This window comes from Juglans microcarpa x Juglans regia, chromosome 1D (genome assembly GCF_004785595.1).
Source record: "Juglans microcarpa x Juglans regia isolate MS1-56 chromosome 1D, Jm3101_v1.0, whole genome shotgun sequence".
NCBI lineage: Eukaryota > Viridiplantae > Streptophyta > Magnoliopsida > Fagales > Juglandaceae > Juglans > Juglans microcarpa x Juglans regia.
In genome coordinates this window covers 37,574,015-37,701,448 of record NC_054594.1, presented here as the reverse complement: position 1 = coordinate 37,701,448, position 127,434 = coordinate 37,574,015, and the positions used below count along the sequence as shown (strand labels likewise).

The 127,434-nt window shown below is 36.9% G+C and overlaps 8 protein-coding genes, 2 long non-coding RNA genes, 1 other non-coding gene and 3 pseudogenes across 16 annotated transcripts; 10 read left to right on the top strand and 4 right to left on the bottom strand.

Moving 5' to 3' along the window:
- Positions 1-24,588: 24,588 nt before the first annotated feature.
- On the top strand, positions 24,589-52,234 carry LOC121252003 (1-aminocyclopropane-1-carboxylate oxidase homolog 1-like). Of its 2 annotated transcripts, none has more exons than XM_041151460.1 (3): positions 24,589-25,254; positions 26,299-26,620; positions 27,225-27,755. In XM_041151460.1, the coding sequence occupies exons 1-3, from the start codon at positions 24,593-24,595 to the stop codon at positions 27,474-27,476; spliced, it is 1,236 nt and encodes a 411-aa protein (XP_041007394.1). In that variant the 5' UTR covers positions 24,589-24,592; the 3' UTR covers positions 27,477-27,755. The 2 variants fall into 2 exon arrangements, with proteins under 2 accessions (XP_041007394.1, XP_041007387.1); XM_041151453.1 differs by lacking the exon at positions 27,225-27,755 and adding an exon at positions 51,749-52,234 and having other exon boundaries at positions 24,611-25,254.
- LOC121252035 (1-aminocyclopropane-1-carboxylate oxidase homolog) lies at positions 38,879-42,704 on the top strand. The gene is made up of 3 exons (XM_041151492.1): positions 38,879-39,265; positions 41,526-41,746; positions 42,511-42,704. Exons 1-3 carry the CDS (start codon positions 38,945-38,947, stop codon positions 42,527-42,529), a joined length of 561 nt encoding a protein of 186 aa, XP_041007426.1. The 5' UTR covers positions 38,879-38,944; the 3' UTR covers positions 42,530-42,704.
- Positions 52,235-52,463: 229 nt separating the features above from the next.
- TRNAN-GUU lies at positions 52,464-52,537 on the bottom strand. Its single transcript has one exon. It is a non-coding gene; the product is annotated as a tRNA-Asn (tRNA).
- A 430-nt stretch (positions 52,538-52,967) lies between these two features.
- Positions 52,968-58,633, top strand: LOC121247245 (annotated as a pseudogene).
- A 4,101-nt stretch (positions 58,634-62,734) lies between these two features.
- LOC121251991 lies at positions 62,735-73,479 on the top strand (annotated as a pseudogene).
- On the top strand, positions 66,610-68,902 carry LOC121251998. Its single transcript, XR_005938163.1, has 3 exons — positions 66,610-67,438; positions 67,937-67,996; positions 68,417-68,902. It is a non-coding gene; the product is annotated as an uncharacterized LOC121251998 (long non-coding RNA).
- A 631-nt stretch (positions 73,480-74,110) lies between the features above and the next one.
- LOC121251947 (1-aminocyclopropane-1-carboxylate oxidase homolog 1-like) lies at positions 74,111-76,437 on the top strand. Its single transcript, XM_041151368.1, has 3 exons — positions 74,111-74,754; positions 75,241-75,562; positions 76,089-76,437. Exons 1-3 carry the CDS (start codon positions 74,210-74,212, stop codon positions 76,356-76,358), a joined length of 1,137 nt encoding a protein of 378 aa, XP_041007302.1. The 5' UTR covers positions 74,111-74,209; the 3' UTR covers positions 76,359-76,437.
- Positions 76,438-76,663: 226 nt separating this feature from the next.
- LOC121247238 lies at positions 76,664-77,146 on the bottom strand. The gene has a single exon (XM_041145616.1). It carries the CDS (start codon positions 77,144-77,146, stop codon positions 76,664-76,666), a length of 483 nt encoding a protein of 160 aa, XP_041001550.1.
- Positions 77,147-78,186: 1,040 nt separating this feature from the next.
- Positions 78,187-80,646, top strand: LOC121247230 (annotated as a pseudogene).
- A 928-nt stretch (positions 80,647-81,574) lies between these two features.
- LOC121251986 (CASP-like protein 5B3) lies at positions 81,575-84,727 on the top strand. Its single transcript, XM_041151423.1, has 4 exons — positions 81,575-81,907; positions 82,023-82,162; positions 84,077-84,209; positions 84,310-84,727. The coding sequence occupies exons 2-4, from the start codon at positions 82,032-82,034 to the stop codon at positions 84,502-84,504; spliced, it is 459 nt and encodes a 152-aa protein (XP_041007357.1). The 5' UTR covers positions 81,575-81,907; positions 82,023-82,031; the 3' UTR covers positions 84,505-84,727.
- Positions 84,728-86,498: 1,771 nt separating this feature from the next.
- On the top strand, positions 86,499-88,609 carry LOC121251956 (WAT1-related protein At5g07050-like). Of its 2 annotated transcripts, XM_041151387.1 has the most exons (8): positions 86,545-86,629; positions 86,722-86,772; positions 86,996-87,058; positions 87,146-87,262; positions 87,359-87,593; positions 87,873-88,031; positions 88,112-88,263; positions 88,426-88,609. In XM_041151387.1, exons 2-8 carry the CDS (start codon positions 86,744-86,746, stop codon positions 88,607-88,609), a joined length of 939 nt encoding a protein of 312 aa, XP_041007321.1. In that variant the 5' UTR covers positions 86,545-86,629; positions 86,722-86,743. The 2 variants fall into 2 exon arrangements, with proteins under 2 accessions (XP_041007313.1, XP_041007321.1); XM_041151379.1 differs by having other exon boundaries at positions 86,499-86,772.
- On the bottom strand, positions 87,833-93,367 carry LOC121251968 (transcription factor bHLH104-like). 4 transcript variants are annotated; one of them, XR_005938153.1, is made up of 7 exons: positions 93,174-93,367; positions 92,927-92,998; positions 92,061-92,138; positions 91,586-91,748; positions 90,566-90,828; positions 89,000-89,204; positions 87,833-88,621 (listed from the first exon to the last, which is right to left on the bottom strand). XR_005938153.1 is itself a non-coding variant. In XM_041151400.1 (6 exons), exons 1-5 carry the CDS (start codon positions 93,272-93,274, stop codon positions 90,580-90,582), a joined length of 663 nt encoding a protein of 220 aa, XP_041007334.1. In that variant the 5' UTR covers positions 93,275-93,367; the 3' UTR covers positions 88,713-89,204; positions 90,566-90,579. The 4 variants fall into 4 exon arrangements, 2 of the variants coding, with proteins under 2 accessions (XP_041007334.1, XP_041007341.1); XR_005938151.1 differs by lacking the exon at positions 87,833-88,621 and adding an exon at positions 88,713-88,846; XM_041151400.1 differs by lacking the exon at positions 87,833-88,621 and having other exon boundaries at positions 88,713-89,204.
- Positions 93,368-108,934: 15,567 nt separating this feature from the next.
- On the top strand, positions 108,935-110,133 carry LOC121251941. Its single transcript, XR_005938145.1, has 2 exons — positions 108,935-108,992; positions 109,428-110,133. It is a non-coding gene; the product is annotated as an uncharacterized LOC121251941 (long non-coding RNA).
- Positions 110,134-118,667: 8,534 nt separating this feature from the next.
- LOC121251932 (RING-H2 finger protein ATL16-like) lies at positions 118,668-120,398 on the bottom strand. The gene has a single exon (XM_041151349.1). The coding sequence runs from the start codon at positions 119,940-119,942 to the stop codon at positions 118,881-118,883; it is 1,062 nt and encodes a 353-aa protein (XP_041007283.1). The 5' UTR covers positions 119,943-120,398; the 3' UTR covers positions 118,668-118,880.
- Positions 120,399-127,434: the final 7,036 nt, after the last annotated feature.

The window sequence follows — 127,434 nt, the reverse complement described above, 5'->3', positions numbered from 1 at the left end:
TTTGGTTGGGATGTAAAGGAGGAAAGTAGGGTTGCATGGGTCGATGGGTTACAGACGATCGAACATGAAGAAGAAAGCTAGACGAAATTAGAAAGTTCTGTTTTATCTTTCTTCTTTATTCTTTCGTGCCTTTTGACCTTTTTATTTTTTTATTTTTTTTAACTGGCGTGGTGTCAGCGACTCCCCACTGCTTACATCAAGCGATTGTAATAGAAGAACTGGAGGATTAGGGAAATCAGTGCAGCATGCTCAAAAGAACACATAAGAATTTTCTCTTAGTGGGTCACCGTGGTACTTTGCCAAGCTTCCACAGGAGTTCGATCCCACCAATCTTTATTGCAGCAAATGGAGCCACGACACGGGGGTTGTCGAGACGAACTTACGTGCGTACTTTCCTTGAGCCCTCTAGATCTCTTCCTTCTTCTATATGGTTAATTAATTTCTCAAAATGTTTATTCCAATATCGGCAATGATGGATGATCTCAAACACCATTATTGACTTTAAACAATCCAAAAGCCTCGTAAATGCCAGCACTGATTGACCTGTTGTATAGTCGTCGTGAATTGATTTCTTTTAGATTTTTTGTCGCTCTCGTTATTCTGAGAAAAAAAGCGTTTTCTTGTTTCTTATTACATACTAGTACTGCTCGTCTTAATTTATGCAGTAGCTGGTCCATTTGAGCAGAACTTCCGCGGATACCAAACAAAATAAGAAAAATGGTTGTCCAGTAGAGATGAAGTTACAACCACACTCAAGCCGGTAAAAAATGATAAACTCATGATATATATTGTAAGAATAACAAAAGGAATGGAAGAAGAAGCAGCAGAGAAATAGAGAGAAGAGCTGAGGAGAGAATCTTATGAGAGCATTGCCTCACTTCATTAATTCGTGGTAGCATATACCCTTTATGTACAGAAAAAGAAAACAACTCTAACTAACTATAGAATAAAGGAATCTGTACAGCTGTCTAACTAACTCTAAATATATATAAAAGTACATTACAATTCATCTAAAGAAGGGACTTTCTAGTAATTTGACAGCAACATTTACACGTGTAGTAGGTGCATTTGGTGCTGACTGAGGATGCAGATCAGGTCCATTGTCATTGCCTTGAGCAGCTGAGCCTTGATGATCTTGTGACTTTGTGGTAGTGATGCCATCTTGTGCATGCTACTCTAATACCCCCCGCAAGATGGAGAATAGATATTCATTATTCCCATCTTGGATAAATGAGAATAAAGGGTATAGGATGGGAGGGATTTTGTGAATATGTCAGCTAACTGTGAGTGAGTGGAGGCATGAGCAGTTTTAATGCTGCCTTCTAGGATTTTATCTCTTATTAAGTGACAATCCACTTCAATGTATTTTGTCCTTTCATGAAAACTGGATTGGTTGCTATGTAGAGGGCAGCTTGATTATCACAAAGCATCTCAGCTGCTTGAGGATGAGGAATAAAGAGATAAGAAAACAATTGCCTTAGCCATGTGAATTCAGTAGAAAGAGATGCCATTGTACGATATTCTGCTTCAGCAGATGATCGTGACACAACATTTTGTTTGTTTGAACTCTAAGAAATAAGGGAATTCCCCAAGAAGATGCAGTAACCAGTTACTGATTTTCATGTATCAAGGCAGGAAACCCAATCTGAGTCATAGTAACCTTATAAATGTACTGATGAAGTAGATGACAGAAGGACACCTTGACCAGGAGCATTTTTAAGGTATCTCGGGACTTTATGAGCTGTAGTGAGGTGGGTGGTGGTGGGTTTGTCCATGAATTGGCTGAGGACTTGAATGGGGTAGCTTATATCTGGTCTCGTGAGGGTGAGGTATAGAAGTCGACCTATAAGTTGCCTATAGGAGGTGGGATCAGCTAAGGGAGTGCCAGTGGTCTTGCTTAGCTTGTGATTTTGGTCCATTGGAATTTTCAATGGCTTAGAAGCTAAGTGGCTAGAATCAACGAGTATATCTAGAGTATATTTTCTTTGGCAAAGATGAATGCCAGTTGGAGATCTAGCAACCTCAATGCCAAGAAAATATCTTAAGGATCCAAGGTCTTTAATTTTGAATTGGTGGTTCAAAAAGCTTTTGAGAACATAATTGAAATCAAGGGAATTGCTTGCAACTATTATGTCATCTACATAAACAAGCAAGGCTGTGAAAGAAATTGGCACCATTGATGCAAGTGAAAAGACTATAGTCAACCTTTGACTGTTTAAAACCAAACTGAATTAAGGATGTGGAGAATTTATCATACCATTGTCGTGAGGCTTGGTTAAGTCCATAGAGACTTTTAAGCAATTTGCATACTTGGCCGGGCTTGCCCTTTTGATATCCAGGTGGCATTTTCATGTAAATTTCCTCCTTAAGTTCACCATGGAGGAATGCATTGATGACATCGAATTGTTGAAGATGCCAACCTTTGAGTGTAGCTACTGCAAGAATGGTTTTGACAGTGACTATCTTGACCACTGGTGAAAAGGCCTCATGGTAGTCCACCCCTTCTTGTTGGTTGAATCATTTGGCAACCAGTCTTGCCTTCTTTCTCTCGACAGTACCATTGGAATGAAACTTGATTTTGTAGACATATTTGCAATCAATAGGGACTTTGCTAGGGGTAGATCAGTGAGGATCCATGTATGATTAAGTTCCAATGCCTCAAGTTCGGTTTCCATTGCTTTGCACTAGTCAGGGTCTTTGGCAGCTTGTTTATATGAATGTGGATCATGGGTGGATGAGATGGTAGCAAAAACTAAAGAGAAAAATGGGTGATAAATGATCATATGAGATAGAAGATAATAAGGGAAATGGTATACCTGATGAAGAGGATGTCATGTCCACAGATTGAGCCGGTGAGATGGAAGTGGCTTGTCGGCAATGGAAATGGTATACCTAGGAGGAGGATGAGGTACAGAGGGCGAAGGTGATTGTAAGGGAGAGAAAGGTTTAGGAACTATTGGTTCAGGAGACAAAGATGATGGAGAGGAAGGTGCTGGAGATAATGACATGGTGGTAGTGGTTAAAGGTGATGGATTTGAGAATGGAGTGGTATGTAAAATGGGAGGGGAAGAAGGAGGAACTAGCTGATTTTGGTTAGCTGAGGAATGAGGTGAATTATGAAAAGGGAAAATATTTTCATAAAAGGTAACATCTCTAGAAAGAAAAATTGCTTTTGTAGTAAGATCAAGTAATTTGTAGTCTTTTATCCCAAAAGGGTAACCAAGAAAAACACACTGCCTACCTCGAGGATCAAATTTTGTTCTGTTTTGAGAGACAGTAGAGGCAAAACATAAGCATCTTAATATTTTCATGTGAGAATATGTAGGTGGTGAATTAAATAGAAATTCAAAGGGAGTTTTATAGGAGAGAAGAGGGCTTGGAACCCAATTGATGATATAAGCTGCAGTGAGAATGCAGTCAGTCCAATATTGGTTGGAAAGGTTAGATTGAATCTTAAGGGCTCGAACTATGTTTAAAAGGTACTGATGCTTTCTCTAGAAATCCCATTTTGTTGAGGGAGTTTCCACACATGTTTTGTGATGGATGATACCTTTCTTATTGAAAAAGTCCCTCATTTGAAATTCAAGGCCATTGTCACTTCTAAGTACTTGGATTTTGGTGTGAAATTGTGTTTTTACTAAATTAGAGAAAGCTTTAATGCATGATATGGTATTAGATTTGACTTTGAGGAGATATATCCAAGTACATCTAGAAAAGTCATCCACAATGGTTGAAAAGTATTTGGAACCATCATAAGCTTCAACTGAGTTAGATCCCCATATATCGCAGTGAATAAGTTAAAAAACATGGCTGCTTTTATGAGTGCTAGTTGGAAATGGAAGCCTATGATGCCTTGCAAGGGGACATACATGACAAGGGTTTGTATCATAAATAGTGAAATTGTGGTTTCTGATTGAAGAGTCATTGATTACATTTAACTTTGAAATGGGTGTATGACCCATTCTACAATGCCAAACATCATAAATGTGATCAATACTTGTGGAAATAGTAGAAACAGAAATTGTTTTGTGTAAGTAATTGGAAAAATGATCAAGTAGAGTTGTGGGAGACACTGGTTCAGCAAGCAACTAGTAGAGGCCATCCTTTATCTCACCCATGCCAATTGGATCCATGACAGAAGGTCCTGAATAAAACAAAGTTGTGAAAGGAAAATGAAGCAACAAGAAAGTGAATTGGTTAGTTGTTTTGCTGAGATAAGATTAAAATTGAAAAATGGAACACATAACACATTGTGTAAAATAAATTAATGTGTTAGTGAGTTGGACACTACCAACATAGGTGACAGGTGCTGTGTGACCATTAGGAAGTCTAACTATACAGGAAACTTGAGAAATAATGGTTGAAATGAAGGAGGTGCTACAGACCATATGATCTGTAGCACCAGTGTCAATGATCCAAGGTGATTGTGTAGAAAAGTGAAGTGTTGGAGTGAAAGAAATAAGACACAAAATAGTACCATTCATGGTGGGAGGATGATTACAATCTGCCCGGATATGGTTGACTGAGTGATTAGCAATGGGAACTTCCTTTGACTGCAATAGAGATAGAAGCTGCAGATATTGGTCCTTAGTAAAGGTCAAGTTGTCTTCTGAGGAGTCCTCTTGCTCGAGTGAAGTCATATTGGCAGAAGAGAAACCAAGTGGCTTACCCTTTCCATGCAACTTGTGCCTTGGTGGGTAGCCATGTAATTTATAGCATTTGTCTGCTATATGTCCTGTCATATGACAGTGTGAGCAAGTTGGGGGTTGGGCATTTCCTGCTTTGAAGCAGGTGTCTAGAACATGGCCTTGAATTTTACAGTGAGTGGAAAATGGCCCATCATGCCTTGGTGGTTGAGGTGATCTGGGAAAAGGGTTTGTGTGAGGTATATGGTTATTTGACAGCAAGGGCCATTGAGTCAGGAGAGGGGAGTCCAGACAGCATGAGATGTTGCATTTCTTGCTGTTGGATCATGGAGAAAATTTTATTAATGGGAGGTAAGAAGTCCAAGAGCATTATTTGGTCACGGGTAGCATTGTAGGAGTTATTGAGACCTATGAGGAATTGTATAATACAATCCCTTTGATATCTGTTAAGTAAAACAAAAAGTTTGCCACATGTACAGTCAAGCATAGGGTCATACATGGTAAGTTCATCCTATAAGGTTTTAAGCTTACCAAAGTAGACATGAACAAAGTCATTCTCTTGTTGCAAACCTGCCAAAGCCTTTTTGAGCTGAAAGATTCGATGACCATTTTATTGGGTGAAGCAATCTTTTAGCTCATCCCATATCTGTTGTGCATTATCCACTAAGGCAATGCTGGATTTAAGGGTTGCGTTGATTGAGTTGTGTAGCCAGGAAACTACTAAATCATTGCAATGTTCCCAAGCATCATGGAGAGGGTCAGTGGTAGCTCTGGGTTTGAGCAAGGTGCCATTGATAAGCCCAAGCTTGTTCTTGGCACTAAGAGCCCTACACATGGCTTTGGACCAAGTGGTATAGTTTTCTGCAGTGAAAAGGTCAAGGACCAAGGGAAGGGAAGGGTTATCCCCATGATCAAGGGGATATGGGTTGAGAATGTTTGTGAAATCCAAATACACAAATTTGGTTTGATTACTAGCCGTTTGAAAAGAAAACACACTTTATGGCTCTTGATACCATGTAAGAATAACAAAAGGAATGGAAGAAGCAGCAGCAAAGAAATAGAGAGAAGAGTAGAGGAGAGAATCTTATGAGAGTATTGTCTCACTTCATTAATTCGTGGTAGCATGTACAAGGTGCAGCTACCTTTATGTACAAAAAAGAAAATAGCTCTAACTAACTAAAGAATAAAGGAATATGTACAGCTATGTAACTAACATTGAAAATACATAAAAGTACATTACAATTCATCTAAAGAAGGGGCTTTCTAGCAATTTGACAGCAACATTTACACAAGCAATAGGTGCATTTGGTGTTGACTAAGGATGTAGATCAGGTCCATTGACATTGCCTTGAGCAACTGAGCCTTGATGATCTTGTGACTTTGTGGTAGTGATGACATCTTATGCATACAGCTTTAATATATATACTGATATAGATACTAGATTAGATTTATTTGAAGGTTTTTTATGACACAAAAGGTGGTGTCGAAGGACTAGTGGATGCTGGCGTGTACTTACTGAGATCCCAGCTGTGAGGGGATAAAATGCACATAGCCCATAATTGGGCCCAGCCCACCAGACCACCATCAGAAATAAGGAAGAAACAATAAGAGACCAAGGAGAGCAAGTCAGACACGCCAATGGACAAGTCATATCATGGCAGGAAACGTCAGTGCAAGCCAGAGAGGAAAGTAGGCCGAGGGAGGAAGCTGACAAACGCAACAAAGAGATATATATAAAAAGCATACATCTAGATGAAATAGGACTTCTTCTCACACCAACTCAAACTCTCCCTCAATCAGATCATCTTCTTCTTCAGCAACCTCTTGAGTAAGACAACGTCTCCAACAGGAAGAACTCCAACTTTCTCTGTACAGTGAGATAAGAGAGACCACATGAGATTGTAAACACATATATTATAGTGGAGACTCCCATCCCCAAACCACCATGGACTTAGGCCTGTTGCCTAACTACGTAAATCTTGGTGTCCATCTCTCTTTACTTTCCCTGCACTTATTTTACATTCACAGCCATGGATGTACGAACAGCCACCGTACGGCAGCACCGGAACACTTCCGGGGGCTCCAAATAACACCTATCGTAGCACTGTCAGCTTAGAGTTGCCCAGGCTAGTGAAACACGACATCAACAGTGGCACCGTCTGTGGGATCTCTGTTGTCCCATAAATAGCGTGTCTTCGTATGCCGGCGACGACGCGCTCTCAATACAGATGAGCAGGCTCATGATGTGAAGAAGAACAATTTGAAGCAATGGAAGCAAGAGCTGACGAACAGGCTGCGACAATACAGAAGAAGAACGCAACGAAGGTGGGAGAAATTCGATCTTTCGGTGTACTGAATAAATTTTGAATGATGAATAAAGCTTCCTCCAGATAAGTATTCTTAACTTTTTGAATTCTTACATTCACAAAAAAAGGTTGTTGCAGAAAATAGGCGAGTAAATCTTTCCTCACCCAAGTGGAGTACCGAGTTCCTCACCATTGTACTCAGTTCATTCTAATGAACTATGAAAAGATTAAGCGCCTAGTAAGGACCAACCACGTAAAAGTCATGCTGCCCGGACACTAGCAGGCGAATATTGGGCACTTAAGTGAATAGTGGCACACAAACACTGCTCCCACCTGCACAGTACTCGGATAAGCATTGTGCACTTAAATGCATAGTGCATGAGCATGCACGTTCGCATGTAAGTCTACCGTGCACTGTGCGAGTGCACGAGGCATGGTATCGCGTGCGCCCATAGCTCACAATGCCACGTCGCGAGTCCAGTCGACCCACCAGTGGCCACTGCTCAGGCTGCCGGTGGTTTCTGGCTCCAGAGCCACGGCCCCCACCAGGGGGGTCGTGAACAGTGCGCTGTGTGATGCAGAGGAAGATGGCGCCAAATCCCACTGTGTGATGTGCCGGTATCGCCTGTCTCCTCTGGGTCGATCGATGACCACCCACTCCTTCCGGCATGGTTCCACACGAACCACATCCTGTAGTGCTAAAAACTCAGGCATGACTTAGTCGTGTTGCAAATGGAAGAGGTGTCGACGGAGGTCAACGTGGTCCACCGTCAATGTCTAACCTCACTGGTGCTGTCTCCAACAACCATGGCTGGCCCGCGGTGGCCATTCGTCGTGCACCCAGGCGCACGGTGCTGTGCACGCAACAAGAAACTTATGGCCTCCGGCCACGAGCACGGTTGTCTCGTCGGTGGTCACTACATGAACAGCCGGAACTCTTTACGTCAGCCGCTACGTGAACTGTCAACGGGGGCCATTGTCTACCCACCCCATGTTCACCTCGCTGTGTACATGGGAGTTCTACGGTGGCACTGTGTCCACACGAAGAGAACCTGTTCCCGAACCAAGCTTGATCTCTAGCTTCAACACCACCTACTCGGAAGTCACTAGCTCGGAAGTCACTAGACAACCTGCCCTACCTCACCTGCATGGGAAACTACTACTCAGAAATCACCGCACGAGAGCATAAACTTCATATGCATGGGAAACAATTGCTCTCAGTTGCTCGGGAGTGACCCAAGCCCAGTCACCTCCTCTTCTCGGGAGTGACTTGATCGGGAATTTCTAGCTAGAAAACACTGCTCGATACCCCATGATCCACTCGGAAACCACTCACGGACCATGCTCCGACCACTCGGACAGCATGCACGGACCACTCGCCATGGTTGGCATACGGGACTCAGCTAGCAAGCATGGATGGGCTCGGACTAGACCAATCGCACGAGAGTTGGACACAGTTGATACAGTCGCACAGCTTGCATGAGACTCGGACGCCATTGGTTGGGCTCGGACAGTGCCTTGTTTTGTTGCTTTGCTCCGCTGCTCTACTTTTCTCCGTTGCTCTACTCTGCTCTGCTACTTTTTGCTCTACTGCTCTGTTCTACTACTGTTCTATTGCTCTGCTCTGCTCCTATACTCCGCTATTCTGCTCCACCACACTGCTCTGCTCCGCTCCGCCAGCGGGCTCTCCCTAGAAGGCTATCCCTAGCGGGGAAGCACAGACTCCCCCTAACTAGCAACAAATCTCGATTTTTTGCTCAAACTTTATGTAAATTATGTTTCTACTAACGAGGTTATTTCTTGTGGCTCAGAACGACAAATATTGGCAATATGGGCCATCTAGGCACCGCTCGGGCGTCCCAATATGGCTCCATCAAAACAAATTGCCAGGAGGGAAAAGTCAAGGACGACCCGACCTTCCAGATATTCGATAGGCGGGAAAGGTCAAGGACCACCCTACCTTTCGGATACAAGGTCAGTCTCTTGATTGGTCATGAAGTATTTGTTATGGACCAGACCCTTAAGCTCTGCCCAAATACTGGTCACTCAGAATGTAAGTCCCTTGACTTGTCTACCTTCGTGCAAGGTTGTTGCTTGCGATGCATTGGCTAAGGACCAGAGCCTCTGGGCTTTGCCCTGAGCAACAACTAGTCGGAGCACAAGTCAGTCTCTAGATTGGACTTGCCGACCTTCAAGGAGTACAAACTTAGTCTCTTGATTCACCATGGGGTATTGGCTAAGGACATCAACACCTCCAATATTAATCTATCAGTCACTGGATAAAATTGGATAAGACCTGATTAGTTTATGAAGAGTCTTAGATTTAGTACTATTCGTGTCATAGAACTTAGTTTCCTTATCCTCCCAGGTCAGAGCTGTTGCCCACTGCATGCAGTTATATATGTGATATATATTCTCATTTGCTAAAGTTAATTGCAGTTTCGTTCATCTAGATAGAGCAGTTATATATGTGATATATATTCTCATTTGCTAAAGTTAATTGCAGTTGCATTCGTCTAGATAGAATCAGGCCGCTCTACATGTTAACGTCAATCTCCCTCCCAATTGCAATCAATTTTTGGACATATATTGATAATCGTAGTCAACAAGTCTGGCGTCTTAAAATGAGAAACGATCAAGTGGTATAAGACTCTTTTGTCAGGATTCAAGGACTGGGCAATAATGTAGGTTACAAGTTATGTTTAAATTAATTGATTGTGGAATGGATTATAAAAAAAATTGTACAGCCTTATGATATATCGTTAAAGAAAAATGATATCACCAACACAACTAGCTGAAGTTTCGGTATGATCCATTTAATTTGACTGTGACCGCGTATATACAACTGAATTATTTTATAAGATCTGGTCTATGTTTTGAACAGAATCGAAAATATGATTGGACGAGACTTTGGACACGATTTCATAGGATTATTTTAAAATGAGTAATTATACTGTATTCCTTATTTTTTCATTTTGATCACTTATACATTTAATTTTTTTATTTAATAATTAAAAAAATAAATATTAGTGTATTGATATTTTTTTATTTTTTAAAAATATTTAAAATAAAAAAAAATACAATTTGCTACACTAGATAACACATAGAGTGGGCACATGCAGCCTGCAGATAGCAGAGTAGCACCACTATTTTAAAATTGGGTCGCTCTATAGCCACAGCTCCCAACTGATCTCGCTGGAAGCTATTGTTAGTTATATTATTATTATTTTTCTTCTTCTTACATGTATTTTTTTTAACACTTTTAAATAGTTTTTAAAAAATAAAAAAAAATCATAATATTATTAAAAAATACTTTTCAAATCATTAAGTAAAAAAAAAAAAAAAATACAATAATAACTCCGAACCATAAGAATAAGTGGTAAGAGTAATATTTTTTTTTTTAAATTTCAAACGTCAATAATACTAGAATATATATATTTAAATAAATAATAGGAAAAGGTATATTTTAAAAACATTTAAGTGTCGCCCGTTCTTTTTGGCCACATGCATACCTGCAACCCCGACTTGAATTATTCGGTCCAGCTCGTTATCACTACATCTGGCGTTAATTTAAATACGGGTCCGTTCTCCCCGAACTTCTAGATCTGTTACCAAACAAGAGGAGGAAAATGGTGAGAGCCGAAGTTGCTGCTGCACCAAAGCCAGATCACTACGATACAGCAAGTGAATAGAAGGCTTTTGACGACACAAAAGCCGGTGTCAAAGGAGTGGTAGATGCTGGGGTTACTGAGATCCCTCGTATATTCCATTTACCACCGGACAGCTTCGACAAGAACTTAGTTTCTGACCATGACAATCAGTTCAGCACAATTCCTGTCATAGATATCGAAGGCATCGAAAAAGATGTAACAAAACGCAAGGAGGTTGTGGAAGCGGTTCGTGATGCATCAGAGACATGGGATTTCTTTCGGGTGGTGAATCATGGGATCCCCATGGGTGTTCTGGAGGAGATGAAGGAAGGGGTGCGGAGGTTCTACGAGCAATATACTGAGATTAAGAAAGAGTTCTATAACCGTGACCCCATGAAACCGAACATAATCTAAATGTAAATTTGAGGGACTCTACTAGTATTTTTTTTTTTTTTTTATAAATTTTTTTAAGTATATTTAATATTTTTTTTTATTTTTATTCTTCTATTTAAATATGTATATATTTATACATCAATATGTATGTTTAAATAAAAAGATAAAATTGACAAATTATATATTAGTGTATGATGTAAGGGATGATAGTAGAACTGTTATTGGGAATATAGATTTCAAACGTGCACTTTGATACAGTCCAATCCAACGTAAAAAGATTATCGATGACCCCATCAAGCAAACTTGTCCAAAAGGTTATCGATCACCCCATTAACAAGTTTATCTATAGTTACGTACTTATAAGGATATGCTTAAGAAACTTTTATCAGATTTGGTCTATGTTTTGAACAGATCAATGTATAAATATATATAATTGGACGAGATTTTGGACACGAGTTCAAAGGATTGTTTTAAAATTTTGGAAGGTCAATAATACTAAAAAAAATATGAGGGAAAGGGAAAGGTATATATGTTTTAACAAAGAGAATTGTTATTTGAAAGTCTTTATGTCATACATCATCTAAATAACATAATTTGATTTGTAAGATTTAAATTTTAAAATTTATCTTTCAAATCAAATTATGTCACGTGAATGTTGTGTAGTGAAACCTCTAAGAATTGGCTCAAGTGGTAAAGATATCTGTAACTCCCAAGGGTCTGCATGTAACCACAGTTTTCTTCCGCTACAAGTGAGGACTATCATTAAATTTGGAGTACCTTCCTCTTAAAAAAAAAAAAGAAAAAAGTGGTAAAAGCTTTGGGCTTGGGGCTATGTTCCTTTAGGTCTAAGGTTCAAACCCTCTTGGATACAAACAATCTCTAGGGGTCATCGGACTAGAGAATCTCCTTGTTGAGGGCCTGTGCACCCCTCGAGATTAGTTGGGATGCTGTTCATGAACACTTGATGACGGTTGTTGTTAAAAAAAAAAGAAGTTAAATTTTTAAAATAAATAATGATCCACATGGCTAATTACTCCTTTTGGCCCTATGCATAATTCCGACAACGGCCTTGACTCGAATTATTCAGTCTAGCTCATTATCACTAATATGACTGGTGTTAATTTGGTTGTTGGACCAAACTCAACTCATTTCAAACCAATTTTTGATAGAATCTACTACTTTTTCAACTTTTCATAAAAAGTTGAAACTTATCTCTTTGTACTTTATACATTTCTACTTAAAAAGTTAAACCTATCTCAATCTAAAAAAGTTAAACCCATCTCAATGGGACCCACAAAATACTACTATTCACAGCACAAGTCAGCTCATTTCAACATCCAACACAACCTAAATGTAAATAAGTTGAAATATTAATTTGAATGTATGAAGTAATTAAGTTGAGATGAGTTTAGTTTTTTATAGAAAGTTGAAAAAGTAATGGAACCCATCAATAACTAAATTGAGATGGATTGAGATGATTTTAACATCCAAATGTAGCTTTAAAATTATGCAGCTTGTGTTCTTTAAAAGAAATAGCTAACCTTGAAACTTACCAAAAAAGGGCAATGTTAGGGTGCATACCAAATGTGCATCCCAAATATAAATGCAAGTGCAAATGGTTTTATTTTTCTTTTTAAATATTTTTTTAAAAGATAAAAAAATATAAATTCAGTAATAGTCACTTTCTTAACCATTAAAAAAAATTAAAAAATTAAAATATATGAATGGGCACATTTGAAAATCATAGTAGTATTTTCCATAAAACAATTATGTATACTTCATTTTCAGTCGTCTAATGATCAGCACCATATAATTTATAAAAATCCAAGAGCTCTAAATACTTTAAGAAAAAAAGGAAAATTGATTGATCTAGCATTCTTTTACCGTTTGTTTTATAACTTTATATTAAATTAAGGAGGATTTTATAAAATTATAATTAAGTGACATATTTGTATTAATTAAATATAAAATAAATTGTAAAAAAGTTACAGATATATTATTAAAAAATGAATGGTATCTCCAAGCTACCTCAAGTTTCGGCTTCAGTTGAATCTGATATTACCAACCACGCAGCTGAACTGAAAGATTTCAAGTAATCCAAGACTGGTGCAAAGGGACACGTAGACCCTGGTGTTACAGAAGTAAGTACTTCCTCGGATCTTCATCCTGCCACACGAGAACTTTGGCAAAATCCCAATGAGACCGAACTCAATATTCCGGTTACGAGAAATACTATTCATCATATCTGCATCATATATTAATAAATAATTTCTTATTTAAGTAATGCTTGATAATTTTATTTATATTTTTATTTATAAGATTGATTTTATTAATATTTTTTAATTTAAATTTTAAATTTTAAATTTCATAAATTTCAATATATCAATAAATTACACGTGGAGAAGTAAGTTTTTTATAAGGATAATGCTAGCGGGCTGCCCACTAGTGTATTTATTTTTTTTATAACTTTTTAACATCCTTAATCTTTTAAAAAAAGAAAAATAAATAAATAACTTCACTAATAATCATTTCTTTAACCATTAAGGTTTCGTTTGTTTTCACAATTCCTCTTAATTCATCTCATCTAATCATTACAACTTTCTCAAATTCTCACACGAATAAAATAAATAATTCAATTTTTTCAAATCTCAAACAAAAATAATATTAAAAAAATATATTTTAATAATATTTTATTTAACTTTTAGCTTTAATCTTAACTTAATTTAACTTATCTCATCTCATCTGGGAAAACAAACGAGCCCTTAAGTACATTTAGGCAAACCGAACGTAATCAAGTAGTAAGTTTGAGGAGCTCCTGTAACGCCTATCCTTGTAGTGAGACTTTTTATAAAATGATTTTAGAAAAGACGACGGGAATTACTGTTCGATTTAAAACCTTTTTTTTTTTGCGTCCATACCCAGGATGCAAGACTCTACGTTATAAAATAAAATGTGATTTGAGAATAAAAGAGGTTTACAGCGGAAATCATCAATTTTAACAATAAAAGGCCTCTCATACATTTAAACGCTCATGCCTAGACTTCCGTGCTCTTCACTATGGGCCGTGTCCGTCCTGACGCGTACGTCTCATTCAGTTCCTGTTGGGGGGGGGGGGGAAGGGGCATATATAGAAACTAAAATGAGTCAATGACTTATAAGCATTACTTCATATAGTTAAAATATAACATATGTTTTCATTCATGTATTCATCATTCATACATACTATACGTACATGGATATATGCATACGTGCGTTCGTTTGAAAACATCACTGGATGAGATTTTTCTTTAAGAATGAGATTTCTTTTTGTAAAACGTTTCTCCCATTAGTGCATTCATTTCTTAAAGAGTTCGTGCATTCATGCATTCATACTTTCTTATCATTTTTATTGGCCGGTACACAATATTACGTCCCGTGTGTTGGGATTTATTGGTCTTTCTTTGGACCCGGACTCCACCCGTGGCCACGGATTGAGAATCCCTTTTCAGTCAGAGGGCATCACTGGGTGCACTATCAGTACTACTTACTCGGCATTGCAATCTGCCCATTCATTGGTACCCTTTCCATTCATTCATATGGCCGTTACGTATTTTCATACATTAAACGTTTAATCCTTTCATTCAGTTTAGTCATTTCATTCAGTTCAGTCCTTTTCATTTAACAGTTCGTTCATGGAAAAACGTCTTTTAAAAGCATGAGCTTAAATATCATCTTTTCATTGCATCCGTAAAACATTAGTTCATGGCATCATAAAACATCAGTTCATAGATTTTCTTAAAAATACATATAATAGATACAGCGTATAGTCATCCATTCACATGCGTACGATTAATACTTTGGGTGCGTGAAAATGGACTGCCAAGGAGGGGCCGTACATACTTATACCTTTGAACACTTAGCATGCTTTCGTAAAACATCTTTCATGTCGTTTTGTAAAGTATCGTAAAGAAAAGTATTTCGTTTCATTTCTTGTATTTTAGAAAACTCTAGAAGAGTATGAACGCAATATTTACCTGGACTTCATGCTACTTTCATATCATGCAGTCCATTCATGTGCGTGTCAGATGGCAACCTATATGCATACACATAACCTTAATATCATTCGTTGTCTAATACATAAGCAACTAAACTATAAATAGAGCTACACTTCACTTGGAAGGCTCTCCTTCTATCCCATGCTCTTACGTGCCCTTTACTATGCTAACACCTTCGGAGACCACTTACGGTCATTACCTTTTCCCAACTCGACGTTCTTGCCTCGAGTACTCATCACTAAAGTGAACCCGTGATTCACCTTAAGATTAAGACACTAAAACATTCGTCTTACTTTTCCTGTTAACCACATTCCGACGCATGATTCCGACCGACGGAATCATGCATCCCAATCCTAACAATACACCCGTTACTACCTTCATGCACCTTAGCCCACACTAAATCCTCATTCCCATCCATACAAGTCACACGGCTCTGAGCCAACTCTGAGGCTCAAGCACCGTGTAACTTTGTCTAGGACAGATTACCCATTACATATGGTGAATCCGTCTGGCATAGGTGTCTAACTAGATTACACATATACCTTACCCCTTTATCACCTGAGACCAACATATAACATGTTGATCACCTGCTTGTAGGGACAAGAGCCATACTTCGATACCAACATTCTCTTAACCCGGCTAGCATGACTCTTCATGCTACCCGCCCCTTTTGACAGTTCATCCCAACACTTAACACGACAAGACTCCATTCACAACCATGTTTTACGTCATGTCATACAGCTCGAGACTACTCCCAAGCTACATTGTGACCTTGTCACATCACCTGACATCCCATTATTCCATTCTTACGCCAACTCCTAACTCATCACTAATACGGTTCCTCACGTACTCCTATCACATCGTGACATCTCGTCACGATCCCGCTGTGCCATTCCTACGCTAACTCCTCACCTATCATAAGCACGACTGCTGGTAACCATGTCACTTCGTGACATTCTCCAGTCATGCTTCTGCTGCACACTCTTACACTTGTTCTACTACTTCACCCATACTCTCAGCCATAAGTCAATTATAGTGACACCTGTCATCTTAGACTATAGGCTACACCATAACTATTTCGGGACACTGTTCCATAGTTCCCGACACTACTCATCACGCTCTAAGCCCATCGACCATACAATCATCCTTATCTCTGCGACACGCCATACAGTGTCGCTGCACCTCTTAGAGTACACTCTACATGTACTCCTTGTCACACGCTACGCCACATCACCATTATGGCGTACCCGCCATATGGTGCAATGCTCCATCCTCCCTTCACACACATTACGCCATACAAAGTACTCTCCGCGTGTACTCTTTCCATTCCACATTACACCAGGAGGATGTATTTTACATATACTCTCCTTATCCCACACTACGTCATGAGAGTACACACTCTCTTCTCAATCCACACGATGCCACGCCACCATTATAACACAGTCCACAACACTACACGGCACAGTCCATAACACTGCACAACACAATTCCCAACTACGCTCCACACTTCACTACACAGAATGCCCAACACTTCACTACACAACACATCACAATACAGCGAACTCCACAATACTTACAACATAGTCCACAACCTAATCAACTAATCAACATCTAACATAAATAACGAGGGATAGATGGTTATACCATCGACGGGATAACCTGTGCGTTGTTCGCTGTCCATCATGATTGACGACGTTGGAAGGAACGTATGGGGCGGCTATATCGCGTGCGGTGACTGTTTAGGCGGTTGGATAGCTAGGCGTGGTCTTGGAATGGCTCATGGTGGCCTTGTGATGGTGGTAAAGAGCGTAGCACGACGGATCTTGCCTGGTCATCACACGTAGTGACTGTCCATCGTGCGTAGTGGCTGCCCACCAGATAAAGTGGTGGTTTGGGCTTTGGGTTAGATCAAGGGAGGTCAAGGGAGGTTGCTGTTGGAGCCATGGAGGCTCAATGGTGGTGGCACAGCGGTCCACGGTGGTGGAGGGGAAATTGGCCATGTGTGAGAGGGAGAGATGCTGTGAGAGAGTGAGGGAGAGTGAGAGGGCATAGGTGGCAGATCGGGGCCATGGGTGGTTGGGATGGGTTGGTGGTGGCCTGAGGATGCCGGAAAGGGTGGTCACACGCCATGGGTGGCGGCTTACGGTGGTGGAGGTGGCCTAAGAGGGAGTGGGCGTCCATGAGAGAGTGAGGGAAGGTGAGCATGCATGGTGGCTCGGCTGGACATGGGGATAGCTAGGAGAGGTGGTCGGTGGCCAAAGGAGGTCCCGGTGGTGGTGCTGTGCTTGGAGGTGGAGCTCCATCGTGGGTGTGGAGAACCCGTGCAAGAGAGAGGTGGACTTCGTGGGGACAAACGGCAGGGAGATGGAGGCCGAGCTCATTGGAGGAGGATGGCCGGTGGGAGGGGAGGCTACCGTGGAGGTGGTGGCGCCGGAGGATGGCGCACGGCGGCGCAGCAACATCAAGCTGGGCTGTGCACTGCCGAGAGAGAGGAAGAGAGAGCTTGAGAGAGGGAGACCGGTGTGGGGGGACTCGCCTGAGTGTGGTGATGCTAGTGGAAGGGGTGATGAGGCTCATCGGCGCATGGCGACGCTGGGTTGAGCAGTGGAGGAATCGGGCATTGGGGGAGCTGCGTACGACATACGCTGAATGAGAGGAAGGAGAGAGAGGGTGGAGGGAAAAGTGAGGGAGAAAGAAAGTGGGTCTGGGTATTTAATCCAATCCATTCATCTTGAGATCTTCAAAACGATATAACGGTGGATGATTAAAACACTGATTTGAAAATGTGTAAAAATTAACTTAATTAAAAGCACTAAGAGGAATTAAGGTAGAATATTATTTAAACTAACTTTAGTTTATAAAATAATATTCCTTCATCATTAATAAATGATGAAGTCTTGTTTAATATCTTTAAATAATAAAATCATTTAATTTAATTAGAGTTTTAAACATAATTTAAATCTCATAATATTTTAAATAACTGAAATCATTTTAATAAATAATATTAAAATGATTTCCGACAATTATAATATATTTGGACCTCTTCAAAAATATTATAATTGTCGTATTTAAAATTAAGCTTAGTTCAAAAACATTGGAAATACCTCATATAAATATTTTTAGTGCATTTAAAACACTGAGCGTACTTTAGAAATCATGTAATATCTTTGAAAACACGTCATCGGGGTTCGACAGGCATAACAAGGCTTGCAGTCGCTAGAGAGAAGGGGCGGATTGTTGCATAATTTTCACCCTCGAAATTTGCTTACGTCAGAAAGAAAGAACGTACATCTCCTCTATGAGTCTACTGGTTCCCAGGCAATTTCAAAGGATGAGTTTTGAGTGCCTTTGTGTGAGTGGTCCAATGGAAGAGCTTGAACAAAGATGGAAACATCTTTGTTTGTCTGCGGAGGAGGAGGTGGTACTGGATTTCCCTTCAGAGGATGATGAAGATGTCAAGCTTAAAGGTCAACGAAGTCTAATTGGGCAAGTTTGCCTGGACCATGTAGTAGGGAAAGAGGATGTGGCAAATGCTTTGGGGGAAATATGGAAGATTAGCAAGAGGGCAGAGTTTTAGGAAGTTGCGAAGAACACATTTGTGATGACCTTTGCCACCCATGCAGATAAAGAGAGAATTCTAGAAGGAAGGTCATGGCTTTTTGACAATGTTTTGTTTGCATTAATGTCGTATGATGGTGTTATGCAACCTTCACAGATAACGTTTGAGTTTGAGGTCTTTCGGGTTCAGATTCATAACTTACTACTTGGTCAGATGAGGAAGGACTGGATTGTTAATTGGAGTGTCTGTTGGTAGAGTTCTTGATGTGGATACGACGGAGGATGGAGTAGGCTGGGGCAAATACTTAAGGGTCATGATTGAATTACCCTTACATAAGTCTATTGGACGGGGGAGTTTCATTAATTCTTTTGGAAGGAAATTATAGGTGCACGTTTTGTATGAGAATTTGCTGAAATTATGCTTTAGGTGTGGATGGTTGATCCATGAAACCTCTGGTTGTCGACAGAAGAGTTTGACTATGGGGAGGGAAGGAGAGTTAGCCTTGCAGTTTGGTGCATGGCTTTGTGTTGAGTTTGGTTTTAAAAGGAAGTCCTCTTATGCATCAAGTGCTGATAGTGCAGGTGGAAGGGAGACAAGCCAACATGCTACACATGGTGACGAATAGTCTGTAGGGAGTACTAATCATAGTGGTCAGTCATCGGTGTCGGCGAAAGAATTGCCGCAAGTTGCAGATGTAGTTGGCAGTTACGGTACTAGCGAGATTGATGGCTTTTCAAAACTGGCTGATAAGATTGAATCTGTAATGGACTTTGAAAGTGGGGATAAGGATAAGCTAGTGGAGTGTGATTTGGGGAGCTCTGGTGCAAAAGTGTTGAAAAATCAAGATAAAATATGCAATTTGGTCGTTACAAGTGAGAGGGAGGATATAGGGGAGCTTTTGGGCTTTGATGGGCCTTTTTCAAAAACTTAAACACATTACAAGCCTGTGCTGGTGGAAGGGCCCATTGAACAGTTTCAGTTTCTACCTCAGGACTTAACGGTTATGCACTCTCCCATGGTTTCACTACAAAAGAAAGGAAACAGGGAAGCTACATATACAAAATGCACAGAAGGGTTCACTGAAATGGAAGAGGACGACTAGGTCTCAAAGTAAGCAATCTCCTTGTCTGGATACTTTGTCTGGTCAAAAACGATAAGTGGATGAGGATGATGATCTATTATCTGAGTTGGTGGTTAAGAAGAAAGGGAAGTCTGAGGTGGCTATCTCTATGGAATTGGCGGAGGCTGGATCTGAGCCCTACCAATCAGTATGAAACTCTTAAGTTGGAATTGTTGGGGGCTTGAGAACCCCCAAACAGTTCAAAATCTTAGCCTTTTAATCAAGACAAAATTTTCTGAGGTGGTTTTCCTTATAGAAACCAGGTTATGTAATAAAAGAGCTCAAATGGTTGTAAGAAAACTTAATTTTGAAGAGTGTATTGTGGTGGAGGCTCTTGGCAAAAGTGGTGGTCTCATGTTATTATGGAAGCAGGTTGTTGAGGTAGATTTGTTGAATTATTCCCAAAGACATATTGGTGTTTTTATAACTGATGATTTGGGTGAGACTCGTTGGCTTTTAACCTATTTTTATGGCCATCCTGAGTTTGTTCACAGGAAGAATGGGTTTGACTTGTTAACTTCTTTTAGACCTGCAGATTTAGGGTGGTGTATTATTGGAGATTTCAATGAAATTTTGACATATGATAAAAATGTGGGAGACAGATCAAGGCCTGAGGGTCAGATGCATTTATTTAGACAAGTTTTTCATAAAGGTTCTTTATTTGATTTGGGGTGGAGAGGGGCAAAGTATACTTGGTCTAATCGACATGAAGATGATTCATTTACTAAGGAGAGGCTCGATTGAGTCTTGGCTAATAAATAATGGAAGGACTGCTTTGTTAATTATCAGGTGGACACACTAACTGCTATCTGCTCAGACCATAGGCCACTTTTGCTTAATTGTGTTTCTGTAAGAAGGCCACAACTTGTTGTTCCTAGAAGCTTCAACTATGGATCAACTTGGAGTCATGAAGTTGTAGCAGCATTGTGGAATCAGAATGGCAGAAACATATGGTGGGTATGAATCAAACGGACACAGTGCAAGCAAAACTGGAACTTTGTAGCAAGGGCCTCAAGAAGTGGAGCAAGAACATGGACCAAGACAGATTAAAGGCTATAAAGGACAAATCAAAAGCTATTAAACTGTTACAAAGGGATGAGAAGGCAAGTAATATGCAGGCTTAGAAATAGTTGCACAAAGAGCTTGAGTTCTTACTGAAACAACAAGATTTAAAATGGAAACAATGAGCAAAGCGACATTGGCTTGAGAAATGGGACATAAACACAAAATTTTACTATGCATGTGTTAATCAAAGACAATAGTGATGGTTTTTGGCAACATTTTACACAAGTTTTTCTTTCAACCAGGCCATCAAGGGAGAATATTGCTCATTGTTTGAGTGGGGTGGAATCACGAATTTCAGAGGATATGAGGCTAAGCTTAGAAATGGAGTTTCTGAGTGAAGAAGTTGAGATTGCATTAAGCAAATGTCCCCTTAAGGCTCCTGGACCCAATGGTTTTAATGCTGGGTTTTACCAAGATCATTGGGAGATTGTGGGAGCTGATGTCTCCAAAGCTGTGATGGAATTTCTTAACAGTGGTATTATGCCTAAAAGACTTAATTACACTCAGATTGCTTTGGTTCCCAAAGTAAATTCTCCTACCTCTAAGAAAGTTTAGACCTATTAGCCTTTGTAATGTCCTGTACAAGCTAATATCCAAAGTTTTAGCTAATAGAATGAAGGGGGTGCTGTCTAAAGTCATTTCTTGGAATCAAAGTGCTTTTATTCCCGGTAGGCTTATCACTGATAATATTATGGTTGCCTATGAGATTTTACATACTATGTAGTCAAGACAAAAAAGCAAGGTGGGCAGTATGGCTATTAAATTAGACATGTCCATAGCATATGATAACGTGAAATGAGATTACTTAGAGACAATGTTGCTCAAGTTGGGGTTTGGTGCTAGATGGACTGGCTTACTAATGACTTGTGTCAAAACTGTGAGTTACTTAGTTAAGGTTAATGGGATTCCAGGGGAAATTATTTTTCCTTCAAGAGGATTACGCCAAGGGATCCATTGTCTCCATATTTGTTCCTTATTTGTGCTGAAAAGTTAACTTCTCTTTTTCAACAAGTTGAAAGCTAGTGAATTATTTGAGGGATAGCATCTTCAAGAGGAGGCATAAGGATTAATCATCTTCTTTTTGCTGATGATTGTGTCATATTTTGTAGCGCTAAGCAAGAAGAATGGTTTAATGTGGAAGATATATTGATGGAGTATGAGCGTGCTTCTGGTCAATCTCTTAATAAACAGAAAACCTTTATATTGTTTAGCAAAAACACACAACCAGGTGAAAAGGAGTTAATCATTCAGTCTTCGAATGGTGTGGCATGTGGGAATTATAATAGGTATTTGGGCTTACCAACTATCATTGGAAGGTCCAAATACAATACCTTTCGAGGTTGGAAAGAGAAGATTCAGAGAAGGATATGTAGCTGGAAATTTGTTTTGCTTTCTACAGTTGGAAAATAGATTCTTATTAAAAGTGTGCTACAAGCTATTCCAGCGTATACTATGAGTGTCTTCAGACTGTCATTTGTTCTTTTAAAGGAGATTGAAGCTATGTTAGCTCAGTTTTGGGGAACCATAATAAATATGAGAAGGGAGTTCACTGGCTAAGCTGGGAGAAGATGGGGTAAGTGAAAGATATGGGGGGGTCTTGGGTTCAGGAACTTAATCAGCTTCAACAAAGCTTTGTTAGCAAATCAATTATGGAGATTTTTGCAAGAACCTTCTTCTCTAGTAGCTCAGATTTTTAAGCAAAAATACCATAGCAACTGTCCCTCACTTGAGTCAAAACTTGGATCCTCTCCTTCCCACATTTGGAGAAGTATCTGGCCTTCGTTGGACTTAATAAGGGTAGGTTCTTTGTGGAGAGTAGGAAATGGTAAGAATATTTAAATTTGACATGATAGGTGGATACCTAGACCCTCTACTTATATGGTGCAAACACCTCCAAACTTATTAGCCTTTGATAGTAGAGTTGCAAACTTGCTTGACATGGAGAAGCATGACTGGAAAATAGATTTGATAGAGGCAGTTTTTTTTTATCCAGCAAATCCTAAGTTAATTTTTAGTTTACCAATTAGCATTATGGGTGAAAATGACAAGCTAATATGGGTAAAGTCCTCAAAAGGGATCTTCACTGTCAAAAGTGCATACTTTGTGGATACTGAGCTTAAAAGGCAGACTCAAGGGTAGACTTCTCATGATGCTATTGGAGATGTTCAGGGGAAGAAACTTTGGCAACTGCAAGTTCCTAGTAAGGTGAAGCAATTTTTATGGAAGACTCTCAATGACATCTTACCTACAAAAACCATTTTGGCAAGGAAAAAGACTATTAAAGATGGCCTTTGTCTAATTTGCATTCAAGAAGAGGAAACAGTCTTGCATGTTCTTTGGACTTGTCCTGTTGTAGTGGATGTGTGGGGCGAATCTGTTAGTCTTGTCAAGAAGTGGCATATAGCTTATGAAAATTTATTTATTCTATGGAGGGATCTGTTTCAAAGGTTGGAAACTCAACAATTGGACCAAATAGTCGCTATGATGTATAAACTGTGGATCAGAAGGAGCAGATAGGTGTTTGATCAAAAGTTCCAAACTCCAGTTGCACTATATCAGTCTGCATTGGATGATATTGATGTTTATAAAGGAGTTGTTCAGTTTCAAAAGCAGCAACACACAGGGGATGGAGTGCAGTTGCAAATAGTTGATAGAGCCTTATGGGCACCAGCTGTGGAACCTTTCTTTAAGCTTAACTTTGATGCTGCATTTGTTTATGATGACAGTTCTATGGGGACATGTATTGTCCTAAGAGACTGTAGGGGTAATGCAGAGGTTGTACTAGCTGCCCCTAGACGATATGTTTATTTTGTGTTCCATGCAGAATGCTATGCATTGCTTCGAGCCTTCATCTGTGTCAAGAGTTGGGGTTTCATCATATAATTTTTGAAGGGGATGCTAAACAGGTGATTGATAGCATACATGGTACAAACTTAGACTGCTCATGGAATGGTCAACTGGTTTAGGACGTTCAATTCATCTTGTCAAGACACACGAGTTGGAAGTTAGTGTTCACTAAGAGAGATGGCAACAAGGTAGCTCATGTTGCTGCATAATTGGCAAAAGCTCTAACTTCTGAAGCTGTTTGGATTTAGGGAGGACCATGGGAGGTTATGTTTGTTATTTTGAGTGACAAAGCTTGTATTGATTCTTGATGATTAATGAAATCTCTTGTTCTTTACAAAACTAAATAAATAAAAAGGTAAAATTGACAAATCATATATTAGCGTGTGATGTAAGGGATGATAAGTAGAATTTTTATTGGGATCATATATTTCAAATCATCATCGATGACACCATCAAGCAAACTTGTCCAAAAGGTTATCGATGGCCCCATTAAACAAGTTTATCTATAGTTACGTACTTATAAGGATCAGCCTAAGAAAATTTTATAAGATTTGGTCTATGTTTTGAACAGTTCAATATATAAATATAATTGGACGAGACATTGGGCACAAGTTCAAAGGATTGTTTTAAAATTTTGGAAGGTCAATAATACTAAAAAAAAATATGAGGGAAAGGTATATATGTTTTAAAAAAGAGAATTGCTATTTCAAAATTTTTACATATCACACCATCAAGGAGTTGGTTCAATTGGTAAAGATTTTGGGCTTAGGGGTATGCTCCTCTAGATCTAAGGTTCAAATCTCCTTAAATGTAAACAATTTCTAGAAACTTTAAAAAACACCATGCTGAAGACTTGTGCATGCAGAATTAGTGAAGAGACTTTGTCTATGAACGCCCAATGTTAATAAAAATAAAGGTTAAATTTTTAAAATAAATAATCATCCACATTGCTGATTACTACTTTTTGGCCCAATGCATAATTCCGACAACTGCCCGACTCGAATTATTCGGTCCAGCTCGTTAATTACATATAGAATGAGGTCCGTTCTCCCAGAACTCGTGCTAGATCAGTTACTAAACAAGAGGGAAATGGAGATAGCCGAAGTTGCAGCCGCACCCAAGCCAGATCACTACGATAGAGCAAGTGAATTGAAGGCTTTTGACGACACAAAAGCCGGTGTCAAAGGACTTGTAGATGCTGGGGTTACCGAGATCCCTCGTATATTCCATTTACCACCGGAGTACAACTTCGACAATAACTCAGTTTCTGATCATGACAATCTGTTTAGCTTAATTCCTGTCATAGACCTAGAAGGCATCGAAAAAGATGTAACAAAACGCAAGGAGGTTGTGGAAGCGGTTCGTGATGCATCAGAGACATGGGGTTTCTTTCAGGTGGTGAATCATGGGATCCCTGTGGGTGTTCTGGAGGAGATGAAGGAAGCGGTGCGGAGGTTCCACGAGCAAGATACTGAGATTAAGAAAGAGTTCTATACCCGTGACCCCATGAAACCGGTTTTGTACAATACCAACTTCGATCTCTATAGTGCACCGTCTACCAATTGGAGGGATACGTTTGCGTGTTCCATGGCTCCCAATCCCCCCAACTCAGAACAACTGCCAGCTCCGTGCAGGTATATATATATATATATATATATATATATATATATATATATATATATATATATATATATACACACACATACACACCTGGTATGCAATTTATAATTTTTTGGATTAGTTTTGAAATCGTCTGATAATTGCTCAACTGAATTATATCACACACATCCAGTTTGAATTAGGAAATTAAAGAATCTACCAAGAATTTTTTAATGAGATAATGGGTTTCGTGCTTTAAGTTGATCTGATTAATACAGGGTTGTATTTATTTATTTTACTCTTCAGTGGTTAGCTATGGCATGGAATTAATCATGCGTACGAGTACTCCTTGGCTTATATTTAAATATATACTTTTCTATTTTATGATTTATCACCTCATTTCTAAGGATTGTCATCTTAATCTTATCCACCATTCAAACAGTGCTTCGGATCATGCGTGGCCCAAAAAAAAGATCATTCAGATCATGGCAACTCCATATTTTTTCTTTTGATATTGTTATAGCATTTTTTCGATGCTGGGGATGATTTGTGGACGGTGGTGCTTATGGTAGTGATACACATCTATGTCTCGACCAAATAAATGAAATAAAGAAAACAAATGAAATATAGATTTTAAATAGTTCAGTAATGTAGCACGAGTTCACAAAGCCTCGGCCGGAGAAATTTCACTATGAAATTAAGGAGTGATTACAAGCTCTCAAATCTGGCTTTTAGGTCTCTATCGCACAATATTTTTGCCACAAAGGAAGAAGTTGAAGAAGTAAGAGGGAAATAGGAAAAAAGGAAAAAAAAAAAAAGAAAGAAGAAGAAAAAATTAAAGATTCAACCCCTCCTTTCTCTCTGGGGTGGCCTACGTCCTCTTTCGCCTTGCTGCCCCATGCATCTAACCTTTTGTCCTCTATCCCCTACAGATATCATAAAACTTGGAACTTCTATGAAATGCTTATTTTTGTTGACTTGATCTCGGCCCCTAATAAATATTTATTTATAATTTGGAGACTTTAACGTTTACATAGAGACAACAGAATGACTTATGCCATCTTAATATATACTTGTAGAGACATACTGGAAGAGTACTCGAAGCTAGTGATGGAGTTGGGGATTTCACTGTTCGAACTATTATCGGAGGCTCTTGGGCTAAACCCAAAGCACCTAAATGGCATTGATTGCGCTGAGGGGCTCCAAGTTATTTGCCATTACTATCCGGCTTGCCCACAGCCAGAGTTGACATTGGGTACAACTCAGCACGCTGACAATACCTTCCTTACTGTGCTTCTGCAAGACCATATTGGTGGCCTCCAAGTTCTTCATCAGGACAAGTGGATCGACATACCCCCCGTGCCTGGGGCTCTTGTTGTAAACGTTGGAGATCTTCTACAGGCAAGCCTCTTCACATGAATCTTGTACATGTCTTCTTGGGTATTAATTGTTACTGGATTTGGACATCTTTAAATATTGCACCTTCATTTCCTTTATTTTACTATTCACATGCACTTCATATTTGTCATTGCATAGTAATTACACGTATATAATCTCTTGGTCTCACGGACATGGCACTACCAAAGAGTTGCAGATTCCACCAGGCCAGATCATTGGCTTGTGCTGTGCTCTTTACTCGTCTTCTATTGCTGGGGACCTTGTCATTACTATGGAAGTGAACGGTCTAAAGCACAAAATTTAATAACGACTTGTTGGTTGGGCAATTGAAATTGACGTTAATGTCAAGGGACCAAGGTTGGTTCTGCTTTAGTGTCAGAATTTTCTCATTTAAGAACAAATTTGAACATTCTACTTTTGATACGAATTAAGTACTAATGATACTACAGTACTTGCTACTTTTGTTTACTTCAATTGGTGTGGTTCAACTGAATCTCTTGGTATTTCTCAATTTGGATTTGGATGCTCCAAATTCAAGACTGGCCGGACTTCTTTTTCTGTAGCTGCTAATTTCAATTTGTTAACTTTTTTCCCTTGGTTTTTCCAGCTTATAACAAATGACACGTTTAAGAGCGCTGAACACAGAGTCTTAGCAGGCCGGGCAGGTCCAAGAGTGTCTGTGGCAAGCTTTTTTTGCACAGCTTATCTGCCTACCGGAAAAGTTTACGAACCCATCAAGGAGTTATTATCAGAAGACAATCCTCCAAAGTATAGGGAAACCACGATAAGAGATTACTGTGTCTACATCCAAGGAAAGGGCCTTGATGGGACTTCTACACTTATGCATTTCAGGCTTTGAACTCTTATCAAGAGATAAGAAGTACCGTTAGTATGAATATGAGTTTTGGGTTGGATTTCCCTATTTCCCAAATTACTTGTGTGGTTAAATATTGCTATATTATCGAAAGAATAAATGTTAGGGGCCCAAGTCTACCATATAGGAGAGTGTTACAAGCTGGGCAGCAACTTTAATTTTATGTACTCTACAAGCTCATTTATTATATGTTGTACCCTATAAACTCATATGGCAGTCCATGCGGCAATACAGCATAAATTAAAAAAAATTCATACGGACAAATCGTGTCTCTTTAGTGATCTCATGTGAACTAATTCGGAGGCATGTTATCATCTTTTGGGTTTATTACAGAATACAGGGGTGAATTTTTACAATTTTATAATTGAGACCTAGATTTTAATTTTCACAAAGTGGTTTTTGAATTTAAAACACTCACAATTAGATATCTCAATCAATTTTTCGTTAATTAACAATTTCACGTGACATTAGTTTGGGGTAAGATGTGATGAAAATTTTGTGAATAATAGTAAGATGGTTTGTAAATAGTAGTGAAATAATTTGAATTGAGTATTTTTTAAATTTTGTAAAATGAGAGAGAAAAAATTGAATAAAATATATCAACAAGATAAAGCAGGAGCAAACTAGCATTTTTCCATTCGAACATTGTTCATGCACGGTATGAGAACATTAGACGAAAATTGTAGAGTCCATATGCTAGAGTGGGAGGGAAGTGGAGGGAATTATTCTAGATACAGTCTTCCGTTAGGTCCTTCGTGCGCACGAAATGAAACGGTCGAAGCATTTCATTCATCTCATAAACAAAACTCTCCCTCTCACGTGTTGAGTGTCAACTACAAAAAGTGCCAACCCACCCACGAGTTCGCACACTCTGTCTCTCTATCTCTATTCTCTATGCAAATGATTTCCAAAGTCTCCATTGCCAGGGTTGTCTTTCCTTGCTCCAGGGTCTCTCTTTCTTTCTTTTACCTCTTTTGTTTGTTTTGTATATTATTTTTTCACTTTTGATTTAAATATGTGCAGAGTTATAACATGCCTGTTGCAAATTTTCTTTTTCCTTTCTTTTGGGTTTTGATTTACTGTGATTTTGTGGTCTTTTGACTGTGATTTTATGGTCTTTTTTCTGATCATTTTGGTGGAAAGTTATGATATGCCTTGAAGTTTTCGCTTTTTGTTGGCAAACATTTTTACCCACTTGAGAGAATTACGATGTGGAGTGGAATTCATGAGCAATACAAGGCATCGTGGTACTTGAGATTTTTCCTTTTTTGTTGGGGTAATATTTGTAACCTTTTGAGAAAATAATGATCAGAATTCTTGAGAACAGTTCGATTATTAAGTGTACGGCGGCCAATGGAGGAGAATATGATGTCGACTGTGCCGGACGGAGCTCGGAAAGTGACCAACGGCATTGGAGTTTTACTCTGGGCTGTCTTTTGGTCTAGAAGAGAGATAAAAATGAGAGAGGAAGGAAGATGAAGTGAAGTGAGGGATATTTTTGACATTTGAGAGTAAATGAAGTGAGGGAAATTTTTTACCCTCTTCGTGTGCACTCAGGCCCCAAATGGGGACTCTACGTAGCACGGCTCATATCTCTTTGTTGTGTGTATCAGCTTCCTTCCTCGGTCTATTTTCCTCTCTGGCATGCTCTGAAGCTTCTTGCCATGATATGACTTGTCCTTTGGCGTGTGTGACTTGCTCTCATTAGTCTCTTATTGTTTCTTTCTTATTTGTGATGGTGGTCTGGTGGGCTAGATCCAATTATAAGCTATGTGCATTTTATCAGGAGGGATCTCAATAAGTACACGCTAGCATCTACAAGTCCTTCGACACCACCTTTTGTGTTATCAAAAGCCTTCAAATGAATATAATCTAGTATCTACATCGGTGTGTATATATATATATATATCATGAGTTTATCATTTTTCTGACATGCCGGCTTGAGTGTGGTTGTAACTTCATCTCTGCTGGACAACCATTTTTCTTCTTTTGTTTGGTATCTGCAGAAGTTCTGCGCAAACGGACCAATTGTTGCATAAATTAAGATGAGCAGTACTAGTATGTAACAAGAAACAAGAAAACTTTGTTTTCTCAGAATAACGAGAGCGACAAAATATCTAAAAGAAATCAACTTCACGACTACACAACAGGTCAATCAGTGCTGGCATTTACGAGGCTTTTGGATTGTTTAAAGTCAATAATGGTGTTTGAGATCATCCATCATTGTCGATATTGGAATAAACATTTTGAACACGAAATTAATTAACTAGATAGAAAAAGGAAGAGATCTAGAGGGCTTAAGGGACTGTACGTAATACCGCTCAAGAGAGATATATATATATATATATATATATATAAAGTATCCAGCTAGATGAAAGAGGACTTCTTCTCACACCGACTTAGACTCTTCCTTAATCAGATCATCTTCTTCTTCAGTAACCTTTCAAGTAAGCCAGCGTCTCCAATAGGAAGAGCTCTAACTTTTTCTTTACAGTGAGATAAGAGAGAGCACGTGAGACTATAAACACATATATTATAGTGGAGACTCCCATCCCCAAACCACCGTGTATGTAGGCCTATTCCTGAACCACGTAAATCTTAACGTCCATCTCTTTTTACTTTCTCTGAACATATTTGTTATTCACTGCCATAGACGTACGAACTGCCACTGTACGATAACACTAGAACATTGTCGGGGGCTCCAAATAACACCTATCATAGCACTGTCAGTGTAGAGGTTTCCAGGCCTGTGAAACATGACATTAACAGTGACGCCATCTGTGGGATCTCTGTTGTCCCATATATAACGTGTCATTCGTATACCGGCAACGACGCTATCTGAGAGCTCGTGATGTGAACAAGAACAATTTGAAGCAATGGAAGCAAGAGCTGACGAACAGGCTGCAACAATACATAAAAAGAACGCAGCGAAGGTGGGAGAAAGAAGATTTTTAGGTGTACTGAATAAATTTCAAATGATGAGTAAAGCTTACTCCAGATAAGTATTATTAGCTTTTTTAATTTTTACATTCACAAAAAAAGGTTGCTGCAGAAAATGGGTGAGTAAATGTTTCCATGCCCAGGCGGAGAACTGAGCTCCTCACCATTGTACTCAGTTCATTCTAATGAACTATGAAAAGATTAAGTACCCAGTAAGGACCGACCGCGTAAAAGTCACGTTGCCATGACACTAGCAGGTGAATATTGTGCACTTAAGTGCACAGTGGCACACAAACACTGCTTCCACCTGCACAGTACTCAGATAAGCACTGTGCATGAGCATGCATGTTGCACATCCACATGCAAGTCCACCGTGCACAATGTGAGTGCATGGGGCATGGTCTCGCATGCGACCATAGCACGCAGTGCCATGCCGCTAGTCCAATCAACCTGCCGGTGGCCACCGCTCGGGCCGTCGGTGCTCTCTAGCTCCAGAGCCACGGCCCCCACCAAGCGGGTTGTGAATAGTGAATTATGTGCCCATGGAGACCATGTCAAGGCCTAACCATGATGAGGAGAAAGATTGTGCCAGATCCCACCGTGTGATATGCCGGAATCGCCTATCTCCTCTAGGCCGATCAAAGACCACCCGGTGTGGTTTCGCCCTAACCACGTCTCACAGTGCCAAAAACCAAGCCACGACCCAGCTGTGTTGCAGATGGAAGAGGTGTCGATGGAGGTCCTCGTGGTCCGCCATCAACGTCTGACCTCACTGGTGCTGTCTCCAACACCTTTGGTTGGCCCACGGTGGCCATTCGCCGCCCACCCAGGCGCACGGTGCCGTGCACGCAACAAGAAACTTGCGGCCTTTAGCCACGAGCACGTTTGTCTAGCCAATGGTCATTACATGAACCATCGGCACTCTCTGCCTCAACCGTTACGTGAACCGTCGACTGAGTTCATTGTAGACCTTCCCCATGTGCACCCCACTGTGTACACGACTATTCAACTGTGGCACTGTGTCCACACGAAAAGAACATGTTCCCGAACCAAGCTTGGTCTCCAGCTCTGACACCACTTACTCGAAAGTCACTAGCATGGAAACAACAGCTCAGAAGTCACTAGACAACCTGCCCAAGCTCACCTGCACGGGAAACTACTGCTCAAAAATCACTACACGGGAGCATGAACTTCATCTGCACAGAAAACAATTGCTTTCTGTTGCTCGGGAGTGACCGAAACCCAGTCACCTCCTCTATTTGGGAGTGACCTGATCGAGAATTTCCAGACAGGAAAACACTGCTCGATACCCCATGATTTGTTCGGACACCACTCACGGACCATGCTCTCACCACTCTGACAGCAAGCATGGACCACTCCTTATGATCGGCACATGGGACTCAGCTAGTGAGCATGCATGGGCTCGGACCAGACCAGTCGCATGAGAGTCAGACACAGTTGATAGAGTCGCACATCTTGCATGAGACTCGAATGCCAGTGGTTGTGCTCGGGCAGTGCCTTGTTTTATTGCTCTGCTCTGCTCCTCTATTCTACTATTGTTTTGTTGCTCTGCTTTGCTACTCTGCTTTACTGTTCTGCTCCACCACGCTACTCTACTCCGCAATGCTAGTGGGCTCTTCCTAGAAGGCTATCTTTAGAGGCAAGCACGAACTCCCCCCCAACTAGCAATAACTCCCAATTTTTTTGCTCTCAAAATTTATGTAAATTATGTTTCTACTAATGAAGTTATTTCTTATGACTCAGAATAGCAAACGTCGATAATATGGGTCATCTGGGCACCGCTCGGGCGTCCCAAAATGGCTCCATCAGAACAAATCGTCGGGAGGAAAAGGTCAAGGATCGCCTGTAACGCCCCATACCCGGAAGGGTCGGAGAATTACTACATGTCACTTACCAACTTGTCTCTCTAAGCACCTAAAACCCCAAGGATTTCATAAATAGCACACAATCTCATATTTTCCAAATAATCATAATACAAACTCCATAAGTCATCATTACAAAATAACATAAACCAAATGGGTCCAATATTTTCCAATAATCTCAACGAAACAGAACGATACATCTTTAAATCTCAATAGGTCCAAACAACTCAAAATACTTCAATTACTCAAGTTATACCCTTCTACTAGCAATGGAACTTGACCTTCTATCCATATCTAGCTAAGCTCCAACTTCTAATCCTAACTCCCAGCTGGACAATCAATATCATCTGAAAATATAAGAAGATAAGAAGGTGAGTTATCCACAACTCAGTAAGCAGAGAACATATACTAGTATGTAAACATGTGCCATTTTTAGAAAGTTTGGTATGCAGAAATAAAACATTTCATTTTCATATTCACATCTCAAAACGTGTTATCAGAAAAATCAGAGCAACTTTTCAATCTTTTCATACTCATAAACCATTTTCATATTCAAAAACCGCTTTGGCATAACATAACTGCACATCTTCATCTTATTATATCGTATCGTATCGTATCATGTCATATACCATGTTTAACCTCCGTGGTAGGGTTGTGCTATCCCCGGTGGCCAAACTAGGCAGTATCATGTTGTAAAACTTCTCATTTTTCAATCTCGGAGCCCCTAGTGTGCACACAGGAAAGAACACATAAAGGACCATTTTGTTTCCAAAATGGGTGCACTCATATCATATCATATCATGTTGGTACCAACCATATCACATGAATCCGTATCGTCATATCAAAATCATATTCATAATCAAAATCAGAACAGATAAGCATGCCAAAGCTTTTTCATATCCATATCATATCAAGCCACATGCTGAAACATATTTATATTATTTCCATTTGATCATAACCAAACCCAAATAATTTTCATATCATATGTACAAAAATTCACAGATATCGTATTCGCTCTTATGCACATTTCATAAACATGTCAAATATTACTCATGTCTACACTTTTCATGTCAAAAAAATTTCTTTAATCTTTCATATATATTTCATGAGTGAATGCAAAACATATACTGAGATTATTTTTCACATTTTCTTTTTAAAATAACATGCACAATTTTACAAACCAACCTCAATTCATTTCTTTTTTTTATGCAAATCTAGCATAGGAATCCCGCTTAGCTGGGTCTCTTAGCTTATTCAGAAAATTTTCCACAACAGTACTGAACAATTGTCAATCGTCACCTATAAAAAATTCATGTAACTTAAATAAATCTCCAGTGAACAGATAAATCTCATATTACACCTGAAGTACCTATTTTAATTCCTAAAAAAAAACTTAAAATTCTCTCAACTCTAAATATCATCTCTTTTCTAAATTCATCAATATCCACCATAACCAACGTCAAATTCTAAAAAACTAATATTTAAACCTGAAACAGCCAACAAATTCCAACATAATCCAATCACACACTCCATCCTCCAATCCAACTGACCCCCTTACTCCTCAAACTCAGTCCGGCACAACCAACCAAATCACAGTAAATATGTGTTAGAACAAAAATACATTTAAATCTCAAAAGTTATTTGGAAAAATACTTACGGTGCTATAATATAATTTTCGAAAGGTCACGAAGGTGCTAGAAGTGGCAACACAACAACGGAACAGTGCAAAATGCACTAGCTCGTGGGTCTCAAAAACTCACTTTTGAACAGGGACAAACGAAGACTTGAAATTACTAAGGAATGGCTTAGAAGTGTCGGTGAAGCTAGTAGTGGTGGTTGTTGGTCGTGGGTGGCGGCGCACGATGGAGATCGGCCAACTTGAGTAAAATAGGCCGTGGGAGAGTAAGGGAAGGTGGAGCCATCGTTGGGGGTAGGGAGGCTAGGGGAGACTCGCCGGGGAGAGGGGAAGCTAATGGTAGTGGTGCGGTGGCCAGGTGATGGCGGACGGCGGCGAAAACGGGAGAAAACCATGGGGCTTGGTGAGCTTCGTGGGAGCAAACGGCAACGAGTTAGGGGCCGAGCTTAGTGGGGGATGGTGGTCGGCGGGAGGGGAAGCTGTGGTGGTGGTGGCGCCGTTGGGCCCCGCAGAAGTTACACAACTCGAATGGGTTCTACTCGGCCAAGAGAGAGAAAGAGGGAGTGTGGGGGGGGGGTCGATGTGGACATCAGAGGGTGGGGAAGGCCGTGGGCTGGGCAATGTTGCTAGACGGTGGCGCATGGTGGCTGGCTGGGGGAAAGAGACGCACAGAGAGAAAGGAGAGGGAGGGAGGTCGCACGGGCTAGAAGAGAAGCAGGGAAAAAAGAAGGAAGAAAGAGAAAGAAGAAGAAAAAGAAAAAGAGGAGAAAAAGAAAAAGGAAAAAAGAAAAAGTGAGGAAAGAAATGAGGTCCAATCATCACATCTTGGATCACAAAAATGATCCAACGAAAAAATTTCAAAACAGCAAGTTAAATAAAATAATTTAAATGCAATGAATAGCTTAAATAAAATAATAATAAAATCTAACAATAAATTAATTTAAAAGAAAGATCATTTTATATAATGAACAATAATTAATAGCAATAAAACACATTGAATTTAAATTTCATAGTTAAAAGTCATAAAATAATACCACGTAAATTATCTAAAATTTAAAACAAGAAAGTTCATAATCATAAGAAATGTAATAATTACTTAATGGAAAATATACGTAAATACGGGGTATCACATCGCCCGACCTTCCAGATATTTGACGGGCAGGAAAAATCAAGGACCGCCCGACCTTCAAGATACAAGCTCAAGTCTCTTGATTGACCATGAAGTATTGGTTATGGACCATAGCCTTGAGCTCTACCCAAATAATGGCCACTCAGAACGCAAGTCTATTGACTTATTGACTTCGTGCAAGGTTACTACTTGCGATGCATTGGCTAAGCATCAAGGCCCTTGGGCTTTATCCTGAACAACAGCCAGTCGGAATACAAGTTGGTCCCTAGATTGGACTTGCCGACCTTCGCGGGATACAAGCCCAGTCTCTTGATTGGCAACAAGGTATTGGCTAAGGACATCAACACCTCTTATATTAATCTATCAATCACTGGATAAAATTGGATAAGACCTTATTAGTTTCTGAAGAGTCTCAGATTTAGTACTATTCATGTCATAGAACTCAGTTTCCTTATCCTCCTAGGTTAGAGCAGTTGCCCACTGCATGTAGTTATATATGTGATATCTTTCTATTATAATAAATGGCTATCCATCTGCTATAGGAATGATGCGAACAAAATAGAGGGACAAAAATGGAAGTGAAAAGTGATTGAAAATTCATTGTTTATGTAACTGAGAGACAAAAATGTAAAAACACAAATAAAACAAAACAAATTGAGGGATAAAAATAGTAAACAAACAAAATAGATGGGCAAATTCGTAAAAATGTGAACAAATTATAAAAGCAGTGCAAGCAAAAATGAAACAAGAAAATGGTCGAAAATCCAGACCATTAAGTGGCAATTGACAAATGAATAGAACATTTAATCATAAATTTTATACTGACACAACAGGCAAAATGCAAAAGACAAAAATAATAAACCTAAAACACCCTAACACTCAACGAATAAAGAGGCGAGAAAAGAAAAACTGACTGACACAACCCCATAATAATAATAATAAGATAGGGTTTTTACCCTTAATTCAAAACGGCAGAGTTTAGGGAGAGGGGCTAGGTTCCCCTTTGGCAGGCGAGCTGAGCCCATCATACTAGATGGTCTGATATTTAAGTTAAAAAACATACTAACAAAAATACAAACAATTTCTTAATCTTTTAGCAATTTTCATAAACTTTTAATCTTTATGTATCTCCCATGTATCTTATTGTAACTACATTTTTTCTCTACTACAAGTAAGGATTATGAATAAAATTGAGGTATCATTTTCTTCTTAATAAAAGAGTTTGTTCTATCTTAAAAATAAAAAAATAATAATAAAAAAAGATATAGTCCAATCCAACATAAAAAAGATTATCGATGATGCCATCAAGCAAACTTGTCCAAATTTGATCTAAACAAGTTTATCTATAGTTACGTACTTATGGGGATCTACTTAAGAAAATCTTATAAGATTTGGTCTATGTTTTGAACGGATCAATCTTTTAATATAATTGGACGAGATTTAGGACACGAGTTCAAATGATTATTTTAAATTTTGAAAGGTCAATGATACTAAAAAAAAAAAATGAGGGAAAGGTATATATGTTTTAAAAAAGAGGATTGCTATTTGAAAGTTTTTATATCACACACTATCAAAATAACATAAATTGATTTATAAGATTCAAATTTTAAAATTTATTTTTTAAATTAAATTATGTTACATGAATATTATATACTGTAAAGACTTTTAAATATAATTATTATTTAAAAAAAACTTAGTAGTAACGCTTGTTAAGATACAGAACTAAATAATAAAACCTATATCTTCTTATCAGTTTAAATTTTTGAGATAAGTAATAATTTTATATAGTTTCAAAGTAGAGGTCATGAGTTCTAATCCAAACTCTATATTCTATCTTATTTAATTAAATATTTTACATATTAGACTCACTTATTGAAAGAAACTTAGTAGGAGTACAAACCCAATCTCTTGATTCACCATGGGGTATTGGCTAAGGACATCAACACCTCCAATATTAATCTATCAGCCACTGGTTAAAATTGGATAAGACCTGATTAGTTATGAAGTCTTAGATTTAGTACTATTCGTGTCATAGAACTTAGTTTCCTTATCCTCCCAGGTCAGAGCTGTTGCCCACTGCATGCGGTTATATATGTGATATATATTTAGATAGAATCAGGCCACTCTACATGTTAACGTCAATCTCCCTCCCAATTGCAATCAATTTTTGGACATACATTGATAATCGTAGTCAACAAGTCTGGCGTCTTAAAATAAGAAACGATCAAGTGGTATAAGACTTTTTTGTCAGGATTTCGAGTACTTGTTGAGAAAATACACACGACTTAATCTCTTTTATTTTAATAGATGAGTTGAAATAAAATTTAAAAATAAAATAAAATATTATTAGAATATATTTTTTTAATATTAATTTTATTTTTAAAAAATTGAATTATTTATTTTATTTTGTAGGAATTTAAAAAAATTGTAATAATTAGATTAGATGAGTTGAGAAATTTTGGAAAAATAAACAAGGACTTAAGAACAAACTCATCCTGATCTTTATAAAGAGTTACCTCACTCTTCCTATTAAGTCTTTTATGAGGAGAAATGAATATTTCTATATAGTATCAGAACAGGTTAACCTACGATCGATAATGGGCTTATGCGACCTACTCATGATGATGGTACCAAAAATACCAACCCACACGTGAGGAAGTGTGTTGAAAAGTCTCACACGGCTTAGGAACAAACTCATCCTGATCTTTATAAGGAGTTACCATACTCCTCATATTAAGCTTTTTATGAAGATAAATGAGTGTTTCTATAGTATTAGGCAATAATGTAGGTTTCTGTTTAAATTAAGAGTCATGCTAGAGTGCCGCCTAGCAGTGACCGTTGGGCATGCCCCCTCGGCCAAATTCTCATTTTCAATTTTTTTCCCTTTTCTTATTCATATATTTTTTAATATTTTCAAACATTTTAAAAAAATATCAATACATTAATAGTCACTTTCTTAATCAGTAAGTAAAAAAAAATAATAATAAAAAAATTAAATGCATGAAGGATTGTGGGAGTAAAATAAAATAGCATAGTAACATTATTCTTAAATTAATTGATTGTGAAATAGATTATAAAAAAATTGTACGAACCTTATGGATATATCGTTAAAGAAAAATGATAATCTCACTATAATTCATAACTCATTTCATTACTATTCACAATCTATCTCAACTCATCTTTAAATTCAAACGACATCTTAATTTGACTGTGACCTCATATATAACTAAATTGAAAGGTTTCAAACTTTCAATGAATCCAAAACCGGTGTTCCGTGATACTGTTGTAGACTGCTTCGTTTCTTTCACGACTCTCTCAATTCTTGAATCCAAGACCGGTGTTCCGTGATATTATCGTAGACTGTTTCGTTTGTTTCACAACTACTCTTAATTTATCTAATCTCGTTTTATTTAATCATCACAATTATTTTAAATTTTTATATAAAATAAAATAAATAATTTAATTTTTTTAAATATCAAAACAAAAAATAATATTAAAAAATATATTCTAATAATATTTTATTCAATTTTTTAACTCTAATCTCAACTCATCTTATTTTATCTTATCTAAACAAACAAACGAGACTTAAAATATTGCCCATCCTTTTTGGCTACATGCATACCTGCAAGGTCGAGTTGAATTATTCGGTCCATCTATGAGGAAATTGTTTATTTATGATTAATTATTTATTATAAAAATGATTATATTCTATTAAAATAAATCTATTTTTATAATATATAATCATTATTGTCACAAATAATCCGTTATAAATACTCTTTATTTTAACGAGCTGGGTGTTAATTTATAGACCATAAGGTCCGTTCTCCCCGAACTTCTAGATCTGTTATCAAACAAGAGGGGGAAAATGGTGAGAGCCAAAGTTGCAGCTACACCAAAGCCAGATCACTACGATAGAGAAAGTGAATTGAAGGGTTTTGACGACACAAAAGCCGGTGTGAAAGGAATGGTAGATGCTGGGATTACTGAGATCCCTCGTATATTCCATTTACCACCGGACAGCTTCGACAAGAACTTGGTTTCTGACCATGACAATCAGTTCGGCACAATTCCTGCCATAGATCTCAAAGGCATCGAAAAAGATGTAACAAAATGCAAGGAGGCTGTGGAAGCGATTCGTGATGCATCAGAGACATGGGGTTTCTTTCAGCTGGTGAATCATGGGATCCCTGTGTTGGGTTTGCTCCTTTGGAGTCCCACACTGACGGGTAAAATGTAAGGAGCAGGCCTCAAGGCCTATAAATAGGGTGCTTGGCCTCTTAGTTAATTACACCAAGTCATAAGCTTAATTAATAACTTGTGACTCTAAGAAAAGTCATCTATTAGCCTTTTCTTGTAAAAAGGAAAGAGGTGAGAGTTAAAGTTTTACTAGTGGGAAAGCTTTGTGGGTGTCATTTGGGGTGAGGAGAAAAATTGTGTGATTGTAATAATTTTTCATATAATGTATTTTCTTCTCTGGATCTGGTGGTTTTTCTCCTATTTTTGGAAGTTTCCACGTAAATTCTTGTGTTGTTATTATTTCTCTGGTATTCTTCATATTTTACCAAAAAGTAGATCTTGTGGGTGAATTTGATAGGTCCTAATTCCTAACAAGTGGTATCAGAGCCACTAGGTTATTTTTGGTGGGTGGAGCTTTGGTGTGGTAGTGTGGATACGTACAGTCTAAAGAGGTTATGTCTAGGAGATTGGTATTTAAGTGGTCCAGTGTGACCCTCCAATCTTTCCTGTGAACCTTGAAGTTCTATTTAGAAAAGAATAATCTTTCCTGGGAACTTACTTAGTGAGTACTATTCATTTCTACGGTAAAAATTCATCGAAGCAATGTCAGGAAGTAAGGCTTCAAATTCTATCAGATATGAGGTGGAGAAATTTGATGGGAGAATCAATTTTGGCTTGTGGCAAATTCAAGTCAAGGATGTTTTGATTCAATCAGGATTACACAAGGCGTTGAAGAGCAGACCAACCCCTGAAGTCAGCAGTGATACTAGCGTGACTGATGAAACAAAGAGCAGATCTGTAATGAGCGATGAAGATTGGGAGGATCTGGATTTGAGAGCAGCAAGTGCGATACGTCTGTGTCTGGCCAAGAATGTTCTTGCAAATGTGCATGGAATATCTACGGCAAAGGAACTCTGGGAAAAGCTTGAAGAGTTGTATCAGACGAAGGGCGTCTCAAATCGGATGTACCTGAAGGAGCAGTTTCATACAGTGTATATGAGTGAAAGTACAACTATTTCAGATCATTTAAGTGTTCTCAATGGCATTGTCTCTGAGCTAGAATCAATTGGAGTTAAAATTGATGATGAGGTCAAGCCTTGAGACTCATCTAGTCTCTTCCACCTTCCTATGTGCATATAAAGCCTAGTTTGATACATGGGAAGGAAAAAATAATTTTTTCAGAGGTTACCAGTAAACTCTTTTCTGAAGAGAGAAGACTATGTGGTGGAAGAAATGGTCCACCTGGGAACTTAGAATTGGTAGTAGCTGGTAATAGGAAGAAGAAGAACTTCATGAAGATGAAAGTAGTCTGCTGGGGGTGTGGACAATCTGGGCACGTCAAGAAAAATTGTCCAAGAGAATGAGCAGGTTCGGCAAGTGGCTCCAAGTCATTAAATGGAGATACTGGTAATGAAACTAACGTTGTGTCTCTCTCCATGGAAGACGATGTCTGTTAAAGGAACATGTACATCCTCATGGCATACCGCTAATTCCCAAAGTTGCCATGATAGAGGATGTGTTAATGTTAGTGGGTCCACAAGTTTGCACACAGGCATTGGTTTGGCATTAATGCAGGATGTGTGGTGGAAATTCATGTCGATGCCTGATGAACTTCTAGGAAAGCCAAACGTGGAAGTTGCACCATAATTTTTTAGCAAAATTATTTTCGACATGGGCCGAAATTGAAATGCTTGGAATTGGTTTATTCTGAGTGGGTATACTTTTATGGTAGAGCATGATAGCAGAAGCTATGAAGATCTTCATTGCGGTGGAGCGTGGCTGTGGGATTAGTCAAAGTCGCAAGGTGGAGATTGTTGGGTTTGCTCTTTTGGAGTCCCACACCGGTGGGTAAAAAGTAAGGAGCAGGCCTCAAGGCCTATAAATAGGGTGTTTGGTCTCTTAGTTAATTACACCAAGTCATAAGCTTAATTAGTCCTCTATTAGTCTTTTCTTATAAAAAGGAAAGATGTGAGAGTTAAAGTTTTACTAGTGGGAAAGCTTTGTGGGTGTCATTTGGGGTGATGAGAAAAATTGTGTGATTGTAATAATTTTTCACATAGTGTATTTTTTTCTTTGGATCTAGTGGTTTTTCTCCTGTTTTTGGGAGTTTCCACGTAAATTCTTGTGTTATTATTATTTCTCTAGTTTTTTTCATATTTCACCAAAAAGTGGATCTATGTGTGAATTTGGTAGGTCCAAATTCCTAACACCCTGTGGGTGTTCTGGAGGAGATGAAGGAAGGGGTGCGGAGGTTCTACGAGGAAGATACTGAGATTAAGAAAGAGTTCTACACTCGTGACTACATGAAACCGGTTGTGTACAACACCAACTTTGATTTCTATAGTGCACCGACTAGCAATTGGAGGGATACGTTTTTGTGTTCTATGGCTCCTAATCCTCCCAAGTCAGAACAACTGCCAGCTCCATGCAAGTATATATGTTCGTGCTATGCAATTTATACTTTTTTCTTTTGGATTATTTTAATTTATATTAACATACATCTAGACTGAATATAAGGACAAAAAACCTACCTGTCATTTTTTAATGAGATAATGGGTTCGTTCCTTAAGTTCTGATTAATAAAGGGATTTAAATGTTTATTTTACTGTTCAATGGTTAGCCATGGCATAGAATTAATTAATGTTACGATCCCACCTCGACTAAGTATGGGATTGGTTGATGGTTTATAAGCCCCTAGACACCCTTCCCTTATAAGCTAGTTTTCAAGGGTGAGTTCTACATAGTGAGTTCATAACAAATGGTATCAGAGCCACCCCACATCTAAGGCCATGTTGCGATGGTTGCAATCGTGCGGCACGGGGGGTGATGACGGCATGGCAGTGTTCTCCCAGAGTTAGGAAAAGACCTAGCGCACAGCCAGCCCGTGTGAGCGCCTGGACCACCGTGGATTTCGGTTGCGGAGCGTGGTGGCTGTTACGATCTCACATCGACTAAATATGAGATTTGTTAATGGTTTATAAGCTCCTAGGCACCCTTCCCTTGTAAACTAGTTTTCAAATGTGAGTTCTACCTAGACACCGTAGGAGTAATCCTTTGCATATATTTAAATACTATTCTAATTTATAAGGATGGTGATTTTAATCCTATCAACTATTCAAACAGTTCTCGGATCATGGCCCATAAAAAGATCATGCAGATCATGACAACTGGATGATTTGTTATAACATTTTTCAGATTCCGGGGCTTCAGATGATTTGTGGACAGTGGTGCTTATTGTGGTGTAACACGTCTATGGCTTGACCAAATAAATGAAATACATATTTTACGTGGTTTAGTAAAGTGGCATGAGTCGACAAGGCGTTGGGTCTATGTTTTGCACAATATTTTTGTCATACAAGAGGAAGTTGAAGAAGTAAACGGGAAAGAGGGGAAAAACAAAAAAGATTCAACCCTTACTTTCTCTATGTGGTGGTCTGCCTCCTCTCTCGCGCTGCCCCATCTAACATTTTGTCCTCACTTGCATTTATTTTCTTTCCAGTCAAGTACTTAGTCTATTTTATTTTTGTGTACTTCTTAAACATTTTATTCATGTAATTTATCAAAATAGTTATTTTATATTAAAAAAAATAATACATATTAATAGAGTGTACAAAATATATATAAAAGAGACTGTACATAAATTTTTTGTTAAAAAAAACATTTAACTATGAAATCCTTATTTTTGTGGACTCGATCCCCGGCCCTTGATAAATATTTATTTTTAATTTGGAGACTTCAACGTTTACCATAGAGACAGGAGAATGACATATTTCATCTTAATATATACTTGTAGAGACATACTGGAAGTGTACTCCAAGCAAGTGATGAAGTTGGGAATTTCCTTGTTCGACCTATTGTCGGAGGCTCTTGGGCTAAACCCAAAGCACCTAAATGACATTGATTACGCTGAGGAGCTCCAAGTTCTTTGCCATTACCATACGGCTTGCCCACAGCCAGAGTTGACATTGGGCGCAACTCAGCACACTGACAATTCCTTTCGTTGAGGGAAAATTTAGTTGATTGGAATATTCTTGTGAAAACTTGTGTAAAATTGAGTTGTAACAAGTGTCGAAGCGGTGTAACATGAAAAAAATTTAAGTGTAATCAACATGGCTCAACTGGCGCTCCACTGGCGCTCGAGCAGAACCCATACAGAGAGGTTCGCTCGACGTGGCGCTCCAGCAGAACTCTTCCGGAGAGACTCGCTCGATGTGCGCTTGACGTAACTCTCGAGCGGAACCCATCCAGAGAGGTTCACTCGATGTGCGCTCAACCCAGCGCTTGAGCAAAACTCATCCAGAGAGGTTCGCTCAACTTGCGCTTGACACTTCGCTCGAGCCAATGTTCAAGACAACGTGTGCTCGACTTGCACTCGACATATCGCTCGAGCCAATGTTCAAGACAACTTAAAATTCAGGGTTTTGAACGCCGTGATTTGTTGGGGCTATAAATAGAACAACTTATTTTTGTTCTTTGGTGTGGAGAAACAGAGCAAAAACCCTAGTTGCTTCAAGAGTACCTTTCCTCACATTGTAAATCTCTCTTAGACAAACACATCTCCACCACACCACACTCAAGATCAAATCTTATTCAAAGTCCATTGAAGTGGACGTGTTGATTAGCCGGAAGGTTTCCGGAGCTGCTGTTGCTACAGAGATCGAAAGGTTTTTGTGGGATGCTATAGAAAGGTCGGAGTTCTGACACTACATGTGTGTAGAGATCAAGTGGGTCACTCGTGATGTTGCAAGCGAAGTTTAGGAACTACAAAGGTTTTGTGAGTGTCTCTATATTGGTTGTAACAAACTTTTTCTATAGTGGATTTTAGGTGGTGACTTACACCCGGAGTGGTTTTAGAATTTGAAAACGTTCTTCAAATGAGTTTCCACTTCGTAACCAAATCTATGTGTTGATTATTTGTATGATTTGTTTCATCTTTTAATTGCTTACTTGTCATTATTTTTTATTAGACCAAAAAATTTGAACTGCACCTATTCACCCCCTCTAGGCGTTGTATGGGATAGAACCACTACTTTTTCAATTGGTATCAGAGTGGGTTCACTCCGCTAGAATTTAGTTCCTGAGTGTGATCCTGCTATAGTGGTTAAAAATGGATAGGTCTCAATCTCTCACATCTTCACCATATTTTGATGGTAGCAATTATGCCTATTGGAAAGTTTGAATGAGAGCTTTTTTTAAATCCATAGATGAACGAGTGTGGGTTTCCATATTAAGAGGATGGAAACAACCTATTATAGTCGTTGAAGAAATTGAAATTCCCAAAAATGTGAAAAATTACTTTAGGGATGAAAGAAATGAGTGTGGTTGGAATAGCAAAGGCCTGAATGCGATTTTCATGGCTGTGTCCCAAGAGGAGTTCAAGCGAATCTCCATGTGTGAAAAATGCAAAGAAGCTTGGGACATTCTTGAGATTATCCATGAAGGTACCAAGGCTGTAAAGAATTCTAAGCTTCAAATGCTGACCACGAGTTTCGAAGAATTTAGAATGAAAGATGATGAAACATTTGATGCCTTCTATGCCAAACTCAATGATGTTGTCAATTCTAGTTTTAATTTAGGGGACAAAATTTCTGAGAATAGAATTGTGAGAAAAGTTCTCAGATCTCTTCCTGAGAGATTCCGTCCCAAAGTCACTGCCATTGAAGAGAGCAAAGATCTAGACAACATGAGGATTGAGATTCTGGTGGGCTTTCTACAAACCTATGAACATACTCTTCATGTGGATAAGAAAAATAGGTCGATAGCCCTCAACACCATCGATGAGCCATCCGATGAGTTGGGTATGAGTGACAACGAAATAGCCTTTTATGCTAAAAAATTCAGGAAGATGTTTGTGTCCAGAAATAGAAAGAACTGGGGACATAAGAAGAAAAAGTTTGAGAGAGTCAATAGAAATTTCAGTTCAGGAAATAAGGAAATGAGCTCTAAGAAGTACACTAGAGCTACCAAAAACAAGGTATAACCTGATATACAGTGTCATGAATGTCATGGTTTTGGGTATATTCGCCTTGAGTGTGCAAATTACAAAAAGGCTAAAGGGAAGGCAAAGGGTGCTTCCTTGAATGATAATGGTTCTGAGACAAGTGACTCTTCAGAGAGTCCATTTCCAAAGAAAAATTTCAACTACATGGCATTCACTTCTTCTGTTGGTGGTCAAAGTCACAGAAGTGAATCAACGTCTGAAAATGAGAGTACATTCGGAAGTGAATCCGGGGATGAAGATGGGTTGGAGGAAATCTATGAGAAGTTGTACAAGGAATGTGTAAAATTGAGGAAACTCAATAAAGCACATATTGAGAATATAGATATTTACAAAAGAGAAAAGGAGGATCTCCAAGATAAATTGAATGAAGCCATTTGTCTAACCGATCAGTTGCAAAAGAGGAATGTGTCACTCGAGGATAAAATGAAAATGCAGGAAAGTGAGTTGATTTTATTAAACGATAAAATGAAAAACTTTTCTTCTGGGAAACAAAAGCTTGACAAAATCCTAAACTCGGAAAAGTCATTTGGTGACAAGAGAGGTATAGGATATGATGTGGCTTCAATTTCAAAAATCTCCTGCAAAAATGAAGGAAAAATAATGTTTGTCCCTGCATCGAATGAGAATGGCAAAACACAACTTGTGAGAAAAGGTAAGAAAATTCTACATGTGCAAAGTTTGTCCCACCTCCCAAGAGATAAGGAGCTCGCAACACGAGCCCTATATGTCATCACTGTGGGAAGGTTGGTCATGTTAGACCAGATTGCTTCAAGTTAAAAAATCATTATGATCATGCTCCTACATTTTCTAAAAGTAGGACTGTTTATCCTTCTAAAAAGAGTAAGAAGTTCTTGAATGCTCATAGATACGTCTCACCCTCCATGAGACATGAAGTTTACAAAACAAACCACGTTTGTCACAATTGTGGTAAGATTGGTCACATTCGACCAAACTGTTTTGAGCTTAGGGGCCATCCTAAGAGAATTGAAATGCCCTAAAGAAAAGGGCATTAGAATTTGTGGAGCCAAGTCTTGGTTTTGACCAAACAAAATGAGATTATTAATGTGAAGTTAGACCAATTGACTACTAGCCAGAAGGCTGATAAGGTGAATCATTCAAAAGTGAGACAAGTGTGGATGAGAAAGGGGGAGGAGCAGACCAGACATGGTATAGACGGATGGTCATGCATTCATGCATTTTACACATGTTTAAGTCTTGTATAGTTTTTCTTCATTTTTATTAAAAGTATATTGTGTGTGTTCAATTGATGCATTATTTTGTCTTTGTATGTTGGTGTGTATATTCCTCAAACATCATGCATTATGTTTTGCACATGAATGTGACTAAGAGTGTTAGCGATGTCAATTATGTAATTTTTAGGTACATATGTCTTTTGAAAATTATATCATGTACATTTATAAGTTACAAAGGTTTAAAACATGTGTACTATTCGTAATTTGGGACCTGCATTCACACACTACACTTCCAGCTCAATCAATTGTTGCTTTGCTACCTGTGAGTTCTTGGGGAGGCAATCAAAGGTGTGAGGGAGCTCTATGTGTATACAGAATTGACCACGGGCTAGATGACCTCATGATTATATATCAAAATTCCTCCTGTGAAAATTCTCTAAATATATATATATTATATATATATGGAGGAAGAAGAAGAAGAAAAAGAGAAAGGGGTCATATTACTCAATAGGCCAATCCTAATACAGGAATTCAAACAGAAGTATATAGGTCCTAGCAGCATTAAATTTTATTTTCTGTATCATGGAAAGGCTCCCAAGCACTTATGGTTTCTTGTTTTAGCCTAACCCCACTCATATTTTTTGGTTGAAACTTCTTGATTGAGTAGGAATTCACTAAGCACGCATGTTCATCTTACCTGTAATACTTTGTTTCTACTATCTGCGTGAATTGTGAAAATATGATGCTCTTTTACATTTGATGTGATTTTCAAGCCTCAAAATTGACTTCATTAATGCTTGAATCACTGAATGAGAAACTATGCTTGGTGTTGAAAATTTTGGGCTTCCGCTCGAGCGAAACTTAAACTCCGCTCAAGCGAAAGCGTTATAAAATACCCCGCGTCACTTTTCTTTTTCCCCAGCCCGTTTCTTTTCTCTGCGCCGTTTCCTCTTCCTTCTTCGTGTGACTTCTCCCACTTGTTCTCAGTGTGCATTTCACTTGATTTTTCTCAAGAAATCCCTTCCTAATCACGATAAGCTTCTCTCATTTGTGTTTATTTCTCTCATTTTGGCATTAGGGTTTGTTTTAATTTCCCATTTCGGGTTGTTGCATTTGAGGATTTTGTTCTTGGATTTCGAAATGATGAGAATGATTTGGGGTGTTTGTTGATTGTTATTTGGGTGTAGAGAATGATTCTCTCACTCTTGTATTGAGGAGGTTCATGGAACTCCCAAGGAGTTTTTCATTTGGTTTTTGCTTGGATGCACTCCAAGTGCTCGGTGAAATGTCTCAATGGTGTTTTGGTTTCATTTTTTCATCATGCATTACCATAGCATTGTTCCATTGCTCATTTTATGTCTATCCTAGTGTTGGGAGGATGTTTGCCATGAAATTGATTTGTGTTTAAACATAGTTTGTGTTTAGGAGGGCCATTGGACTTCCATTGGTTTTAAAACTCAACCTTGCCATTGTGCATTTTGAAATGGTTTGTTTTTAAAACCTAATGTTGGCAAAGTATACATTGGTTTTTACTTTAGGCATATGCATTGGATCATGCATTGAGCATTTTGCATTTTGGACATGCATACATCGGGTCTTAAATACCTTTAGTCTTGTCTAACGGTCTCTGATTCTGTCTACAGCAAGAGTCATGTCTCGACGTGTTCGTCCACGCCAAAATTCTCCTGCCCTCGCTCAAGCTCATTTCCACAATCCTCAAGCACGAGAGCTTTACACTCAAAAATTCTCTCACTTTTGCTTATTATTGAGCACAAAGTCTCCCTTGGTGAGCTTACTGAGACTTTTATTCCACGTATTTTTGAATCTCACCAGTGGCAGGCCTTGACCACTGGTCATCCCACTCCTTCTGAGGAGATGGTTCGGGAGTTTTACTCCAATATTTATGTTATCTCTGATGATGGCTCTTTTGATGTTAATCTCCGAAATGTTGTCATCCACTCTGGGCATGTTAGCAAACTTGCTAAATGCCCCGCGTGTGTCAAATCAAGTGTATCCCTATACACGAACATCTCCTCCCAGTCCCACAGTCATTGCTCAATGTCTGTCTGGTATGCCTACTAGTTGGGATAGTAAGTCCCCATTTCTGACTGTGAGATTTTCTCCTGAATATCTCATTCTAAGTAGGATTGTCCTTACAAATCTATATCATACTGGTTATCAGAGTGATGTGGGTCTTGACCGTGCCACTCTTCTGTATGCACTAATCAACGATGTCTCCATGGATCTGGGGAGTCATCTGTGCCGGGTTTTGCTTGAGGCTTTTAATTCTCCTAAAACATGGTCTGGTTTGCTTTTTGCCTGCATTATCACTCGGTTAGCCATCTCCCACTCAATTGCGTTTCTTCCTCATGAGTCTAGAATTCCTCTTAAGGCTCATATTGGTCGTAGGACCATGCAATTGAGTCGTGCTCACATTACCCCTCACCCTCTGAATGTTGAGCATCCTCCACCACCCTCATCTCAGCCATCGAATTCTCGGCCATCTAGCTCACAGCCTCATAGCTCGGCACCATTCACATCGGCACCTGGTTTGACCGAGCCCAGCCTTCAGCAGGTCCTTGAGTATCTTGCTCGCCTTGAAGCTCGGTTTGATAGCCTTGATGCTAAAGTTGAGAGCCTGCAGCAGCTTGTGACTCAACGCTTCAACGATATAAAGGAGCGTCTTGATGATGATGGTGGCAGCAGAGTGATGGTGATCCTTGAGACCCTTGGCTTGTCGTAACAAAAAGGGGGAGTAGTACATATTCAGGGGGAGTGGTGTAGATGTAGGAGAAGTAGCAAGAAAGCTGTAGGGGCAGTTTTTGTTTTGTTAGTAATGGTATCACATTGTTTTGTGGGGGAGCAGCTAGCAGCTTTTATTTTTGTATCACATGCTACTTGTGCTGCTATTGTTTGTCTTATTGAACTCAATGTCTGATTAATTTCTTAATGAAAAGTCTTTTATGAAAACTGTGCTACATACATTGTTTATACTTATGAGATTATTTCTTACATATTTTTGTCGGTACGTTTAACCGTTTGCTAAGTGTTTGCAGAAATATCTTAACGTGTTCAAGACTATATCTGAATCATGGGAATCTTGTTTCGGGTGTGTCAGGATTAGGTCCTATGTATAGGTTAGAGGTTTTGTCACAGAAATGCCAAAAGGGGAGATTGTTGAGGGAAAATTTAGTTGATTGGAATATTTTTGTGAAAACCTGTATAAAATTAAGTTGTAACAAGTGTTGAAGCGGTGTAACATGAAAAAGATTGAAGTGTGCTCAACATGGCTCGACTGGCGCTCGACTGGCGCTCGAGCGGAACCTTCCAGAGAGGTTTGCTCGATGTGCGCTCGAGCGAACCTCTCTGAGCGGAACCCATACAGAGAGGTTCGCTCAATGTTCGCTCGACGTGGCGCTCGAGCAGAACTCTTTCAGAGAGTTCGCTCGATGTGCGCTCGACCAACGCTTGAGCAGAACTCATCCAAAGAGGTTCGCTCGATGTGCGCTCGACCCAGCGCTCGAGCAGAACTCTTCCAGAGAGGTTTGCTCGACTTGCGCTCGACACTTCGCTCGAGCAAATGTTCAAGACAACGTGCGCTCGACTTGTGCTTGACATATCGCTCGAGCCAATGTTCAAGACAACTTAAAATTCAGGGTTTTTAGCGCCGTGATTTGTTGGGACTATAAATAAAACAACTTATTTTTGTTCTTTGGTGTGAAGAAACAGAGCAAAAACCCTAGTTGCTTCAAGAGTACCTTTCCTCACATTATGAATCTCTCTTGGACAAACACATCTCCACCAGACCACACTCAAAATCAAATCTTATTCAAAGTCTATTGAAGTGGACGTATTGATTGGCCAGAAGGTTTCCGGAGCTGCTGTTGCTACAGAGATCGAGAGGTTCTCGTGGGAAGCTATAGAAAGGTCGGAGTTCCGACACTACATGCGTATAGAGATCGAGTGGGTCACTCGTGATGTTGCAAGCCAAGTTTAGGAACTACAAAGGTTTTGTGAGTGTCTCTATATTAGTTGTAACAATCTTTTTCTATAGTAGATTTTAGGTGGTGGCTTACACCCGGAGTGGTTTTAGAATTTGAAGACGTTCTTCAAATGAGTTTTCACTTCATGACCAAATCTCTGTGTTGATTATTTGTATGATTTTTTCATCCTTTAATTGTTTATTTGTCATTATTTTTTATTAGATCAGAAAATTTGAACTGCACCTATTCACCTCTCTCTAGGTATTGTATGGGATAGAACCACTACTTTTTCACCTTCCTTACTGTGCTTATGCAAGACCATATTGGTGGCCTCCAAATTCTTCTTCAGGACAAGTGGATCGACATCCCCCCGGTGCCCGGGGCTCTTGTTGTTAACATTGGAGATCTTCTACAGGCAAGCCTCTTCACATGAATCTTGTACATGTCTTCTCAGGTATTAATTGTTACTGCATTTGGACATCCTTAAATATTGCACCTTCTTTTCCTTTATTTTACTAATCAAATGCACTTCATATTTGTCAATGCAATGTTATTACATACATATAATCTCTTGGTCTCACGGACATGGCACTGCCAGAGAGTTGCAGATTCTAGCAGGCCAGGGCATTAATTTGGGTAGCTTGTGCTGTGCTCTTTTTACTCTCTTATTTCTCTTTCTGGAAATCTTGTTATTATGAAGGAAGTGAACGATGCTGGTTTCGATTTGGAATGAGATGATTTTAGATAAAAAAAATAAAAATTGAAAAAAAAATATTGTTAGAATATTATTTTTTAATATTATTATTGTTTTGAAATTTGAAAAAGTTGAATTCAAATTTGAAAAAATTGAATTGTTTATTATATTTTGTGTAAGAATTTAAAAAAGTTATAATGATCAGATGAGATGAGACGAAACACTTTCTGAATCCAAACAACGCCTAATTACAATACACAGTTTATTAACGACGTATTGGCCTTATCTATGTTATGGGCGCTTCAAATTGACGTTAATGTCATGGATCATTAATTGGTGTCAAAGTTCTCTCATTAAGTACTAATGAGAACATTCTACTTTTGATACTGTTTAAATACTAATGATACAGTACAAGCTGCTTTTGTTTTGTTTTCTTTAATTGGGGTGGTTCAGCTAAATTTCTCGGGTATTTCTTAATTTGGATGCTACAAATTCAAGACTGTTCTTCATTTTATGTAGCTGCCAATTTCAATTTGTAACTTTTTCCCTCTGGTTTCTTCAGCTTATAACAAATGATAGGTTTAAGAGCGTTGAACACAGAGTATTGGCCAGCCTGGCAGGTCCACGAGTGTCTGTGGCAAGCTTTTTCTGCACAGGTTTTCAGCCGGCCGGAAAAGTTTATGAACCCATTAAGGAATTATTATCAAAAGACGCTCCTGCAAAGTATAAGGAAACCACAGTGAGAGATTACAGTGTCCACCACCAAGGAAAGGGCCTTGATGGGGACTTCTGCGCTGCTGCATTTCAGGATTTGAACTCTTATACGTGTTTCGGGTTGGATTTCAGGATTTCTCAAACTACTTATGTGGTGAATTGCTATATTATCGAAAGAATAAATGTTAGGGGCCCAAGTCTACCATATAGAACTTAGAAGAGTGCTGTTACAAGGGGAACAACTTTAATTATATGTACTCTACAAGCTCATTTATTATATGTACCCCGTAAAATCATATGTCAATCCATGCGACAATATCGCAATGATCTTTTTAATGGTTATGCCGCGATCGATGATAGGTACTCAATTTATTTAGAACCTTCTGAGGATTTTCTATAGAGAATGGCCATAATTTATTTGAAGCAGGATCGTCATATGTACTTAAGTGGTGATTTTTTTTGTTTTTCCCCCTCTTTTGGTGTCCCGAGTGTTGGCGAGTTCATGTTTAAGATGCATAGTTGAGAAAGGATAAAAAAAAAAAAAAGCTTTGTGGGAGCTAAAACGCTAGAAGGAGGGCTCGAACCTCCGACCTTGTGGTTAACAGCCACACGCTCTAGCCAACTGAGCTATTCCAGCTTTCTGATGCTTCAACAGGAAGCTACTAAACTTATTCTAACTGAAAATGCTTGGAATCTCCTCGATGACAAACCGCCATAGGTGGTGGTTGGTTTGCTGCACATCAATCTTCTTGCCAGATGGGCCCCCGGGTGGTGGCTCAACCCTTGTTTGCAATCAATGAAACTCATTCCTGAACAAAACACCCGTCCGACCCCTGAATAGACCATCTACCCATCCTATCCTGACGTCAGGATTACTGAATTCGAAAGATCGAGCGATGAGAACGGTATGCTTTCCCATTTGTCCCTGCTGTGGGTTTATATTACGATGATGCTTAGATATTTTGCCAAGACAAGCTGATGTGTAAGTCGAGAATAGAATTTAAGAGTGTGTACTGTTTTCCCAACAACAGATGTGGTTGGTTGCGATATTGTTTAATTCCTGCCACATGAAAATATCTTATGATTCTACGGAGTCTGGATTGTTTACTGTTGATGTGAGGGTCCATCACCCGTGCTTCCAACTAATACTCAAGCTTTTAGGGATACAATCATCAGCGTTGTTCCCTCTTTTGTTGGACTTCTGGTCTTGCAAAGACGGCGGTCACGCACGACTACAGGTGAATATCAGGGCAGAAATCGCTTCCAATTACGACCGAGAAAGAGAGCTAAGAACATTTGATGAGTCAAGAGCTGGTGTAAAGGGAGTAGTAGATGCTGGGGTGACAAAAATTCCTCGTATGTTCTACACTGCACAATTTAGCCTGCATCAGAAGTCAGGAAGCGACTCCCAATTCTGTATTCTCGTTATAGACCTTGAAGGTATCCGTAACAACTCAATTGTACGAGCTGAAGTCATTGAGTAAGTCCGAAATGCTTGCGAGAAATTCAGTTTGATGCGAAGAAAGAATTCTATTCGCGTGATTACAGGAAAAAGGTGCTTTACCTTTCCAATTATGATCTGTACCAATCACCGGCAGCTAATTGGAGGGAGTCAGTTCTTTGTTTCGCGACACCTAGTCCCCCCGAACCGGAAGAACTACTTGCATTATGTAGGTAGTTCGCAAAGCTATTAATCTTAACATCTGGTAAAACAGTTTATGCAATCCTAGCATTTTTGTTCTCTCTCATTAGGCACATAAAATCCCCTTTCTTTCTTCTGACATAATCTAACATGACATCCTCCTTATGTTGTTTCATCTACCACAAAAGGCATAAAAGACTTTTAATGTCTGCTTGATGGGCTGGCTTGTAGAGAGAGAGAGTGAATGAATACTTAAAGCAAGTTACGAACTTGGGGCTTACTCTGTTTGAGTTGCTATCCGAGGGTCTTGGGCTAACTCCCAGCCACCTAAAAGACACGAATTGTGCCGAGGAGCTTCTCCTTCTTGGCAGCTACTAGCCGAGATGCCCTGAGCCCGAATTGACTTTGGGGAGTAGCGACCACACTGACGGCAGCTTCATTGCCATACTTGATCAAATTGGTGGCCTCCAAGTTCTGCATGAGAATCAATGGGTCAATGTTCCTCCCGTGCATGGAGCTCTAGTAGTCAATGTTGGACATCTTCTGCAGGCAAGTCTATCTTATTTAGCTTAATTCATTAATGTTAATTCGGTATCACAATCATGCCAACATCATTATATTTCCATTACTATATGGTTTCACAGGCAAAGATATGTAAGAACACGTCTTAGCATGCTTCCAAACGGGTATTCACTTCACTATTGACTTTACTTGTTGATGTCGTGTTTCGCAGTCTGAGCAACTCCACGTTGGGGTCGATTTGTTCCTTCGAATATGGGGAAATGGGGGCTCGGGGTAGTGAGAAACACCTTTGATACTTAAGTCAGTTTTGGCTTCTAGGTCTATAATTTAAGGGAGCCCAAATGAAAGTGCTTAGAGAGTTTTCTGCTCCGTGAGGGGGTATATATACCTAGTAGGGGTGGTCCCTCAGTGAGCCGATCGTGGTGATGTCGCTCCGTACTCAGGTCGTGCCCTCTTCCAACATTCTGTCATGCAACAAGCCATCCATACCTAATCGTGGCGGCCGTTGACAGTCCAGGGTTAGTGTCATTGCGTGTCCATCTTCGTCCTTCATTAAATGTGGCGTGACCTCTGTTTGACACGCCCACCTTTTGAGTCTATTCAGCAGTCTGCGATCAGGGACCAAGGTTGTCCCTGACTCTGTGCATATGGGTTGTCGACTAGTAGAGGTGCTAGGCCTTTCTTACTAAGGTCCACGTCCCATGTGTGCTACCTTGTTGCTTCTTCTTAGGCTTTTTGGGCCGACCTTGCCCTTCTCAACTCAACCTAGCCCATCTTATCCTCCCATACCGATTTCCTTCTGCTGGACTGTCCTTAGACCCATCAATGCATCATGGGTCGGGCCCGTGTGGTTCGGCCTGACACTAGGAACAGCCTTCCTCACACTTCTATCAGGGTATCAAACAATGCGACGCCCTGAACCCAATGGGATTTAAAGGTGAACAATTTTGATTTTACATGAAGAAATAATAAATAAATAGCACAATCTTCTAACATGTAAAGCTTGAATATTCAAAACAATCCTAGGTGTATACCTCTTTAGTCACCAAATGTGTGAGGGGATATTTTTCGGCCCATAGAATTTCTTAGACCCAACCAATGGGAGGACTTACTGGAAGACATAATATTAGAGAAGAATAAGGTACAAGGAGGGATTAGAGGCATGGAGGTGTCAGGAGGTATGGGAAAATAATGTCAGGAGAGGAAAAATAGATATTTGACATAAAGCAAGGGAAAACAAGATGTCAGGAGAAGAAAAGTAGAGAAGTGACATAAAGCAAATGGGGGAGGCAGGAGATAAAAGGCAAGAGGAAACTACGGATTTGGGATCTTTTTTCTTTGGGAGGACTTTGATTTCTTTTGACTTTTGGACTTGTTCTTCATCCTGAGTGCTCTGGAGAGAACTTCTCCTTCAGTAAATAGATCTACAGCTTCCATTGTACAGTGAGAAATGAAAGGCTATGAGAGATTATAAACAAGCTTATTAGTTATTATAGTGGAATCTCCCCTCCTCAAACTCCCGTGGACGTAGGCTAAGTGCTGAACCATGTAAATTTGTGTGTTCATTCTCTTTATTTTCTACATTTAAATACCGTTCATCATCATGGATGTACAAACTATCATCGTACAGCCGCATTAGACCACTACCGGGGGCTGTACATAGCACTGATTGAGGCCCAACTTTGAAGACCCGAGTTGCTAGAGCCTGACTCAAAGGCGTGCGAAACAAGGCATTAATAGTGGCGCCGTCTGTGGGATCGTTATAGATTTTGCGTGTACTTTATATGCTTGCGACAACCTGTTCCAGGTGACCCGAAAGTCAAGAACGAGATTTTTCTTCGTGTACGCCTTCGAAGATTTTTCTATGGAATCGAAAGCAGAAGGAGGACGATTTTCTGATGCGCTAAATTATCTCCGAAGGGGCAGATGACACTCTCTTAAATAAGTGTTCTCAACCTTTCGACTTTTATTTTTATAAAAAATACTACTGCAAAAAATGGGCAACTACTCGCCCAGGCAATTAAGTGCACTGCATTTGATTGCTTTCCATGCATGTAGCGTAGGGCCTAGAACCCAAACTCCCTAACCACTCGGACTACAAATACACAGTCAGTAGAGCACATGGTTTACAAAAATAGAGAGGCTAAGGTACGCTAGACACACTCGCAGGATAGGGCCAAGTGTGCATAGTGCATTGATGTAGGTGGTCGTGCATGGCATGAATAGTGCCATACACGTACCACGTCGGGTGCACGACAACGTCACCCAGGAGCTCGCAGCACCAAGCCTGCCCAGACTACCCATCGGTGGCCTTCCCTCGGACTACTGGCGGTCTTTGACGGCATGCCCGCCAGCCCCCACCAGTGAGAAGCCATGAACAGTGCACTCCCGTGTGCACCTTAACTCGCACACGGGGCATGAGGCAACGACTTTGCCCATCAGCGCCAAGACTAGGGACCTCGTCGGTGGTCGCCTTGCGGCCCACCGGCATCCTCTGTCCCCGTTGGACTGATCTCTGACCACCTCGATAGATGAACGTCGTCCCGTGACCACGCACGACAGTGCATAGTAATAGCAATAACATAAAGTGCTACGGCCCCGCCAGTGTAACCGACGGCGTGGTGACTGGCGGCGCTGTCTGCGACTGCCCCTCACGGAGGGGACCCCATCGTGCAGACCCCATGCCCGAGACCACGTGGCCTATTTTCTCCTCTGCCCGGTCGCATCATGGCACATTGGGGGTGCCGGAAGCCACCATGTGGACCGCCGGCATTTTCTACCCCACCTGAACATCATCTCCGCAGCCAGTTGAGGTACTCGTCAGCCATGCACTGGGCCAAGGACAACACAGAAGACAAAAATATGTATCAACAGGATCTCCATCAACAAAATCTTTATCAGCAGAATCTCCACCAACAAAATATTCATCAGTGGAATCTTCATCAATATAATCTTCATTAGCAGAATCTCCATGAACAGAATCTTCAACAATGGAATCTCCATCAAAGAAATCTTCACAAACAGAAACTAACACTCTGACAATGCAGGAATGAGCAAATGAAAAGAAAAGTTAAGGAAAAGCGGCGGGACAAAGCAAAAGATAAAAAAAAAAAAAAAAAAAAAAAAAAAAAAAAAAAAAAAAAAAAAAGAAGAAGAAGAAGAAGAAGAAGAAGAAAGGAAGAAGTAAACGGAAAGGGAAGCAAAAGGGAAGAAAAAAAAGGATTGAATGGAAAGGACCAACGCTAAGGAAATATGAGCGAAGGAAAAGATGGCTAAAAGAAATAAGGGTGAAAGGAAATCGCTAAAGGAAATGCATAAATAGAAGGAAAATGCAACTAAAGAAAATAGGAAAATAAATTAAGGTTAAAGGAAATCAGTAGGACAAAGCGATGACACGAAGGCTCGGCGAGGTAGAACCCCACCTAAAGACCAGCAAGCGGAAAAACTGACGGCCCAGCAGAATGAGGTGAGGCGAATGGAAAATAGGCTAAACAATTCCCATCGGACAGGTCTGAGAGGAATTGGTGGGGTAACTATGAGGGGATATTTCTCCGGCCCATGGAATTTCTCAGGCCCAACCAATGAGGGAGACTCACTAGAAGACAAAATATTAGAGAAGAATGAGGGGATAAGAATGGACCAGAGGCATGGAGGTGTCAAGAGAGGAAAATGGAGGATTTGACGTAAAGCGAGGGAAAACAAGGTGTCATGAGAGAAAAAGTATGGAAGTGACTTAAAGTAAATGGGGAGCAAAAAATAAAAGGTAAGAGGAACCTACGTATTAGGATCTTTTTTCTTTGGGACGACTTTGAGTTTTTCTGACTTTTGGACTTCTTCTCAGAGAGTTCCGGAAATAACTTATCTTCCAGCAAATAGATCTACACCTTCCATTGTACAATGAGAAAGGAGAGGTTATGAGAGACTATAAACAAGTTTATTATAATGGAATCTCCCATCTTCAAACCTCTGTGGGCGTAGGCCAAGTGCCAAACCACGTAAATCTGTGTGTTCATTCCCTTTATTTTCTGCATTTAAATATCATTTATCGTCTTGGATGTACGAACTGACACCATATAGTCACACCAAACCACTACCGGGGGCTCCACACAGCACCAATCGAGATTCAACTCTGAAGACCCGAGTTGTCGAAGCCTGCCTCAAAGGCATGCGAAACAAGACGTTAACAAGATGTATATCCAATTTCTGCTATAGGGTGATCAAATTTCCCGCAAGAGATGGCTGGTATTGATTCGAATATATTCAATTACTAGACTATAAATGCATGCATCAAACAATACTAACCTCGTATTTGTGCAGCTTATCACAAACGATAGATTCATTAGCGTGAATCACAGAGTAATAGCGAAGCGAGCAGGGCCAAGAATTTCGGTGGCTAGTTTTTTTAGACCCTATGTCCAGACAGGCACAAGAGTTTATGGACTAATGAAGGAATTGTTATCGGAAGATAGACCCCCCATATACAGGGAAACTGACGCAAAAGAATATCTAATGCGCTACTTCTCCAAAGAGGTTGATGTCATCTCTCCATTGCAACGTTTTAAGGTGTGAAGATGTCATTCGACTGATATTCAGATTCAAATCTGTCATCGGTAGAACTATTCATGCTTCTAATCGTCTGCCAACCTTTTTCATGTGTCTTATTGTAATGACTCCACTATGCCATGTCTATAATGTGGAAGCAAAAACATGATGCTTATACGGGTGTGATGCATTATCTTCAGAGCTATTTGATTATTATTGAAGGAATAAGCATGCCTTACGCCCTATTATCCCTGTGGGATTTGCGTTGCATTCTTTTAAAAAATTATTGGATATCTTATGAATGGACATTATTGCTTTCACCTTGAAATTTCTATTTAAAATTGCATAGGATGAAAGTCAGATCCATAGCTGCCAAATTTGAAAATCCAATAGAAATTCCTCTTGAAAAACCCAGGCCAACTAGCAGCAGATGTAACAAAAAAAGGCCTGGCTTGCCTCCTGTATTCCTCAATGGATGGAGGCTGGCAGGTTTGGGGCATGGGAAGGGATATAAAATTTTCATCTCATCTCATCTTATTTTCAAGCATAACTTAAATATAAAATTTTCAAATTAATCATTATAACTTTTTCAAATAAAAAATAAAAAATAATTCTAACTTTTTCAAATCTCAAACAAAAATAATATTATAAAATTATTTTCTTATAATATTTTAACTTTATAATATTTTTTATTCAGTTTTTTCTCTCTTACTTCTCAAAACCCAAAAAATACTTAACTCAAATTATCTCATTACTATTCACAAATTATTTTACTATCATTCACAAAATTTTCATATCATCTCACTCTTCAAACCAGCCAGTTTCCCGTATATGTGCAATTTAGGAGTAAATCTTTCTCTTAGAAAGAGCTCTAAATAATAATAATAATAATTAAAAAAAATACTAAGGGCCGGTTTGGATAATGTCATCTTAACATTTGAACATCACTCAAATACAAACATTTTTCAATTTTAAATTTTTAACTTTTTTATCTAATCATTACAACTTTTCCAAACTTCCAAACAAAATAAGAAAAATAATTTAACATTTTTAAATCCCAAAACAAAAATTATATTAAAAATTATATTCTAAAATTATTTTGAATTTATAATATTTTTATTCAATTTTTTTCTTTCATTTTTAAAACCCCCATAAACATCTTAACACGAATTACTTCACTAATATTCACAGATTTTTCATCTTATCTTAATATCCAAATGAGGAGGACTAATAATAACAATAATAATAATAACAACTAAGATAAAGAAAATAGATTCCCGAACTCGATCAAATAAGATTGAAATATGGTTTTGTTTGGATAATGAGTTGATCTCATCTAATCATGATAGTTTTCCCAAAATTTCAAATAAAATAAAATAAATAATTCAATTTTTTTAAATCTCAAAACAAAAATAATATTAAAAAAATAATATTTTATTTAACTTTCAACTCTCATCTTAACTCAATTCACTATCTAAACCTCTTTAGATTGTCTTAATAATTGTCTCGAAACCGATAACATTAGTCATTAAGTAGCCAACTATAATCCAATCTTTCTTTAGGGTGAGACAACGTTGAGTTGATCCACTTGTTTTTGGGTGCGAACTTTGGACGTGTTGGAATCGGGACGGGCCTACAAGAAAATTACTTATTTGCGACCAGTTAATTCTATCAAAATAACTATTTACAACTAAAATTAGTTGTGAATAGTCTTTTAATTGCAATAAATTAGTCACAAAAGTACAAAAGTCTATTTTTCTTGTAGCGGGAGTGGTGACCCCTATACGCCTAAGCCCCCTTCACAGCTATACTATACTCACGCTGGCTCCATACCCAAAGATCATTCGGGATTGGTATGAGAGGGGCTTGAAGTTCTTCAATTTGATATTAAAGAAAGTCACATGAAAAAGGGTCCTGACTCCTGACTCTTCCCACCCTCTCTTGGGTTGGTGGGAAGAGAGTCAAGACTCCTAACTCTATGCGTTGACGATGTGGAGATCCCCTATTGTGAGTTTGACGTTTACACGAGTGGAAGTGAGCCTCGCTAAAGGGGGTTGGGGCCATCTTGGTTGCTATATATTCTTTTTTGCCCTTTTTTATTTTTTAATTTAACCAGAAGTCATGTTAGACAATTGTTAATTTGTTTAGAAGAACAGGTCTTGTAGACCTGTTCACTCGCAGAAGATTCCTTTATTTCCTCTATTTCAGGAGTTCAAAACACCTCAACATACTCCACTTCTTTAGGAGTATAACTGGAAATTTTAAATTTTGAATTTATACGATGTATAGGCAACTAAGTAGGATAACAGTTAGAGTTATGTTCTATTTAAAGTCCTTGTATACACACAACTCAAACATACATAAATTCAAGCATTTCGGATTTTTATGAAACTTAGTATTCTGTACATGGTATCAGAGCCAAAAGTAATTGTTGAAGCCAAGGAATCATAGTCCTAGCCAAGTCCTGCAAGTACATAGGTGATCATGGTCTTTATTTATCTTAGCGGCACTACATTCTTGATCTTCTTATATGCTGTAAAATGGACAAAGCAAAGCCTTGTATTACTCCAATGTTGACCTCACATCCCTTAACAAAATTTGATGGTATACATTTTCATGATCCTCATTTGTATCAAAGTGTAGTTGGAAGGCTGCAATATCTCTTTTACTTGGCTTGAACTTGCTTTTGCAATCTATAAAATTAGCAAGTATAAGCAAAATCCAATAGAGCCGCATTGGGCAGTTGTCAAACACATATTGCATTATTTGAATAACACCATTTCTCATGCTTTATTGATACAACATGCTACTGATCTTTAGCTTCAAACGTTCAGTGATGTAGATTAGGCATCCAATCGTGACGACAAAAGATCCATTGGTGCTTACTGTGTTTATTTGGGCAAAAATTTGATTTCATGGAGTTGCAAGCAACAGTAGACCTTTGCTCGCAGCATCACAGAAGCTAAATGTAAGGCACTTGCAAATGCTGCTGCAGAAATTCAGTGGATAAAGTCGGTGCTAACTGATCTTTGTGTTCCAATTGTCCACTCTCCAATTCTCTGGTGGGATAACATAGGAGCTGTTTATTTGACTAGCAATAAGCTATTTCATGCTCGCACGAAACATATTGAAATCGTCTTTCATTATGTTCGTGATCAAGTCCTACGTTGTCAACTTCATGTTGGATTTGTTTTAACCAAGGACCAATATGCAAATGCTCTTACGAAGCTGCTGCTCTCTATTCAATTTCATCTTCTGCGTGACAATCTCACGATTCGTTCCTTACCCTTTTGATTGAGGGGGCGTGTAGAAGAACAAGTCAACAAGACCTGTTCATCCATAGAAGACTCCTCTATTTCAGGAGTTCAAAACACCTCAACAAACTCCACTTCTTTAGGAGTATAGCTGACAATTTTAAATTTTGAATTCATACGATGTATAGGCAACTAAGTAGGATAACAGTTAGAGTTATGTTCTATTTGAAGTCCTGGTATATGCACAACTCAAACACACAAAAATTCAAGAATTTCATATTTTTATGAAAGTAGCCTCATTTGTTTTCAAAAAACATCTCATCTCATCTCATCTTATTTTATCTAATCATTACAACTTTTTTAATTTTCAATACAAATTAAAATAAATAATTTAACTTTTTCAAATTCTAAAAAAATTAATATTAAAAATATATTCTAACAATACTTTATTTAATTTTTTAATTTTAATTTCAACTCATCTCATATCTAAAAATAAACTATTAGTATTCTCTATAATTTGTGTTAGCTTCTTTTAGCAATTTACTTGATAGAAAGGGCTGTGAAAGTCTAAAATATTTCATATAAAAACTCGGATCCTAAAGTTTTTTCTTTTAGAGGTGAAAAATCAAAGCATCTGTAGCTGTTTTCTGAATTTTCCCAATAAACAACTGCTGATATGATTACTTTTTTTTCTTCCCCTCCTTTAATTTGCTATCCGATCGCTTGTTTTTTCTGTTGAAAACTTCAAGACCAGCGCTCAGCTTTCGACTGTTGTTATATTCTTTTTTAATAGCCAAGTGGTTGCAGTATTCTCCATATATCCATTTAAAACACAAGAGGTGGTAGCACGTGGTAGCAGTATTAGCTCTCTGTTGTCTTCTTATGTGGAGTCCTTGGAAAATGAAAGATTCTTTTGACTCCAGAAGAGCGTTAGACAAGCAGCTGATCCATTGATTCATTGCAACATATGAAAAAAGAATTTTCTGGTTACAAAGCTCGATTAGCAGAATTTATTGTAGACATGGAACACAAATATGACCGGAGAAGTGAACTGAAGGCATTTGATGAGTCAAAAGCTGGGGTAAAGGGACTTGTGGATGCTGGGGTAGCAAAGATCCCGCGGATATTCGTCCATGATGAGCAACATCAGCAATATTACGACTACTCAGGTTCCAGCTGGGACCCCAAGTTCGGCATTCCGATCATAGATTTCCAAGGCATCAATGGAGATGCTAGTCTGCGTGCGAAGGTAGTTAACGAAGTCAGAGTTGCATGTGAAAATTGGGGTTTCTTTCAGGCAGTCAATCATGGAGTTGAGGTCTCTCTGCTGGATGAGATGATCGATGGGGTATTCAGATTCACGAGCAAGAGCATGCGGTTAAGAGTGTATTTTATACACGCGATGAAACGAAAAAGGTGACATACAACACCAATTTCGATTTCTACCAAGCACCAGCAGCTAATTGGAGGGATACCCTATACTGTGCTATGGCTCCTTCTCCACCCGACCCTGAAGAATTTCCCCAAGTATGCAGGTATAGCTTTCCCAGTACTGATTTTGTTTACAGGTTCGGGAAAATATATTTCCCCCAAATATAAAAAGTACACCTTGCAATCTTTAACTCAAAAAAAAAAAAAAAAAAATGAAACTGATAAATGGCACCGTTGTCTTATTCTAGCGGTTCAGATGAAAAAAAAAAAAAAATAGATGATGTTTTCCTTCTCTGTCTTAGTATTTGGGAATTGGGGAATTTCAATCATGTCCTAGACCGATTTGCAGAGATATAACGATTAATTACTCGAAGAAAGTAATGAGATTAGGCCTTACTATACTTGAGTTGCTGTCGGAAGCTCTTGGACTTAAATCCAACCACCTCAAAGACATGGGTTGCGCTGAGGGACTTTATGTTGTAGGACATTACTATCCAGCATGCCCCGAACCTGACTTGACTTTAGGCCTCAGCCGACACACTGACAGTGCCTTCCTCACGGTGTTTTTACAAGACCAAATGGGTGGCCTTCAAGTCCTCCATGAGAATCAATGGGTGGATGTTACCCCCATCCCGGGATCTCTGGTTCTAAACCTGGGAGATATGATGCAGGTAACTAATTTTCATTCCTCCAGAACGAACCATGTTATAATTATCATTTCCATTGCAAAAGAAATTTATAAAAGACATGATACTATCATTCTCAATTTTGCATTTTCATTCTCAAAAAGTTAAAAGAGTTCTCATGGGCAAATTTGCGAAGAAAGAAGTTGTATATGTAACTTCTTAAGTGGTCTCTGTACATGCATATTGTTCTTCAACTTCAAATTTGGTTCAATTGTCAATATACCCGATAGACTCAACGCTGATCCCAGAAGTAAAATATGTCGATGGCGAGAACATTTATTTCTTTTCTGAACAAATTAAAAGTTATCAAGCAATCATATTGCTGAACTGATAAAAATGTAGCTTTTAGTTTCCATGTGTTTTTCTGCAGATAATCTCCAACGATAAGTTCAAAAGCGTGTTTCACAGAGTACTGGCAAAGAATGTAGGTCCAAGAATATCCGTGGCTAGTTTTTTCAGAACACATTTCAAACAAGAGACTTATACCCCCAGGCTGTATGGACCGATAAAGGAGCTGCTATCAGAAGAAAACGCCCCAATCTACAGGGAAACCACCATAAAAGATTATGTTGCTTATATCTACTCGAAAGGACTCGACGGGACCTCCGGACTTGAACATTTCAAACTTTGAAGTCTGTCATCCCTGCATGTTTTGGCTTAGCTGTGGCGGCTTATAGAGTTGATTATGGTTCATCTCCAGTCTTTGAGCTTCAACTCTGACCTTTAAAGTTTGCTGCGAGTGTACTTTTGCAATTCCCAACTTTGCTACGCTTGTCCATGCTCTGCTCCGTATTCTTAGGCAAGGTTTAGATAGTGAATTGAGATGAGATGAATTGAGATAAAAGTTGAAAATTGAATAAAATATTATTAGAATATTATCTTTTAATATTATTATTATTATTATTAATGATTAGATGAGATGAGTTAAAATGAATCGGACGATTTCTTAATCTCAACCAGGCATTAGTGTGCATCTCTCTTGTACAACATATTTGACCTATATTGTTGAAGGCCCGTGCATGGATTACTTGCAGACATTGTGCTTTAGGTAAGGTTGTGTAGATGACCCAAAAACCCGTTAGACCCGTTCAAAATGACCCAACCCGACTCGACATTTATCGGTTCATTCTCTGATCGGTTTCTAGCCCGACTAGTTACGGGTTGGTGTCAAACCAACCTATAAATAAGAAGCTTATCAAACCCTAGCTGCCCAACTCCCAAGTCCCATGAGCTTTTCGCATCTTTCTTATCAAGTTCCGGCACAACCACGTCCAGCTCATCTGAGTCTCCCTCAATACCCAAATCCAAATATTCAACAATTTTGCACATACGACAGCAACCACAACCATCTATAAATGCTAAATCATAATCTCAAAAGTCGAGCCTTCTATTTCTTCTATGCGATACAAACCGAGCCTTCTATTTCTTCTTCTCTGAGAGGTTACTTGGCATGGGTTTTCCCAAGAATGTCGTAACTTGGGTCTCTAGACGAATCTTATTCTAGGTCAGATCCTTCACTTTCACAGTAAACTTCCTCTTCTTCAGACTGGTAATCATCGGACTACTTAGAGAAAGCCATCGTTTGTTTCTCATCCTATTTTGCTCAGAAAAGTTTCCTTTTCCTTCTCTCTTTTATTTGTCTCCTATCGATAGTGTAAGAAGAGACAGCTGAAATGCTGCTATCCTAGATTTCAAATGACTCCACCACAACGAAGCCATTGAAGATTCAACGACTGCATCGAGTTTTTGCAGACAGCTTCTGCATACGACTGCATCCGAATGACTCTTCGCAAAGTTTCGCTCTTTTCATCTTTTCATTTTTTGTTTTCTGGGGTTTTTTTCCTGAGATTGAGAAGAATCTGAGATAGAGATTATATTGCCATTTGTCCACAGATTTGAGATAAATCGATGTGCAAAAAGTTTGGTTTTATTTTTTGTTTGGTAAAGGTCGGGTCATACGAGTTTGATTCGAGTCTATTTTATTCGGGTCGGGTTGATGACTCCAGAAATGAGTGCACTCGGGTCAAGTCGAGTACAAACCCAGTTGTACCAGCTCTAGTTGCAGCCCTAGCTTTAGGCTATGTTTGATTAAGGAGATTACCTTGACTATCTCACTGTTATTCACTATTATTTATAAGCTATTTACTACTTTTTTATTTGTAACACCCATGCCCAACATCGAGTTCAGGCCAAGCTCGCGTTGAATAAATTTTATTTTTAGAAGTTAATATTTGTGGATAAACCCACAAGTTAATTTTATTGAAATTTAGTTAGGTCCATAGGCCCAAAATTTCATTATTAAAATCGCTAAGGTGTGATGATTTTAGAGTATATTAATGGCTCAATATTCATAGAAGCTCAAATTAGATTAATTGGAAAAACCCATAACTTTCTATGGTAGATTATAAGAGTTTTATTGAGCTCAATGGACAAAAGCCATTTTAATATTTATAGACCAAGTGAGCCCTAAATAATTAAAAAGTGGCCCAAGATTTTATTCTAAAAGCCCAACCGAACTACTCAACAATTTTAGGCATGTTCCTTCCTCCTCTTTCTTTCTCTGGGGTTTCCAGCTGCCTTTATATATATATATATATATATATATATATATATATATATATATCTCATGCACACGTAGAAATCTCCCTCAACTAGGGTTGTTGCACGTCCAAAATTCCTTCAGTTTCATTCCCTTTATATCTTTCCCACATACAAGCAGTTTGGAAACTACCACTCTCAATTTATCAAGTCGCGACACCCTCTCGCGTCAAACCAGACCAACCAACGGTCACCACCCATTCAACCTTCTCGGTCCCTTCCTCACTGCCCAATGGCCATCATAAAACGTCCTATCAAGCCCCATGTTGTTGCCATCCTCACCAAAATCCACACTCCTCTGCTGTAGCACTTGGTTAGGACGAGAGAAAGAAAACCAACCCACCACACAGCCTTTCATCAAGGCCAAAGAAGCCCACGCACATCACATGAAAAACATCGAATGGCATAGCCATCATCCACGTCCAACACAGCCACAATTGCACTACTGCCAACCACCTGTCCAGTAAGAAAGCCGATCACTCCCTTCTCAGTAACAAAACCCCGTTGCAGCATCAACCAACTCCACCCAGTCAATATCGCAGCCCACAACACGAAAGCTTGTGTTTTTAAGAAATAAAAAACAAAGCAAGGCCCACTCCCTCGTACGCCGTCCGTGATTCTTCGATTGCCACACCAATGGATGCTAGTTTCACATCAGATGCTTCACCACGGCCACCATCCGCTAGCACCTCCAAAAGCCAACCACTAAGAGCCACTACCTTACACAATCACTTGCACCAAGAACTCAACAAGCCTCTATTTTTAGCAATCTTATCAGAGCAATCGGAACACTACAAACCAACAACTACCACTATCTCTAGTGTTGCACATGACCGGGCAGCCACCACTACCGAGACTACATGGTAAGCCTATCTCTCTCATCTCTCCTATTTTCTCTCTTGCAACATCTCACCTTCCTCTCACATAGTCCACTCTCTATTTTTTATTTCGAGTCTAGTACAAAATATTAGATTATTACGGGTTGGCCACACAGAGAGGGTAGGAGTCACACATTCATTCTTTGGTTGCACCACCACTACACATTTTGGTTTTCATGAGCTTCACATGTTTATAGGTCTTGGGTGAATATTTTAATATGGATATTTTTTAGGGTCAGAGGACACAAATTTGAAGGGAAAATACTAGAATGTCAAATTATGGGGTTAATATTATATTAGGATTTAATTAGTAAATTGGTTAGAAAAATTAAGTGGAAATCAATTATTTATAGAGTGATGATATTTTAAGGTTTCAGAGATTTTATACATTAGGAAAATATTGATTTTTAATATCTCGGATGTCAATTACGAAGTACGTGTTCAATTAAAAATTTACGAAAGTTACGCTTGACTATTTTATAGGTGATGATCAATATTCCCTTAGCACTGTTGTGAGAAAATTCAGAGAAATTAAAGAGTCAGGTAAGTGGAGTTTCTATGCTAGACTTTGCATAAAATGAATGGGCTGATGTTGAATTTATGAAAAATGAGCATGATATGTTTTGAAAAGAAATGTGAATACAACCTCAATCATGTGCTCTGTATTACTCATGAAATTTTGTATAAGAAAATAGTATTTTTTTTTGTCATGATTGGTGTAGACATGAGATTATTTTTTGCATTATATTTTTTAACTGTGTCAAAAGAGCGAATATTAGATCTGCAAATGTTTGCATTGATTAAGTGAGATGCTTCAAATCTGTTTTTGATATTGTGAAGATGATATGAATTCGTTTAATACTCTGTTTTGATATGATGTGGCATTTGAGAAACCTTTGACATGACTTTCTGATTCTTTATTTGATTATGTTTCTATTTTGTTCCGTTATGACCACACCACAGGTGATAATAGTGGTATACTGCCCTACCATGAGTGATAATAGTGGTATACGACATTGCCACAGGTGATAATAGTGATATGTGACCCTGTCACGGGTGATAGCAATAGTATACGCCTGCCACAGGTGATAATAGTGGTATACACCCTTATCACATGTTATAGTAGTGACCTCTGTTTGAGTGCACACTCTTTGGTAACAGAGTAATTTATGCTCTGCTTGACTATTCGCAGATGCACAACCCTACCACGGGGGTTAAATATGACCTTTAATCTGATATGATACTTTGTCATGATAATGATGATGCTCAGTTACACTATGACAAATGACTTTTGAATAAGAATATTTCTAAAGTTTCGCTTTGATATTCTCATTAACATGTTATGATTTCCGTACTCTGAAAGTAAAATTGTTTTGTTATGCATTCTGAACTCTGTAAATGCTCATGTTTACATACTAGTATATGTTTTCTACTTACTGAGTTGTTGATAACTCATCTCTTATCTCGACAATATTTTTCAGATAATTTGAATATTTCAGCTGAGAATCAAAATTATGGAGCAAGGGTGAGATGATTTAAGTATAGTGGATTAAGGATAGAATGTTTCTATGAGTATTGACGAATTTTATTGAATAATTTTATCGTGTTCTTGTGACTTGATATTTTGGAAAGTTGATTATGTTAAGGTAGTGGGTTTGAAATAATCATTTTTATATGGCATTAAAAATTTGGAGTATATAAATATATTGTGGAATGTGAGTTTAAGTCACAGGAAGTAACTCTCCAACCTCTCCAGTATCGGGACGTTACATTATTGTTATTCATTAGTTTTTTACTACTATTCACAAATTATCTGAAATTACAACAACATCCAGCGTAGTCAGTTCTGTCAAGACTCTAATGAACTTGTGAGGGGGGTTATCCCTTGGACCAGACTAGGAGAAGGGCTCGAGCCAGAGTCTAAGGATAAGGCTTGGGTTGGGCTGAGCCAGCCCAGGAGGCCCAATAAGAGGGATGACTAGGCAGGGTACACTGACGAGAGGGCAAAAGGCAGGATATTCTGACACCATCATTGGCCGATAGGAAGGGACATCCCCTAACCCTAAACTTTGGTGGCCAGACATGTCAGAGATATGGGTATGTTTGACCGAGGTCACGCCGCATTAATGGGATGGAGAAAGCCACGTTAGGAGGTAAGCCATGCCGCATTTAATGTGTCTCTGGGCTCAGTACGCCACAACGTGAATCCTGGGTGTCAGGAATAGCCGCCATCAGGTCTGACTGATCTGCGACGCGGCAGGGACACTCGATCCCATACGGAACGACACACCCGCTGCCATGAGGGTTAGCTAGCCAAGTATAAATAACCTCCTCCCATGACCAGTGAATAGGTTAACATTGATATACACTTTTATTATCATTCTTCTTAAGATATTCTCTCTTCATCTCTCTCACTGAAACTAATTTGAGAGTCAGAGGTACTATGGATCCCAAGCTCCCCGTTTCTCATTTTAGCAGGAACCCAACTCGAGCCCCAACAACGTGGAGTTGCCCAGGCCGTAAAACACAACATCAATAGAACTAATATTCACGCAAGTTACTGAAGAAATTTGTGGCCATTGATGGGAGCACTTAAGTGATCATTATGAGATTTTTTATATCACACACACAAGAAAAAAAAGGAACAATTTAAGATAAAGACAACTCAACAACCAGATGTAAATTTTTTTCATACTGTCCAAAACAAGAGCAAAACTCGTGGAACTAATTCTTTCCTGCCTTAAGCTCTCTCTAAACTCACTCCCTTCCATTCCCCTTTCTCCACCCATAGTTTAGATGATGAAATTTTTTTTTCCCTCTCCCAGAATGAGAAATTATCGATCTATTGCCTTCGGGTCACCTTCGAACGACACGCACTATACCACCAACTTTCCTAGACGTCAATGTACGCAATTTAAGAAATTACGTCTCAAAACTCAAAGTTACTTTTTATTGTTTATCACATTAATATTGGGTTTTTCTGAGACCATCGTACGGACACCAAACTCACCGACTATAACTGAGATTATTATGGTATAATTTGCGTGTAAAGTTATTGCTCTTGCCTAAATATGAAACAAGCATTCGACACGCGGCACCATCTAATAGTTCTCATCAAATCCGTCATCAAATCTTATCTCTCTGTTCTCTGCTTCCCAAAACGTTCGAGAAAAATGACGAGCACGGGCGTCGGAGAACCACTGAAAGGAAATTTCATAAAATATGATCGGCTCGAAGAGCTAAAGGAATTTGACGAATCGAAAGCTGGTGTCAAGGGCCTTGTGGATGCTGGTATCGCCAGAATCCCCAGAATTTTCGTCCGGCCCCCAGAGGAGCTCGCCGTCGACCATCCCAATTCTGGCGACCCAATCAATACCCAATTCACAATTCCGGTTATCGACCTTGGCGACACCATAGGCAGGCGTGCAGAGGTCAGGGCCAGTGTACAGCGGGCCGCTGAAACAGCGGGGTTCTTCCAGGTTGTGAATCATGGGATCGCTAAGAGAGTGTTGGAGGAGATGTTGGAAGCAACGCGTCGGTTCCATGAGCTTCCAAGGGAGGTAAAGGCTGAGTATTATACCAGGGATCAGGCGAAGAAGGTGCTGTTTGAGAGTAACTTTGACTTGTACCAGTCGAAGTTTGCTAACTGGAGGGACAATGTGCTCTGCGTTATGGATCCCGAACCTCCCGAACCTGAAGAATTTCCTCCTGTTTGTAGGTATAGTTTGGGGATGTCATGAGTCTATATATACTGATTTACATATATCGACTACAACTAGCTATAGTTCTAGTATCTTGTTTCATTTTTCATCATAAATTCTCAGTTGTCATTACCTGAATTTTCTGGTAATATAAAGTTTGTGACCAAGGTTAAAGTGCACATGAAAGTTTCTATTGTTAAAAAAACTCCCTAGCTTTTTATTTTTTTTATTTTTATTTTTTTTAAAATTTAACTTTAGAGCACTTTTATTGGTATAAAAGCCAAACCCAATTTTTGACTAACAAGATATGAATTTGCCTTTATCTATTTCATTCACATTTAATTTTCATATTAAATTATCTATTTATTCTTTATATAATAATAAAATAATATTAATTTAATATTTTTTTAAAATTTATCTATTTGTATTATATTTTACTATTCTACTGATTATATATTAATTATTAATTATATTCTAATTAAATCATTAGTTAAAAAATCATATTTTCAATAATCATTTAATACTAATAACTACAAACGTGATGATGTGGTCCATTTCATGAGGGTAGAGCAAAGAAGCAGAAACAAAAAGAAAAGAAAAACAAGTCAAGGAAAAAGCAACATACTTTAGTACAAAGAGGAGAAAAATCAAGAGGAGTAGGACAGAATAATAGTAAACAATTGTTTTGGTCGAGCTACAGTGCACAATCAAATATGACCAAAGGCTTGAATTTACTGTAGTTGAAAGTTATTCTTAAATGAATTTGCCTAATCCAATGTAATATATTTTCATGTCCTATTAACCATTTGAGTGACTTTATTTAGATTTGACTATTCCAATAAGAATGCTCTTGACAATAAAATTGCTATTATTGATATGACTCCTACTTTGCTAATTAGTATGCTCATTCATCTGATCTGCAGAGACATAACAATTGAGTATGCCAAGCAAGTCCATAAGCTGGGGATCACTTTATTTGAATTGCTATCAGAAGCACTTGGGCTCAAAACTGACCACCTACTAGAACTGGATTGTGCAAAGGGCCAAGCTTTTCTTCTTCACTACTATCCAGCATGCCCTGAACCCCAACTGACCATGGGCACAAGCAAACACTCGGATCCTGATTATTTAACCATATTACTTCAGGACCATGTTGGTGGGCTCCAAATTCTTCATCAAGATCGTTGGATTGATGTTCACCCTTTACCTGGGGCTCTAATAATCAACATTGGAGATCTCTTACAGGCAAGAGTTTATTTTTTTAATATTTCTTTCTACTTTCAATGTTCACTTCATATATATAATATATATATCTGGGTCATATGACAGTCACTACTTCAATTTTACAAAACTTTTTATCTCATGTAATTATTATAATTTTTTCAAATTTTCACACAAAATATAATAAACAATTCAACTTTTTAAATCTCAAAATAAAAATAATATTAAAAATATATATTCTAATAATATTTTATTCAACTTTTAACTTTATCTCATCTCATTTGCAAATACAAACGAGACCTAAGTAGAATGAGAATCATTTAGATTTCTTATGATAACTCCACTGTAGATTCTAAAATACATCGAATTCATAATTTAGCTGCCGGCCGACTAGAATTATTTTATCTTTTTGTTTAAAATGCTTAAGCTTTTTCATTATTGGTGTACTAGTGGAGCATACAGTGAGCCATTCTAAAGTACATAGAATTCAAATATCTGAAGTTTCTGAAAAAACCCGAGTTTTTCAGGGTGAACAATTATTTTATGTTCATGATTGTTTGTGAATGGGTATAAGGGTTGTTATGCTGTGTTCTTGCAGCTCCTGTCTAATGACAGATTTAAAAGTGTAGAGCATCGAGTGCTGGCAAACAGTGTAGAACCAAGAGTGTCTATTGCATGCTTTTTCACTCCCAAGCATTACCATTCAAGAATTATTAATGGCCCCATCAAGGAATTGTTATCGGAAGATAATCCTCCCGTATACAGGGAAACCTCAGTGCAAGAACTCATTGCATCCTTCTATGACAAGGGAATTGAAGGGAACTCTGCCCCAAGGCCCATAGCACGCTTCAAGTTGCAGCAGTCAATGGAATAATATTAGCAGACCTTTAATCTAATATCTTATAAGAACGAACCTACGTGAGATGAGCAATCCATATTAAAACTCACGTTATTTGCAAAACATACTGAACTAAATAACTGTGTATGATATAAGTTGCCCATGTTTTACTCCATGCTCTTGGCAAATACTACTTGTGTTGAAGCGTGGAATATATAAAAAATATGCCGTTATTTCTAAAACCTCTTGCTCTTCTTTGGAATGTACTGATCAGCCTAATCATCGAGGTAAATTGTGCCTCGCCTGAAACACTGAAGGTGGCTCTGTTTATGGGGTGACAATGATCTCTCTCTAATCCGTCAATACTAATTCAGAAAAGCTATATAGATACAATAAAATGATTTAATTTCCCTGGGATTTGTGAACAACTAGAGAAATTACATTGGATTCCTTGACATTTGACAGAATGTCTGTGGCTTTCATTTGCGTGGGTACCTTAAACAAATTATCATGTTTTCAATCTTCATCTGCAGCATTTGCTGCACAAGCAATTACAATTTACTTCGAACCAGCAGTCAGCACAAAAATCAAAGAAATGACTTAGGTATGATCTTCCGTCAACAAGCTTCAATTTAGTACTATTAAATTATGAATTTTTAATAAAAATTCAACAAATATTATATTCTATGAGAATTTTTATGATATTTTTAATATTTATTTTTATGAAATATCTGGCCAACTGCTAGGCACAGAACAAGTTTAATGCCCATTGACAGAGACGAGAAGGGCGATGACTGTAGCAGGATAATTCGTATCGACTATGTTTAGAAAAGATAGATAATTGGTCTTGACAGTGTTAAGGAGTATTTTTTTTTTTATTATTATTGAGTGACAAATACGAACGTGGCGCATCCATGCGTGCCGCAGACTTTTTGTTCAGCTAAATAAAATAATCTGTCGTCCAATTGTTCTCTGTCCAAAACATAAACAATAATTATGGAGATAACCGGCGCCGGGGAATCACTCACCGGAGATTCCCTCAACTATGACCGTCAACGGGAGCTGAAGGCCTTCGACGAGTCCAAGTCCGGTGTCAAAGGTCTTGTGGATGCTGGTGTCGCCAAAATCCCGAGAATTTTCGTCCGGCCGCCGGAGGAGCTCAACCGGGAGGACCAAAATTCCGGCGATCTAACCAACACCCAATTTGTAGTTCCGGTCATCGACCTTGGTGACATCATTGTCAGCCGCGCCGATAAAGTTGCTGGTGTCCGGCGAGCCGCCGAGGAGGTTGGGTTCTTTCAGGTGGTAAACCACGGAATTCCGAAAAAGCTATTGGAGGATGTGCTGAAGGCGGTGCGTGGATTCCACGAGCTGCCAAGGGAGGTGAAGGCAGATTATTATACGAGGGAATTGATGAGAAAGGTGAAGTTTGGGAGCAACTTTGATTTGTACGAGTCCAGCTTTGCTAACTGGAGGGATACTTTGTTTTGTGTTATGGGTCCTGAGCCTCTTGACCCTCAAGAATTGCCTCCTGTCTGCAGGTACACTTTTATTTTAGAATCACAGGTTCAAAGGATTAATAGCTTACAGTTTTATTTGATCTCTCATTTCATTTTTGCTTTAAGTTAATAGTGTTCGAACTAGGGATAATTGTTTTCAGAATTTTCAGAACTATCCAGTTTAGGATTATGGGTTTGTTGGATTGATAGATCATAACTGAATTTTGTCCCTTTGATTAAAGAGACACTCTGTTTCACTCCTTTTATTTATTCCCGACGTTCTACTGAATAAATTATGTAGCTTTTCATTCCAAAATTGACATCATGATTAAATGAGCACCAGGCTGTCTTTGTCTGAAATTTTAAATTAAGTCTAAAGTTCAGAGACGAACTTTTTCTTTGTTTGATTATCTCGTCTGGTATCTTAATTTTCCTGCATTTTCCATATCATTGCTCCAAGCGTCTTTCATGAAGCCGCCAGCATTATTTCAATAGTAGTTTGGATGTGTTCTTTTATCAAACTTGCAGAGACATAACTATTGAGTATTCTAAGCAAGCACGTCAATTGGGGATCAATTTGCTTGAATTGTTATCAGAAGCACTTGGGCTCAATCCCAACCATCTTATAGACCTGGATTGTGCAAAGGGGACTCTTATTCTTAGTCACTACTATCCTGCGTGCCCTGAGCCTGAACTGACTATGGGCACAAGCAAACACTCAGATCCTGATTTTCTCACCATCTTACTTCAAGACCACATTGGTGGGCTTCAAATTCTTCATCAAGACCGCTGGATTGATGTCCCCCCTGTGCCCGGAGCTCTAGTGGTAAACATTGGAGATCTCTTACAGGCAAGATTTTGATATTGTTAACTTGCATCTTCACACATGCGCTTTTTTACACACAGATACACGTATTTATATCTCTGGAGTCTATTTCATATTATCACTAACGAACAGTTTCTGCTAAAATACATTGAATTAACCAACAAGAAATTGTATTTGTCATGTCATTTAAAGATGCCTTTTCATTCTTGTAAGTTTGTAAAGCAGACAAAAAGCCCCACATTAGCTACCCGGAAACACTTTCTTTTCTTTCCTTAAAGGCATTGTATACAAAGGGTGCTACGGAAAGAAAAGCTATATAGGAAATAATGGAAACCTGGTAGAATCATTTCTGATGTTTAGATAAATGTTATTACGCATTTTCAAGTTGATATTTTGCATTTAGTTCTCACAAAATGAGGAAATAATATGGTAATTTTGTTTGTAATGCCTGGTAACTATTCGAAGTTATGGAGCCAAAATTTTAGGAGAACAATTTGATTTCTAACTGCTTATCAAATGCATTTAGGATTGTTCTGTTGCATTTTTGCAGCTCATATCTAATGACAGATATAAAAGTGTAGAACACCGAGTGCTAGCAAACAATATAGGACCAAGAGTATCTGTTGCATGCTTTTTCACTCCCCACCTTTATCCGTCAACAAGAATTTATGGCCCCATCAGGGAATTGCTGTCAGAAGATAGTCCCCCTGTATACAGGGAAACCTCGGTGCAAGATTTCGTCACTTACTATGATCAGAAAGGTCTTGATGGGGTCTCTGCCCTAACGCATTTAAAGTTGCAAAAGGGATCTGACTTTTAACCTTTGTCTCTTAATGTAGTAGTTTATAAGAACCTAAGTGACAAACATTTCAATGTTCAATCTACTGTTATTTACTAAACGTCCCACAGAAAAATAGATTGTGCATGATACAAGTTGCCCATGTTTTACTTCGACGCTTGTTATTAGTAGAACCTGAGCAATTAGAATGATTACGATAACATGTTTGTTGCATGAAATTCTAGAGGCAGATCTCTGTGTGATGACAATATGCCTGTCTCTGACTCCGTCAGAAGTGAGAATGCTCTTTTTTTTTTTTTTTTTGAAATAAACCATTCTTCATTCATTCATATAAACTGTTGATCAATACAGTGTTTGTTAAAATGTAAACTATTTAAAACAAAAACTGGAGCTTCTTCTATCCACACTTTCTCCTCTTCTGAATTTAGAGCAGCTTTTGCTAACTTGTGAGCTACTGTATTAGTATCTCTATGTGAATATTGGACTTTCCATCCTTGCCAACCTTTAAGCATCATCTTCATTTCTTCAATAATACTGCCATTTAAAGACAGATCTTCAACTGGGTCATTCACAGTGTTTATAACAACCTGTGCATCACCTTCAAATGTTACTTTGTCAAAATTAAGGTCCCTACAAAAATCCATTGCTTTTCTCAAGGCATAACATTCTGCTAGAGCTGGTTCAAAAACATTCTGTTTCTGATCATGACAAGTTGCCATGACCTCTCCCCTTTCATTTCTGATTATAACCCCAGCTCCCATCTTCCTTGCTTTAACATCCAATGCAGCATCCCAGTTAGCCTTGACCATCTTCTGTTCTGGTGGAAACCATATTTTCTCCCCTCTTGTTGCACTTCTGTTCCCCTCCTGTCCCTCTAGTAGAACCTGAGCTTAATGAAACTCATTCAAAGCATCCTTTGCTGATCTGATAACACAGCTTGGACTAGTGAACTTCTTCTCGAAAATAAAAACATTTCTTCTGATCCCTAGGCTTCTCATTATGGTAGCTATTTCCTCCATTGCAGTATTGCAGAGCTTTTGTGACAATCTCCCCCATAAACTCAGTAGATCTACTTCATCTTCTCTCTTCCATTTCTGCACCATCTTTAGAAACCCAGCCCATACATCACTTGCAGCAGGGCAATGCCAAAGAACATGCATAACAGACTCATCCTCTTGGAGGCATATGGGGCACTTTGAATCATCACTGATTTTCCTAACAAATAAATTCGTTTTTGTAGCCAACAAATCATTACCTGACCTCCACATAAACAACTTAAGTGAGAATGCTCTTAAGATACTAAAATAACTTCGATAGGATTCTGGAATCATAGGAGACATTAGGTTCATTGGAGGCCTTGACATCTTGCAAAATGTCTACTCTTTGCATTTGCATAAAACCCAGAAACAATCCATCAGTTTTGAACCTTGATGCAATTAATTCAGACCAGAACCAAAAACGATAAAAAAAAAAATAAGGGGCCCCCGGGGGGGAGGGGGGGGGGGGGGGGGCGCGGGATTGGGCGGCTTCACGCCTCCATGTAGCCAGACTTATCCCTTCAATGCTTGATAGTTCAATCCAAGCCTTCGACAGCTACACAAAATAATAAATTGTGAAAAATGATGAAACATATATAGCAGCTAGCTTCATGGGATAATCAAGCACGCCGTAGTTGACCAAACTGCTATAGAAACTACTAAAATTTTAGCAGAAGTCCATCAAGTGCAAGTGCATTTTTATCATTTAATATAAGATAACCCCTTTGCCTAAACTACCGCGAGTGTCATCTATAATCTTATTAGAGGACCGGCAGCAACACTGTTTTTCTCATTCTGCATCGGAAAAGATAATGGAAATCACAGCCGATGGAGAGGTTGCCAGGGAAACGCCATTAAGTAATGATCCTAAGAAGGAGATAAAGGGCTTTGACAACACAAAAGCTGGTGTAAAAGGACTAGTAGATGCCGGGATATCCAACATTCCAAAGATATTCATTAGACCAGCCGATGAGCTTGCTGAAGAGCTAAGTAGCCACCGAGGCAGCGTTCAAGTTCCTGTCATAAGTCTCGATGGCATCCAAGGAGATGCAAGGCGCAAGGAGCTCATTGTCAATAAAGTCAAGGAGGCTTCTGAGAAGTGGGGCTTTTTCCAAGTCGTTAATCATGGGATCCCATCATCTTTGTTGGGAAATATGATAAAGGGGATACGCAAGTTCAATGTCAAGATCTTGAGTTGAAGAAGGAATTTTATTCACGAGATCGCACAAGAAATGTTGTTTTCAACTCTAATTTTGATTTACATCAATCATGTACCGCCAATTGGAGGGACACCTTGATCATAACTTCGCGAGCTACTCATCATTTTGATCCATCGGAATTGCCAGCAGTTTGCCGTTATGCACGTTCAAATCAGAAATCTGCATGTATATTCTATTTGCGCTAATGTTCTCGAGCAGGATGATGCTTAATCTTGTGTTTCTTGAAGTTTTGCTGGTTAATTGACTTTAGTGCCAATCATAAAACAAATTTTCCCCTTTCCCTCACATGGCGAAAGATGTTCTGATCTAGTTTGAACACAGCAATTTTTAGGGGCATGTTTCTGTTTCCCATGTTGTTTCCAACTTAATAATACCTTCCACTTAAATAGCTATGTCACCCCCAACACTTTTTGCCTAAGACGCTGGAGTTTTATTTTTTTAATTTATTTATATTTTCTTCAAGATATTTCTTATTTTCTGCAAAATAGATCTTCTCCACAATTTGCTGGATTTTTAAATTGCCTCCACTATAGCCTAATGATGTATATAAAAAAACAAAAAAAAAATGCTTTTTACGTAATAACACCTAACTTATTGCGAACATAGTATATTAATTGAAGATGATAGTTCTCGCCTCTAGTAATGATACCTAGTCCCTTGGTAATGATTCTTTACTCAGCATATTGAGGCTAAAATTGTGGAACTCCACTGCGAAAAAAAAAACCTAACAATGCATATGATAGGAACTCTAACAAGCTCACTCGTTTATAAGAGTACCGTTACATTTATAAATAAATTATATAAAAGTAATCTTATAAATTAACGTGATTTTATCTGATCTGTTAGATTTACTTTACAATAAAATTAACTTTATAATATAACGAATCACATTAAACCATATCAATTTATGAGATTATTTTTATGTAATCCTTTTATGGCTAGAGCATTTCTCAAAAGGTAATATTGAGGCGCTGCACCACATACCGCCTTAGGAGATGTTCATTTTTTCCCCTGATCATTGTAATAAAGATACTTGATACGTTTATTACTCTGATTAAAGATCAGTCAGATCAAAACATGTTCACGTGACTTTGCAGAGAGGTAACAATGGAGTACATGCAGCATGGCAGCATGTTAAGAAGTTTGGGGACACTATCTTTGAGTTACTATCTGCGGCTCTTGGACCGAGTCCGGAACACCTAGGGGCTAGGAGCCCTGGTCTGTGCCCAAAAGTGCAACTTTGTCTGCCACTACTACCCACCATGCCCAGAGCCAGAACTGACTTTGGGAGCTAGAAGGCACTCCGACCCCGACTTCCTCACTATACTTCTACAAGACCAAATCGGCGGCCTCCAAGTTCTTCATGAAAATCAATGGGTTGATGTTCACCCTACACCTGGAGGTCTTCTTGTAAATATTGGAAATTTTCTGCAGGTCTACTCCCGCCAGTAGTGGGTTTACATTCGAATGCGGTTTCTCATTCGAAATTAATGTATCTTTCTTATGATGTAGATCGTATCAAATGACATGCTTAAAAGCGTTGAGCATAGGGTGCTTGCCAACGGCGTTGGACCAAGAATTTCTGTGGCATCCTTTTTCAGCGGAAGCGAACGGACATATGGCCCAATCAAAGAGTAAATATCCAAAGAGAACCCCTTTATACAGGGACTTCCTGCTAAGTGAATATCATGTCAACTACCAATCCAAGAAACTTTATGAAAAGTCTTGCCTGGATTATTTCAGGCGCTGAAGTTAGCACTAATATCCCATGATTGTACACATGATTGAATGTGTTGGTGAAAGTTGCTTGAACTTGGATCATCCTAGTAAGGGAGCTTTAGATGCTGTATTCACTTATTTTTATGAGGATAAGCATAGTCATTATGTTTGTTTTGGGAATATAATGTGGCGGGACAGTTTTATAGATGCATTAGGAAGCTCTTGCCCCTCCTAAATAAGTAGATTGGCTCACTGAATTTCTGTTGACCATTGTGTTCTGAAAAGCCAGTGTAGTTATCTTCTCTACTCAAAAAACACGTTTGATCTTCTAGCGGCCACCAATGTAAAGAGGATCGAGCAACAAACACATCAATGGAGTGTTCATTCCGTCATAAGTGATGTATGTTTTTTTACAATGATTTATGTTGTATTTGAATGTTAAACTGAATTGAGATAAGTTAAGTTCTTTATGAATAGTAGTGAGTTGAGATTGTGGAGTAAGTTTTATGAGACTCACTTAAAATGAGTAAATATGTGTTTAGATATTAAAATAAATTTAGATATATTTATGAGAATTTGAAAAATTTTGTAGGTCCCGCATATAAAGAGGTGTTAAATTGAAAAAGATAATAGGTCCCACGTGTAAAGAGATTTTGAGTTGAGATGAGTTTAATGATTTAAGAGTTGGGTGTTACCGTGTTTGGATGTTATACTCAGTTTAAAATTAGACTGAACTGAGTTGATTTCAGTAGAGTTCAACAACCAAACGAGACCTTAAGACATGTTGTGAATTCAGATAAGAATATTTTCCACAAATCTAACGTTAGAAACTAAAGCTGCAATTAATTCACGCTCCTCAATTACTCTGTAGGCACAAGGGTGGTCGCTATCCTCGACTTTTACAAAAAGAATGACAAATGAAAATTTAATAGTTAGGATGAACATAGATTATTGAATATGCTCTTTACAGCAACCTTGTTTTGCAGTGCTTGTACAGATGAGATGGCATTACACAAGTATTACGTAATGTGCTATCGTGTAGCTTATCATATTGCCAGGGAGCATATAAAAATAGAAAAGCTGATTAGGGTGTTCGGCTCTTATTGTGTGGTATAAAAAAGAAAATTCACTTTTTAATTGGGATATATTCATGAGGTGACCGACCTGCTCTGGGCCACATAATGTAAGGTCCATAGAATGTTAAAAATAAAAAGATAAAAAAAAAAAAAAGAAGAGCATGCCAGATTGCCCACGCCACTCAACTATTGGCATGTACGTTGTCTGAAGAATTGAATAACGTTGTTCGGTACTCACTTATTAGAGACCTGGCTCCAGTTTTGCCTTGCTGTTCCCTTTTTATTTATTTATTAATCAGGCTTTCATGTCCTGTCCCTCTCTCTCTCTCTCTCTCTCTCTCTCTCTCGCTGTGCCTGTCTGGCTGTCTCTATCACTCGCACGCACTTTTGGGATTTCCTTGTTCATGGCTAGTCACTAACCCAGATGTAGATTGATACCAACCATTGCGTTTGGTTTCTGGTTACCTGATTCATTTGCTTTATTTGTGAGTTTTTCTGGTTCGCTGTCTCAGAAAAAAGTAGGTTGCAAAGCATTCGCTTTTGAGTTTTGTTTTCCTGAAGATGTGTTTTTTAATAAGTCGGGAGATGGGTTCTTTCTCCAATCCATTAAGAATCTAAATTTGCTTTGTACTGGAGTGAAGGATGAAGAATTTTCCTGGGACGCCTGGGACTTTGACTGGGCTTGTTCTCAGGATTTCACAGTGCGTTTTTGCAGTAGGGTCGATTGCTTCTATGGCCACCACCCACACTTTCTTCAATTTCACAGCTTTCTGGTATTTGCTCCCTCCTCAACTCTCAAATTTCTTATTTTTAAGTAATTTTCCTATTATTAATCTTTTGTTCAACACCTAGTGTATCGATTTCACTGTACTGTCTCTTCGGTTTAAAACCGACATGTTAATCTCTGAGTTGTGCCCAAATTGGTCATGGGTAATCTGTCCATTACAATATGATCTTCTTGCTTGGTGTCTTGAAATTTACGATATCACAGGTGCGAAAATGTTGTTTCGAAGTAGAGTTTTGGCAGAGGACTGTATGCACGAATTAGCTTGCAGATGGATTGGAATTGATCTGCCGCTCAAAATTATGCCAACACATTTTACTGCCAAAAATAAATAAATAAAAAATTCACTAGTAAGCTTCATTTCTTTGGAAATTATGAAGAATCTTATTAATTAAAAAAAAAGTTGAGCATGTGTTTCGGTGCTTGGGTTTACTGGAACTCTTATCCTTGAATTCTACTGGGAGAAAGACCTGACATCTAGTTTACTTGGGAACTCATCCGAGTTGTAACATGACTGAGTTCACTATAATTTGTTGACGTGTCTCTGTAAAGAATAATTTTGTAAGTTTAATATATGTTCAAAAAAATTACTCAGGCAATCTGTGCTTGCCATTTATTTCTATCTTACAGAATGTCTACATTCACCATATCCTCCTTCCTAAATGGTGGATTCTATGATAGTAGGGAGGTTGAACCATTGAGACTTCATACATCCTTGGTCATTTGATAATGATCTTGGATTGTATATATGCATTATTGGTATCAAGTTATTCTCACAAAGAGCACTTGGCATTTCCGCACAGCCCTTCTGTATGGTGATTGTGCATTATTGCCAACCAGGAAGAGGGATAAGATGGAAAAAGGATTCTGTTTATATTTGTAATAAGCTCCATGGAGCTATTGATGTGCGAGAGAAAAAAAAAAAAAAAAAAAGACATCCTAGTTACTAGTGCTTTTCATTCAAATTGGTTTCACCCAGGATGTGAGGACATTACTGTCTAGACAGCAGTATACCTCTCTTTGTCAAGGCAATGTAGCTTGGCTGATAAAATTGATGAAGCATTGTTTTATTCATTTTGCACTTATTATGCTTCAGATGATAAAGAAGTGTCAGCCAAAGTCATTATACTTGTTTGGCAGTGTTTATGCTCCATTCTCAAAGAACTATTAGTTTTGGACCAAGTTCCATTAAGCATATGATGAGAACTGTATGCTCTTTTTAAGCTTGACTTTTTAATTGGTTCTGTAGTTTATTAGCTCTTGAAATCTGCTCGAGGTCTAGTGTAATAATTACAATTTCTTTTTTAAGTATATTTATGATACCATTGCCAATTGAAATTTATGAACTTTTGATGTGGAATCTTTTTTGCCCAGTAAGCCCTGGGTGGAATATGCAAGATATTTTGGGCTTAAATGCAGTAGCCCCCATACAGGCTTTCACAATTTGTCTGGAACTAGGGTAAAATGTGCCTCAAATTGTCTCTTTACTGTGCTGTTAGACAGTTAATGTATGATCTTAGGAGTTCCCATAAAGTATCTCCATCTATGCCCTACTGTCTATGTTCTTTGTCACCCACATGATTGTACAAAGATAATTAGGGGCTCGGTAATAGCAGCAAAGATTGGATGAAATGGGCATAAGATCATTACACTTGAGTTCACAAAACATGGGTCCATGGGTGAAGTCAAGAATATCATCTAGGGGGGTTGGAGTTTTTTTTTTTTTTTTCCCTCTTCTTTTTTATTGGTTTTTGGGGGGGGGGGGGGGGATTGGCTGAGAGAATTAATTTTTGGGACAATAACCATTAAAAAAAATGCCAGAAATCCCTTTAACATTTTTTTTTTGTGAACACCATTTATTAACAGAGGTAAATGCGCTATTTTGTGCTCTAATTTCTTGCAGCTATCTGATTGCTTCAATGGGTTTACAAGTCATCTGGAGCTTTGTGCTTGCTGTATTAGATGCATATTCATTGGTGAGCAAGAAGGTGCTGCATAATCCTGTTTTAGTTAGCCTCTTCGTGGTTGGAGACTGGGTCAGCCTCTATGAAACCTTGACCATACTTGATTGTTTCACTTGTTCCAAAAGAGTTCTGTGTTTTTAGTGTTTTTCTCTGATAAATTTGAATTTAACAGGTGACGGCAACACTGTCTCTTGCAGCGGCTTCTGCTTCAGCTGGCATTACAGTCTTGTACTTCAGTGACTTGGGAGACTGCAATGCAGGAGAAGAATGCCAAAAGTACCAGATATCAGTTGCCTTGGCCTACCTGAGCTGGGTAACAATTGCAATTTCATCTCTAATTATGCTTTGGCTATTGGCTGCGGGTTAGACTTTTTGTTGTACATAGTCCACCGCATCTTCAATCTCACTGAAATCCACGTGTCTTACAGAAGTTTTGATCTTTTGTGATGTTGATAGAAAAGGAAACACGAAGAACAACATTAAAATACTCAACCATTAGTTTAATTCCACTTCATTTTTTCCCAGGTGGATTGGGAAAAGAGGTACAATTTGTATTTTAGTGTATCTTAATCAGAGGTACAGTTCCATCATGATTCATGAACAAGAAAGTAATCAACTATGGGAGGTAAAAAAGAACCTGTGAAATGGGGAATAGCTCTACAGGCAATGTGTTTTGCCAATTGTTCTATTCAATCTCCTTGGCAGTATAGGCAAATGTTCAGGCATTGAGAGATCAAACATGAAAATCCAACCCAAAATGGTTTGTCCTTTTTCGTTGCGAGGAAGCTAAAATATATTGCATAGACAGGGTAAGACACCCTGTTGGTAGTTTTGCTTTTCTATCAAATCATATGACGTGCTTAAATTATTCATCCTTACTCATTGTAATAGGAATTAGTGGGTAATGAATGGATTATGGAACCCAGATGCTTGATTCATATACAGCAAGGGGGGGCCACTGCTTTTTTCAAAAAGGAAGGGTTCCTTTGTCTTAAAGAAAAAATGATACTATCGAATTGCAATGGCAGTTTGTGGTAATCAGTGGCCAGAGAATTGTAGAGAGTTATGCCAACCATGTTGATTGTGAAAGTATACCGTGGTGTTAAAAGCTGGAATGTAGTTGGAAGGGATGTGCATTTGCTATTTGCCCAATGCCAACCACAGCAAGTGGAAGCAGCAAAGTGGGTCTGTGTTTGCTTTCAGACCCCACAGGCAGGTAAAAGGAAAGTTAAAGAGATCGCATCGGATTTGATGCTGGGACCGGATTTTACTTAATAATCTGTCCTTTTAAATCCTTCAGGGAGACGTGTATATGTAGGGTCATTTTTTTCACACCAATTAGTTTAAGAGCTGATCTACTGAACATACTGATAGTACCTTATGTACAAATTCATCAGCATCCTCATGCAGAGCAACAATCAATAAAGCTACTAATTGCAACAATCGATCAGCAATAAAAACAATATTTGCTTCCCCAAAGCTTCTTGTTTATCGAAAGTAGCTTGTGGCCAGCAGTCTTGACCACAAATGAACGCAGTGCACCACACATCATCAAAACTATCCTACTTTACCGAAACATTCTGAAAGCATTTTCCTGGAATCAGTTCGATAAATTCCATGACGCAACAACACTTCCATTCTCACGGATAGGATAACATGAACGATTCCTCTGGTGAAGAAAGTAGCAAGGGAATCTGCACAGAGCCAAATTGTCTGGTTTCATAAACTGAACAGTACATGTTCTGGAATAATAATGCAACTGTCAAATTCTCTTAAGACGCATTCGTATTCATCTTTTTTTCAGGAATATTTTGGTCCAGCGAAAAAAATTTGAGAATAATGATATATCAAAGAACGTCATGAAAGATTTTGGTAAAGCAAAAAGAAAAAAGAAATCCATAAAATATAATTAAGAGTCCTCCATCTAATCAGCCTGTTATTTCATCCACTAATGCAGTGATATTGATCAATAAATTAAGATTTCATATTGGCCAGTTTAGTGTGAGAACACGTTATATAGAGTCAGTTCTTTCAGGATCATGCACTGGTGCTTTACCAATAAGAAAAGTTTTAGTTCCACATTGTCCCAAGAATCTGACGTCACTTTGGCAAAATCTGGAGCTTTCAGTTAGGTTACTCATACTGTGGTCCAATCAAGCTCTTACAACGTTGGGTTTACTGTTTAGGAGTCCATGTTGGCAAAGAAAATATGCTATCCTGTCCCCCACGTCAAAGCTCAAACTTAAGTCGGGGAATTTTCAGCATATCATACTGAATTTGTACGAGAACACGATACTAACAAACAACATGCAAAGAGAATCAATTAATCCACTTCTTTCATCGTCTTCTATATTTACTTGTGCCTTTGTGTGTTCCTTCAGCTTGTGAAAAATCAAAGAGGAAGAACAAGAGCTATACAAGAGCTTATGGCACTAACGAATGGCTCTTCCCTCCAGAGCATTTACAGGAAGTTCAAGCCGCAACTCCTCATGGTTCTGGTTCAGATTGGCTATACCTTTCTGTATTTTATTACAGAAGCTTCCTTCAATCATGGAATGAATCCTCATGTCTATATTACTTACAGACACATTGTTGCTGGTGTAGTGATGTTACCTTTTGCCTATTTTCTTGAGAGGTATATATATTAATGTACATATTATACGGTTTAAATGACAGATAGAGAATGTCTGTGTGTAGATCACTAGCCAACTGCAAGTATACACCTTTCCTAAAATGATACCATTAGTTATGAATATGAGGCCTCTAAAAAAAAGACAAATGATAATAACACAAGCCTCTCAATGTTTCGAATATATCATGTTTGTGGCTATTGATCTTTAGTCCTCGATCTCCTGCAGAAAAGTAAGGCCGAAGCTGACAGTAGCTCTTATGCTCGAAATCTTTGTCCTTTCTCTCCTTGGGTAAGGACGAATTATAACAAGTTTGCTTCTTAGGTACATGATGAACAATTAATAATCGGCTAATTAAACGTCTTTCAATCATTGCAGGGTTGGTTTGACTCTGAACATGTATTTTGCAAGCTTAAGATACACCTCCCCAACCTTCGTTGCATCAATGGTCAACACCATAGCTTCCCTGACTTTTGTAATAGCCGTTGTACTCAGGTTGAAATGGTTCTTTACCGGCAAAATTCCGCTATTCTATTTAAAAGATTTTATCATTATTTCCATCATTTTATATTTGATTGTATTTGCATGTAGGTTAGAGGTTCTTGATATTCGACATCCTCGAGGGATGGCAAAGGTTCTTGGTACCTTGATCTCCCTGGCTGGTGCAATGACCATGACACTGTACAAGGGGTCTCTAATGAGAGATCTATGGCAACCTTTAATTCGTATTGATCAAGGGAGTGCTGCTACCCACGAGAACTGGTTAAAGGGTTCTCTTCTAACAGTTGCAAGCTGCATAACATGGTCCATATGGTACATTATGCAGGTCTTTATTCCTATCTCAGAACTATAGTTTATTGGACTAGTTTCCTGCAGACATTTTTTCTTAATTATATGGGGACGCAGTACCTCATTATTTTTATTATTAACTCTCATTTATAGTGGAAGAAGTTTCTTGCAGATTGGCTAAATAACTCTATGACAAGATTTTCATAGACATCCATAAAAAAATAAATAAAAATAAATTATCATAAACAAACCCACCTCATTCAAACATAACTATACTGACATGCAACGTTGGTGGATAATCCTCTGGAAATCTTAGGCATTTACATTAAAAAGATATCCGGCCCAACTGTCACTGACCGCATGGATGAGCGTTATCGGAGGAGCACAATCAGCTGTATTCACAGTGATCATAGAACATAAACGAGCAGCTTGGACCATAGGATTCAACATTGATTTCTGGTCCACCATATATGGTGTAAGTACAAATAGTCTCTTAATGTAGAAATACAGATATAAGATTTCGATAAAATCTTGATCTTGGAGATCACATTACAGGGAATAGTGGTCTCTGGTTTGATCGTCTTCATCCAACTGTGGTGCACGGAAGAAAGAGGTCCAGTTTTTGTGACCGTGTTTAATCCCCTTTCAACTATATTAGTAGCGATTCTGGGATACTTTGTCTTTGGAGAAAAACTTTACATGGGCAGGTAAATACAGCGTCGTTCTACTTCTATCTATATGCAGTACTTACAGTTTATGCATTCATATGATCTCCATGCTTCACAATATATAGCTTCAATTTTCAGTTTTTACGAAGAGAGAAACAAGAAGAATTTGTTTATTCTAAACTTCATATGTGCATTGTTCAGCATACTAGGGGCAATCATCGTCATCCTTGGCCTATACATGTTGCTGTGGGGGAAAGATGGTGACCAACAAGCTGTTCACAGCGACTCCCAAGAGCAAACTTATTTGACTTCCAAAGAGCAAAAGGAAAACAAGAAATTGATTCTCCCTTCCGCTCTTAAGGAAGGATCACAGTGCGAACCTTAAATCGTTCCCGGCCTGATCAGTGTAACGAAGGTGTCGTCGTGCGATAAAACATACAACAGAAAAAAAATATATATTAAAATAAAATCATTCTCATCTCATCTATGAAAACAAACGAGACCTAAATTGAAGGAGATCAAAAGTGAACAGAGGAATTTGAAGAGTAGTTTGCATCAACTCCAGCTTCAGAGAAAACAGGGAGGACGAGAAACTTATGGACTGTTATATGCGAGAGCGAGTCTGTACAGCAAATTAAGCAAGCAAATCAGATTGAGATGAAAACTGAATACCTTCTTGTAACCTTCACCTCAGATCCCCCAATAAATCATAGAATATATATTCATCTACAACTGTCATTTTAGTCTTTTGAATTGTTGGCACTCCGATTCATACCTTCTTAGCAGATAACCTTGCATGTCTTCAGCAATTCAGAGTCTTTTCAAAATCTCCACCTCTGGCAAGAAGGAAGAAAGGCTTGCAAAAATACCTCGCGCAAAAGTTTCTAGGAGAGACATATATTTGATGTGCGCTTGAGATCAGTTTACTCAGATGATTGAACTTAGAAGACAAAGTCCACCAGACTACACATTTTGCCAATGCCGCAACAAAATTACAATATCTGCAGCTCATTATGTTCTTCTAAACCTCCATCTCTCCCTTCTAGGATTTGTTTAGCTTTTCTCAAAAGAAACAAACCATTTTAAGGAAAATGCTTGTGTCACCGAGACATTCTCCCAAGACATTTTACAGATTATTATTATTATTATTATTATTATTATTATTATTATTTTAGTTAATGATTAAGGAAAAAAAATTAATGATGTTGTATTTTTTTTTTTTTTTTTTTTTTTAAGAAAATGTTTAAGGGTATAAAAAAATGTATGAAAAAAAAAGAAAAGAGAGAGACAATGGCCTTCCCGGTGAGTTTTCCAAAGGTGTAGCGCGATCCAACCATTTAAATCAACTCCAAGTCATCTAAAACCTACAATGGCTTCTAATCCAAGAGTAGACATATACACTTGAGAACACATCATTTTGTTGTTGTAAAGAAATTTCCAACTGACCACTTCTTCAAATTCTGATGCAATATGTGAGAGCCACAAAATAATTCATAATAAAACTATTATAGAAAGAATCGGTTTCTATAGATAAAATTGGTAAGCCCCAAAATACATAAATGAACTAGGCAATATCCTCACTAAGCATACATATCAAAAGCTAAAACAAGAGCAACAAACTTATAAATGACATCAGTTAAGGATAACACGTGGTGGTATCTAATATCAAACTAGAACAGTTCTCCCAGATGAAGCTTAAGGGTACAAACATGTGCAAAATAGATCATTGTAATGCAAATAAGCACACTATTATTAAATGCACCGCAAACATCAAATCTTTCGCTTGACCTTTCCAGATTTCATGGATTTATGATGCTAATATATGGAATGCGAGAAAAGTTCTCCATCAGACAGTCTAGCAATATCTGCGAAAGAATTTTTCTGGTTCCGTATGTTGACCTCACCTGGATAAATAATTTGTTGCCGAACCAAAAACATGAGTTCACCCGTTGAAACCTCACTGTAATTCAGCCTTTTATTTTATAGGCACTCCGGTTCACATTTTCATAGTAAATAACTTTGCATCTCTTTGGAGAGTTAAGAGACTTTCACACATCTGTCTTTGGCAAGAAAAGAAATAAAAAATAGAAAAGAAAGCTTGCCAATATACCATTGAAAAGTTTATGGGAAAAAGATGATCATTAGACTCGCACTTAAATCATAGAGACTAGCTAAAATGATTAAACCTAGAAGAAAAAGACCACCAAACTACACATCTGGCCAATCCTGCATGCAATTGCCAATAGTTGAACTTTGAAATAGGCCCTACTGAAACAGCAACTATATACACATGTTAACAGGTAACAAAATCTTGAATAATAGTAAAAGAATGCATTTGATACCAATATCAAAAAACTATGCAGCAGGGGGCCTGAGCTCATGATCATGAGATGTATCATGGGCAGCTGGAGGCAAGTATTGCCACATTGGAACAAACCCATAGCTGGAAAAAACTGCCATCTTGTTTGGCCCAGCATTATATGCAGCTGGATGGCCTGGTATAAACCCAGCAGGTGGAATAGCCATAGCTTTCAATTGCTGTTCCAACCTTTCCTTATCTGCCTTCAGCACGAGCTTCTCTTCACGAAGTTCATTCTTCTCCGCCTGTTTGCAGAGGAAAATAGCTTAAAAGTTGCCAGTACTGAGCCATCAAGCATTGCAAATTCATACAGAATTCACCTCCTTAATCAACTACATGCAGCAGAAAAATTAGAAATAAACTAAATAATTAATCAAGCTATTACATAAAAAAGAATAAATATTTAGTTTCAAAATATTGCAAAAGCAGGGAACCAATACGTTTCAATCCTTATTTTTCCTCCTAAACCTCCACCTCTCCCTTAAGATCTGTTTATCTTCTCCAAAAAGAAACCAACCATTTTAATTAACTCCAAGTCCTCTAAAATCAACGACTTCTACACCTGGAGTATTTTCACACAACACACTTGTGGGTATTCCATTTTGTTGATGTAAAGCATCTGCCAAAGACGACTTCTTCGCACATTCAGATGCAAGTACGTGTGAAAGCTAGTGAACAGTTCATTATACAATTATCACTAAACAAACAATTTCTATACACATAATGGATAAGCCAAAAATACATCAATGAACAAAGTTATATCCTCACTAAACACACATGAAAAGTTAAAAAAAAAAAAAACACACAATTTATTAAGAATATAGGACAAGGACAACACAGTAACTGAAATCAAAGCAGAAGATTCTCCCAAAATGAATATAATAGAATTCCTATTACGAACATCTGCAAAGCACAAGCTGTCGAAAGGAATGATAAACTTCACAGTGCAGTAAATTATTTATAATTTGATAAGTACAGAAAAATTATTTATATACAACTAACCTTTAGACTTTGTATTTCTCCCAGTAGTTTCTTATTTGTCTCTTTAAGTTCTTGAGATTCAGATCTCAGTTGGTTCAAAATTCTGATTGCATCATCAAGTATGGCATGCTTGTCAGTTTTGACAGTTCTCCCAGGATCCAAAACAGAACTCAACTCTAGAAACCTGCACAAGTCATAAACAAGACCTGGCCTTTCATTATCACCTAAGAGAGAGAGAGAGAGTATAAAATTTAGACAGCACAGAATTCCATGACTTCAAAACCCTTTACAAAGAATAAGCATTCTGATAGCAATCATTCTAGTGCAAAATGTACATTAATTTTAAATTAAATTTCTCACAAGACAGCCAGAAATAATGGACTTCCTTTTTTAATAAACAAAAAAAGGAAAACAAAATGGATATACTGAATGCTTAAACTCAACACCATATAAAAACCATGAAATTTAATAGAATCTGATGGAGTAAGTTGCTTGCCTGTCATTCAATCTCTCCCTCCGCAATCGCTCACGGCAAGCTTTAGAGACAGGCCTGCTGCATGAATCATTTCTCCCCCTGAAAGTTATGAGCATAAGAATTATCTGCGGATGTAAGAGCACAATGATACAAGCAGATCAACTTGTTGCTACCAAATATGGAAATGAAAAAAATTGCAAACCCTTACTATGCATCACATAGAGATGGCTATAAATGAAAGTGATACATGGATATTATCATCATCCAACTATACCCTTTAAACCCCTTCTCGTTATTTGGTGATCAGACTCACTGTAGGAAACTGAAATTCGGGTAGCAAAACTAGAGTTCAGAGGCAACTATGCACTGAAACACTGTGTTCTAGCAAATTCATAAGAAGATAAATGAAAATACCCTGATTAGCAGTGACAAATGGCAAGCAATGACTAAACGCAAAAGCTACAGCTACCGATTCCACCAAATAAATGTAAACATTAAATATATTTTGAACCAATTTTATGTCCGGATGGGCCTAACAAATTAAAAAGTGAATAGAAAGAATAAAACAATGAAAGGACTCTATGCGGTAAACGAATATAATATAAGACGCTACAGAACTATGATTTATCAGCTGAGCTTTAAAAAAAAAACACAACAGAACAGAAAAGTTTACCTTGTACAGGATTATTCTCGCAATTTATCCTACGAATGAAAAAGAAAGAGGAACAACAGAACAGAACATTGGATTTTGCAAGATTATGCCTTGCTATTTATCCTATGAAGGATAACGGAAGACAAACACCATAGCTGGAGCTGGTAAGATTACAAGTCTAATTTTCGGAAGCAACAAAAAAAAGAACTGAAATATAAAACCATCTCAATAATACCTCTTCCGCGAGCACTCTCTTTGGGCGCAATCTTCCTCTCGCCCAGACGAAAAATCAAATTCCACGCTAGCACTGCAACCATATATGATAATAAACAATAAATTCTGAAGAGAAACAATCTAAGAATTTCCGCCATCAAAATCTAGAATCCGAACCAATAATTATCATAGACTCGAGCAATGCGACATGGAATTCAAGGATAAAGTAAAGAAAAGAAAGCCGTGAGGAGAGAAAGGAATCGGATTACCTATGATCGGGCAAACAGAATTCGGGGGAAGGGTTGCCGCCGATGAAGGTATAATCGAGTAAATCCCAAGAGATACTGTTCTCTAACAACGATGGATCCATTTCATTTGAGTTTGGGATTTTAGAATCGGGAAAATGGAATTCCAATCGCTGTTCAGGACTTTTTGGGAGCGGAACTAAAAATAAACCTATGGGGAAATTTTATTTATTTAATGTGTACAAATTCTGCGCCGGCCCAAAAAAGAGAGAAGGGAGCACCAATAAAGTCCCACCACGTGGAGGAACCTCGCCACCGCTTCTTTATTACACGGAACTCATGTCTGCCGCACGTGTCTCCCTTATCATCATGGTCATGGGGCTGCGCTGATCAGGCCATCCTATTCCTCGGTGCTTAAGCAGGCGGGCCTTATTCTCAAGCAGGCAGATCTTATTCCGCCCAGGAAGAGGCCCACAAGTAACTGACAATTGATAAACAAAGAAAAAGGTGACATTTTAAAAAAGAAAAAATTAGTATTATTTTTTATTTTGTATTTTATATTAACATCATATTTTAAGCATTGTGATAAAAATGAGAACAACAAAATTTAAACGCGTCTTTAATGCTTGCACGGCCTAAATTTATATTTATATATATATATATATATATATATATATATATCCTCTATTATAATAAGTGTCTATCTAATTATGAATAGTAATTTTTTCTTGTTTTATTGTTAGTTTCCTTATTTCCCGTTAAGTCCTAGTTAAACTCTTGTTTGTGGTCATTTGTGTTGTTTGTATCTGTTTGTATTCCATTATAATTTTAAATATGTAAGAAAAACAGTGCCACATTATAATACGTTCAGGCTATGCAGGGATACAATTGTCTTTTTCTATACATTATAATAGCAAAACATTATAATAAGTTACAATTTGGAAGAAAAACCACAGTTCCATTTGCCCTCATTTTACCCTTTTGTCCGTCAGTTCCGTGTGCTCTCATTTTTCCCCTTTTGTCCATGTGCCAGCAACTGAATTTGTGAATATTTTCCATGCATTGGAATGGTAGCTGTAAACAGAAAGAGAGAATATATTAGAAATTACATAATATATTATATTGCATGCAGTATAAATCTGTGGAGGAAGATTTTAATCACATGTAATAGAAATTAATTATAATAAGTTATAAATTTATAATATGCAGTATAATTTATAATTTATAATAAGTTACTTTTTATGTCCGTGTGTCTAGGTAGGATGAAATTAGAAATTTATAATCACACGAGGAGGCAGCCGAATGGCCAGGTAGTGCAGTAGTCAGGTTCAAAATTTGAACACCAAGAGACATCTTTCATAGGAACCCAAGAGGCACTGAACTGTGTTTAAGAAAACCCTTCTATTACGTTCAGTGCAGTGGTGCTAAGGTTTAAAAATTGACTGATACCTTCTATTACAAATAACCCTTCTATTACAAGTAGTGCAGTGGTGCTACGGTTTCAAAGAAGATTTAAAAGTGAGTCTAACTGTCTTTTGTGTGTTTATAGTATAAGTCTATCTATACATTACATATGCTTGTTCATATTTCTAAGAAATGAAGTAACTGATACTATAAAACCTAAAAATTCATAAAACGTATTAAAAAGCCTATCAGAAAATACAATTCAGAAAACTTATTCATACAACTGTTTTTTATGTCTGTGTGTCTAGGCAGGGAGAAATTAGAAATTTATAATCACATGAGGAGGCAGCCGAATGGTCAAGCAATGCAGTAGTCAGGTTCAAAGTTTGAACACCAAGAGACATCTTTCTTAAAAACCCAAGAGGAATTGAACTGTGTTTAAGAAAACCGTTCTATTACTTTCAGTGCAGTGGTGCTAAGGTTTGAAAAGTGAATGATACATTTTATTGCAAATAACCCTTCTATTACAAGCAGTGTAGTGGTGCTACGGTTTCAAAGAAGATTGAAAAGTGAGTCTTAACTATTTTTTGTGTGCTTATAGTATAAGTATATTTATGCATTACATATGTTTGTTCATATTTCTAAGAAATGAAGTAACTAATACCATAAAACCTAGAAATTCATAAAACTTATCAAAAAACCTATCAGAAAACTCAATTCAGAAAACTTATTCATGCAACTGTATATTTAGTTTATCTTCTATTTCTTTCAAATTCTTCTACGCTCTGTTTCTCTCAAATCAAGTGTGGCGAAGTAGTGCAGTAGTGCTAAGGTTTGAAGAAACATTGAAAAGGTTAGTCTAACTACATTTTGTGTGTTTATAGTATATATAGTCTATCTATACATTACACATGTTTGTTCATATTTCTAATAAATAAAGCAACTAATACCATAAAACTTAGAGATCCATAAAAATTATTAAAAAACTTATAAAAAAACTCAAAAACAAATAAAACCCAATACTTATAGTCAAACAATAATAAGAAGAAGACAAATGTAACAGAAATAATTAGAAAATCAAGCCCAAAATCTGGGGAAAAAAAAGTTTGAAAGTACCTGGAGAATGGAGTCATTCTATAGTGATAGACTGTACCAAAAAAAAAAAAAAGAGCAACCCATAAATTTAAGCAAATCAATTTTTACATTTTTTTGTTTGGAAATCATATATAAATAAATGAAAAAATGAAACCATTGTTGAAAATCTCCACAAAAGGAAAAAACCTTCAAACCATATCAATTGATTCAAAAAATGAAAAAGAGAAGTCAAAAATATGAAAATGATTGTAGAGAAGTAATAATCACATAAAAATATGCACAAAAAGCAAACCACAATCCAAAATCCTTGAAAAAAAAAAACCTAGATCAAGTCAATTAAACTGTTAGAACATGCACAAAGTGAATATTGTCCATGCATTGGAATGAAAGCTACAAACAGAAAGATAAAATATATTAGAAATTAGATAATATATTATATATTATATTGCATGCTAGAGTAAAGACAATATATTATATTAGAAATTAGAAATTATATTATATATTAGGAACTGAATATCTGAATATCTATGAAAGTCTAACCATTAATTACAAAAATAGTGCAACCAAAACAAAAACATGAAGAGGCAACCGAATGGCCAAGCGGTGCAGTAGTCAACTTTAAAGTTTGAACACCAAGACACATCTTTCATAGGAACTCAAGAGGCATTGAATTGTATTTAAGAAAACCCTTCGATTACCTTAAGTTTCTACTACGCTCTGTGTCTCTCAAAACTAATTAAAAAACTTATCAGAAAAATTCAAGTAAAAAAACTAATTCGTGCAACCGGATATTCAGTTTATCTTCTATTTCTTTCAGTTTCTTCTATGCTCTGTCTCTCTCAAATCAGGAGTGGCCAAGCATTGCAGTGGTGCTATGGTTTGAATGACCATTGAAAATGTGAGTCTAAGGGCATGTTTGGGGGGTGAGATGAGAATTTTGTGTTTTGTTTGAGAGTTTAAAATATTGTATTTTAATATTATTATTGTATTGGGATTTGAAAAAGGTGAATTGGGATTTGAAAAAGTTGAATTGTTTATTATATTTTGTATGGAGATTTGAAAAAGGTGTAATGATGAGATAAGATGAGATGAGAATTTTGTGTCTCATCCCATCCCCCAAACCTGTCCTAATTGTCTTTTGTGTGTTTATAGTATGTATAATTTATCTATGCATTACACATGTCTGTTCATATTTCTAAGAAATCAAGCAACTAATACCATAAAACTTAGATATTCATAAAAGTTAATAAAAAACTTCTAAAAAAACTCAAAAACAAATAAAACCTAATCACCATAGTCAAACAATAATAAGAAGAAGAAAAATATAACACAAATAATTAGAAAATCAATACCAAAAAATGAGGGGGAAAAAAAAGCAGGAAGTACCTAGAGAAGATGGTCATTCTATAGTGATGGACTATACCCAAATAAAGCAACAAGTTTCAAAAAAAGAAGAATAAAAGGAACACAGAAATTTAAGTAAGTTGAATTGTACATATTTTGTTCATATATGAATAAATGAACATAAATAAATTTATGTATCAAATAATTTCATCACTCTAATACAATTTTTTTTTTTATAACAAAAGAACTGTAGAGATATGTCAATTAGAATAACCCTTAAAATTTTCATATAATATGATCTCGAGCTAAACATTTAAAACTTAGAAATAAAAGAAGTCATAACCATGAAAACAATTGTAAAGTAACAATCACTTCATTTAAAGCTTTTACCTTCTGTTTTGGCAAAAAAAAAACAAGGCACCAAATCAGATCAATTAAATTGTTAAAACATGCATAAAAATGAAGCCATTGTCCAAACTCCCCATAAAAGGAAGAAACCACCAAATCAGATCAATTGATTCAAAAAAACAAAAAGAGAAGTCGGAACCATGAAAATGATTGTAGAGAAGTAACAATCACATAAAAATATGCACAAAAAACAAACCATAATCCAAAGTCCTTGAAAAACAAAACACCAGAACAAGACAATTAAATTGTTAGCATATGCACAAAAAAAAAAAAAAACCACAGTCCAAAGCCCCTGAAAAAAAAACCCACCAAATCAGATCAATTAAATAAAAAAAATAAAAAGAATAAAATAATGACATGCAAACCAAAAAAAGAAAACCAATAATTTTTTTAACGATGACAAGTCATGAGAAGTATTACATATAGTTTTTTATGTATAGAGAAGTAACAATCACATTAAAAAATGCACAAAAACCAAACCAGAATCCAAAGTCTTTGAAAAAAAATACCAAATCAGATCATTTAAACTGTTAGGACATGCAAAAAAATAAAACCATAGTCCAAAGTCCCTGCAAAAAACATACCACCAAAACAAATCATTTAAATAAAAATATAAAAAAGACAATAAAACAATGACATGCAAACCAAAACAATAAAACCCATAAATTTTTAACGATGAGGGGTGATGAGAAGCATTACAAATAGCTTATGATGTATTGATCACATCAACATTAATCAGCTAAATTATACATCCAACCATAGACTATATTTATGCTTTTACCAAATAAAATAAAATAAACTTCATTCCAATGTACTTAAATCATTCTCACAAAACTCAGGCACAAAATTTAAATGAAATTTGCATTTCAAATTTGCTTGGCCTAAAAATCATCTTTTCAGGATATTCGCTTAAACAACAGGACATTGCAATGTCATTATGAGACTTTAGTAGTTCTAAGTGGTATTAAAAGATTGTAAAAGAATGTAAAGGCAAGTAAGGAAAAAGAAAAAAGAAACAATTGGATTTTGCCACGCTTTCAGCTCTTCTCATTGGTAGAGAATTTCATGAAGATATTCAAAAGAGCCCTATATGAGCAAAAACATAAAATAAAAAATAAACCATAAAACATAAAAAAAAAAACTAAAAAAAATTAATAAAAATCATGGCTTCCAAAGGTCACAAGCAAGAAATTAAGTGCGGAAGCAAACTCCCACATCGACCTTATGGTTCGAAGAATAGATCTAAAAAATAAAGCGAAAACTAAAAGATCTAAATGAATAGATATAGATATGTCGGTACACAAAAAAAAAATAGGTGTTGGAATTTCTCGATTCTAGACTAAAACATCTAGATCTGATGTTGTTAGCGAAGAATAAGAAAAAAAAAAAAAAAAAAGCTTTCAAGCGGGAGAGAAAGAGAGAGATGTAAAATAAGTTAGGGTTTTTATCTTGCATCTTAGCACCTCCTCAAGATGAAAAATGGAGGGCCAAAAATGGGTAAAGAGAAGAGAATTCCACTCTGCCGTCGAGACCATTGAAACAAAGGGACAAAGAGAGAGATCGAAACGGCAAATGGAGTTGATTTTTAGAGAGAGGGATCGAGAGACAAAGGTCGGGACAGAGAGGAAGTAGAATGAAAGGAGCGTCGAAGAGCAGAGAGGGATTTGTGTAGTGTAAGACTGATTTGAGGAAAATATCCCTACCACAACATCGCCATCACCCAAGTTGTAAAGACTAAATTGACCTCTTGAAACTGACAAATAAAAGGAAAAATGACTTTTAACATACGAATTTTTTTAGTTTTAAAAATTTTAAGATAGATTATATGTAAAAATATTTTAATCAATTTCCCTATGTGTATTAAATAATTGATTGAAATTAATTTTCCTATAAAGATCATGTTATTTCTAACAGTCTCTTCAAAATGCTCTAAAAATTTTAAAACTCAAAAACTAATTAATACACGGTATGGTTACCCAATTCAAATGAAATTATTTAATTTGAATTGTACAAAGGAAATTAAGTGGCTAACCAAACAAATACAATACCTTTGACATATCAACAGTAAATAATGAAAAGCATGAAAAGCTTCATGCTTTATTTTTTTAATCCCCTTTATCATTATTGCTCCCAAAACATCATATTTTCAATAATATTTTATTTATTATTAGAAAAACAAATCCCAAATTTTCTATATATAGAGAAATAAATAGGTTATAGAATAATATTCTAATTTATAATTGGAATAAAAAATCCCGAATTTGCTATATATTGAAAAATAAATAAATCGTAATCAGAATAATATATTTTAAGAGAAATATTTTATTTTTTCAGGATTATAGACTAAATCTGGCCAACAATTTCAAAATATATTTTGGGATTTAAATTTGTTTATACATGTTTTTTTTAATTACTCCTAAATATTAGTTTTCATTAACATATTCATAATTATTGCTCAATAATTATTAAATGATTTTCAATCATTGGTAGGACTTATAATTATTACTTTATATGTGTGTGTGCATAGGAACTCAGAACTTAATTAATACCCCTTTTGGTTATCCTCTTCAAATGAAAATATCTCATTTGAACTTTATATGTGTGTCTGCTATTATGTTTGATAAAGTTGTAGAAGAAGCATTCAATTATTCAGTAGTTGAGTTTATGAATCATATTGGTAATGTATATTTTCTTATTTTCCATCGCTTTATTGATGTGAGTAAAAGAGTCTATCTTAAAATTTTTCACACACTTACTACATTATCTATAAGTAAAATGACTTTTATATTCAAATTGACTTTTATTTACATCATGAATACTAATTTTATTATAAACATTGCATTACAAAATTTGTGTTATTTTACATGAACATTTACCATATATAGAAAATATTATGTTGACCCTGACCGACTCAACCAACATCAACACAAGAATTTCAACGTCGTCTCTTTTAATCCTATACAGGATGACATTAAATGACGAATCATAGTACAAACACCAAACGACACATATTTTGAATTACAGTTTTTGTTGGACTTTTATTAAACTTATAGCAGGCAACTTTGCTAAAATTATGGATGTTATAAACATGTATTGGATTATATGATATTTTGAATTAATGTTTTTATCTTTTCTACTATGCCTTAAATTATGAAGTGAAATCAATCATTTTTATTTGATATATATTATTTTTTACAAATAATCATTTCATAAAACTAGGCATATTTTAAGAGAAAATACTAAGTTGTCCAAGCTACCCGCCAAGCATGTACAGCTGGCATGCCTTAAATGTGATTGTATTTCTTTTTAAAAATTTTGAACATATTTAAACATTTAGTGTATATATATATATATATATACACACACACAAATAAACAAATTCACTAGTAATAACTTGTTTAACTATTAAAAAAATTGAAATACACTAGCGATTAAATTCAGAGATAAAATTAGGAAGCAAATTAGCATTTATATATATATATATATATATATATATATATATATATATAAGGTATATCAGATTCAAAAAATGAAATTATTTTTTGAAAAATTCTACTCATTTAAGTAGCATTCCTTCAGCTACAAGTTTGGCTCAGAACAAAAAGAGCATAGAGAGAAATAACTGCTTTGCATGGTTAATGATTTTGATAAAAAAAACTATAATAAGATAAAGAGAAATATTTTAGTCACAAAGAGATTACACCAGAAATATTTTACCCACAAAAGTAAATCTACAAATTGACATGGCTTGATGCAGTGCTTCAAATTATAAAATTACTTTTAGTGTAAAGTAGATTAACGGATCACATAAAGTCATGTCAGTTTGCGAGTTTATTTTTATATAATCTGTTTGTGCTTGTAACAGTTCTCATAAGATAATCAAATGGCATGAGCTTCATTCTTAAGCTTGTCAAGAAGCTCGTCCATGGAAGAAACAATACCCCAGCTTTTCTCTTGAGAGGTTCTCTTAGGTAATTGGATTTTATTTCCCCCTTTACCTCTTGTGGGGTGTATTTCTTTATGACCTTCAACTTTACTTTCATTATGTTGGGGAGTGTTGCGTAACTTGGCTGTAATTTTAAGGAGTGTGTTCACTAAACGGTATACCTCTTGGAAATACTTTTTTTCATAGTGATGGTTCCAATATGGGTAATGATTGAGGAAGTGTCAAGAGACAGTCATTTGATTTAATTAAAAGGTTGTGTCACTTGTTAATGGTTATGTTATTTGCCAACCATTATCTTACCAATAGTTATGCCCTTACCAACTACTGCCTCATGGCTAAGTCTGTACATAATTACTCATAACTCAACCCGTCCCGATTGAACCGATCCGACCTACCTGATAAAGTCAGGTTAAAATTTAGTAGCGAGTCATTTAAGATACAATACTGCTACATACAGGCGCGACTTTTGCCTGTATACGCAAACCCCTTGATGTGGCAAATGCCATGTCAACATTTATATTAAAAAAATAAAAAAGGGAAAAAGTCAAAAATTGAATTACATTTCCGCACCTGCAGTTTTTCATTTCAACGAAAACCTCTCCCGCCTTTCGTCTCTCCATCAAATCGATCCTCTGCTTCTACACTCCTCACGTCGAACCAGGTAAGATTCTTTGACAAATCTCTTTCTTTTGTTCATCTGTGCTAGTATTTAACAATGTTTGGCTTGGGAAATTTGTCAAATGAAGTGGTGGGGATTGCAGAAATCTATGAAATCTACGTGAGTTGTGAAATCTAAAACTGTGTGTTGTGGAATCTGTGAAAGGAAGGATTGTGTTTTTTTTCTAGTTCAGTAAAGCAGCAGCCATAAACAGGTTTAGAGCCATAAAGAATGCACAGATGTCTATGTTTTTTGTTGTCCCTTCACTAGGATGCTGTGATATGGTGGGAAATTGGTTTTTTCACTTCAAGAAATTGATACGAGAGAATGGTATCACACAATTTTGAAACTTTTGAGTAGTTCCGTAGCTTTGTATAGTTCCATCGTACCAATAATGAGACCTCCTCCAACTGCCTATCTATTTCTATGGAGCAATCAGGTGATACTTTCTAGATTTGGTAACATTAACTAAATGTTAATTGTTTATGTGGGTATTTATTTTTTTTTAGAAAATTGCAGCAACACTCATGGAACTCTACTTCTGCTGTCACGTCAAATTTTGCTGCCTTGTGTAGTTCTGCTATACCAGTGATGGGTCCTTCTCCAATTGCCTACCCATATCCATGAAGCAACTAGGTGATGATCTCAAATAATATTTCATGTACTTAGTGTGATTTCGAGTTTTTATTCTTTTTTTGGTAAATTGCAGCATTACCCATGGATGTCTACTTCTGGTGCCATGTCTAGTTCCGCTACCAGTGCTAGCTCTAATGTAGCTAGTAGCTCGTGCTCCACTTTACCAGTATTTGTTCCTCCTACAAATGCCAATCCATATCCATGTGATAGTGAGGTGCTGAGTTTATTTTTCACACGATGTTTGTATGCACATTTTCCACAACAAATATTGATAAGTTATAATTGTTTTCTCCTAAATAGCAGGAAAATAAGGCGCCGCAGGAAAGTCACTTTGTTGAAGCAATTAGTGACGCCACATTAGACTTGATAGAAATTGAAACGCAATCTACTGACTCTTTAGGTAATACTATTGATACCAAAAAGGTTGCTAGTTCCGGGACACTATCTATGGAGCCTACTTCAAGGTGTGATATCACTTAGGAGCCGAAGGCAGGGATGTGCTTTGAATCAAAGAATGAGTTGATTTCTTACTATAAATAGTACGGTAGACAATGTGGATTTGGGATAATGACACAAATGAGTAAAATGAAGAAAGATGAGACTATCAAGTATGTCACTCTGAGATATGCTCATGATGGCAAGGCACGGAATCGGACCTCAAATATCTCTAAGCCTCGGCCAACAAGTAAGACAGATTGCAAGGCAATGATAAATGTGTTGTTGAAGGGTGGGAAGTTATGTGTCACATCGGTAGTTAACACATACAATCATGTGCTAAGTTTAAGAAAATCCAGGTTCTTCAGATGCAATAAAGAAGTTAGTGAGTCCGTTAGGAGGGTTTTGGATACAAATGATAAGGCTGGCATATGGATGAATAAGAGTTTCCAAGCTCTTGTGACTGATGTGAGTGGGTTTGAGAACGTACCATTTAGAGAAAAAAATTGTCGTAACTATAGTGATAAGGCACGTCACCTACGGCTGGGGAAAGGTGGTGCACAAGCGCTATTTGAGTATTTTCGAATGATGCAATACAAGAATGATGACTTTTACAACATAATAGATTTGAATGATGATGATAGGATGAGGAATGTGTTTTGGGAGGACGCCCGTAGTAGAGGGGCATACAACTATTTTGGAGATATGGTAACATTCGATATCACGTACCTCACGAATAGATATGGAATGTCATTTGCACCTTTAGTGGGTGTAAATCACCATGGGCAGTCAATCCTTTTGGGTGCATGGCTTATTTCAAGCAAGGATATAGAATCATTTGTGTGGTTATTTAGAACTTGGCTTGATTGCATAGATGAAAAAAGGCCGAATACTATTATTACAAATCAAGATCGTGCAATAAAAAATGCGATCGCCATCGTCTTCCCTAACACTCGTCATAGATATTACTTATAGCACATACTGCGTAAGGTCCCTAAGAAGTTTGGTGCACATAATCAATACAAATGTGGCCTGGAGAATAAGTTGTTATCTTGTGTCTATGACTCCTTTACTATCGAGGAGTTTGAGAATTCTTGAAAGTCCTTATTGCAACGTTCAACCTGCAAGAAAATGGTTGGTTGCAAAGCTTATATGCAAAGCGAGAGTTTTGGGTGCTGATATATTTGAAGAATTCTTTTTGGGCTGGAACGAGTACCACTCAGCGTAGCGAGAGCATGAATGCTTTCTTCGAAAGCTATGTGTATGCTAGGACAAATCTAAAAGAGTTTGTTGATCAGTTCGACAATGCATTGAAGAAATAAATTGAGAATGAAAACCAAGCAGATTTTCATTCATTTAACTTTACCATTCTTTGCATATAACACTTGGCACTAAAGAAGAAATTTCAAGAGGTGTACACGAATGCCAAATTCAGGGAGATACAACAAGAGGTAATGGGGATAATTTATTATCATTGTCATTTTCAGAAACAGGATGGAGTAATAGCAAATTACCATGTCGATGATGAAATTAAAGCTGAAGATTTCATGAAAGAGATTATTTATACTGTTTACTTTAATGAGGCCGAATTGGAGGCGAAGTGTGTATGCGGGTTGTTTGAGATGCGAGGGATAATGTGCAAACATATCCTTATCGTATTTTCTGCAAGAAAAGTCCGTGGGTTGCCTAAAAAGTACATATTGGACCGGTGGAGGAAGGACATAAAATGCAAGTATACTCTTATTCCAAGTAGTTATGACAAGAAGGATTAGAGGCCCGAAACTTTTAGATATAAACGTTTATTGAAAATTTGTTATGAGGTAATAACAAATGCAGCGTCATGCAATGTGTATACTGAGGATATGGTTGAAAAGTTGTATGCGATAAATGATGTATACCGCACCTTAAATCCCCATAACGTAGTTTCAAATGTTGGAATAAGTACTGTTAATGCGACCACAACAGGAAGTTCCAAAAAAGTACCAAGTCTCAATGTTGTCAGGGGTAAGGGAAGACTCCCGTCTAAGAGGAGAATGTCAATGATGGAGGAAAATGTGAAGAAAATAAAAACTAAGGCGGCTAAAAATCACAGTGACAAGGGAAAAAGTAGACTGGTGAGCACAAGGTTTGGAAGTTATACTTATATAGTACTTGATAATATACTTATTTTTGCTTACATTTGCTTTTTTTTTTTTTTTTTATTGTTAGTGGTGGCGTAGATTGGACACCGAAATATTGAAAAGTAGTGAGAATCAATTCAGCCCACCGATGATGGGTACACAAGAAACTGTACAAACTTCTGTGATGACCAACCAAGAAAATGTACAACAACCAGTGATGGGGACAAAAGACTGTACAAATTCCAATAATGAGGACACAAGAAAGTGTATAATTACCACATTTTTGCATTTAACATATTTGTATGTTTTTATGTGTGTCTTACTTTCTTGACTATTACATGCGCAAATGCAACTTGGTATGGATGGAACACAACCTTTGACAGTAGATGGAACACAACCTTCAATGGCAGATTGAATGCTACTAGTGGAGTATGTTGTGTGTTCATGATGGTTTGATGTTGTGGTGGTGAGAAGTTGTAATGTGGTTGTTATCTTGTATCTTGTGTGTTGGTGGTTTTGAGAAGTTGTGTTGGTGGTGGTGATATTAGAAGTTGTGGTGGCATAGCCTGCTTTGTTGATGAATGATGTATTAAAATGCACGAAACTTGTAGTTTATGGGCAAACATGTATTTGAGCCACTGTTTTGTATCCAAGTACTTAATTTTTGTAAATTTGATTGAATGTGGTTAATATAATTTAAATCAGGATTCTATAAGTTTGTAAGTGCAAAAGATGTTGCGATGCTTTGAGCTGAGTTTGATACTACTAGTCATGTCCAAGGAACAAAAAAAAAAAAAAAAAAGAACTTTAACTTTAAGCAGACCAATAATTTACTCATGAATCGACAATCCAATCCATGTTAGATAGATTATTGACATGTTCATTTTAGAAAAGATTGCAACTTTGGTAACTAGAAGTGGTACATCAAAGCTAAATAAAGTCTCAAATACAGAACAATTCCCAATGATGGATTTCAAGATCACTAAAGCTAAATAAAGTCGACATTACATATGCGGTGTCTTACTCAAGTTACAAACGCTAAGACCCTAAAACCAGTACTTTATTATTACAAAAGTCTCCACCAATTTGATCATATTAAAAACAATGAAATAAATATGATGCACAACCAATAGACACATAGTAGTGTGCGTGCATGTTGCATGTCAGCTAAGCTCTTTCGAAGATGGACTTCATCGTTGTGGAGTGCAAACTCTCTTTTCCCAATCTCTTATTCTCTACTTTGAAGCACTTCTTTTTTCCTTAACAATTATGCTTCTCTTTTTACAAGGACTTTCTCTCTGACATCACTACTATCTACCCACTTGAAATATTTGCAGTATGGTATTCCCTAACTATACACAAATCATAAAGTATGTTTGATGTTAGAAATTTAAATAAAACATTATGCATTGAGTAAGTCAATTACTATTACAACTGTCAGAATTTTTTACAGGTTTTCAAATTTGATAAGGAACTGTCACCAGGCTTTTCAAGAACCTCGGAAGCTGCATCAAGGTAAAAGAAGGAAAAACCAGCTAGAGAATAAAGCAAAACTAGACTGTAAAGATCACATTGTACCACAATGATGGAGGCATTGAGATGGTAGTGGTGGTAAGCAGGTGCAGGACAGGCAACAACAATTACAAATGCTAAATAGGTAAGTGGTTTGGCTTTAAGCCGCAATGAGAGTAACTGTGTGATAATTGAGGGCTACCTATGTGATGGTGGAATGATTGCTCTCCACATAATGAGAATAATTGTGTGATAATTGAGGAGATGGTACCTACAGTGATAGACAATTCTAGTAGTGGCATTGGTGTTGTTGATTACTGCCCAAGAACATTCATTCATGAAAAACCATAAGAAATAGAACTCATATTCATGTAAAGCTACAACTTCGCCCTTGTTTTTCCATCAATTGATCAGTTAGGTAGCATGTAGACTTATCTTTAGGCAAGAGAAATGATGCATTTCCAATCTTTAGGTTTCGTTTGGTTCATCAACACATCTCAACTCATCATTACAATTTTTTCAAATTCCAACACAGAATACAATAAACAATTTAACTTTTTTAAATCTCAAAATAATAATAATATTAAAAGATAATATTTTAACAATATTTAATCATCTCAACTCAATTCAGTTGAATATCCAAGCACAACCTTAATCTTTATAGGGCACATTACATATTTTCCTTCAATTCAATTTTTTTCCTAGACAACATAACATCTAAAAGGAAGGTAACCATCTCAAAAATCTAAGTTACTCCATTCCCACCCCATACTGCAACCAAATACAGCCTAATGGAGCAGGAACTATCAATCTAGATAATGCAATGATACTGGTGTGTAATGATACTGGTGTGAGTCATCACCATAACAGAGTAAATTTGTGATAGTACAATATGTTTAACAGAGTAAGTTTCTGATATTTATTGAAAGTTAAGAGTTTGGAAGCGCATAACTTAAAGTCCAAGGCAACCTACAACAGTGGAAGGTGAAATTATGGTAATAAGCGTTAACGTGATTTTTGGTAATAAAAATTTATTCTGGAATTACTGAGACATAAAGGGCACCAATCAAAAGAGACATTTGAATCCGTATCAAATAAACAAATCTCAGAATGAATCTCAGAATCCAAAAAAATCTAAATATTTTACAAAAATATTCACAAAATAATTCTTTAAAATATGCAGGATTGGAGTTGTTATCTAGGATCAAATCGAACCGACATTTTTAATCTGAGCAACACAAAGATTTTCGAGAAACACAGAGATTTAGGATTAGGGTTCGATGATGGGGGGCGTCGGCGTCGAACTAGAGAGAGGGCAATAGGGTGGGTTAGATGTGCGTCGAACCTTAGAGAGACTGGAGTTACGTCGAACCAGGTAATGGGGAGGGAACATCTTAGTGGGTGTTCTCAAGCGGATGGAAGGGGGAGGATACAGGCTTCGTGCGTTTGTCTTGAGCAGATGGAGAAGAAGAGAGGGAAATAAAAAATGCACCGTTTAGTCACTTGGCTATTCACTTCAGAAATCTGTCAAATGCAGTATGAGATTCATCACTTATTCCAAACAGCAATGATATACATCAATCGCACTCTCCGCACACCCAACATGCTTTTTTTTTTTCCTCAACACGGTGTACTGCAGCTACAACGACTGATATAAATAATTTTTCTATTCCAAATGGGGCGTTTTAGTCCATGTAGGAGACCGTGTGCGGTAGGCCCACCCCCACCCTACCTGCATTTAGACTTTTCCTTTAAGATAAGAGTTAGGCTACTCTGTCGCCCAGAATAATCTGCTCTACTTGATTGATAGTTACATTTTGTAATTTTTTTTTTATTTTTTTATTTATATTTTTTTAATATATTTAAATATTTTAAAAAAAATAAAAAAATACATAAATACACTTAAAATTACTTTTTTAATCATTAAGTAAATTTTTTTTTCCCAAGCGGTCAAGTTGAGTGGTTATATTTGGAAGTGGTTTGGATTTAGAGATGAGTTGAGATGTGTTGAGATGGTTTATGAATAATAGAATAACAGTTAAATTATTTGTTATATTTTATGTGAAAATTTGAAAAAATTATAACGATAAGATAAAATGAGTTGAGTTGGATCGGTGGCAAACTAACTTTTTCTTTAAGATAATCATGCTAAACAGCGGGCGAAATCCAGAAGAAAAAACCCTAGCCCTCTCTCTCTCTCAGACGGCACTCGGCAGAATGGGTCTTTAACTCTCTCTCTCTTTCTCTCCTCGACCGCCGCTTCAAGATCGACTCGATTTACTGAGGTATGCTCCATTTTCTCATGCATATGGGTTTTGGGATTCTTGTTTGAAACTCTCTCTCGATCTGCATCTGTTGTTTCTATTTGAATATAAAAAGCCACCGCAACCTCAAGCTAGATTTCTGGGTTTATTTTTTTTATGGATTAGTTTTCGGCAGGATCGAGTAGTATTAGTTGTTGAGATAGTTGGATAAAATCATGGGGAAAGAAAACCGAGTCTTCGTTTTCATCTCCTTTCTCTCGTTGGTGTCTTGGGAAAAAATGCAGGAGAAAATAAAAAAACTCCAAACAAGAAAAAATCCCAGTGCTATTTACTTTAAAAATCCCAGGCAAACACGAAAAAATCCCAACGTTAGGCACCCAATAAACTCAAAACATTGAAAAACTATGTATGGAAATAAACTAACCATTCTTCTGTCCACCATGCTGCACCCATCAGCGCACAGCAGAGTTGGGAAAGTATAAAGCCTTCTGAGAGACAAACTCAAAATAAGGTGCATACCCTTTTAGCATTCAGGCATGTCTGCCAAGGATGAGTCCCCTATATGTTTTGTATACGCACGAAGTAATATAATCCACCAAAATCCAGAATCAACAGGAGCTACTCTTCCTATTGTACTCTCACCAAAGTCTGTAATCAAAGTTTCATAGTTTCTTTCTGGATCGTGGATCACTTTAAAACTTGCAGGCATAACTCCTCCTCCTAGTTTGAACCGATCTATCATCTTCTCCCTTGATTGAAGGTGAAGGTGAGAACTGTGTATGGAAGTGTGTAGAAAGATGGGGGGGGGGGGGGGGCATGACTGGAGGAAAGACTAGTGATCTTTCACGTCACTCTGTCCATAACATTTTCTTCAGTTTGCCTAGCCTCTTTTTCCCATAGCTAATTATTTCAATTGGCAAGAAAAACAAAATGCTCTCACCTTCCTACAGTTTGGCTCATTATCTAGCTTGTAGATTTTTTTAGGTACTTTATTTGGGGGATTTTTTTTTATTTGTTTTTATTCAATGATGGGATCTTTTCCTTTCGATATTTACCATTTTACAATAACCCTTAACATATTGTATGAGTATCTAGCTTAAATATTGATAAGATATTATTGAACTGGAAAAAAAAAATCTCTGCCATCAGATTTGAAAGCTACTGTTTGCATTCTTGTTTGTTTAATGTCTTTTCATCTGTTTCCCTTTAGCATTTAGAAAAAATTGACTGGAGGAAAGACTAGTGATCTTTCACGTCACTCTGTCGATATCATTTTCTTCAGTTTGCCTAGCCTCTTTTTCCCATATCTAATTATTTCAATTGGCAAGAAAAACAAAATGCTCTCACCTTCCTACAGTTTGGCTCATTATCTAGCTTGTAGATTTTTTTAGGTACTTTATTTTGGGGGATTTTTTCTATTTGTTTTTATTCAATGATGGGATCTTTTCCTTTCGATATTTACCATTTTACAATAACCCTTAACATATTGTATGAGTATCTAGCTTAAATATTGATAAGATATTATTGAATTGGAAAAAAAAAAAAAAATCTCTGCCATCAGATTTGAAAGCTACTGTTTGCATTCTTGTTTGTTTTATGTCTTTTCATCTGTTTCCCTTTAGCATTTAGAAAAAATTGAATTTCCATTATTCAAAACAGTATGGTATTCTTATTTTCTCATGCTTTTATTATGTGTCAGTTCATACCATGGATTACTTCAGAAGTGACACTTCTACAAATTTAAGAGACGATGAGATTACTACTCATTTAGCTTCGAACATTAACTTGTTTAGTAGTAGTAACACCATCCTCCCTCCCAAAAGGAAGGCAAGTAAGGACCCTTCAGCGGTGTGGGAACACTATGGATGTTTATTAAGTGACCCAAAAGTGGGGTGTAATTACTGCCACAAGACTTACGCTTGTCACCCCAAAAAACATGGTACATCAAGTATGCTGCATCATGTTGGTGTTTGTAAGAAAAACCCTAATAGAATTAGACCCATGGATCAACAAACTACACATAAATTTGATCCATAGGAGGTTCTGTTTAGGGTGGTGGAAGCACAATGATTTAGGAAGGTATGTAAATCACTAGAACCAAAATTTCAAGTGCCATCTCGAACCACTGTAGTGAGAGATTGTATTAAACTATTTAAAAAAGAGAATGAGCAATTGAGGAAACTATTTAAGGCAATTGGGTGGGTTAGTTTAACTACTGACACTTGGACGTCCAATCAGAACTTCAATTATATGTGTCTTATTGCATACTTTATTGATTGGGAATGGAAATTACATAAAAAATTTTAAATTTTGGTTTGATTCCTAATCACAAAGGGGACACTATTTTGGAAAGCATGTAGAGTCATATCTACAGGATTGGGGAATTGACAAGATTTTTATTGTTACAGTTGATAATGCTTCCTCAAACGATGTTGCCATCGATTACTTAAAAAGGTTTGTGGGAGGTCATTTGTTGGAGGGGAAGTATATTCACATAAGGTGTTGCGTCTATATTATGACCTTATTGTGAATGATGGACTAAAAGATTGTGATGATTCAATTACAAGGGTGTGCAATGCGATTAAGTATGTTAGATCATCTCCTGCAAGAATGGAAAAATTCAAGAAATTTATAGAGGAGAATCAATTGTTCAAAATTGGTGTGCCTTGATGTTCTCACCAGATGAAACTCCACTTATCTCATGCTAGAAGTTGCAGAAACATTTCAAAAACCATTTTTGTGATTGGAGAATGATGATGGTTATTTTTCTCGCTATTGTCATAGTGTGAGCTTGAGCCTCCCAAACTCTAGTGATTGGGTGAGAGTTAAAATAATGGTTAAATTTTTAAATTTTTTTTATGATGCTATTGTTAGACTTTTTGGCTCTTTGTATGTCACATCTAATGCATATTTCCAAGAGCTTTGTAGCATCCAATCGCATTTATAAAAAATGAGTCAAAGTAATGATATAGTGTTGAGAGGTATGGCTACGAGCATGAAGAGCAAGTATGACAAATATTGAGAATCAATTGAAAAGACTAACTTGATGATATTCATTGTTCTTGATCCAAGATGCAAATTTAGTCTTTTGTATTTTGGTTTAAAAAAATATATGGTGGTAATTTAGTTGAAGAAATGATTGCAAAAGTGAAACAATTGATGATTGACATGTATGATGATTATATAATTATGTATGGAAGTTCAATTGGAGTTTCATACTCTGAGCCTCCTTCCTCAGTTGATCCTAGTATGATTGATTTTGATTCTCAGCAAAGTTTTTGAGTTGAGTATGAGCAAAAATTATTGAATATAATTTGAAGAACAAATAAGAGATTGATCATTACTTCGAACATGGTTGTGAGGCACGAGTTCCAAATTTTGATATTTTGGATTGGTGGAAGATCAATGAAATAAAATATCTTATTTTGGCGAGAGTTGCATGGGATGTGATGGCCATTATTGTTTCTATTGTTTCTTTTGAGTCAACCTTCAATGTAGGGGGTCGTGTGCTTGACCCATTTTCTTGTTCATTATCTCTAAGAACAGATGAGACACTCATTTGTTCCTCAAATTACATTCAATAATTTTTTGCTCATACTCAACTCAAAAACTTTGCTGAGAATCAGAATCAATCATATTAGGATCAACTGAGGAAGGAGACTTAGAGTATGAAACTCCACTTGAACTCCCATACATAATACCATACTCCTCGTACATGTCAATCATCAATTGTTTCACTTTTGTAATCATTTCTTCAACTAAATTACCACCATATAAAAAATGAAAAGAGACTAAATTTGCATCTTGGATCAAAACAACAACAATAAATATCTTCAAGTTAGTCTTTTCAATTAATCCTCAATATTTGTCATATTTAGGATGTCTTTTGATGTTGAAGTGAGTTGAGATGATAAAATATTGTTAGAATATTATTTTTTAATATTATTATTATTTTTGGATTTGAAAAAGTTGAATTGTTTATTATATTTTATGTTGAAATTTGAAAAAGTTGTAATGATGAGTTGAAAGGAGTTGAAGATCCAAACTAAGTCTTACTCTTCATGCTCGTAGTCATACCTCTCAACACTAAATCATTACTTTGACTCATTTTTTATAAATGCGATTAGATGCTACAAAGCTCTTGGAAATATGAATTTGATGTGACAACAAAGAGCCAAAAAATCTAACAGTAGCATCATAAAAAATTTTCAAAAATTTAACTATTATTTTAACTCTCACCCAATCACTAGAGTTTGGGGGCTCAAGCTCACACTATGACAATAACGAGAAAAATAATCATCATCATTCTCTAATTGCAAAAATGATTTTTTAAATGTTTCTGCAACTTCTAGCATGAGATAAGTGGAGTTCCATCTAGTGGGAACATCAAGGCACACCAATTTGAAACAGTTAATTTTCTCATTCTCTATATATTTTTTGGTTAAAAGATCCAATACCTATTGATCTTCATGTCTCCTTGGACAATGTTGAAAGTTTTGAGGTAGAATCGGATAATAAACATATTTCTTACTTACATATTTTATTAAACTTTTTCATAATATTTATTTTGATATCATTTAATAATTTTTTTTTCAGAGTCTGATCCCAAATCAAGCTTTATTTATGTTAATGAAGAGTGACTCGAGACTTATGGTCTGCACATTGTATATTTGTTGTTAAAGATTCCTATTTGAGGACTTTTCTGGGTTGTACTCATTTAAATTATGATGTTTATTGTACTCCTTTATGAAAAATGGTAGTGAGAAAGGAAAGGTAAAAAAAAAAAATGTGAGTAAAGGCAGGTAAAAACAAAAAACAGGAGATACGTTCCTCTCTGATAATATAGATTGGGCATCTAGTCTAATATGTACGAAAAAAGGACCGATAATTTTTTATATGTTCTTGGGTATTGCTGTGGGATAGGGGTAATTGGTGGGTATTGCTGTGGGATAGGGGTAATTGGTGTACAATGAAGGCACTCAATTCTCCTTTATCCATTACCAACTTATGAGGCAAATATCTCATGGCCTCATGGAGTGTCATCATATTGTTGAATTTTCATTCGATTTTTGTCAATATTTTTTCTCCATTTTTCTACAGATTCAACCTCAGAATAGCAAATAAAAGTCAGCACAGTCTCAACGCATGTGCCCATGGCGCCCATTCACACATATTTGAAATGTAAGGCTGGCTCTGGACATTTCACCTTTGTCAAATTCATATTTACAGGTGCATCCTCATTTTTTTAAAGAAAAATCCAATGTTAAACGCCTCTTAAACCAAGTCTAGTGAACATGGATTTGTCCTTCCCTATCTCTTTTTTTTATTTTTTGGTGGGTATCCATGCTTCCACATAACAACAATGAAGATGAAGAATTTAAAAACAAAAAAATAAAAATATAATGCATAGAACAATCACGTGTGATGAGGTAAATAAATAGACATGGAAAAATCCTGTCTCTCCTAGACAAAAAATAAAACACATTGGCAACAACAGTAAAAGAACTTTATGACTTGAATTGCATTAGCATCTGAAAAAGTTCAAGAGTGCAGGATCACCGATCAATTTATGTTAAAAAATTTATTAGTCTGTGTCACATGATTCATCAATTATAATGATTTTGCTAGGAACACCGCATCAACCTCAAGATATGCGAAGATGTTCCTCGTCTGAATTCACTTGTCTTAACTTAATAAGATCAACTCGAGTAATAAGTGGTGCCTATTTTATCCACGTGTACTTGACATGGCTTTTAAGGCTATACTGGAATATTAACCTGACATAGTGACATTCATGAGATGGTTATGGAATTTCTACAAATTAGCAAATATGTTTTACTTCCAACTGTTGCAAATTGTTTTAGGGTGTTTTAGCATTCACTTTCTCATACCAGTTTCTAGCAGCTTCCAATCTAAGCAGGCATTTCCTTTTGCAAAAAAGATTGCAGTGACTTTCCAATGCTTCTCATTCTCTCAAAAATCAAACTGCATTTTTACCAGCTCAGGGGTTGTTTGGAAATAATTTTCATCTCATTCCGTCTCGTTTCCTTTCTAAACATTATTCAAATACAAACACTTTTAAACTAATTATTACAATTTTTCTAAACAAGTCATTATAATTTTCTTAAACTTCCAAATAAAACATAAAAAATAATTCAAACTTTTTAAATTTCAAAACAAAAACAATATTAAAAAATTATATTCAAATAATATTTTAACTTTATAATATTTTTTATTTAACTTTTTCTCTCTCATTTTTTAAAAAAATCTAATAAATACTTGACTTATACTATTTTACTACTATTTACAAGCTATCTTACTACTATTTATGAAATTCTCATCTCATCTAATTCTCCAAACATCTCCTTAATTGACTTCAATTTCAGGGATCCAAGGTATGCGATCAATCAATACAAATTAGGGGGTGTAGAACCATATCCAAATTTTAAAAACCAAGCAATTTATCAGCCCAAAAAAATTATTGGCGATAACCGGATGTAAACCCAGATATCCAGGTTTATTAACTTTTTTTATTTGTTTTTTTTGAAAGGCTTTTTAAAACTTTTTAAAATGATTTTATAGTAATTGTTTTTTTTTTTTTAAATTCGGATATCATGTTTAATATCTGATTTTTTTATAAACACTTTTTAAAAGGTTTTTTTTTTTTAAATAAAAATATTTTTAACAATTCAAAAGGTTTTTTTTATAGGCTTTTATGTTTACTATTTTTTATACAAAAATAAATAATAATACATCAACACACGCATAATACATTTAATTGCCACTTCATTTAGTAGAACAATTATTTAGGCCGTGCATGGATAAACTCAATCTGAGTGCGTCACATCGCGAGCTAGGAGGGTATTTTGCCAAAATAGGCATTCTTCAAGTAAAGGTCTTGCTGCCACCATACTTTGCCAAATATAAAAAGGGCTGCTTCCCATTTTTGCTTGAGAGAAAGTAGCATTTGTTAAGTATTTTGCTTTTAGGACCTATGATGCTAATGAGTTAGGATTTTGAACAATCTTCCAACATTGTTCAGCTAGCATAACAATGTTAAAATCTTCAAAATCCCTAAACTCAAGGCCACCTAACCTCTTTGCCATCCTCATTTGATCCCAGCTCACCCAACGGATTCTATTATAATGAACTTGTTGACCCCACCAGTAGTTCTTCACAACTTTATTGAGTTCCTGGAATGGTTGCTTTGGAAGTTTGAAGATTCTCATGCAGTAAGTAAGAATTGCTTGGATTACAGATTTATGCAAAACTTCCTTACCTGCTTGAGAGATAAATTTTGTTTTCCAATTGCCCAATCTTGTTCTCACCTTTGAAAGTAACCTTTGAAAGAGCTAGATTGAGATCTTCCCACGAGTACTGGCAAGTCCAAGTATTTTTCATAAGAATCAGTAGCCTCTTCCCTTGTATTCTTGTTGAAAAATATTGAGATTTTGTCCTTGTTTGGTCTTTGTCCTGAGGCTTGCTTAGATGATTCCAACAAGTTGTAAAGTATGTTCCACTCCAGTGAACTAGCTTTGCAAAAGAGCAAGGTATCATTTACAAAAACAAGTGATTAATGTAAATCTGACCCCTAGCCAGAGGAATAATCAGACCATCTGCTTGAGCCTTGTTGAAATGATTAACCAACCACCGAGTAAAAAAAAAAAAAAAACAAGATATGTTATCCCCTCCCCTGCGCTTAAGCACATGGTCAAGAATCTAAAGGAAATATTGGTAGATATCTGTCATCGCGCATACCCAACTTCCTAAAATTAAGGCTGTGATCACTGATTCACTTCATCCTCCAATTTGAAAAATAAATTGTAATTTACCTAGCTAGCTACTTGTTAAGATCTGGTCACTAGAAGGACGAAATTAGGTGTTTAATTGGTACAATTTTTTAAATATTATTGTCTTAAGGAATAGACATTTTTAAATAAAAAAAAAAAAAGTAGTTTGTGAGGCTAGTCGATGGTCGTATTGCAAATTGAAGGAATACTTTGGGAGGGTAAACTATAAGATACTTTTTTTTAATAACCATATTAATTAAGTAAAATGCTAGTTTGTCTCTTTAATTTGACTGTAAGTATATTTTATTTTTTAAAAAATTACCACTAATAAATTTGTGAATTTTTTGGGCGGCACAGTACTAGGACATCCCATTAATTAATAATTACTACTGTGGCTTGCCATTTGCTAACATGTTAAGATTCAGATATAGAATATATAAAAGGAAATCATCGAGGGAGTTGATATTATCCTTGAGGGGTGATTGCTCGGAAATATTTTCAAATGCTCCAAAACTTCTATACATGGAGGTGTCAGTGACTCAGTACATGTAAATATTTACCATGTATTTTGTGGTTATATATCCACCACCTTAATTTGTCCATGTTGGGTTTCATTTATGCTGGAATCTTCTATATGTCATGCCGATGCTGATTCTTATGTCACCTTGGAACGATTTCATGAGCCGGCCACCATATAAATATGGTCCTGCACTACTATATATGTATGGACCACGTTCAATTTCAACCACTAAGTCGCGACAAGTCGTCTAGGCATTCACCTATTGATCGAGACTTCGAAACTTGACCAATCAATACACTACCGAGAAACTACTTTGTACAATTAGAGAATGATTTGAATAAGTAAATGATGGTTAAAAGTAGGAATATATTTTTTTTAAAAGTCTTTATACCATATAATATCTAAGTGGTATAATTTGATTTATGTCACGTGAATATTATGTAGTGTAAAGACTTTCAAGTAGCATTACTCTAAAATATAAGACTGCTGAGTAGAAAAATTAAATTATTTATGAGCTCTACACCACATATTTGCTTTTATTTTTTATTTTTTTATTTTTATTTTCTCAGCACGTGTGTAGCGTAAGATTGCTAAGTAGAACTCTCATGTGAAATAATACTATTAACACAACTAAAATATAATAATAATAAACTTTTTCACGATTCATACCTTAAGCCAATGAGACACACAGCTATAAAATACAAACGAGTGCTCAATAGCCTAAAAAGAACTTTCCTCTATTTGAAAAATGAACATTATTCGAGACTTGAGAATGATTTTTAGTCATAGATAAATAGATGATTATTGCAGTATGAAAAATGATGGACTATCGAATAAGAACCATTACCAACCATTTATGACCAAACTATATTCCTCCGCTCAACCAACAACATTATTGACAGAGGAAGCTGTTGGCTATATGATTGTTTCACTGGAAAAGGACCGCTCCTCTACTTCTTCCCAATCAAATAGAAGGAGACCTATTGCTTTCTGCACTTTTTTTCTTCTAACCTTGGATGCTCTTAGCTAGCTAGTTGGTCAATGCCATAGGTGGGTCCCTACTATTTAATTTTTAATAATACTAGATATAATGATGAGATGTATAAACGTCACGCATTCTTTTAAAAAATTAATAATATTTATTATTAAAAAATTAATTTTTTCATATAAATTTCATATTTACTGGTACAAACGGCTGAAAATATCAACATTTTCTCTTTAATTTTTCCTCCGCCCAAGGCTTTAACATCGTTATTCCTGTGGTACCTCTCTGTTTCACTAAACAATGACACATGGTATGGACCAAATTATACTAAAGAGCATAAATAAATTGAAGAAAACACCAGGAAAAAAAGTGTTGATTTCAGCAATGATGTTAGTAATCACGGCTGTTATGTCATTTGGAACACATTAGACCAACCCCGAACCCCATGCCATCATATGCTGAAAATATTCAAATAGAACTATTCTTTCAAATTTCAAATGAAAGTTTCTATTTGATTAAAAAAAATCCTATATCCTCTCAATAGTACATCCGAAATCTCTAAAACAGAAAAATACTAAAGAAATGCCGAAAAAGAAAACAGAAAAATAAAGGTTCTATGGTTCTGAGTAAACTGGAAGAATGGAACTTCTGGATCTACTACCATGCCCAAAAGAGAAAAATGATCTTCGTACTCTACTACTGCAACCTTCAATGGGACTGACCTCACTGGCTTGTCTATTTTGTCTTAAAGCCTCTTGAATTGCTAAATAGAGCTGCCGGTCCGTGGATGAGTCCATGGAGAAAGACCTCCTGATGGGTTGGATTGCAAACTGATCATCTAATTTGCCTCTAGTATCGATGCATTCATCCCCCATGCTTGTAACCTTATCAAACTTCCTTCCCTTCTTCTGCACAATTCTCTGGTACTCTAACTTCCTCGGCGAAGGACTAATGGAATTACTAGTCGATAATTCTCTTGAGTTCAGTCTTTGTTGGGTTCCGAGCAATGTTTGATTTGGAGAATAATCGTTACCCAATTCAATTACCACGAAGTCTTCATCGCCACCAATGAGATTATCGGTATACGGAGTTGGGTCTTCAGGGGTGGAGTTCGGAGCAAGAACTAGATCGGTGTGGAACCGGGATGTGGCCGAAATGCTGGTTCTACAAAGTGGGCAATTAGCATTGGTTTGAAGCCAAACATCGATGCAATCGATATGAAATACATGGCTACAGTTCGGAATGATTCTTAGCTTCTCGTCCTCCTGAAACTCATTCAAGCAAACTGCACACTCGCAAAAGCTTCTTTCTCCGAAATCTCTTTTGCCTTCTTTCTTGAACTGCAGTATTGGGATTGATCGGATCACAGACTCGTCGAGTCCTCGAGACTCTATCCCCGGAGAGTAGACCATCAAAGGCTCCTCACGGCGTCTTGATAGCGAAAAACGTCGTAGAATATCAATACGATGCCAACTGAGGCAGCATTTGATGACAAATACGTAGTAGCTAACTAGCAAGAAAGCTGTGGCCAAGATTCCTATCACGGCAATGGCTATGATGGGGAAACTGGTGTCCGAGGAATGCGCGGTGGGCCGAAAGATTGAACTTCCGGGACTAGTGATTGGAGAAATAGCTTCGGAGCCATGGATCAGGTAGCGTTTGCTTAAAAGATCCATGACGGGGGGGGATCAAGAAAATGCAAAGAAATCAGTCAGCTAAGATCTTGGATACATACAAAAACACGTGCAAAGATGCATTACAAGACGTAGATTTAAAGATAGAAATAAAAGTGATGAACTCGGAGATATATTCTGGAAGAGGTTATAATAGAAACGGGTCAATTAAAGAGCTCAACCAGAGAGAAAGCCCACTTCAATTCTTGAAGAAAAATATATGAAAGAGACGACAAAGGAATAATAAAAGATGCAGAGGCCAATGGAGAAAGGAGCAGTAGAGAAGAAACCCAAGTGGATATAAATGAGGGTTGCGTTGTGGGGGACACCAAAGCCAGAAAATTGCTCAAACTTTTTTTGTTTTATGTTTTTTTTTAATGGTGGAGTACTCTGAGCTCAGACTACGTAGTTGGTGAATTTCTCTCGGGTTCCGACGAGAAGTTTGGCTAGAATAATGCAGAATTGCCTCGATTATTGTAAGTTTCTTTAATTTATCTATTTTTATGTAGCGGACACGCGTATGAGCCTAATTTAAAAAAAAAAAAAAAAAGAGATTACAGGTCGGACGGCTCTCCATCAGGAATCATGGGAGCCTTGCATATTTGCATATATACCAAGAGGGTGTGCGACCATGATGCATGATTAAACAAGGTTCAAATGCTTAATTAATGACGCCAACTTTGGTAGGCCAAACATCATATTGACTATCTCGTTGTTTGTGCCATTATTATTAAGACCTCGATCAATTTGAGGTAGGTTCTATTTAGCACATTAATAAAATAGAAACAACTCATGTTGTTGGACATTATTATTATTTTTGTTAAAAAAAAAAAAAAAAAGACCTTTGGATTAACCCGTAGAGTAATTTTTGCGTTATTTTCTTTGAAAACTGAAAAAGCATGTCTTTGGTATCGGGCCTATTGTCCTGCATGGGTTTGTCATCAAAGGACTATAATTGTATATAAATATATAGCGATTGACACAAGTAAATTATAGCAAGAAGACAAATTAACAAAGAAACACGAATTGTGAAAATAAAACAATGAATCCATGGGGCACGTAGCTTGAATTTATAAAGATAATGAATAAAAGGATCCTGACTTTGCATGATCTCTTCGCCATCATCAATCAAAAAAGCAAAACTGTACAATTGTGTCATCATTCCCACATGCGAACCAACCACCTTTGAATCTCTTAACCCGTCCTGGCCTACTCGTACAGAGCATGGAGTATGTGCATGTCCGAGTTAGCTTTCACATGATCTTTACGCGTCTCCCCCGCTACTCCTATTTGAACATCTTGAACCAAAATCATCAGCCTAGATTTTGGGATAACATTCCAGCGGGCCCAGTCAGAACCTTTTCGTCAAGTAAATGGCTGATATAATGCACAGACAAGTCAGTACAATCCTAAAAGAAGACACAATAAAGGCAAAACCAACACTATCTCCGGTCGCCACACTTGCGTGTTGACAATTTGTAGATAGACAAGCCGGTTAGGTGAGAAATACAGCAACAAGCCACTCCTTTTTCAAAAAGTATTTGGTACTGCCCTATGCAGTCAAAGGTTGAGGCCTCTGCTAGAGAAACTTCCCCTAACTTTTTCTTTTTTTCAACACTTTTTTCTCCAAACTTTCCATACCATTCAAGTTTTTCTTTCAAATCACGTCACCACGAACGTTTTAGAAAACCAAAAAGCTGAATCTGAAACAGCCCCGTGACCCCTCCCCCCTTCTTTTATTTGCAGAATGTTTCCATCGTTAAACATGCAGGATGGCCTAAATTCGTCGGCAGGACTGAAAGTCTGGAACTTCATTTTTATCACATATTGCTAATAATACCCCATATACATGGACGTTAATATGTTAGCATAAACAATAAATCAAATTGAGCTAAACTCTGTACTTTTCATGGACTTGCTGTATTAATAACTCGTTCATGGTTTGTAGAAAAGTTCAGCAATAATAAGAGTTGCTATATCAGGAATCACATAACATTTATCACATTTCGATTCACTATCTATGTGTGTGTGTGGAGCATATTATAATTTTTATTATTTCTAAAAATTTGTGTTAAGAAACTATAATTAAAAATTTTGCTGCTGGTCAAACTATCATGTTCAGCTGGTCAAACTGGCACCATTTCGTTGTAAGTTGTAAGTCAACTAACTTGAGGAACAAGAAATGGCTGTCTGGTTAGATTTGAAAAATGAGTTTTACTTGCTTATCTTCTCTGCACATTATATATTATTTTTATTTTTATTTTTTTAATTTTATTCTTTTTAAATTAATTAAATTTTTTTTATTTTTTATATTGATTGTTTAATGTTTTGAAACAATTAAAAATAATAATAATTTATACACCGTATATTTAATAAGAAAAAAATAAAAAATAAAAAAATATATGTAATGTATAATGTGAAAATGAGAAACAGATTTTTTTTAAAAAAATAATAATATTAGTTACAAAAAACAGACAAGTTTGGCATGCTATCCCACCGAAAGAAATAGGTTTTTTTTTTTTTTTTTTTTTTTTTTTTTTTTTCTAAAATAGAATCGACTTTTCTGCAAAATGACTGAGCAAGAATTGTCTTAAGTTGAAAATGGTAGGCATAAAATCATAACTAATTAAGAAGGGCATGCGTGCATTAATTTACCTCAGAGAACTGACAGAAGCCATCGTCACTACAGTAAAATGAATATCTCTTGGATCTCTTGATGTTTCTGCTGCGTTTGCTGCCTAAAATCATCTTTACCAAATCACTTACAGAATTGAAAATGGATTAACTAAATATTAATATAAATCTAAATTTTAGTTAGATATGAGAAAAAGTTTCTATATTAAACTAGTCAATAGTTTAAAGCTTAAGACTTGATAAATAGTAAATATTAAATCTTCTCTAAATATGATTAGCTATTATTCATAATAAAAAGTAATATTTAATTATTTCATCACTTTTCTCTCTCTTTAAATGGTAAAATATACATGATATGTACATTATTTCTACTTATTGATAGAGTAGATATATTATTTCTACAAAATATGAAAATCTAAGAAATATATAAATTGTATTTACAAAAAAATATATATATATGTAATATTATATTATTATTTTAACTTTATAATGACTAGTCTAATGTAGACTCACCTAATCAAAAATTAATATTATAATTAAAAATTAAGATTCTAACTAAACTTTAGACTTGTCAATAACTAGCCAATACTCTTACACATTGTTAGATGACACCTTATAAACTAATGCTGCCCATACCGAGGGAGGGCGAGGGCGTATACAGAAATTGTTCAAAAAATAAATAAAAAAGGAAAATTAGTGTAAGTACAGATTATGTATATAAAATTATAATATTTATCTTGTATGAGATGAATACGATAAAATAATCAACGTTGCAAAAAAATAAAAAATACACACACACACTCATATCTCTTAAAATATTGATGCCTTATTGCCTTGTTCCTCTCAGTTTGACCGCAATTTCCAAACCCTGACAAGCAAATGATATTTGTAGATTTTGAAGGCCGGATGAGCTAGTAATTAAGAAAGAACATTAATGAGTCGTGTATATATTACTGTGGTCAATCACGTGCATTTTTTTATTATATATATTTAAAAATAAAGTTTTGAATTCAAGACTTCTATTTTAAAAATTGAAAATTTATATCAATGTCACGTACTTTAACCAATCACGTCCATTATATATATATATAATATCACGTTGGTGCTTCCACTGAGGGTCTGAAATCACGTGACTCCACGAGCTGGAACCTGGAACCTAAGTTCTTATAGCGGAAGATCGCCACATGTTTTCCTTCTAGCTTTTCATGCATTTACATGTACCGGTTACCGCTGAAACGCAACGTGGGCGAGACCACGTGCTCTCATGTGTTTCAGAAGCTGTCCATACCAAGTTTCCTGCGCATTCTCATCTTATACAGTCAACACTGTCAAAAGTTCACAGAATACAGGATGTGTTAGGGTTTATAAGAAAATAGATATCTCACGTCATCTCATTTTTAAATATAATTTAAATATAAATATTTTTAAATTAATTATTATAATATTTTTAAATTTTTAAATAAAAATAAAAAATAATTCAACTTTTTCACATCTCCAAATAAAAATCATTAATGTTTTTTATGCCAATGATCTTTGTTTTTTTTTTTTTATCCAAATATTGAGTAGATTAAAATTCTTTCAACTGTGCGGAATGGGAATGAGTAGGACTTCTTCTAATAGAAGGGAGATATATAAAATAAAATTTATATTATTTATTGAGAATTTTAAATTATTCAAGAAATTTATATAATAATTATATATATTTAAGATTCAATTTATATGATTATTTTTCTCACCATAGAATATGAAGGAAAATTCTTTTGATCAAATCTGAAAAAGATAGCCACGAATAGTTCTAAGTGCAACGCTGTCATGTCATGTAGGTATTTCATAGAATTTAACATGAATCTAATGCCCTTCTAATTTGAGAGCACTTATGTTGAGAAGACGTTAAATATCAACTCAATATCGATCATGAGTTGACGACATACTCGAACTTATACAGATAAAATATTTTATTTTAGAATATAATTTTTTTAATATAAATTTTATTTTAAAATTTAAAAAAATTAAGTTATTTAATATTTTTTACGTGAGAATTTGAAAAAATTATAATAATTAGATTAGATTGAATGAATTGAGATAATTTTTAGTAAAACTTATATCTAGTCTATTTTCAACTTTAATCATTGCCTCGGGATAGTTTGGATAGTAGAGTGTTCTCACAATACTCCACTATTTTGAATATTCTGAGAATACTTTATTATTATTCATTATTTTATTATTACGTTCCACTTACTTTTAATTATTATTTAATATCTATCATTATTTTTTACTATTATTCACAGAATATTTAAAATCACCTCACTATCCAAACGCAATCTGTACAAGAGGGAGCTTGGAACACGAGAAATAACACAACACACACACACATATATATATATATATATATAAGAGAATAGTTTTATGAGCTATTCTACTGATCAACAATCATATACCACACACCTACTAAGAGAAAAAATAAAGAAAGATATAAAATAAAAATAGGTGTGTAGTTTAGGGCTAATGAGTAGAATTTTTCTAATTTTATTGAGTAGATTGGTTCTAATTTATTACTTTATTAGAATTTCTGCCGTTAAAGAGTTAGAAGCTAAGAAAAATGAAAAATCACTCAATCAATATATCTAGAGGGGGTGAATATGTGTTTTCCAAATTTTCTGACCTATTTAAATTAATAATCAATCAATTAACCAGATCACAAGAAATAATCAATACATCAATTTTGGTAATGAAGTATAAACTCATTTGAAAAATGAATTCAAAATCTAAAACCACTCAAGGTGTAAGTCATCACATAATATTTACTATAGAAATTGAGTTTATTACAACTAATTTAGAATAATTAACTAAATCTAGTTTGCAACACAATAAATATTCTACTCAGTTTCTACGCCCTAGTAGCTCTGGACCATGACCTTTCTATAGTTTTACCATGAGCACCAAATCGATCTCTGCACCTAGGTAGCTTTGAAAATCTTCAAACCAACAAACACGTTCACATCAATGGACTCAACGGTTCTTGAACACTAGCACAATTTGATGAAGATATGGATCTCGTTAGGCTTTTCTCTCAATAATACGATGAATATGACAGTTCTGGCCTCTCTCCACGACCTAGAAGTCATGAAAATTATTCTATATATACTTAGGGCTTGAGTAGACCACTTAGAGAGTCTAAACCCTAATGGAAAAGTGAATATCAAAATTTTCACTCAGACATAGTGTCGAGCAAACTTTCCGTCTAATTTTTCTATATCGAAATTTTCATTCAAGCGAAGTGTCAAGCGAGTATCAAGCAAACTTTCTGTTTAATTTTTCTTGTCGGGCTCTTTTTGTTGTGAAAACAACGATGAAAAATAAGTAAAAGCAAACATAGGCAAATCAATCACACGATACACAATTAACATGATTTTGCAACGTGCCTACGTCCACAGAGTTGTGAAGGATTTTATTATACTGAGGAATTCCAAAACAAACTTTGGGGTGAAATCTTACTGTTCAGAACATTTAAGGCATACTAAACTGTTCATTAAGTATATATTTATAGTGTCACACGGCGGAAATCCTAATTTCACTTTTCTGTATTATTCGCTTGAGTGGAGTGTCGAGCATGCCTTGAACGAGATCTTTGTCTAATGTTCGTTTGACCAACTTGTTGAGCGAGAGTCGAGTGAATTTTTTTCCTAAGTTTTGGCTTGGGCCTACCTATCCAAGACTCCTTGAAAATCTACCTAAAAATCATAATGCTTCCATGTCAGGTCGGATAATCAAATCATGCTAACACACCCGGCAAAATCAGGCTCCACAAACTCAATACCTTTGACCCCACAACTGTTATAATTTGAAGATCCACGTGAAACATGAGCTTGTAGATAATTGAGTTGTCTTTCCAACGCCACCAAAATCACCTTAATTTGATAAGGGAATCAAAAGTTACGATGGTGACTCCTCTTTTTGCCCCCACCTCAAATTTAGCTAATAGCACTGGCCAATATCTTTTTTGGTTGTTGCATTTTCTGAGCCATATACAAGTAACAGAGCATTAATATTTTTATGTGAAGACCTTCAACAACTTCTCCAACTGCTAAACTTTTTTTTTTTGGTTTCATTATATTAAACTATTTTATTTTTATTTTAAAACACAAGTAAAAATACTTTAAAGACTATAGTATAAAGAGATGTACTACCGCCACAAAAAGATCCACAAAAGTACATCCATAAATTGATATGATTTTATACAATGCGTTAGATCCATTTTACAATAAAATTAGATTTACAATCTAATATATCACATCAAGTCATGTTAGTTTATGAATTTATTTTTTGAAATCTTTTTGTATTTAAAGCATTATTATAGTATAAAATGCCTGCAGGTTATAGTGTAATGCACTGGTCCCGAAGTTCCAGGGAGTTAACTTCTGTTACCTAAAATTATCTCCCATAACACATTTATATATATTCCAAAGACTCTATAAAATATAAATTTATTGGTTTAACACACACACACACATACATATATATATATATATATATATATATATATATGTTCCTCCTCAGGGACACAAAAAACAATATCTCAACATAATAAATTAAAATCTCCACAAAGACTCAGAAACATCCATGTCTCAAAATATCCAAAATAACAAAAAATAATAAATCTGCTAAATAGGACTCTCTAACAATTACTTGTACCCTTTGGGACTTATTCCTCTACAATCATCAAATCTTGCTAATATTTCATACTTTTGATTTCCAATTGAACCATTACAATTATCTGAAAAATATTGTGGAGATAAATGATGAATTATCAACAAATCAGTAAGCGGATAACATATACTAGTATATAAACACGAGCATTTAC

What these genes read in the sequence shown, in the direction of transcription:
- LOC121252003 (XM_041151453.1), top strand. Translation starts at nt 24,656, where the DNA reads ATGAGGTCCGTTCTCCCAGAACTCGTGCTAGATCAGTTACTAAACAAG. An exon ending in CAACTGCCAGCTCCGTGCAG is followed by an intron (nt 25,255 to 26,298) that starts GTATATATATAT and finishes ATATACTTGTAG; the next exon opens with AGACATACTGGAAGAGTACT. An exon ending in ACGTTGGAGATCTTCTACAG is followed by an intron (nt 26,621 to 51,748) that starts GCAAGCCTCTTC and finishes TGGTTTCTTCAG; the next exon opens with CTTATAACAAATGATAGGTT.
- LOC121252035 (XM_041151492.1), top strand. Translation starts at nt 38,945, where the DNA reads ATGGTGAGAGCCAAAGTTGCAGCTACACCAAAGCCAGATCACTACGAT. An exon ending in AGCTGGTGAATCATGGGATC is followed by an intron (nt 39,266 to 41,525) that starts CCTGTGTTGGGT and finishes AATTCCTAACAC; the next exon opens with CCTGTGGGTGTTCTGGAGGA.
- LOC121251947 (XM_041151368.1), top strand. Translation starts at nt 74,210, where the DNA reads ATGGAGATAACCGGCGCCGGGGAATCACTCACCGGAGATTCCCTCAAC. An exon ending in GAATTGCCTCCTGTCTGCAG is followed by an intron (nt 74,755 to 75,240) that starts GTACACTTTTAT and finishes TCAAACTTGCAG; the next exon opens with AGACATAACTATTGAGTATT. An exon ending in ACATTGGAGATCTCTTACAG is followed by an intron (nt 75,563 to 76,088) that starts GCAAGATTTTGA and finishes GCATTTTTGCAG; the next exon opens with CTCATATCTAATGACAGATA.
- LOC121247238 (XM_041145616.1), bottom strand. Translation starts at nt 77,146, where the DNA reads ATGGTCAAGGCTAACTGGGATGCTGCATTGGATGTTAAAGCAAGGAAG.
- LOC121251986 (XM_041151423.1), top strand. Translation starts at nt 82,032, where the DNA reads ATGAAGAATTTTCCTGGGACGCCTGGGACTTTGACTGGGCTTGTTCTC. An exon ending in TTCAATTTCACAGCTTTCTG is followed by an intron (nt 82,163 to 84,076) that starts GTATTTGCTCCC and finishes AATTTCTTGCAG; the next exon opens with CTATCTGATTGCTTCAATGG. An exon ending in TCTTCGTGGTTGGAGACTGG is followed by an intron (nt 84,210 to 84,309) that starts GTCAGCCTCTAT and finishes TGAATTTAACAG; the next exon opens with GTGACGGCAACACTGTCTCT.
- LOC121251956 (XM_041151379.1), top strand. Translation starts at nt 86,564, where the DNA reads ATGGCACTAACGAATGGCTCTTCCCTCCAGAGCATTTACAGGAAGTTC. An exon ending in TTTGTCCTTTCTCTCCTTGG is followed by an intron (nt 87,059 to 87,145) that starts GTAAGGACGAAT and finishes CAATCATTGCAG; the next exon opens with GGTTGGTTTGACTCTGAACA. An exon ending in TCTGGTCCACCATATATGGT is followed by an intron (nt 88,032 to 88,111) that starts GTAAGTACAAAT and finishes ATCACATTACAG; the next exon opens with GGAATAGTGGTCTCTGGTTT.
- LOC121251968 (XM_041151400.1), bottom strand. Translation starts at nt 93,274, where the DNA reads ATGGATCCATCGTTGTTAGAGAACAGTATCTCTTGGGATTTACTCGAT. An exon ending in TTCTGTTTGCCCGATCATAG is followed by an intron (nt 92,999 to 93,173) that starts GTAATCCGATTC and finishes ATATGGTTGCAG; the next exon opens with TGCTAGCGTGGAATTTGATT. An exon ending in AGAGAGTGCTCGCGGAAGAG is followed by an intron (nt 92,139 to 92,926) that starts GTATTATTGAGA and finishes CATAACTTTCAG; the next exon opens with GGGGAGAAATGATTCATGCA.
- LOC121251932 (XM_041151349.1), bottom strand. Translation starts at nt 119,942, where the DNA reads ATGGATCTTTTAAGCAAACGCTACCTGATCCATGGCTCCGAAGCTATT.